Consider the following 122,137-nt stretch of genomic DNA (forward strand, 5'->3'; position numbering starts at 1 on the left):
AATTAAAAATTTCCTTATGCATAATATACTATTTCAAATCACGAAGCACCGAAGGATGACAAGAAAAGTAAGTATAAAAGAATTACAGTATCCAGCCTAAAACTAATTTGTAATGAATTTAACCAAGGCTTAACATTTTCGACGTGGGAAACTCGTGTCGACAATAAAAATAAAAGCCTATCGAACACACACTCCGCATATTGATAGATTTTTTTTCCTTTATCTTAGAGACACCCAAAAAAAAAAAAAAAAATCCCTTACCTATAATTTTGTTTTTTGGTTGTTCGCCAAATAAGGGTAGAGAATTTGCAATTAACAATAAAGTCCTTCAATACAAAGCCTTAATCTTTTTAATATCAAAAACATAAAATATATACAATTTCAAAACCTGAGTACAATCTTTTTATTTAATTTCAGATCCTTACTTTAAAGGGAAATATACAAATTTAATGGTAATCCTTCGTCAAGGCCAATTTGTTGTCCTATCCCATTTTGGTCCAACTCTTTAACGTATTTGATAAAATAAAATAAATTAAAAATTAAAAACTCTTTAACGTAAATTTGAAGGATCTGTAACAAAAGCGTAAAAAATTATTGCATGAATTCCTAGCCATTAGATTGCATCTGTAACCAATTTTCCATTATTCTAATTTTTTGGTTTAAAAGAATTCCAATGACATCTCCTTATATTTTTAGTATTTACATTTTTTCAAAATTTCTTCAGAATTTCTTTTTCAAAAATATCGTTTCCTCTCTTGCTATGCATGCCTCTCACCCTACAACAATTTCTTTAACTCAATAATTCGAGACAGCGTTTGTCTGGGGACATCAAGGTTTTCAAGCTTCAATTCAGGCTAACAGACCTTGATCATATAAGCAACATCCTTTAGAAGAACAAGAATCCCATCAATAGTCAAATGTGTTATTGGAAGGAAGGAAAGTATGCGGCAAAGAAATGCATACGGTAGTTACTTTGGTCCTTGTTCTTGTTAAAAGCTTCAATGAATTCCACATTGGACTTGAATATGTTGTAGCGCAACTCCTTCTCTTGTGCATCCTTACAAACTCGTCCGTTTTGAGCCATCCACTCCTCAAATCTCTGGAGCATGATTTTGTCTTCACCATAAAGTTGGCGACTACAAGATGCTTGAGAGGAGGAGAAGGCTAAAATTAACACAAGAAAAAAGGCCAAGCAGATGGATTGGCCCTGGTTTGTGATGAGCATAGCCATGAGCAATTGGTGAACCCGGGCTAAGCTTAGTGTCTGTGTAGTAATGAAAATAGAAATATGATTGGCACAAGGCATGCAAAATGGGATCGGATTTTATACACAAAGACTTGTCTTCCTTTCTACGCGTGTAATAATTCCCCAAATTAATCTTTTTAATGTCAAAAACACGGTCAAAATAAAAGATAAAATTTCAAAACCTGGTATTACAATCTTTTTATTTAAATTCAGATCCTTCCTTTTAAGGAAATAAATAAATAAAATAGCCATCCATTTTTGGTATTTCCTATTTTGTTCCAAATCTTTGACCAAAATTGAAACGATCAATGGACTTAATTATAAAAAACGCGACTTTACAAAAAATATTTCCTTCCTTCTTTGTTGGACTCGTTTTTCACTGGACTTTACAAAAGATATTTCCTTCATGGAATATTTGGTTGTGTCTTTTCCCTTCATACAGACCTTAATAGCCATTAGATGGAATCTGTAATGCTTTGGATTGCCACTCTGATCACTTATCCCACTTTGAAAAACTCATGACCACTTATCCCACATTGAAAAACTAGTAAACTTGTTTGTCTTTTTTTGTTCTTTCAGAAATTCTAAAATTGCATTTATAATTCAGTTAAAAAAACTACTAACTAAAAAATGCCATTATAATATAACGTTGCGATATTAAAATAGTGTTGGCCAGTCCTAAGTTTTCTAAAGCCCATGGCGAGGAGAAAGACTTCTATAAAAAGGAGATAGCATTTTGTTATCCCATCAAATAACAGTATGACACACGTGATAACATTTACACTTTCACGTGGCATGCATAAACATTATTGTATGAGAATAGTAAAACAGTGCTATATCTTGTTGCAACTAAGTTTTCTCCAAAAAATGGGCTAAATTGTACCCCTTTCTAAACGCTATAACCACCATTCCCTCACAAATGAATGCAACTTCTTTTCTTTCCTTACATATAACTAGATCAACATATATATGTTGGTTTTTCCCACCAACTAATATCTTTCGATATACTATAGGGTTGTAATTCCTTTCAAGTTGAAAAAATTAAAATAAATTTGGATAAGTTCTCGGTAAAATTAAAGAAAATTTGAACAACTCCCGAAAAATAGACAAAAAAATCTCTCGTTTTTGTACACATGATCATTTCAGCCATCAAAATCTGAACAACTCATGAAAAATGTCTGCAATATAGGTTACAATAATATTATTTTATGTTTTATTAATTTAGAGTAAAAACACACCGAAAAATAAAATATCTTTCTCCATTAAAAACATTACAAAGTAGTAATCTTTGTTCCTGCTTGATTTTGATAACAATTCCCAATTGAATTAGGATTCTAGGTTGACTTGGTTCGTCGTTATGGCTGAATTTTCTAACAATCTAAAATTTTATCTTCATCTAACCAAAATTTTATCTTTATCTAAGACATTAAAATGCAAATAATTAAAAAACAAAAACAAAAAAATTATTTTCTGTGGATAAAGATAAAATAGAAGTTCTAACAAAGAAGCCCTTGTTTTCCTTCCATAAATAAAAGTTCTGCAACTCTCAACTGTGAGTTCTAAATATTTATCAAAATTCCAACAACAACAAAAAAAATATTACCAAAATTAACCATGTATATAACTTATATTTTATTTTTGGTGGAAATAGTTTCCATATTTCGAGAAAAATATATTATATGGCGGTAGCTATTTATTCTCGTTGGGCTTAATTATCTGCAACAAAAGACACCTGCGCTTAATTATCTCAATCCATGTTACATGTCAAGCCATGATTGGTTCATAAAATCATTACCCAAATAATTCGGATACTGATGGGCTTGGGTTGCAAGAAATTCAACCCTAATGACCACTATAAATACACACCAACACTTGATCACCATTTTCACAATCATTACTTTCTCTATCATCACTCTACAACAAGCATGGGTGGCTATTATCAAGTTCCAGTGGGCTACAAGTTCAGGCCTTCAGAAGAAGAACTATTTCTTCACTACCTTCTCCCCAGACTCAACGGAGAGGACTATCCCATAGGCATTGTTCCTGACTGCGATCTCTACGGTACAAAAGAACCATGGGAAATATGGAGAGATTTCCACCACTCATCACCAGATGATCAAGAAGACATCTACGTCTTCACCACACTCAAGAAGAAGACTCCAAATGGCACGCGGTTTTGCAGAACAGTTGGCGCTGCCGGTACCGGAGTTTGGAAAGGAGAAGACTCCGGCAAGAAAATACGTGCTTGTGGGAGTGATATTGGCATCAGAAAACGATTTCGGTACATGAACCCTGGCTCGCCCCATGATGACCGATGGATCATGCATGAGTTCCAACTTGATGAATCTCTACTACGAGTGCGGAACAAAGAGACAATTGTTCTTTGTCTTGTTAGAAAGAAAGAAACATCGGGCAAAAGAAAGTTAGAAGAACTACAAGATCATGAAGACGTGCCTCCCCGTGGAGAAATCCAAGCCCAACATGTTCATGATGATCAGCAGCACCATATTGGCCCAAGTACTTATGATCAACTTAGGGTTTTGGACCTTACGAACGATGTGGAGGGTGAAGATGACATGGTTAATCCAACTTTGCTTGCACAGTACGATCAGCAGGAGCATCTTGGCACAAGTACTGATGATCAACTTATTAGGTTTTTAGAGGATTACCTGGACGTTGAGCAAAATTAATTCCTTTTTTGTAATTCCTCCTTATTTGGAATAATATTTTGTGCAAATTGTTGACAATTTTTTTTGTTAGAAAAGTTTATAGTTGAACAATTAATATTATTTAGAGGGTTTTATGCAATTTCTTTTCTTAATTTCCAAGTACTATATTCACCTGAGCGTGCGTATTGGTTACCAAATTATTAGAAAGAAGATTATGAAGAGAACGAGCTGACATTAGGCACTTAATGGTACAACTTACTTGTCATGTTTGGTAGTGCAAAAGTGGCTGGAAGTTGTCCTATTGAGATTGTATGATTGAGCTTGAAGCATCCTTAGGAAGTATAGTATAAGGTTTGGTATAGATCGGTAGGCCATTGGTTTTTGAGGTCTTGGGAAAACCAGCCACTATTTGTTTTATAGGAATATGCAGTGCAATTTGGTTCTACATACAGAAGAAAAACATTGGGTATTCGCATGTGGGCTTGAGTTATGAAACTGCCGTTGCAGGGCACCATTGGAGGATTATAACTTCAGCTTTTTCTAATATAAGCATTCTTCATCTTGTTTTCAATATGAATGCACTTTGGAGTCTTGGGGTAGTAGAAAAGTTGGGGCCTATAGGTCTCGGGGTGGAATATTATTTGCAGTACACACTTGTCTTGGTTGTACTATTCGGGGCGCTAGTTAAATTCATGTGGTTCTTTTAAATCTTATAAATTCTATGATATGAATTCCTTAAAATTCGAAGTAAAAAATCTTGATTACAAAAATTCCTTAAATAAAAATCTTGATCTTATTTAGATTATTCAGATAGATCGATAAATAATTTGTTACACTTGAATTATTAAGGGTTTATTTGATAATCATTTTGTTTTCATTTTACAAAAATTCTGAATTTTTCTTCTTTGCTGATGCCAAACCACTGATCCAGCAACGTCTGATTTTGGGACTATTTCCTTCTTTCTGTGCCACCCATCAGTTTCCTCGGCCAACTATCTCTTCCTACTGATCTCATCTAAGATCTAGATAATATAGATACACATATGGTGGACCATATTGCTTCCTAACATCACTAACTGCAATGCTTTACATTACAGTTCAAGAAATTTTAACATTTTTTTTTTTTCTAATAAAAGAGATTTAAACATTCACCATACATAAAATTATGCATCGGCTTAATTCATCTCAATAGCACAAGATTATGTTAAGTTAAATTGAAGACGAATGATTTCATTATTTCTCTCCTTTTCCCATAAGTCATGAAATCTTTCTAAAGCTTGAAGTTATCTAATATAAAAAATAAAACAAAAATGATTTCCATTTCTAGGTCCCCCTTTCCACGAACCAACCAAAAGCCTCATTTTCAACCCCACATATCTAAAAGATCGTATTGTTTTGTATATAAATACAGTATCAAGATGGAAAATATAACTAAAGAATGGATCGTAAGTTGCTAAAGTTGGACGTACATATCATATGGTGTCCAATCAAGGGTAGAATAACAAATGCCTACCAACCGTGAACATGGCCATATAGGCCATCAACCATTTGGTTTTTTAGTCCAATGAAAAAGTGATTGTAGAAGCTTTGCCCTCTTTAAAGGTTTTGCCTTTCGACCATCAAATTATAGCCATTGTTTTCATAACATTACTTCATGCCTTTGCCTTCCTTATTAGCCCTATAGCTTTATTTAGGGAGCTTTATGGGAATAGGTTGTCTCTTTGTCTTGTTTTGGGTTTGCTTAGCCTTCTCGTCGGCTGTGTTGGAAGACAACTAATAATACTAGAGATAAAAACAATGTTATGTGAACTGATGACTTCCAGCAATTATTTGGGACGTAAAGGAAAGTTGCAGCACTCACAATTATGCATCAAGCTCGACTGCCTTTTAGTTTTAAAATAAAATTTATGTACTGCTTTTGAAGGATGCTTTAAAGTGAACAGACTAATTATTTGCAACTTGATTTTGATTGGGATGGAATATACCCGTAAATACGATTTTTATATTACCTTATGTTAAGATCTCAAGGTACAGATATTTGGCCCACTACTAGCAATATTGATATTATCTCTAACTTAACTACCTATTTAGCAGGTTTGAGATTTTATACAAAAGACATCGGTATTATTAGGAGTGGAACCATTTATTATATTAGACTTTTTAATTATTTAAGTTTCTGATGTTGGACTCTATGTATTCTTTAACACCTTCTACTAGTGGCCTTGAGGTGCGATTGCTTATTGAGTAACGCTAGAGAACCAACGTTGAGACAATAATAATATAGTTCACCTAAATGTAATGTCGCAGTTGTTATCAGGCACGTACCTACTAACATGCTAACCTGGGCTAAAGTTTTGGCAGCTTGTTTTTTTATAGACTAAATTAATATTCTAGCCTAGGTCATTTAAATAAAATATTATTAATTAATCTCATTAGGACTAGGCTAACCACTTAAATAAAATATTATTAACTAATCCTATTAGGACTAGACAGACTAACAAATAAATAAAAAGAACAAAATTAGCATAAACATACTACTTGATTGATAGATTGATTCATTCGGTGCTAATTCTTCTTGTGTCTACAACAACAGCAGAATGAGCATTTTCATGTATGAGACTTATTAAAAATCGACTTTGGAATAAGATAGGTGATAAGTTTCTTGCTAATTGTATGCTACTTCATATTGAAAGAGAATTTGCTGATAATATAGATAATGAATCAATAATTAGTGATTCTAATGTTGTGAAGACTTGAATAGCGCAATTTATATAAGTGTTATTTGAGGGGTAATACTCATTATGTCTCTCGTGTATTTTTTTGTTATCAATGAAATTTACTCGTACCGTTGAGTTTTCAATGGATTTGTATGTAAGGTAAATTTATCCCACGTCATTTTGAAATCCTGGATCCGTCCCTGATTGTTATGTTTGATTAAACTATAATAATTGATGTAAAAATTAATAATAATCACACATTCACCATCATACAATGGGATAACGAAATGGAAATGTGTCTTTCTTTTTTCAGTGGGTGGTTCTAGTGTGCATGTCAAATTGTGATTTGTGTGCGAGAAAAAATAACTCATTACGTATAAGATTATTCATGTCAAGTGAAAATGTAGAGTACCAATGAGATATTAGTAGTTGGATTGGCTTAAATCTTTGGTGTATCCAAGGGGTCTTGAGTTCAAGTTTCTATAGTATCCGTATATGTGAGTTTTCATTCTCCTTTTTCTAACTTTGGCAACAACAACAAAAATGACAATATAAAATGGTAAAGCAGTATAATTAAAAGATAACATGTTTTTTAGATATAAAAACTAATTATCAAATTTAAACAAATGTAATCTTTTAATCGGATGTTCTACAACATGTGTAGCAAAATCAGTCCCGCACAATTTTTTTCATTAGTCATTCGTTAATAAGAATATTAATTTGCAATAGTATTAAGAATATTAATTTGAAAAATAATTAATAATAAAAACCTTTGGATTCATTTACTCGCGCGAAAAAGGAAAACACGTGTAATCAAGAGTTCACAATCATTTTAACAAAAGAAGAGAAAAAGAACATAGTTTCAAACGAAATTCATAAAACTCCCTCTCTGCCTTCTCACTTTGTCACTTTCTTCTCTCTCAAAACAGGGGGAAAGCAAATCACAGCTTCAAAAGCAAAAGCAAAAAGATCACAAATCCTCTTTGCAGTCGACACTTTAGAAAGCAAAAAAGCATACCCATAACCAAAGCTGACCACATTAAGCAACTCATGGCGAAGAAGATCCCACATATATACTCTGAACCCATGTCATATTCTCCCTTGTTCACAATCCCATCATTCCTTTTGAGCTCAGAACAATGTCTGAGATTGTGGTTGCAGAGCCTATCTATGAAGATGACACACCAGAGCCGAAAAGCCCCATCACAAGGTCCATTACCATGGGCACTGGAAGTGAACACAATCATGTTCCTGAGCCATTTGAGAGCGAAAGATTGCCTGCCTGTTTGGCTTCTGAAATCCAGAGGTTTCTTCGTGTTGCAAATTTGATCGAAAGCGACGAGCCTCGTATTGCTTACCTGTGTAAGTTGTTAAAGTTGAGTTTTTGTTGAATTGGGTTTGTTTTACAAGGTGTGGATTTTAAAGGGGTGAGCTTGTTTCTGATAAAGTTGGAGGTTTCTAGTCTTAACTAGCTAGTCAGTCAAATGGCTTTAATTGTCAACTATAGGATGAAGGTTTCATGTTAGATAAGTCCATTGAGTGCTCATATTTTGGCTGATATGCACAATGGAGATGTTGATTGCAATTTTCCAGCTCCATGTCCAGAGATGAAAGTTTTCTTTGAACTAATCTTCTATTTTGCCACTTAGAGAAATGATACAAATTAAATTCGTGAAAGTTTTGATTCTTTGTTTTCCAAAAGGGAAATTTTGATTCTAACCACCAAAATGTGAAGCTGGGCCAAAAGTTTTTGTAACAGAACGTTGAGTAGTACTTTTGTTCTTTTGGGTGTTAAAGATTTCTACTTTGGTTGCAGAAATTCAGTTTATTTAATTACCTTACCATCCTGAACAGTCAAAGAAGGTATAGCCATTCATCTCAATTTACAGGGTTAAATCAACAGTTTCTTAGGAAGTTGGAATTTCCAGAGATGATAGGAAAAATGGTTGAAGGAAATGATCTTGTTGATTTAAATTTCGAGTAGTAATAAGGGTTTGCACTCATTTTGAAATGAAACTTCTTTCCCTTTTCTTTTCCTTTAATTTCCAATTCAAACACATCTTTTCCCAAAGATTGCAGAACCCAATGCTATACAAATGTGATTCATTGTGAGTTCAAATGAATGCATGAGCCATTAACATTGTCTAAGTGAATCTTATTGAGCAGGCCGCTTTCATGCCTTTGAAATAGCACATAATATGGACCGCAATTCGAGTGGCCGGGGTGTTCGACAATTCAAAACTTCCCTTCTCCAGCGACTTGAACAGGTGGTTTCACACGTTGTAGTATACTATACAAAAATATGCAGTTGCTAACAGGGTAATTGCATAACTTGCATGTATGTAGTAGGATTAAGTTAAAGACTCAAATTAGCAGTCAGAGCCTTAGAGGCTAGACAACATTAAACAGATACGGTGCACATGTCTATTAACTGATTGTCTGAAAAGTTGATTGGAACTTGTTTCAACAATGTATAAAAGTTAACATACAATAATGTTGTTCGTGTGCTACAATAGGTACTATGAAGTTTTTATTCATGGCTCAAAACCTGTGATTACCAGCTGATTTGAAATCACTATGATGTGCAATATATTTAGAAACCTATTTAAATAAATTTTTTCTTCATTAAATATTCAATCTTTTTTTTGTATGTTTCCATGGATTCTATGATTAAGTTCTCTCTCAATATCATCATTACCTGTAGTTTATGTTTTCCAATTTTGATAATTCCTTTCTCTCATATATCTGTGTTAGTCTGATGTGTACCTTATTTTTCCCATGTCTGTTAACTGTTTTTTTATCCTAGCAGTATTTGTGGAAGCAAAAAGTTGATTTCTTAAGGTGTGGAATAATGATTTCTTACCATTCTTGAAATGTTCTCTCTTTTTCAATGGGTTATAGGATGAAGAAACTACAATAACGAAACGAAAGGAAATGAGTGATATACGTGAACTGAGGCGTGTTTATCATGCTTACAAAGAGTACATCATTAAACATGATGGAGCATTTCATTTAGAAAATAGGTAAATACATCCATATGTACACACACACACACACACACACACACACACACACACACACACACACACACATACACACACACATGTATATATATCGGGATATGCATTTGGTTTCTAATGCATTAAAGTATTTAATAGATTTGTCTGCTAAGCACAACTAATTTGAGGCAATTGATCTGAATAGTCACAGGGAGAAGTTGATAGATGCACGTAGAATTGGTTCTGTATTGTTTGAAGTTCTAAAGACAGTTTCAAATACAACCGGTCCTCAGGTATTTTCTCATTTCTGTTTAAAATTTTAAGCATTCTTAATTTTCCCACATCTTTTATGATGACAAAATCAGTGCTTTTGTCTCTTTTTTTTTTCTTTTTTTTTAATCCCAAAATGTTTTTTTTTTTCTTATTTATCATATTTATTGGTTATATGTCCCACAGGCGCTTGCTAATAGAGGTGGCGTCCAGACAAAATCTAATGATCTCTTTGTGCCATATAATATTCTACCACTTGACCCTGGAGATAGTCAGCAAGCAATCATGCAACTACCTGAGGTCTGATGCTGTTAAAGCGTTCTTGTTTCTTTGTAATTTATACTTATATGTAATGATCCAAGTGGTCATATCAGTACATGATAGTGCAGAAAGCCTGCGGAATTGTAAAATAGGATGAAAATGCTAATAATCTAATGAAATGATACAGATTAAAGCTGCAGTAGCAGCTATTCGCAATATTCGTGGTATACCTTCGGCCAATGATTTTCAAAAACATGGGGACTTTATTGATTTGTTTGATTTTCTTCAGTACTGCTTTGGATTTCAGGTAATCTATTCCAAAATTTTAGTTTAATTTACTTCCCCTCCTACAATAAGTTGTATGGTGTGACATAACATCTGTACTAGCAGTTGGCCAATTAGACATGTACTGCTGCGATCTGTGTTTCTTACTTTCAGAATTTGATTCATATGATGTCTTATGTCAGGAGGGAAATGTGGCCAATCAGAGGGAACATCTACTTCTACTCCTTGCTAACATTCACATACGGAAAACCCATAAGCAGACATCAGTCTTAAAGGTTTTTATGTTGCTGGAGTTTATACGTTTTGGTTTTATACTATCTTCCTTTTCACTTTTGTACTAATATTTCTTATTCTTATGATGCCAGTTAGGAGATGGTTCAGTGGATGAGTTATTACGGAAATTTTTTAAAAATTATACAAACTGGTGCAAATTTTTGGGTAGGAAAAGCAACATCTGGTAAGATTAAATGATCTAGTTTCCACTTATCATCAACCAACCAATGAAATATTCTTTCTCTTTTTTCTCTTTCTACTGATGATTACTATTCTGACCCAATGTCTGCTATCTGATTCATTTCTAACTTAAATCTTCTGCTTTTACTCTTCCATTCTTCGTCTGATTGTATGTTACTATAATTGCATTTTTGTCTGTTTTTCATTTGTGACAGCTTCTATTTCACCAATTCTAGTTACCTAAACTATGTTGATTAACCCCTTACTATAATTCCATTATTTACATTTGCAGGTTGCCTTATGTGAAACAAGAAGCCCAACAGTATAAACTTTTGTATCTAGGGCTTTACCTTCTTATATGGGGGGAGGCTGCAAATTTGCGATTCATGCCAGAGTGTCTGTGTTATATATTTCACCATGTAAGTTTACGGTCTCTTGCTATTATTTAGTAGCTCCATAAGACTGATTTAGACTTCATGTTCATATAGCCCATTCAAAAACATCTTAACATATATTTCACATTATGAGTTATTTTCTGTAGTGTATGCATGATTTTTATTATTAATACTACTTATTTTCTTGTTTTCTTGAAGATGGCATATGAATTACATGGTATGCTAACTGGCGCTGTTAGCTTGACATCATGGGAGAAAGTCATGCCAGCATATGGAGGCCAGTCTGAGTCTTTCCTTAACAATGTGGTTACCCCTATATACACGGTTATAAAAAAGGTACTGTGTGAATGCACCCTATGGTTTCAGTTGAGCCAGTTTTGTAGCTAATCTGTTACTTATTAATGAAATTGAAGGAAGCCAAAAAAAGCAAAAGTGGGACAGCTGACCATTCCACATGGAGAAACTATGATGATCTGAATGAGTATTTTTGGTCAGAATTCAACTTGGTCTATCTATCTGTCTATCTATGTGTGTGTGTGCGTGTGTGTGTATACATTGCTGCATGTGATCTAAGTTTGGCTTCCAATGAGTTAGGATCATGAGGCTGTAAATCAACTATCTTTTTGCAGGTCTCCTGATTGTTTCCAAATAGGTTGGCCCATGCGTCTAGACCATGATTTTTTCTGCATACCGTCTTCAAAGAAACCCAAGGCTAAGAAGGCTTCAGCATCCACTGGTTCTGTAGAAGAAAGAAGGAAGGAAGATGGGGAGGAAGATGAAGTGGGGGTATATATCAGTTTGCAATCATATTACTGAAATAGCACTTTTGTTCCACGATTGCATTTAATGAATAATGAATTGCATGGACATCAAATGAATTTGCTAAGAAGTATTCATGTGTATAGCTACCCAATGTTTCTTTCTAGTTGAAGAAACTATGGACCATGTTTTCCTCTAAGAGGTCTTGCATAGGTATCTATAAACCTGGTCTTTTTCTTTTTGTACACAAATTCAAAATCTACTTTAGAGTGCTTTGTTATTTCATAGTAAGATCCAATCAGACACGAGTAGCTTTTAGGTAACACTTGTTAGCCTGATTTACATTGTTTGCTCACTCTAATAGCTTAAGTTTATGGGTCCAGCGGTTGTTTAGTATAGTATCAAGCTCTAGTCCTAAGAGGAGGTCCTATGTTTAAACTTCATTCCCATTCCCCACTTATTTGTTAATTTGCAAGGTCAAGATGAGGCTGCCTATATGTGTCTCCGCCTGCCTTTCCGTGTGCAGGATGGGGCTGCATGTGATGGGAGATATTAATGTTTTAGCTTGATGTGCATTTTTGGTCCATTCCCTAACGGTTTCAAACCGAATTTCGAAGTCTAGTGTTTCTAGTTGTTGAAGAGAATGGATATTACATAAACTGATTATCTCTCTCATATGATGCGCTAATTTGACTTAGAATGTTGTCTTATATAATATTATAACTATAGTATGACAACAGAGGCTATTTGTTTTGTACTGAATTTCATCAAATTTTCTACTCATATTTGTAAATGGACCATTCACACATGGGAGTTAACATTAATGTTGCTTCTTGGACTATATATGCTACTCTGACTACTTTGAAATTGTTGTTCTTTGGTGGATACAATTTAATGGAATGTTGGTGCATGGAAAAATAAGGGCAAACAATCTATTTTTGCACTTGGCTTGTGTACTATTGAGTGCCAGAAATGGACAAGCAAGTAGGCAATTTTCTTGGGTTCTGTCTTCACTTTTCTGTTTTCCTAGCATTGCGAAATTGTAGACTGATTTTTAAAGTTTACAATCCTATGAGTTAACAAATCCATATTTTGATTATTTTTCATGTTTCTCTCATGTTTTTCTTTTATACCAGGCAACTAAAGAAGAAGATCGTGAACCAAAATGGTTAGGGAAAACAAATTTTGTAGAAGTCCGTTCGTTTTGGCAAATTTTCAGAAGCTTTGACAGAATGTGGAGCTTTTTTATTCTTTCACTTCAGGTGCACTTAAAATTTAGAATGAATTCTTTACCAACTGCTTCCTTCTTACAATGATTTCCTGTGTTGCTTATTAATTTCTTTTGCTTTGTAGGCATTGATCATTATGGCATGCCATGAATTGGAATCTCCACTTCAACTGTTTGACAAGGTTATACTTGAGGACGTCATGAGCGTATTCATTACATCTGCATTTCTTAAACTCATACGAGGTATGATTTTATCTTGTTACTGTCACAGTATTGAACAAATATCTTAAAGTAGAATCACTAGAGCCGTATCATGTTTTTGACATAGTCTTGTTATGATTTGTTAGGGTATTTATTAACTGAATATTACTGTTTTTAAGTTCTTTTATAAATGCATAATGGAAACCTAATAGAGGGTTGGGATTGCAGCAATACTCGACATTGGCTTTACATGGAAAGCCAGACAAACGATGGAGTTCTCTGAAAAATTAAAACATGTTATGAAGCTGGTTGTTGCAGTAATATGGACTATAATTCTTCCTGTATATTATGCTAATTCTAGAAGAAAATATACCTGTTATCCCACACGATATGAAAGCTGGCTTCAAGAGTGGTGTTTCTCTTCCTATATGGTTGCAGTTGCAATTTATTTGACAACTAATGCAGTTGAGATGGTGTTATTTTTGGTTCCTTCTATTCGCAAATACATCGAGATCTCAAATCACCGGATATGCACCATTTTGTCTTGGTGGACACAGGTAGGTTTATCATGTAGTTTTCCACTTGATTTTACTTCTGGATCAGTCTTTGAAGAAAGTTTTGATGATTTTGAATCTGATCTTGCAATGAATACTTCTACCATAGAATCTTTCTCAGTCATACTGGCTTTTTTTTTTTTCTTTTTTTTTTTTTTTTCAGTTCTCTGTAATAAGTTAATAACACTACTGGTTATGAACTGATGACATTAAAGACAACAATCCGAGTTGACTTATTTTTTTCTTGAACATATGAAAGTTGCAAGCTTCAAAGAGTGGCATAGTCAAAATTATATGCCATAAATGTATTCTAAAAGATTTGTTTTGGGGGTAAATACCGTGCTCATGATCAACGAAGAACTGTTGCTATATATGCCTAATTTTGGGTTGACTAGATATGGTTTATCTCATGTACCTGACAAATTCACTTTTGGTTTTGGACATTGTGGATATATTGATTTTTTTTTTTTTCCTGATCACGTAGCCTGGATTATATATTGGGCGTGGGATGCAAGAAAGCCAACTTTCAGTGTTGAAGTATGTATACCAAACCCTATTATAAATTCTTATCAGGTACCTTGTTCCTTTATTTATTGTGCCCTAATGTAATTTATTTCTTACTACATAGGTATACATTGTTTTGGGTACTTGTACTACTGAGCAAATTTTCTTTCAGCTACTACTTTGAGGTGGGTACTAACTTCACTGGATTCTAGAGTTTGCTTGATGATGAAAATAGAAGGGTTGTAGAAGAAATAATGTTCACACAACTTTGAATGTGAAATATGTTTTTAAATAATTTTCTTAATGTTTATTGTTTACCATGGCCTATGGAAAATTGCAGATAAAACCACTCATAGAACCGACAAAACAGATCATGAAAATTGGTGTGAAAAAGTATGAGTGGCATGAGCTTTTTCCAAAAGGTATTTACCATCTTTTTGTACATCATCAATACAGGGAGTTGAAAATTTTCCATTATATTTATATAAAAAAATTGTTCTCTTGCAGTTCAGAGTAATGCTGGTGCAATTGTTGCTGTATGGGCTCCAATAATAGTTGTAAGTTTTCTGTAAAGTATTTAAAGTAGTTCTTTTTGATGTTCAACATTCTGTTTTTTCAGATGGATAGAAGTAAATTTTAATAGGTTGGTCGCTAACATCATAAATCCATGCTTAGAAATGAAATCAAGCTGAGATTAAAAATATCGTTCAATAAGAAAGTAAAGATGAACATAATGGAATTTTAATTTTTATTGTAACATACTGTAGGAGAAGTTTTACTTTTATTTGTATACTTGTTGAACTTGATACCAGACACTCATGTGCAATTTTTCTATTTTCTATCTATTAGGTGTATTTTATGGACACTCAGATATGGTATTCTGTTTTCTGCACACTCTTTGGTGGAGTCTATGGCATATTGCATCACCTTGGTGAGGTAAGTTGTGCTTCTTTTTTTTCCCTGAAAGGCATTTTGGTACCTGTCTTACTCCTCTTCTGTACTTTAGATTCGGACTTTAGGAATGTTGAGAAGTCGGTTTCACAGTTTGCCTTCTGCATTCAATATTTCCCTTATCCCACCCTCATCAAGAAATGGTCAAAAGAGAAAAACAGGCTTCTTTCACAATAAATTCATAAAGGTATGAGGCTTTAATTGTTTCATTAAATCAAATTCCATGAAGAATCGCTTGCTAAATCTCATATTTTCTCAGGTGTCAAAGACTGAAAAAAATGGTGTTGCCAAGTTTGTATTAGTGTGGAACCAAATTATCAATAATTTCCGAACGGAGGACTTGATAAACAACAGGTGATCTAAATTGGTACTGATGTGTTTTTCAGCAAAGCTTTAAGAAATACCTTACAAGATTATTTTCTAAAATAGGGAGTTGGATTTGATGACAATGCCTATGTCATCAGAATTATTTTCTGGCATAGTCCGTTGGCCTGTTTTCCTTCTTGCAAATAAGGTATCTTCTATATTCAAAATCTTTCATATTTTCAGTTTGTTTTCTTTTTGGTTCATGTCCAAACATGTTTCCTCTGCATGCTAGTTTTCAACAGCATTGAGTATTGCAAAGGATTTCGTGGGGAAGGATGAGATTCTTGTCAGAAAAATTAAAAAAGATGAGTACATGTACTGTGCTGTGAAGGAGTGCTACGAATCATTGAAGTACATCCTTGAAATCCTCGTTGTTGGTGATCTTGAAAAAAGGTAGGGACATATCACAAATATATGTATGTGTGTGTGCTTGGGTGTGCCCGTATGCAGTGTGTGTTTTGTCCTTTAACCATCGGTAGGAAATTGTAATGGAGAGTCATGAGCATTCTGATCCCACTTCTAATGTATATCATTGTTGTAAATTGAATATTTTCTTTTTCTTTTTCTGGAATCAGGATTGTATCTGCCATGTTTACTGAAATTGAAGAAAGCATTGCAAGATCAACTCTTCTTCAGGATTTTAGGATGATTGAACTTCCACTTCTTCTAGCCAAATGTATTGAGTTAATGGAACTTCTGGTGACTATTCCACTTCCTGCAAAGTCATTGTGTTATTGTTGATCACATACTTTATAAAAATCAGTACTTTAAGCCATCCTGATCTTTTGTATGAAATGTTGTAAGGTTGAGGGAAATGAAGACCATCATGGTAAAGTTATCAAAATTCTCCAAGATATATTTGAGCTTGTAACCAATGATATGATGACTAGTGGCTTCAGGTTTGGTGTATTCAAACTTTATTCCTGGAATAGATAAATTCATTTGGTGCACATCACAACTATTCATGTATTCAAGCAGGATATTGGAGTTGCTATACTCATTCCAACAGATCGACATGGACTTTGTTGATTTTAATAGACGCATTGAACCAGAACTTTTTGGGTCTGCTGATAGCAAGAGTTCCATCCATTTCCCTTTGCCAGACAGTGCTGCTTTGAATGAGCAGGTGATATTCATTACCCTCTTTTCACTTTTATTGATGTTTTCCTACCATTCTCTCTGTTAAGTTTCGTTAGTTTACCAGGTCCACAAAAGTTTTAGCTATTAGAATGTGAACGATTTATTTATTCCAACACTCCATCAGTTTTAAGGTTCAATAATCAACATGATTCCCATATTTAACTTGCAAACATGTCTGAGCTTAATATTGCTACACATAAGCATGTAAGTATATCGTATAAATCTACATATAACCAATATGAAACACACACCTGGATTTGCATGTAAGCACTGGACCTATAATAACTAAACTGTTTCAATTGCAGATCAAGCGTTTTCATCTATTGCTTACTGTCAAAGATACAGCAATGGACATTCCAACGAACTTAGAGGCTCGGAGACGCATATCATTTTTTGCCACTTCTCTCTTTATGAATATGCCCAGTGCACCCAAATTGTGCAATATGCTGCCATTCTGGTCTTGCTTCTTCTCTCGATGGAATTTCTATTCATTTTTGCTTTCGTTCAGCCATGTGTTTAGTTCATCTGTTAAATTTTTTGGTCATTGAAGTCAATAGACAGTTTCCGAATTGCCTTAGAAGTTCATAGAGTTAAAGGGATTAAATTAGTGAGTCTTTGATTGATAGGGGTGGCTTCTCCTCTTTACGTACCTTTACTTCAAGCTATATAACTTGTTTTGTCCTCCTCATTTGTTTTAGTTGAATGAATCTATTATGATATTATTCATCAGGAGAAAAATAAATATTATGTTTTATATGATAAGATTTAAATAACTCCATCATCATATTATATTCCTCATTAGTTTATGATATTATGATAGCTACTGATCGTAGGAACATTGTGATGGTGACATTAACATTAACAAACAATTGGAGGTGAATGGAAATCATACAAACTTTTAGAATCTTCTAAGCAATCCCATCATTTGTATCTGATTAACTTTTTGTTGATATAGTGTTATGACACCACACTACATGGAGGATATTAATTTTTCAATGAAGGAGCTTCATTCAAGCCAACGAGAGGTCTCCATCATCTTTTACATGCAAAAAATATTTCCAGGTTACTACTTTAGTGAATGTTTTAGTTACATTGTGGTCTAACTGTTTGGCTTATCTCATAGCAATTGACTCTCATATTTCTTAGATGAGTGGAAAAACTTTTTGGAGCGCATGGGTTGTGAAAACTTGGATGGATTGAAAGATAAAGGCAAGGAGGAAGATCTTAGAAATTGGGCTTCTTACCGGGGCCAAACGCTAAGCAGAACAGGTGCTTCATAAGATTTGTTATTAATCTAAACCCAGTAGATCAGTTGGTCATTTTAATAACCTCCAGTTTCGTGTATATGGTTGTAACAGTTAGAGGAATGATGTACTATAGAGAAGCCTTAAAATTACAAGCATTCCTTGATGTGGCTGAAGATGAAGGTTTGTATTCTTGAATCTGGAAAATGGGTATTCTCATTTGATGTTTACTATACCACTTCGAAATTCTATGCCATATATTTTCTTTAATTATTGTCCATTCTGATGCCAAATGACATTGATGAAGTTTTTAGTTAGAAGTTTTGAGTAGCATTTATATGCCATGTGGCTTATTCTGTTGATCCAGATATTCTTGAAGGTTATGATGCTGTTGAAAGTAGAAATCGTGTGTTATCTGCCCAGCTAGATGCAATAGCAGACATGAAATTTACATATGTACTTTCTTGTCAATTGTTTGGATCACAAAAAGCTTCTGGAGATCCACATGCACAAGACATTATTGACTTGATGATAAGGTATTCTTCTACCAGGAAAGAAAAGAATTATTGCAGAAGTACACAACTTTTAAAATATAATTTAGAAGTCATATGACTCTAGAATTTATTGCTTGAAGATACCCATCTCTGCGTGTTGCTTACGTTGAGGAGAAAGAAGAGATGGTGGAAAACAGGCACAGGCCTCGCAAAGTTTATTCTTCTGTATTGGTTAAAGCTGTCAATGGTTTTGATCAGGTAAGGACTAACTTATGATACATAATTGGAAAGTGTTAGAAATGTGGTACCATTAATTTATGTAGCTAGCTTGCGTATCTATTTTTCATAGAGCAATGTGCAGTACTGTTCTATAATGTCTATTAATAACTTCCTTTGACAAACTAACAAAGTAATCGGATGAGTTTAATGTGCCAGTGAATAGAAATTATTGAACACTTGGGACTAGATAGTCCATTTTTTGGGCTAGGAAGGAGTTAGAATTCAAAGATACAGAAGTTACTATACAAACCTGCTTTGCCAAACAGGAAATTTCTATATTGTTTATAATCGTTTCCAATTGCTTTTTTTCAACATATGCATCAAGGAAATTCATTACAATATCCTATCAAAAGAAGAGTAGTTTGGAACCTCTTTGTCTAAACACACAATTTTATATTGTTTATAATTGGATTTGCATTTCTATTAATGGAAATAAATGTTAGAGTTGTGTTTATTATATCAAATGCTCAATGCAGCTGCCATCATTTCTTGTAATTTTTTATTCAACCAATAAAGTACGTCATCTGCGTTGCTGTTATTCATAGGAAATATATCGCATAAAGCTTCCTGGTCCACCAACTATTGGAGAAGGGAAGCCCGAAAACCAGAATTATGGAATAATCTTCACTCGTGGTGAAGCTCTCCAAACCATTGATATGAATCAAGTAGGCTACTTGTCCAGTATCTAAAGATTAGTCACTTTCATATTTGTTTCTCTTACAGTATCTGGATTTATAGGATAGTTATTTGGAAGAAGCACTCAAAATGAGAAATCTTCTGCAAGAATTTCTTCAGAACCAAGGACGGAGACCTCCTGCACTACTTGGTTTGAGGGAACACGTATTTACAGGAAGGTTAGGTCCTCTAATCCTATAAACTCTGATTAGCACATTATGTCAGATGTGACTCAATGAGTGCATGCCTTATGATAGGAAATCTGATTTGGCATTTGTTCAGTTACATAAGCTACATTGGGAAGTATTATGCTTTGAAAAAGATTAAAAGATAGGTATTGTGCTTCGAGATGTACTCCCTGCAGATGTTTTACTAGCAAGTTATTCTAGCATTCACCCGTGAGAAGTCAAATCAGTGATTTTTTAACTTTTAAGCTGATTCTTCTATTTTCCCGCACATTGCAGTGTTTCTTCTCTTGCATGGTTCATGTCTTATCAAGAGACCAGCTTCGTCACCATTGGTCAAAGGCTTCTTGCTAATCCACTCAGGTAATAATACCTTGTTTCCTGAGTTCATTTTACAATCACATTGAGGGCATCTGTATGTATGAACACATGTGCACTTGCTTATCTATCTGTTGTGTGAAATTTAGTTTGGTTTGCGTAACTTTTCCTAGTTTAACCAATGTAGGACCCACAAAAAATTTCGCTTGGTAACTCATGCTAGTTGTACTTAGTTGTGTGTTTACAAACCACCAGAGTGCTATTTTAGAGTAATTCGTTGTATCTGGTCCTTTGACAATATTTTGTTGTCCAACAGATCTTAGTGCTCATAATTATACATTCTCATTCGTATTATTTATTCTTAATAAATAGGGTACGGTTCCATTATGGACATCCGGATGTATTTGACAGGCTATTTCACATCACAAGAGGTGGCATAAGCAAAGCATCAAAAACAATTAACCTGAGCGAGGATGTTTTTGCTGGTAGGATTTGTTCATGTTAGAAATCATATTCCTATACTTTCAATGTTTATTCTAACTGCTTACATCGGATATGATGTAGGATTTAACTGTACCTTACGACGGGGATGTATAACTTATCATGAGTACATGCAAGTTGGCAAGGGGCGTGACGTAAGTCTAAACCAGATATCGAAGTTTGAAGCTAAGGTTGCTAATGGAAACAGTGAACAAACTCTAAGCCGTGATATATACCACCTTGGACGTCAGTTTGACTTCTTCCGGATGCTATCTTGTTATTTCACAACCATTGGGTTTTACTTTAGTAGCCTGGTAATTTGTTTCAACCCCTAAACAAATTTATGTTGCTATTAGGATAAATTTCTCTGGTTTTAGGCATAGTGTCATATCAGTCACTGACAATGATCATTTGAAAATTGCAAGATGAAAATTCTTTTGTTTTTCTTATAAAATTTTTAGGTCAACAAACTACAAATTCTATGGAGTAAATTAATAAAATATATTCTTTCATGTACAATGTCAATCTCTATTTCTGGAGTCAATACATCTATGGTAGATATTCTTTATAGTCTTATTATCACATATGTCTTGTTACATCTATTTATTGCTGTTTCCTCTATTCTGAATGCTCTATTTTGAAGTTCTTGCCACTCAACTAACATGGGGTGTGATTGATCTGAAATTCTGCTGTCAGATGTCAATTATTGGAATCTACGTGTTCCTCTACGGACAGTTATACCTTGTCCTTAGTGGCTTGGAAAAAGCGCTTATAATTGAAGCTAGACTGCAGAACATACAATCCTTGGAAACAGCTCTTGCCTCACAGTCATTTATACAGCTTGGACTACTAACAGGATTACCAATGGTGATGGAAATTGGACTTGAGAAGGGGTTCCTTAATGCACTTAAAGATTTTGTCCTGATGCAATTGCAGCTGGCTTCTGTTTTCTTCACTTTCTCCTTTGGCACAAAAATTCATTATTATGGCCGAACAATTCTGCATGGGGGTGCTAAATACAGACCCACTGGGCGTAAGGTCGTTGTGTTTCATGCTAGCTTCACTGAGAACTACAGGTTATATTCAAGAAGCCACTTTGTGAAAGGATTCGAATTATTGCTCCTGTTGACTGTTTATGACTTGTTTAGGCGGTCCTATCAGAGCAACATGGCATATGTATTGATCACTTATTCAATTTGGTTCATGTCAATCACTTGGTTGTTCGCTCCATTTCTTTTTAATCCCTCTGGATTCAGTTGGGAGAAGATAGTAGATGACTGGAAAGATTGGAACAAGTGGATCAGACAACAGGGTGGCATTGGAGTTCAACAAGATAAAAGTTGGCAGTCTTGGTGGATAGATGAGCAAGCCCATCTTCGTCGTTCAGGGATGACTTCTAGGGTGTTTGAAATTCTCCTTTCCGTTCGATTTTTCCTATATCAGTATGGTCTGGTCTACCACCTTGACATCTCCCAAAACAGCAGGAATTTTCTGGTTTATTTGCTTTCATGGATGGTGATCCTCGCAGTTTTCCTTATAGTAAAGGTAAACCTTACAATTGGCTTCTATTAGAAATTATGTCCATATTTAAGATGCTATTAGGGAGAACATATCTGTCTTTTCTTTCCTCTTCGTTTTTGCTTTTAAAAATCTGGTTTATTGTTAATATGGTCTGGATTTTGGAAGGTATTTTCCTTTGAGATCACTCAACTTATCTACTTGGCTTCTCTCACATGAACTCGTCATCCTTTGCAGGCAGTGAACCTTGGAAGGCAACAGTTCAGTGCTAGATATCACCTAGTGTTTAGGCTATTTAAAGCCTTCCTCTTCTTGGGTGTTCTTTCTGTCATACTTGCTCTCTATTTCGTATGTAAATTATCCTGGAAGGACATACTTGTCTGCTCTCTAGCATTTTTCCCAACAGGGTGGGGTTTGATATTGGTAAGTTTATGATAATATAGATCTATTTTCTTTCAGGCTGCATTTTTTTCCTGCTTATTCTTTCACTGATAACTTTGTTGGTTCAGTTTGCACAAGCTGTGAGGCCCCTGATAGAGAATACTGGATTGTGGGAATTCACCAGAGTACTTGCTAAAACATACGATTACGGAATGGGAGTTGCTCTCTTTGCACCTATTGCTGTCTTTTCCTGGCTTCCGATTTTATCAGCATTCCAGACTCGTTTCCTGTTCAACGAGGCCTTCAATAGGCACTTACAAATCCAACCAATTCTTGCAGGGAAGAAGAAGAACAGATGATTTTATTGGCCCTGAATGATTCTTAGTATATATTCTGTACAGTCAAATTATATTGACAAATCTTTATAGGTTTTGGAATTGTTATACATATGCAGCGGATATCAGTAGATCATGCAATCACTGGCATAAAAGATGTAGTTTCATTAGTTAAGAAATGAAAGATACTATAGGGTCCATTGAGACAATGTTGTATATCTAATATTGAAATCAATAAAATTATTGGTGACAGATTCAGAAGAGTTGGGAGTCTTTTTCTAGTTTTACAGCAAACTTGTTTATCAATATTAATACCAATACATATGGCACATGACAACCTAGGTGGATCGATTCCTTTGACCTATCCTAATCTTACCCATGTCCCCAACTTCCCTCACCACGTGAGCTAACCCGCATGAAGCTTTTCTTGAATGCAACACGTTTTTAATTCCTTCATTCTCCATCACCATAACCTCAGACAACCAAAAACCCGAAGCAACACAACAGCATGACTCTCTCCAACAAGCCCCATGAGTATTTTACCCACCTGAACAGTCATGCCCTCCAATAAAACTTTTAGACCTAAGCCAAAGAAGTTGGAAGATTTCACACCGTAATTAGTCTTAACATTTTAGAAAGAACATGATTTCACGATCTACAAAAACACTTAAAAATCCAATCTTTTTTCGCTTAACTCATTCCACCTTCATCAAAAACCCATCTTTCTCCACACTCCCATCATCTTCCTCATCTGATATCCCAAAAAGGCTGCATCACAAAGACTGGTTAGCCCCAAATGAAGTCTTGCAAGTCTTCACGTCCCTCAGAGACCCCAACTCTGTCCGCACAGCCTTGGACCACTACTCCAAGCGCAAAGACTACAAACCCAATGAAGCTCTTTACACTTTGGTGGTCAACAAGCTTGCCCAAGCCCGCCTCTTTGACGCCATTGACAATGTCATGGCCAGGATCAAATCCGAAAGCAAATGCCGTTTGTCTGACAACTTCTTTCGCACTGTTATTAAGGCTTATGGCAATGTGGGTGGTCTTATAAACAAGGCCATCGAGACCCTTTATGATATGCCCAACTATGGTTGCTGGCCTTCTGTGAAAACATTCAACTTTGTGCTGCATTTGCTCGTTTCGACCAAGATGTTTGATGTTGTTCATGAGGTGTACTTGGAGGCTCCCAAGCTGGGTATTGAGATTGATGCTTGTTGCCTTAATATACTCATGAAGGGACTATGCGAGTATGGGAAATTGGATGCTGCACTTAAGGTGCTCGATGAATTTCCTAAGCAAAGGTGTATACCAAATGCGTTAACTTTTTCAACACTTATGCATGGTTTGTGTGTCAATGAGAAGGTGGATGAAGCTTTTGGGATGTTAAAGAGGATGGAAAATGAGGGTATAGATCCGGATACCATCACGTTTAATATATTGATAGCGGGGCTCAGGAAACAGGGGAGATTTGAAGAGGGGATTAAGCTTTTGGAGGAAATGAGAGGCAAGGGGTGTGATCCAAATGCAGGGTCTTATCAGGAGGTTTTGTATTGTTTTCTTGATGCACAGAGGTTTGTTGAGGCCAAAGAGTTTATGAGTTGGATGATCCCTAAGGGCGTTGGCCCGAGTTTTGTATCGTACAAGGCGTTGATTCATGGGCTGTGCAAAGAAAATCTGGTGCAGGATGTGGATTGGGTTTTAAAGCAGATGATAAGACAAGGCTTTCTTCCTAAGATGGGGATGTGGAGGCAGATCCTCAAAAGCATGTTTTCAGAGAAGAGCAGCCATTGTTGTATTTCCTATGAAGAAATTGTAGATAATTAAATCACATAAAGTGGATGACTGGTGACGTTGCTTATGGGTTCTTCAAACGATTTTGAAGTTCATGTAAGTTGAAAATCACTTTGATATCAAGTCCTGCTTGAGAGTCGAAATTACAGAATGGAAAAAGCTGAAGAGTGTTTCATCTCATAACATATTGAAATTAAGGGAAATAGGTTCAGAATTATTGTCCTTTAATGTCACAGAGATGAATTATGAATGTTAATACTTTCTGGGAAATGAGTTGGAACTACAGATTTCCTTGCTTCCAGTAGCAAAGACATGGCTGCATGGTTGCTTCATTATCTCTTCAGCTGATGGGGATCGACTTCAGGATATCCTTTGGCTTGATGAGAGGATGTAAATTATACTTGTTAATGGCTTCTTTTCTAATGTTACTAGATTGCTTAAACCCTATTTTAAGTGGCCCTTTTCTCTCTTCCACTCTGAGCTGCTTCTTTTGTAGCAGTGCTATATTGTTGGGAGATGTGTTTGCTGTCCTGTTTTGTGGTATGCTTTGTTTTATTTTGTCTAATTCTACCGGCAACTACAAAAAGATCATCATTGTTCTTGGTTCATCACCATCTCAAAAATGAAACTATATACTTTTGCATGTTCAATAATGAAAGAATTTTCCATACAAGATTTTCCTTCTTTACAGAAAAAACAAAACAAACCAATGTTGCAAATAATTTCATAGCATTTCCAAATCAACATAACAAAACTAGGAATGCTAAAAGATTAACAGGACAAGCATATGAAGGTCTAGGTCTGTAGAGCGTCAAAAAGCCAAATTCCCTCTACCCAAAAAGAATTTTGTGATAAAAAGAGTCCTCCAATACGACCCTGAGCCGGTATCTTGAAATTTTTCCACAGTTTCACCTTCATGGTTTTTCTTTCTTGGGCTCCATGCCTGCTGTTTTTCTTCACCGGATATGATAGAATGTACACCAAAAGAAGCATTGGTGAAATAGAACAGAATCAACCTCACAAAAGGGAAGGCTACCTATGAAAACAAATGGGAATCCCTTACACCTTGCGACAGTACCTTGTCAACTGCACAATTAGCAAGTCTGAAATCACAGAGCTAAGAAAGGACGAGAATGCGACAAGCAACAGTGCTACAACAGTGCTTAAGAACCAGAGGTGACGCATGCTCCTTTTAGTTAAATTAATCATTGCTTGAGCCACAATGTATTTCCAATCAGAAAGATTTCAATACAACCTTCTTCTTTTGGCCTTCAGCATCTACTGCAGTTTCTCTTAGAACAATTTGTTTGGGAAGAGGATCATCATCAGAAGAGTAAAAATCTTCTAAAAAATTTCCTTCCGTAACTGCAGAAGAACCAGTTTGAGACTTTCCAGAATCTTTCCCTGTAGAATGCTTTATGTTCCGAGTAGATTTTTCACCATGCTTACTAGAAAGAGGTCCAGAAAGGTCGTCTTCCACAATAAATTTTACCCCAATCTCCTTCTCATGAACTGCCCTAAGATTAATATGTGCAGAACGAACAGACTCTTTAAAGCTATCTGAACTTAAGTCCTTTTTGGAATTCCTGTGGAACACCGAACAGATCCTATTTAGACCCTTGCGAACTGATTTCATTCGCCGTTTCTCCCCGGGATTTCTATCTGTGCCACTGTCATCATTATTTTGGGTTGCAGATATGACTGAATTATAGCTGCCGGCATCATTTTGAATCTCGTTATCAAGGAGTCGGCCTTTTCCTTTTCTACTCTCCCAAGTTTGTGAAACTTCGCTTCCTGGGTGATGGACCCATATACCAGTCTCTTTTTGGCCTTCAACATCAATGGGCTCAAAATTGTCTGCCACCCTATGGGACTTCTCTGATGATGCAGATGAGAAGCTACTCTTATTAGCATCACTGGCAAAGGAATTTCTTTTAGCTTCCACATCTACCTTTTCCTGGACAACTGGATGATCATCCCCCTGAATATGTAAGTGGCTCAAGTCAACTCTTGAATGCACACTTGAGCACCTGTGGAAAGCATTGCCTATACCGCAACTAGAACTACGAATCTATTTGCTTTCATTTCGTAATGTGTAAACCACAGTTGAGAGAGTAAAAAGGTACCTTCACATTGTCTTCAATAACAGTTACTGCAAGATGTAGCCTCCCTGTTTTAATGTTCTCAAGAGGCAACCACATGTCATGTCTCTGGCCATCCCTAAGATCAGCAATGTTAATGAAGCATTCACTGGATATAGAATAAGAGGTAAGTTAGTCCTGCAATTAAAACAGCACTTACAGAACAGTTCAAAAGGATATTAAGGGCCAAAAAGGTAATAAACAAAATTCAAAGTAAGCAGACACCAGAAACCAACATACTAAAATTGGTTGACAAGATAATTAGAGATTCAAAAAAAAAGTAACATGGAAAATTTTGTAGTAGCAGCAAGGTCAGCAACTAAAATTACGAAGTCATTCATTTCGTGTTGTGTGACAACTTATCAATTAATAAATATAACAGTACTTTGTCCAAGGATTAAAATAAACCTAGCACACAAGGAAGCATAATACATTCAAAAGTTCAGAAACAAACCCAAGGGCATCGTCAACAAATCGGTCCTTGTCACGAACTTCAATAGCCAGTATATTAGGTGACTCCCATGTAATAATGGGGATCCTAAATTCCTCACGCCATTTTGGAGCCAGAGTTTTCTTTTGTATCTTAGTCCTGAACCGATAAAGGCCTAATTGCCCCTTCACATATGGGTCAGAGAATCCTGACAGAATAGGTCTATTCGTTAAACATATAATTTTAAACAGACTATGATGTGAGTGAACATCAGTGTACCAGCAAACAAAGAAAAGAACAAACCATTCATATCAGAAGCTTTCATATCAGATGCTTCAATAACCTCTACTTTGGCGTGAGCAAGAGGCTCCTTCTCATTCACAGAGAACCAACTTTCTGTCAATCAAATGAACACTATTATTAATTCAAACATTTGGGAAACACATTTTCTGAGAAAGACGGAGACAGAGTATGATGATTACAGAAGTTAAAAAGAACAACTGTAGTAAGGAATTAGAGGAGCTTTTATCAAGAGACTAGATGCAAGGGAAGTAGAAGGTAACAATAATCTCCTTACATCACATGACATTTGTCATTCCAAAAGGAAGATATTCTGCATACAATTCGAAGTTTTAAAAACCAATTATTACTGCTGTGGTATTTAAGCTGCTTAAAGGGAAAAAGGGAAAAAGAACCTTAGTTCTTAAAATGCAAAACTAACTACTTTAGAGTGACAAAGCTACTACGCCAAAATAATAAACTTCCCCAGTGATGGTTGAGGTATTGAAACTTGAAAGCACTACAATTTAGGCCCAACAGGTTAAACTTTGTTCTTCATGAAAAACTAATGTGAGGAAAGATTTATACAAGGTTCTTCAAAATACATAAATACATAAATACATGCATGTTTGCATATGTATAATATATCCATAATTACCTGACTTCGGCGAAACGAATTTCTCCATGTCAACAACCAGCATATTAGGCTGCAAAGATAATGAAAAATTAGATTTACAACACTCTAACAAACGTGTTGCCAACATATGAAAGACTGTTTACAGCATAGCCCTTTGGATATGAGAGAATTACATAAAGGAGGGTCAAAGTCCAACATCCATACCTCAACAAGTGTCTGCTCAAAGGCAATGGAAAGAAGCTTCTCCTGGGAAATAGAATAAAGAAAAGAGCAAATCAGAGAGACACACAGAGTCAGAGAGGGAGAAATCAAGGGAGTTCAAATTTATCAGCGTCAATAAATGATACCAGCCATCCAGCAATCCCTGGGAGTACTGTAACATCAAGGCCATGAGTAAAAATAGGCTTCACAGTCATTTGAAAATATGGAGGCTCAACAAAGCATAACCGCACACGGCCAAGGAAAGGCCACCTGCGAAGAAACTTCACTCCAATCAAGACCTACAAAAGAAAAAGAAAAACACAACTTGTTCAGAACATATAAGTCATTTTTGCAAGCCATTCCGGACATTCTATTTTCCATAAAATGTTTTCACTATTGTTTAAACACTCGGACATCTACTTACATATATCTTACATATTTCCAGATTACAAGTAGTTACACTACCTAATAAGAACTCAGGGGTTGCAACGATCAATCAAAAATTTAGTTTATATGGAGGCACCGTATAAAGAACATTATGCATATCTTCAATCTATATTTCATGTTTAGCAAAAAGATTACTTGCATGAGATATATTGCCTGACCCAACTCACTCAAATTTCAAATGACTTAAGATCACATCTTAACCTACATTTAGTCAAAGTCCATACCTTCCCTTCAATATGCATGCCTGTAATATGCAACTTTGCCCACATCCCAAAACCCAGTCTTTTCCTCAACTTCACAGCAAGTATTGCAATCATATCATCAGCTGTCAGAAAATTCAATCCCAACTCCAGAACCTGCATTTATTTACAATGTAGTACTTTAGCTTACCTGAATTCTAGAAATGCAGCTGAGAAGAGCACATAAAAATGATTGATCCAAAATTTCCAGAGAAAGTAAAGAATACCAGGTGGTCATCATCAGTAGACTGGCGAACCACTCTCATGTCTGTGAGCATAGGTGCATTTCTTCCCAAGTAAAGGTGCTGAACTACTGCTTGCTTCTGCGAACATATATTCACCATTAATAACTCAAAATGTGTATCAAAATATAACCACCCGATATCAAGTAGAAGTAGTTTCCCACACATACATGCAGCTGAAATGAACCATCTACTCGGGAGAACGATCAAAATGACACTACGGTATACACACAAAAAAGAAAAACCTCTAGTCTACAATAAATATAATCCAAACCTAGTCATACTTATGTCAAAAAATTTGAATGCTCATATGAGATGCGGATGCGACATAAGCAGTTTTTGCCACTTACGTAGTAATTAAAATATAAAAATATAAATATCACTCAACTAAGAGCAAATAAAGCATTACATTCATTGATGGTTCAAGATCACTCAACAATCTCGTTCAATCACAATACATATAAGCTAGTAAATAAGGTAACCATACCAGAAATTACAACAATGCAAACATAGAAAACGAAAGGTAGATCCCACTTCAAAAACAATCAAAATTAAATATCATTAGCTCTAGATGTTCCCATGTCAAAAGTTAAGAAGTAAAGCTTTAAAGATCATTCAGCTAAAATTTGCACCTAAAGGGTACATCAATTTGAAATAAATACACAATAAATAAATAAAATCCAAGAGTCTTCAGAACAGAGCACTTTGCACCAAGTCATTATCCAAATGAACAGAACGATCAAAACCATTGTATTGGATTTAAATAAGTTAGAAGTTAAAGTCATACGGCAGTCCATGGTTTGTACTTCTCCAAAAACCAAGGTATGATGGGGAGAAGAATCTTCTGTGAAGCAATCTGTTCCATACATATAGGCCATATCTTTTCAATTGCGTGGTTCAACCACCGCAGTGTTTCAGAATCAGAAAGCACCTAAAGTATTGGAAAAAGCAATACAAGTTAAATGAAGTATTGTAGTGCCATGCAAATTCACTAATAAATTCTTAAAAAGCCCGCTTAATTTTCACATACGTAACAATGAATACTAACCAACAAAAAGTCACAAATATAGATGCTCAAATTAAGACTTTAATTTTAGTCATATCCAAGAACATTTCTGGAAATGGCTATAAAGATTCAACATGGACTCTTTTACTTGAAGTTCCCTCCCACCTGGAGGACTAATAAATGAAAAATACTAACCACAACCAGAAACACACAATAGAAAAAGTGAAGATTACCCGTCTCTGATTAGCCTGTTTCCTTTCCTCAAATTGTAGTTTCTTCCGCAATCTCATAACATACTGCTCGTGAACCTTTCAAAAGTAGACGAAAGTTCATATTAAGGACTGTAATTGCACATCCCTTTTAGCAACTTACCAAATTAAATTACATATCGTAAATTATCACATCCCTTAATTAGCAACTCATACTCTCTAAGCAGACAAATCTAGCAAACTATAATGTACATGATTCTAACTCCCTGCCTAAAGAAAAAAAGCTTAATTACTTTCTAGCTGTAATTTGAATGAAAACAAAAATCTAAGAGAAGTGATCCTTACCAGGTAGAGATAAATCAGAGAGGCAAAGTAGGCAACTGGGTGGTAGCAATTGAAGTGAGAAAGCAACCAAAGCACAGATAACACAATTCCCACATGGTGTATTATTGAAACCTCTGTTATGTCCATATCTTCTTCTTCAATCCAAAAGGCACCACTTTGCAGTTTATGTTTTCTGCTGGGTTCTCTAATTTACACTTTACAATAACACCTAACCCCCCTCATCCCCCCACAGAAACAAAAAGAACCAAACTTTCTTCCAATGGCTTTAAAAAAAAGTCACAGATTCAGAGTCAAATATCAGAGATTTTAGAAAAAGGAAAATCCCAATATTGAAACTTGAACTGAAGAAATCATCAAACGCCATAAATGAACCAAAACCCGGAAAAGGAAAATCAACAATGAGACATTCACACCCTTCAAATATTTAACAAGAAAACAGAGAAGGCTAACCAAATCAAAGAAAACCCAGAAAGACAAAATCGGGAAAGCAAAAAAAGAGAGAGATAGAAACCAATGTGCAAAAACGGAAGCAACCCTTTCCGACTGTGATTAGTTTTCCTTCCAACCCCTGAAACGGTGTCGTAGGGGTGACCGTTGAAGTAACCGGAGGGAAGTAACGCAAAGAGAAGAGAGAGAGAATCACAGAAAGGTGATGGCACAACACGAAGCAGATGATATGAATGAACATGTATCGTTGAGACATGTCATGAAAGAGCGTTAGCGTTTTTGAAGCAGTTGGCACTTTTAAACTTAATTTTTAGGCGCCACGTGTAGAAGACCCGCCAAGTACGCGTGTAAATAATAAAAAGAGAGAGAAAAAAAAGTTTATGAGGTAATTTCTCTATGTTTTGTCTTTCTATTTTTGTATACAAATGGGCATGCCATGAGGATTTTCTAATATGATTATTTGCACAAATCCCGTGAAATTTTTGTGGGTTTGTTTTTTAATTCCATCGAGTGCAAGCCAACATTTGTCCATTACATGGATTTGGATTGTTGGAATGTAAATTTTGGAGAAAAACTAGATGCTCTACCTTGGCCGGATTGAAGAAATTATTGGTCACCTCCATTAAGCCTAAATTACCTCCATCAACATCCATCAAGCCATGACTTTTTCCATTGATTAGAAGTTATGTTTTTTTTTTTTTTTTTTGGAAATTTGCTTAAATACCACATGCATTTTCAAGTATGTACAAAGATGGAACCAAGAATTTTCAACGGGTGGGCATTACCTTTAAATTTAATGATTATTTTTTTTGGTACTTACAATTTCTATAGCCTTTCTGTAAATAAAAATAAACATTAAGTCATATAAACAAAACTAGTTCATAGCTCCATAAACTAATTTTCAATAAGCTTTAACATAAACCAAATAGGGTTTAACATCATAGTGGCTTTATACTTGTTTCTGTTCCTCTTATCAATAAAATATTATCGCTCTTTATCAAAAATCAAAAACAAATACATATTAAATGCAACTGAAAAACTCATATGATCAAAATGAAAGCATGTTGAATAACATAACTGAAAGTGAATCTATTTTGATGTGTATTTTTATTGCTGCCCTCCAACTAAATTTATAAATAAGTAAAAATGGACTTTTTTGGGCTTTAATAAGTTAATATATTGGGCTAATATTGAAAACGAGTTAAATATATATGTTTTATATTTTTTCCTGAAAAAACCACACTGGGCTACAACCCTTAGTGTGGTTCCGTCTATGGATATATGTGTTATTACCATCTGAACTTTATAAAGTGTTGTAATTCACCATCTATGTTTAACTCTGTTAAAGTTTCTGTTAAGTTTAATCGTACTTTCGTCAATTAAATATTATAACTAAGAATAATTATTTAAAAAACATATACATATTTTTTTTAAAGTTAACCTAATTACAACGCCTTCCCCCTACCACTACTCCTACTTTTCTAACCCTACTCTATATTCAATCCTCTGCACACACCCTACTCTATATTCATCTTTGTCTCTGGAATCTCTTGTGTGGGTTGTTGAAATTTAATAGCAAACTGACTGAAGTGAGTGATATGGGCAATAACTTCATATACGCTGGGGACCCAATTAGGTTACTACGTAATATGTTTTGTTCAAATTTGTTCCTTTTTAAGTACAAGTGATAATCTAAATTAGAGGTAGAGAGTTTAAATTTGTTCCTTAATGAATGAATATCGAAATTATCATTTTCTTCCAATTATCTTTCTAGCAAGTGGTGCTTTGATTCTTAATTTAGTTTGAGTTGTGCCTTTGTTTCTCATTAACAAGTTTTACTTTGGTTAATTATGCTAATTTCACAATTCAGGTTACTGCCGACTTGGGACTCTGCCATTTCTGTCCATGTATACTTTTTACCTTGTTTTTTCTACTATCAAATTGCTAAATTTTTTTATTCTGTTTTTTGCAGTTTATACTGTTCTGTGTTTTAGTTCATTTAGTCCTTGTAATTGGATTCAACTTAGCTTGCTTCAATGTTGTTATTTTTTGTATTTGACAATGTTAACATGTCTTGATTCATTTCAGTGTCGAATTGCAATGTGAACTGTGAAGAACCATCTTTTTGTCTGTACACTTGCCATATCGTGTCCTTGGATGGAGTACTTCTAAGTTATATAACGCTGACTATGTTTTGTTGATTTTTGGGAGAGATTATTTCTGCAAAACCTCAAAAATCTAATGCGAATAGTTTACATTCCTTTTACATCCATCACATTTTACACGCACTGCGCCTGCATGATCTTTTTTTTTTTTGATGAAAAAAAGGGGGCAAAAACCCCAGAAGACAACCTACACCAGCAAATCAGTAGGAACAAGCCTAGATCTAGTAATTCCTAACAAATCATCAATCAAACTAGGCCCAATCCAAGCTGGAGCATCAACAAAAATATAAAAACCCAGGTCTAAGTTATAGCTCCAGGTCGCCAAGCAATCAGCAACACTGTTTTTCTCTCTGTAAACGTGATAAACACTGCAGCAGTTGATCTTATGCATCAGCTCTCAGCAACTAGCAACTAAGGCAGCAAGAGGATGAACATCAATAAGGCCCTGCTTCTGGATCAACTGGACAGCAAGTGCTGAATCCATTTCAACAGAAAGGTTATTAATCTCTTTGTCCATAGCAAGCTTCAACCCGAAAAATAATCCCCATATTTCTGCCTCAAGAATTTGCCCCTTCCCCAAGTTCACAGCAAAGCCACTGATCCAATCTCCAGAGGAATTTCTAATAACACCTCCAGCACCAATATGACCAGAGCCATTCCTCCTAGACCCATCAACATTTAACTTGAACTGGCCAGACATAGGAGGTTCCCACTTTAGATCAACCTGGACTTTATGATTATGCTTACTCAAGACATGAGAAGCTTTAAACCACTCATGGACAGCACGAACAATAAGCTGTTTAGGATCAGAAGACACATCTTCATCCCCTTGAAAAACTTGGTGATTTCTCCATTTCCACACATACCAACAAGTAAAGATGAACACCAGACTCCAGGGGATATTACTACACCAAACTGCCTGGGAGAGAAGATTAGTCTGAAACCAAGGCAGAAAATCCATTTGAAAGAAATGGCCCTGATGACGAGGCATTAAAACAGTATTCCATATATCTCTAGCCTTATAGCAATCACGAAGAATATGTAATGTAGTTTCAATAGGCCACTCACAAACACCACAAGAAGCATCAAGAGTCAACTGTCTTCTAACTCTTTGCTCATTAGATAGAATTTTACCTTGCGCAGTAAGCCAAGCAAAGATCTTCAATTTAGGAGGTATCTTTAGTTTCCACAAAGAACTGAAACTATAATCAGGCCATGAGGGACCCTTAAAGAACATATTGTAAGCGGTTTTAACAGAGAAGACTCCATTGGCAGTTCCTTTCCAAATCTGGCAATCCTGCAAATTACTAGCAAAACCCACAGGATAATTAACAACATGTTGAACAAGATCTTCCGTTAAAGCTCTTCGTAATTTATCCAGATCCCACCACTCATCTTTAAAAAAATTGGAGACAGAGCAATCTATATCCTCAATATGCAAGACCCCATCATGCTTCAACAAAGGCTCATCAATAAGCCAACTGTCTTTCCAAAATTTAGTAGTATCCCCCTTACCAACCCTCCAACCTATACCTTGCCTTAACAACTCCACCCCATACATAACACCCTTCCAAGTGGTAGAGCAATCCTGTCGAAACATCAAGGAAGAATCTAAGACAGATTTCCCTTTAAGATATTTAGACTCATAGATCTTAGCCCATAAGCCCTTGTCGTTTTTATGTAATCTCCACCCAACTTTAGCCAAAAGGGCTTTATTCGTGGCAGTAGTTTTTTTAAAACCTAAACCCCCCTTGTGCTTAGGACGACAAGCTAAATCCCATTGACAGAGGTGGATCTTAAGCTTTTTCTCACTGCCACCCCAAAAGAAGTTACGATTTAATTTGTCCAGCTCTTGCCCAACACTAACAGGCAACTTGGAGGTCTGCATAGCATAGATTGGAACAGCAGAAGTGACAGCTTGTATAAGAGTTGCTCTACCAGCCAGAGAAAGAAACTTTGACTTCCAAGAAGCAAGCCGCTTATGCACTTTATCAATTAAACAGCCATAGGTTAATTTAGTAATTCTAGAATGCAACATAGGCATGCCCAGATACTTACCAAGGTCCTCAGTAAGAGGGGAGCCACAAATCAAACTTACCTCCTTAGCTGTCTCCTTCCTAGTATTAGGAGAGCAGAAAACAACAGATTTATCATAATTCACTGTTTGCCCAGAAGCATTGCAAAACCTCTCCAGACAACTCTTTAGCACCCTGGCTTGAGTAGAATTAGCTTCAGCAAAGAGAACCAGATCATCTGCAAAAAATAAGTGAGAAACAGCTGGGCCAGATTGAGAAGATTTAACAGGTTTCCACACTCCTTTCTTAACAGAATCCCCAATAAGATGAGAAAGTTTCTCAATACACATCACAAAGAGATAAGGAGATAAAGGGTCTCCTTGTCTAATGCCATTCTTAGGAAGAAACTGATCAGTAAGCTCACCATTCATGCAGATTTGATACCTCACAGTAGAAATACAACTCAAAATCAATTTAGTGATAGAACCAGGTAACCCTAACTCCACCAACACATGCTCAACAAACTTCCAATTTAATCTGTCGTAAGCTTTAGACAAATCAATTTTCCAGGCCATAAAGCCTTTCTTTCCCTTAGACAGCTTAAATTTATGCATCAACTCCTGAGCAATAAGGATGTTGTCTGTGATTTGCCTACCAGGCACAAAACTTACCTGGTTAGGGCTGATGATATGAGGCAGAATATGTCTTAATCTAGCAACCAAAACTTTGGAAATAACTTTATAAAGGGTAGAGCAAAGGCTTATGGGTCGAAAATGCACCATAGTCTGCGGGCTGTCAACTTTAGGGACCAAGGTGATTAGAGTATAGTTAAGCTTCTCTGGGATTCGACACTCCTTAAAAGCATTCACCACCATTTGAAAAATATCATCAGCACATTGATTCCACTGACTCTGATAAAAGCAAGCAGGGAACCCATCTACACCGGGGGCTTTAAGCCCACCAATATTAAAAAGACTAGTCTTAACCTCAGTCATATTAATTGGTTGAACCAAACCATGCAGATCAACCACATCAACAGGGGGGAAAAGGTTAGGGAGATCAATCACATAGTCACCAAGAGAAGTAGTAGAAAAGAGCTTGGAAAAATGATCCACAGCCAAGATTTTTAAACTGTTAGCCTCTTCAATCCAACTACCATTAGCATTCTTCAACCTTTCAATCTTATTTCTTCTCCTTCTTATGATAGTAGTAGTGTGGAAGAACTTGGTGTTTCTATCACCATCTTGTAGCCAAGTAATTCTCGATTTTTGTTGCCAAAACACAGCTTCTTGCTGAAGAACATTATTAAAATCATCAATCAAAGAGGTTTCTAAATTACTAAGAAACCTATTAGGCCCCTTGCATAAAGCTCTCTGGATACCAGCAATTCGAGCCAATAACCAACTTTTTCTTTGGCGCAACTGTCCAAAAACATTGATATTCCAATGTTTAAGACGCTCAATTAAGGCAAAAGTCTTCTCCATAGCTGTACCATCATCAGAACCCCAAGCTTCAGAAATAAAATCATTAAACTTCTCGTGATGAAGCCACATCGCTTCAAATCTAAAGGGCCTTAAGGCAGGGGAGGCTGAAAAACACGAAGTGAGACAGATCTTAACAGGGTTATGATCCGACATGGTTCTTGGTAGGTGTCTCACAGTGGCCTCAGCAAACAACCCCCTCCACTCCAAATTACATATAGCTCGATCAAGCCTTTCAAAGACTCTCTTATTATTCCAAGTAAATTTAGGGCCCGAGAAACCCAAATCAACCATAGTATTGCAATCAAACCAGCTTCTAAAACCTTTCAATCTACAAGCAGGAACTCCTCCTAGCTTATCATTCACATTCAACATTTCATTAAAATCACCAGCAATTAACTAAGGCAAATGTTGACAATCAGCGATAAAACTTAGATACTCCCATAGCTTTGCTCTTTTAATACCACAAGGGCTAGCATACACAGCTGTAAACAACCAAGGAGACTGGCCAGGCCAAGCCACAGAAGCAGAAATAGATTGGTCTGAAGTCCCCAAAATATCAACATGAACTTTAGTGGCATCCCAAAGCAACCAAAGACCACCAGAAAAACCAGTAGCATCCACAATTTCAAAATTAGAAAAACCAAGGGATTGAGCAATAGAAGTAGCTTTACCACCGCTTATACGAGGCTCACATATGAAGAAGATGTCCATATGATGAGAATGGATCAAATCCATCATATTAGTCTTGAATTTTGTGCTAGCAGCACCTCGAACATTCCAGCAGACAATATTCATAAAAGTAAGTAGAAAGGGAAGAGGACCCCAAGGGCTAAACCCTTTATTAAATACCAACAGTCATACCTCCACCATCGTTGAAGGTATTGCCTGCCAAGTTCTCACCACATAGAATAGCTTGACCTTCCAAAAGATCCATTTTATCAGCTTGACACAAGCTATCAGAAACATTAGAGTTCAACGTATCCTTATCACCCTCAGAATCAGTGCTCCCCACACTACTAGCAGCTTTCTCACTTATATTAGGCGGTTGATGACCAAAGATGTAGACACCTTTCTCATGGTGACTCTTTTGATCAGTGACCCAACTAGTGATTTGATCATTAACAGGGCTAGAACAATCAACTTTCTTTCCCTGAACAACCATCTTACCAATACGAGTTACCTTTCCTGAAGACACTTTTGAAGGACCATCACCTTTCCTGAAACTCATATCACCAGGGGCTTTCCCCTCAAAAGGCTTATTGGAGATATCATTCAAAGCACTTCTAAACACAGGCGTAGCATTCTTGGTTTTAGTCCATACTTTCTTGCCATGCTCCACATCAGGAAGAAATGAGCTATTAAAATTGGACTTGTCTTGCTCAACAAACACATCACTAGCCGCCTCATCTCTTCCAAAATTGTCACTAAGGTTCCTAAGCGCATCAAAACGTGAGCCCTTAACCTTTGCACCAAAACCCTTACCACTAGAGGCTTTAAAATCAAGCTTAGGTCGCCTGCGAGATTGAACATTCATCCATGGACCTCTTAAACCAGAATCAGCCAAATGATCATTCACACTAACCCCAGCAGCACCAGTTTTCATTTTATCTGAATCATCACCAATTGTACTCTCAGTGTTCACATCTGCAGGCACCTTAACTCCCAACTCACAATTTTCTCGTTTATGCCCATATCTTCCACAATGGTAACAAATATCAGGCAAACCTTCGTACTCAATGTTGTACCAATTTTGATTGATTTGTACAAAAGCCTCCAAGGGTTTAGTTAAATCTAACTCCACACACAACCTAGCAAACTTACCACGATTCTGGGCCGTGGTCAGCGAATCAATTTTTAATAATTTGCCCAGCATATTACCAATCCGTTTCAAGGACCAAACGTCAAAGCACTCGAGTTGAATAGCCGAAACCCTGAGCCAGGCTGCCATACGGGTAATATGAGCAGTGGCTGGGCAAAAACCCGGTCTCCATTTCTGCGTTACCAGATATTGTCCCGCTACGATCCAAGGACCACTAGTCAGAACAAAGTTTAGATCCTCTTCAAGATCAAATTTCACCATATAGTAATCATTAACCAAATCAATCAACTTCCATGCCCCTTTCAAACTCCATTTCTGCTGTAATCTAGCATGAATATAATTATAGGTATGAGATTTACCTAACAATTTGATAATCAGAGCATTTCTCCAAGGCTTACAAAAGCGATCCATAGCCCGATTAGAGAATTGAATACTTGGCCCACGTTCTCCATGAGAAATTAGAACATCTTCTTCATCATTTAAATCATCATAATCAGCATCAAGGGAACTGATATCAATTCCCACATTTTTCTCCAACCTGACCTTGTTCATCAATTTGTCACGAAAGCTTTCAGCTCCAAAAGTTGAATTCGGCACAGGACCATGTTCAGATTCAGACATCACATGCTCCATCATAGAGGGATTCGGCTGATCATCCATATTGCACACAGTGGCGCACTCATCTCCAACCCGAACTCGCTTCATTGAACGATAAGTTTTAAGGAAAACCCCTGGCGATCCTTCCTCCATAATCAAAGAGGGTGTACCCCAAGTAGAACCAGCAACAGATGATTAAGAACAAAACCTGGAAGCCACCGTGGCCTCCAGTACGACGGAGTCAAAAACGAAATCGCAGATCTGAAATACTCAGAAAACTTGACCGCGCGTGGGGCGCGTACCAAAAAGGGTCTTTTTTGGGTCTATACTTTAGTTCCTGCCTGCATGATCTTTATAATCTTCATAAATAGTGATATTATTCTTTCATGATAGGTTGAAAAAGAATAAGGGGCATCAAAAGCTCCTCTCTCAAAGGTGGGTGGAGAAATTCATGTGCAGCTATGCCCAAGCACTGCTGGTTCCTCTTGCCATTGCGAGTTTTTTCAGTGATTCGCCTCAAGAGCTCCTTGAGATTAGTTTTGCCGGGCGGCTATACTCTAAAAAAAGAATATTTCAATAGTATAGCCGCCCGGCTATACTCTATGAATAGAAAATTTTCAAAAACCAACAGGTATAGCCGCGCGGCTATACTTAAATAGCATTTTTTCCAACAGTATAGCCGACCGGCTATACTTTGTGAATAGAATATTTCAAAAGTATACCCACGCGGCTATACCTTGTGAATATCATAATTTGCTTTTCTCTTTTTAATCACTTTAATTAGTAGTTATGTTTTAATTATTATTTACCTAGTGAATAATTAGTAGTTACATATTTTATTAAAGAAAAATATATAAAAATAAAATACTATTTGTTACGTAATATAATTTATGAAGTTAATTAAAATATTGAAAGTAATTAAAAAGAGAATAGAACATTCCAAAGGTAGAGCCGGACGGAATAGTATAGCCGCCCGGCTATACTCCATAAATAGAAAATTTTCAAAAAACAACGGGTATAGCCGCCCGGCTATACGCCGTAAATAGGAATTCCAACCGTAATGCCGCGCAGGTATACTAGTTAAACAGAATTTTTCCAACAGTATAAGGATAGCGGCTCGGCTATACTCTGTAAATTGAATATTTCAAAAGTATAGCCAGTATATCCTTAGCCGCGCGGCTATACCCTATAGAGTTTACATTTCGCCACCACGAGACATTCATATACAGGGCTCGTCGAGATGGGTTTAATAAAATTTAAGGAGTCTTCTCCTCTTCAAAAAAGCTTATGATGGCTTATGACTCCTTCAGCCCATTATTAAATTTGGAATTTAGTAACAAAAAATTCCTTCGCGTGTATAAAACAACATTTTCAACTCAAAACTTTACATATTTCTCAACATAATTACAAATAATACAGCCTAATAATAGCTGCACCACATTTCGCCCTAACTGTGTAGAGAAGTTTCTTTTCAGGGTGGAAAAGAGGTAGAAATATAATGTTGCATGATTCACCAAACCCTAAAACCAAACTATCTGTTTGGGGTGAGTGTTTCATACAAGAACTGTACAACATCATCAACATGTGACTTGGACATGCAAGCCATACTCTCAAACTTCAAATACTTCATGCTAATTCAGCCACAAGTGGAATAGTATGAGCTCTCTTTCATAACAGTCTGCGATAGTTTTGCATGCCCTTCTCTTCAGATATCCATCAGCTAGCTTCAACTTTTAACGGCTCATACAATCCATCGCCATTTCTTCCAGGGCTGTCCACCTCCTCGTGCACCTTTTCGACTTCTTCAAGTTCAACCTTCTCCATTGGGTGTACGAGTTCTTCATGTTCAACCTTCTCCGTTGGGCCTTCAGCATCCACTGCCGTGACAATTACCGGCTGAACCACAACCTCCTCTGGTTTACTTGAATCATTGACGGAGCCACAAGGTATATCCCTGGAGGCGACAGGTATCATTTCAACAAATGGGGGGGAAGGAAGAGATTCGTCATCAGAAGAGTTGGAACCTTCTATAATTTCTCTTTCACTCACTGCACATGAATCAGCTTGAGACTTTCTAGAACCTTTCTTTGAAAGTGCACGCTTTACGGATTTTTCAGCATTTCTAAAGAAACTCTTCACCTTACCCTTTCCTGGGCTATCGGGACCACTCTCTCCAGAACTTAAAGCCCCTTCTTTTGAAACTTTACCAGAAGGAGAGACCGAAATGTTGTCTTCCACAACAAACTTTACACCAGCCTCCTTTTCATTAATTGCCCTTAGATTAACACGAGGGGTTTGAACAGCCTCTGTAAAGCTGCTTGAATTATCCTCCTTCTTGGAATTCCTATGGAATATCTTATGCAGACCCCGGCGAAATGATGCCATTGGATGTCTATCCTCAGGATTCTCATCAGTACTGCTGCCATCATTTACTTGGGTTCCAGATGCCACTGAACTACGACCGTTAGTACCATTAGCCTCCCCATGAATCTGGGTATTAAGTCTTCGACCCTTTCCTTTTCTAGTCTCCCAAGTTTGTGAAACTTCACTTCCTGGATGATGGACCCATATACCAGTTTCCTTTTGCCCTTCTATATCAATAGGCTCAAAATGATCTGCCACCCTAGGAGATTTCTCTGATGATACAGATGAGAAGGAACTTTTATTAGCAGTGTCATTGGCAAAGGAATTTCTTTTATCTTCCAAATCTAGCATTTCCGGAATATCTGGACAATCATCCCCCTGTGTATGAAAGAAGCTCAAGTCAAACTCTTGAGTGCACGCTTGAGCATCCTGTGGAAGCACTGCATTCTAATTTATGAAGCAACTAGAACTATCGATCTCTTTGCTTTCATTTCCTAATGGGCCTAATCAGTAGAACTAGTCGAGAAGAAGTGAAAAGGTACCTTCCCATTATCTTCTACTACAGTTACTGCAATATGCAGCCTCCCTGCTGTTTTAATGTTTTGAAGAGGCAACCACATGTCATGCCTCCCGCCATCTCTAAGATCACTGATTTTAATGGAACAGTCTCTGGATACAGAAGAAGAGTCTGTTAATCGTACAAATAAAACAGCACTTACAGAATAATTGAATATAAAAATTGAAGCACAACAAGGTGAAAAGCTTCCAAAGTCCTTTAATTCGTGCTTTTGTGATCAACTAATCTCTTAGTTGGTATTCCTCTAATAGATTCTACAGCGATTTTATTTGCAAAGGCTTTGCAGAGACCTAGGCACACTACAAAACATAATACATTAAGCAAGTTCAGAAACAAACCCAAGGGTGTCATCAACAAATATGTCCTTGTCATGAACTTCAATAGCTAGCACATTAGGTGAATCCCATGTAATAATGGGGATCTTAAATTCCTCATGCCATTTTGGAGTCAGCGTTTTCTTTTGTATCTTCGTTTTGAATTGGTAAACGCCCATTTGACCCTTCACATAAGGGTCAGCAAATCCTGAAAATACCAAATTATCTGTTAAAGATCTTCATTTAACGCCTATCTTGTGTTGGTAAAACAACCTTGCTGTACTAGCAAACCAAGAACAAACCATTTAGATCGGAGGGTTTCATGTCTGATGCTTCGATGACTTCTATTCTGACATGAGCAACAGGCTCCTTCTCATCCACAGAGAACCAATTTTCTGTCACATGAGCACGTATTTTTAATTGAAATACACACAGAGAGAGAGAGAGAGAGAGAGAGAGAGAGAGAGAGAGAGAGAGAGAGAGAGAGAGAGAGAGTGTGTGTGTGTGTGTGTAATTTTCCCCTCCACGCCACATGAAATTTGATTAACATAAGTTTTGTGAAATACTGAAAATTATTTCTGTGGTCCTTACCTGGCTCTGGTGAAGTAAATTTCTCCATGTCAACAACCAGCATATTAGGCTGCAGAGATATATAAATAATTAGATTTGCACCATTTTCGGAATCATCTTGCTCACATATGAAGCTATCAAAGCCAAAAAAGTCCCATTATTTGCTCATTCTTCATCAAACCATATGAACGAGCTTATATTTTGTTTACTAGATCAAATGGAACTTTCCTCTTGGAAGGTATGAAACACCAACGTTAGGAGAAATAACTGAAATATTTTTATCAAAGTTGAAATTTGCAACAGATGCAAATGGAAATCTTAGGCCAGTAGCCCTTTGGCCTAACAACAAAGGTCTAAAGTCTTGCTTTCAACGCCAGGTAATATGTAAGGCTGTGTAACACAAAGCCATTAGATGGCAATGAATAGTACATGTGGAGTGTCAAAAATTCAAATAATACCTGAACAAGTGTCTGCTCAAAGGCAATGGCGAGAAGCTTATCCTGGGAGGCAGAATAAACAAATAAGGAAGTCAGGGATAAATAGACACACAGAGAGTGACATATGAAACGGGAGAGTTAAGAATTTATCTGCAAGATATATGATAAAATTTACCAGCCATCCATCAATCCCAGGAACTTCTGTAACATCAAGCCCTCGAGTAAAAATAGGCTTGACGGTCATTTGAAAATATGGAGGCTCCACAAAGCATAATCGCACACGGCCAAGGAAAGGCCACTTGCGAAGGAACTTCACCCCAATCAGGACCTACAAAAGAATATGAAAATCACAGCTTTATCAGAAAATCACATGTGTTGTGCATGCATTATCAACATTTATTTCCAAAAACTTGTTCATTACGCCACCAATGGGCATAGACCAATCCTTTTAAGCACTCTTAGTTCACACTAACTGAACCAACTCGACAAGACAACATGAAACATGTAATATAAGCTTTTAGCTTTTTTCACCTGAGATGATACTTCAGATTTAACATCTCACAGGCTATTTCAGAAAAGCAAAACAGATTAGGCAAAACCAACAAGACATACATACATGTCAGAGTTCTAACAAGAATGTAAAAAGGAAAAGTTTTCACCAATGTTTAACGTTCAAAGTTCTACTAACATATATTATACATAGAGCGGTGTTTATAAGTAGTTCTGCTAAATAATCAGAACTCAGGAGTTGCAATGATCAATCAAATTAATTCTCATGGCGGCACCGCATAAAAGTATACTGCATATGCTTCTATGCCTGTCATGTATATAGCTCACATGAGCTTTTCCTGGACAAAACTTGCTCAATTTTAAAAGGACCTAAGATCACATCTTGAATTACAAGTTAGACAAATTCATACCTTTCCTTCAACATGCATGCCTGTAATATGCAACTTTGTCCAGATTCCAAAACCTAGTCTTTTCCTCAGCTTCACAGCCAGAATTCCAAGCATATCATCAGCTGTCAGAAAATTCATTCCCAACTCCAGAACCTGAATTTATTACAAGTCTATTACTTCATCTTGCCTGAATTCTAGAACCTCAGACATAAAGAGCAGACAAAAACTATTGGTTCAACATGCAGGAGAAAGTAACTCATACCAAGTGGTCATCATCAGTAGATTGGCGAAGAACTCTCATCTCTGTGAACATAGGTGGGTTTCTTCCTAAGTAGAGATGCTGAACTACAGCCTTGCCCTGTAATAAATCATCATCAATAAGTCAATAGTTTATTAAAACATAACTACCAAAAAAATAGTTATAAGTAGTTTCCCACACATACAAAGCAGCTGAAGCCATCAAAACACACTATTGTAATCACAAACAATCTCTATTCTGTGTCACTAAGATTTTACAACCAAAAGATAGTGACATGTATGACATTGAATATATCTCGCCGATTCAATCAATACTGTATATATAATCCAAACCTAATCAGAATTCTACCCAAATAATTCAAAGCTCTTATGCAATGAGGATGTAACATTGAAAAGTTATTGCCACTTGGATATCAGTAAAATTAATGATAAGTTGCTCTAGCTGTTCACGTGTCACAAATTTCAATAAAAATAACTCTAAAGATCACTCAACTAAATATGATGAATAACAATCAAACTTAAAATGAGAAGCCCTAGTTATTTACATGCCAAATTAAGAAGTAAAGCATTGTAAAGATCACTCTGCTAAAAGTTGCACCCCAGGAGTAAAGTACATCAATATATGACCGAAATACTATGAAAAACCCACGTCTTCAAAAATGAGAGCATTTTGGACTAAATGACCAACCCAAATCAATTGGAGCAATCAATATATGAATAAATCAGAAGGTAAAGTCATACAACAGTCCACGGTTTGTACTTCTCCAAAAACCAAGGTATGATAGGTAGGAGAATTTTCTGTGAAGCAATCTGTTCCATACATATAGGCCATATCTTTTCAACTGCATGGTTCAACCACCGCACGGTCTCGGAATCAGAAAGCACCTGAAGTATTGGACCAGACAATAAAAAAATGAAATGAGATATTTCACAACCAAACTAATTCAATACTACATTCAAGAATCTGAATTCAATTTTCAAATCAGTAACAATGAAAATTTACCAACAAAAAGTGCAAAGCATAGATGCTCAATCAAAAGAATTTAATTTAACTTTATATACAAGATCCTTTCTTAGGGTGGGCCGTCTTTCTTTCTATCACTTTTTATTTTGAACAATTAGTAAAGGCAATACAGATCAACAAAGACTCTTATCCTCAAATGTGTACTTTGACCTGACAGCTTTATCGTTCTTAGCTTCTGATGGGATTTCAATGTACTAGATGACTATAAACAAAAAAAATACTGATAAAGCAATCAATCACAAATGGAAAAAATTACCCTTCTCTGATTAGCCTGCTTTCTTTCATCAAATTGTAATTTCCTCCGCAATCTCATAACATACCGCTCATGAACCTGTCAAAAGCACAAGCAAAAGTGAATATTAAGTACTGCAATTGCACATCCAGATTAGGACATACCAATTTATCAAATTACATTACACATCATTGACACAAATAACGGATGATAAACAAGAAACTTTATAGAAGGTGCCACAAAAGAAAATTCCATACTTTCTAATTACCAAATCTAGCAAACTGCACCGAATTTGATTCTAATTCTTTGCATATAGAAAAAAAATTCCTTATTTACTTTTCTTGCTTTAATCTTTTACAATAATTTGACCCCTTCAATAAAAAATATGAATGAAGAAAAAAGCTAAAACATGAGCAAGGAAGAGCAGTGATCCATACCAGGTAGAGATAAATCAGAGAGAAAAAGTAGGCAAAGGGGTGGCAGCAATTGAAGTGAGAAAGAAACCAAAGCATCATTAACACAATGCCCACATGGTGTATCACTGTAACCTCTGTTACATCCATATCTTCTTCTTCTTCTTCTTCTTTATAGTTTACACACACAACCAACTCGTCTCTCTCGCTTTTGTTTCAATTTTCTAACTTTACTCTCACCCACTAAACCCCTCTCTCCCAATCCAACAAAATCACAAATTGAAAGTCAAAACCAAAGGATTTAGAAAAAGGAAAATCCCAACATCAAAACTTAAAAATGAAGCATTCAAGAGAAGCCATAAAAAAATAACCAAAACCCAGAAGAGCAAAATCAGCAGTATATACAGTAAGTCATTGGAGATTTATAGTTACACACGATAACATGAACACCCATAGATTATCTCGGAAGAAAAAATACAGATACAATGAAAACCAGAAGCTTCACAGAAAATACCCAATGAAACAAAAAGAGAGGAAAGAACCAAAGTAGAATAGGGAAGCAAAGAGGAATGTTTTGGAGGCTTTTGAGGGTGTAAATTAGTTTGGAGCAGTTGAAAAGGGAACCGTAGAGTGGAAGTAACCGGCGGGAGGGAAGGCAGACAGAGAGAGAGAGGGAGAGAGAACCAATACGAATTACGAAGAAGGAAGCAGAGGATTTATTCGGGCGTTTAGCAGGAAGGCGCATGTGGAGCTTTTGACTGGCTGTTGGGGGCCACGTCTCGAAACCACGTCAACTACGTGTGTCGGTAATTGGATAGACCACCATATCTATACAGTTGCCTTATTAGACAAAGGGAGATCGTATCACTTGCCTCGCTCCCGTTGTAATTTTTCTTCAACGCCGGTTCTCAGCCGTCGGATATCTAACATCACCAATCCTGAGGGTATGATTACGATCGAAATTGTTTTTAATAACAAGTTATTCAAATTCAGATATTTAAGACGGAGACATTATCTTAATTAACTAACATTTCTAATATATAAATTAAGACTATTTTTATTGAACTAGATTTTATTAATGATTAACTAACCTAATTTACGTCTATAAATTCATCTATATTTTAAGTCTTTTGATGAGCAGGACCCCGTGCTTGGGGTATCATATACTCACATGGCACTGCTTTCGCATGATTTCCAGGAGCTTTTCCTCATGTGCATATAGATAAGTTTAGCTGTTTGTTTAATTAGCAATACTTTTATTTCCTTTTTCAATTCATTTTTCACCAATGGAAGTAAGATCAATGCTTACTGCGGGGGATAAATTATTAGTTGTTGGGGTGGTCCCGAGGTTTAGATGTCTTCAACCACCGCATCATATTAACCTTATATATGGAAGTAAGGTGTCTTGTCTTTATTCGATAGGTTTGTTTTGTTCAAGTCCAACAGTTGTCGGCAGATGAATAATATTGAATTGAATACTGCTTCCCTCCTTCACTTCACTGGAAAGAGACATTATTACTTCCTGTAAATTACAGTTTAATTATCTATATATATAAAGCAAAAGGCAGAGAATGGTGAAACATTCAAAATACCAGAAAATGCCCTTGGTTAATGCAAACATTAAGAATTCAAATTATTAATGAAATGAGGATAATATGGTAAATTCATAATTTTTCATATGAAAAAAATTAAAATTAAAAGAAAATTTAGATAAGGATCCTATTTTTATGGAACACAACTATCCATTATCTTTTTTAATTCTAAAATAAATTTAAATTTTTAAAAAAAAAACCTCTCGCAGGCGCAGAAGCGCGTGCAGAGAAGCTAGTATATATTTAACAGAAAAATATAAGTATCTACTTGGAAAAAAAAAAATAGGCAAATGTTTTCCGATTGGATTTGGTGTCCATTGTAAAAAAGTCTGTCACTTTCCACGACATTTTGAAAAAATCAAGCACGCAGACAATCATCTCGTATTCTAACACGTGGCGCATAAATGGAGCATCTACGCAGTATTTCTTTTCTTTAGGCAAATTTCACCCAAATAATTCTTTCTAATATATTAATGTGAAGTTTTTGTCATAGTCATTGAATTAATGTGATATGATGTTGCTTTTTCCCTACAGCTAGGGAAGAGGAGAGGAATAATCTCACACATACGCTGTTTTATGGAGGATTGAACCACAAACTACTAACCGACATACTAATAATTTTATCACTAATTAAGACCTCATTAGCTAATGAATATGATGTTCGCACACGCATTATGATATTTTAATTTTTCGTTATTGTTTTTTTTCTAAAGGTAACAGACCTCCATTTGTTAGCAGTTGAATGCAATTTTTTTGTTTTCGAAGATCTGATGGGACCCAATTGGAGAAGATATACTTACTGGTGGATGAATTGGATATGGTGGTAAAATAAAAATGAAAGGTTCATGAGTATACTTCACTTTGCATTTCTTCCAAATTTAAATTACAAGCATTTTGTTAGGTTTCTTCAAAAGTGTTTGACTTGGCTAGCTTTTTTTTATGAAAGACTTGGCTAGCTATATTCAAAGGAATTAAAACGAAAGTATATTCATACCCAATAATGGTTAGTAGAACCGTCAAAACTGATGCAATCTCCAAATTCATATATATATATATATATATATATATATATATATATCCATTTGGTGGGATTGGAACCTAGTCATATGATCCCGAAATCGGAACACAAAAGGGCGGAACCAGAATTTTTTAGAGGGGTGGGCTATCATTGACATAAAAAAAATATATATACAATACAACATGAGGCTAAGTTTTTGGTCTTAATTAACAAATAAAATAAGTTTATAGTTTTAAGTAACCGAGAAAATAAATTTGTAGTTTCAAAGCTGCATTTTTGGACTTTTTTTCGCTTATTAAAGGGTGAACTATGTTTTATATGGGCTAAACCAGAGTAGGCTATATGTGAAAAAATATAAATTTATTAAGGAAAAATTGCTTTGCGCCAAACTTTGCAGAGCCCACACGTTGTTCCGCCCTTCAATGAAGAATACTTATCATTTTCAATTTAACTTTAGTCACCAAACATGAGTAATTGAAAAATTACTTCAGCATTTTACATCACAAGGGTTGTTGTCTTTGTAAAATTACATCACAATGAAGCCTCCACAACTAGGGTGATTTTGGTTTCTTTTTTTTTTTAATCTGGTTCACTAATTGTTTTGGTCTGGTTATCTATTCACTAAGGTGATTTGTGCATTTACCATCCAAATTAAAATATTTTAAAATTAATCATTCAAACTTATAATTATTTGTATTACCAAAAAAAAAAAAAACTTATAATTATTTAATTGTATGATATTTTCCTCAAATTTTCATTAGATATGAGCACGCGACTTGCATGAAAGGATCTACAAAAGGGCGAGTAAAGGAACTTGCCTCCACTCATCTAATTTCTTGTCTACTTCCTAACCTAACAATAATGTGAGTAGATGAAAACTAGGCAGTCACATTCTAAATATTATTTTCCCCAATAAACTCAAGTTCTTAACTTTTTTGGTTAAGAATTTAATATCTATTTCTATTTTTGGTGAGAAACTTTTTTGAGTACAAACGATTAGGGGTGGTTGCGGTTCGGTAACTGTGAATTTTTGCCCAAATTGCAAACTGATTGACTATTTGCGGTATGATGATTTTTGAAACCGCAAAAGGCGATAGCTTACCGTGAATTAGTGGTTCAAAACCGCAAGTTCTTTTTGTGTCATAAAAATTCAATATTCCATATTTTAGATCTAATTTTGATGCTTTTTTTGAAGCCTTTTGATTTCAAACATACTTTAACTAAAAAATATAAATTCACAACCTAAATAAATAAATTCACAACCTCCTCAACTTCTCAAGCATTCACAACCTAAAGAAAATTAAAGTTACAATTCCAAGCATTCCAATGAAAGTTAAACTTCTCAAGCATTCACAACCTCAACTTCTCAAGTATTTCAATTCCAAATGCTTTAAAGTTACAAACCAAAAGGAAAATGCAATGCAAAATGAATTAAAGTTACAACCCAAAGGAAAAATCCAATTCAAAGTTAATTAAACTTACAAACTAAAAGGAAAATGCAATGCACCAATGTTACAAATTAAAGTTACAAACTCAAGTGTTGGTGGTGGTGAGTGGATTTGAAGGACCCCGTTGTGTTGTTTGAGCACCAATGTTATCTACAAAATGCAATTTTTTATTTATTTATAAATACAATATAGTTGTGGTTTGCGGTAACCACAAGTTTTGAAAATCAAATATCGTAACCGCAATTGCAAATGCGGTTCGGTTTTCCACGATTGATGTAAATTGTCGGTTGATTTTTGCGCTTTTTCGGTCTAAAATGCCACATTTACAAATGATAGTCCAAACTATAAAAAAAGTGACTTTCTCACACACATACGCTATCAAGTTACCATGACATTAGAACTTGAAATCATTGATCCTAAATTAAGGTCATTTTCCAAATACGCTATACCCTGTTGGTATTTATGGTGAGAAAATTAGAAGTATAGTGACAAGCAACAACAAATTTATTAGGTTGTTGGCGACTTGGCAAGACATAAATGGATAATCTATATCATCTTAAAGCAAGTGGGGCCTAATTAAAATGATCCCTCAAAAAAGCAAAAATAAAACAAATAATGCAGTGAATCTGAATAACATGCCCAAATTGCACTTGCCCTCTCTTCTTGCTATACACAGAAAAACACAACAAAACAAAACAAAATAAAATAAATCCGTTGACTTATTGACTCTTTCAGACAGCTCCCAACTTCCCCATCGTGCAATTTCTCTGAGTCTTAACTCCTAAGAAACTTTTCTCAAACTCCAAATCACAACACAAACAAATTATCTCAAAAAAAGAGAAAAAAGGAAAAGAAATAACAATTAGAAGTAAAAAGATGGGCGAAGATGAAAAGAAGAAAGGAGCAGCAAGTGATCATCAGCAGTATCCGCATCCACCTGAGTATGGAACGTTCCAAGGCGTAGCCAACTATCCGCCGCCGCCACCGCCGCATCAGCCACCGCCGACAGGATTCCCTCAGCCGGTTCCGCCGCCTGGAGCTGCCGACCCTCCTGCTCCTCATCCTCAGTACTACACTCAGGGATATCAAACTGTTCAAGGTATGGCATCAATTTGTTTTGTTTAGCACAAAGGACTTAGTTTGTTGATATTTTTGGGTTTCTTTTTCTTGTTTAGTGGAGCAAGTGCATAGTATGAATGAGATTAAAAATGGGGTTTTGGTGTATGTTGTGATGGGATTGGATGCTACAAGAATGGATCAAATTCTAATTTGTCTTTCTGGGTTGGAATTGGTTTGATTTATTTAGTCATTTGTATGGATAGAATTAAAGACCATACTTTTGAGCTTCGACCAACCTCAATTTTTGGCTATGGCAAGTATCCCCTTTTCATTTGCAGAGCTTGTCACTGTTTGATTTGCTGCTAGTGACTAGATCAGCTCTATGGTGGTTGTAAAGGGTTCTTTCATTTTTTTTTTTTGTGTTTGGAATTTTGTGAGTGAATGACTTGGGTATGTGTGTTTGTTGCTTGCATTCCATTTTGTGTTTTGGGGTTTAACTGGATCTTCATTCTTTACCACTCTTCTTGATGAATGATAAATAGTTGTTGTCATAGATGCATTATTCTGTATGATAAAATGGCTTTGTTGTTGTTCTAGGCTATGCAGTTGCTGAAGGAAGACCAGTAAGAGAGCGCCGCCTTCCTTGCTGTGGCATTGGCTGTGGCTGGTTCCTGTAAGTTATACTGTTTTGTATTTGAAATAGCTTTCCACGAGTTGATATAGATATGAGTCACATGACATTGTTCTGTAGTTATTTCCAGTGTGTTTGGTTCTTATGTCCTTACATATGAAATTTCTGAATAGAATGTTAAAAAAGAAAAAAGGAAGGTTCCAAACAACTTCCAATCTCGATTTATTGGTTAAGGATTTAGATGGCACTGAGCTGATATTTTCAACTATAATGGTTAGGATGATATTTGAGTACTGGAAACCTTTAATCAATACATGGCAAGCAAAGTTTGATCAAGGCTTCTTAATGTTCTTAGTTTTATTGAGCAAAATGGTTTTCTATTGTGGAAATGGTCAAAATAGCATAGCTTGAACATTCTCTTGTCCACGTACTGGCGGGCCGTGGACACAATTGTAGTACAAAAGTTAACCTTTCTTATGTTCAAAGGTGTGAAGGAATTGAGATGTGCAGAAATCCAATTAGCCGGAGAGAGTGTTTGGGGCATGAATCAAAACATAGTGTTTTCATTAGGACTCTTCCCTCATCATACTGACTATGCTTTCTTTTATTTTCCATAGAAGAATAATAGGATCTGTTCATTGCGTTATCTTCCATGCTTTGTGCTCTTCTATCTCTCTGTTATCTTAACTTCAATATAAATGTGTTAAGTTTATAACTATAAAGGATCTATGCTCTTTATTTTGAAGGTTTATTATTGGTTTCTTCCTTGCTACCGTCCCCTGGTATATCGGTGCACTTATCATGCTATGTGCCAGGATAGACCACCGAGAGAAACCAGGATATATTGCTTGTGCAGTTGGTGTGAGTAACGCTTATTTCCTTTCATTTAGATTTTTGGAAGGATCTGTTTACACGTTATGTACGTCCAAGTTTTTTATATTAGTCAAGAACTTACCTCATGGCCGTTCTAAAGTTTTGCCTCTCTGATACTTTATTTAATACCGCTCTATGTGCAGGCTGTTCTTGCTACAATTGCTATCATCCTCGGTGCAACAAAGGGAGGTAATGCCTGGTAATCTCAGAGGGAGGAATTGTATAGCTTGCAAGATTGATACATACACTAGTCCAGATTCTTGAAAGGCTGTATATGGATGTCAATCTGCTTATAAGTTATATTATACTGTTTGAACTTGTGAAAGTCAGTATGATATCTTTGATGGTTTATATTTGATGATGCTATCTATTTGTCAGTGATCCAAAGCTCCAAGTGTGAACAATAATAATCGAAATTTGTTTGGTGTAAAATTTGGAGGCCAGAGATGTTACCTCATTAAGTTTCCCTCCGATCCTAATCAAGAGGCCTTTCTTTTGAGTCAACGGGGAGGGAGATTTGAACTTGAGACGTCTTTTTGTATTGGGGAAAGAAATATCACAATATCAACAGTTTGTTGATGAGGGACTCGTATCAAAAAATATAAAGAAACCATAGAGCCTATTGATAAGCAGTGGTCGGGGTTTGGCCTTATATGTACTAACAATCTTGTCAACCGATGTACCAATGTGTAGGATTTGTAGGAGAGTTGTGTACCAGTTTATAAAAGATCATGTATAAACTTGGAAAATGATCAAAAGTTTGGGGACATGAGCTGTATGTAGTTGACTCTACCTTAATCTTAATCTATGATGTTTCCTTCCCGACAGGAATTAACATTGCAAATTGCGAAACCTAAAGGCGGGTGGCGTGTTGATTTGATTGCTGTAACTAACCTGGACTCGAGTACCTTTGAAAGCATTGTTTTTTCAGTTGAGTGATATGACTAAAATCTTAAGTTTTTACAAAGAATGACAAATGATCTTCTTATGTATGCACACATTTTGCTCCAATTGTATCATAAAAACAATGCAAATCCTCCAACTCTGCCTGGTTGGTTCATGTCTATTTATAATTCCAAAGCTGTATCAATCCATCCACGGACTTATATTCTAGGCCAGTGGAAACCAGTGATCTCAAGATCGAACCCCATAACACCTTAGTGGTATGTGTGAGAAACCCTATCCCCTCCCCTGTATGGACTTGTGTTTCCAATCTAGAATTTGACTGCGGAGATTTTGATTCTTGCCACGGCTACGATTTTTATCGTTTTCACATGTTTGTTGAGCGTGTACTTTCCTTGACTGATTCATCAGACCTAAAAAAGGTTAGTCTCAATACTGAGGTTACGGACTTTGCTCGCGTTGAGGGTTGGATTTGTACTGTAGTTAGGCGTAATGTGGTTGACAAGATTATAGAATATTGGAGCAGGAATTGTTGTGGGGTGAGGCAAGCATGCAGGTCCAGTTCCAATCCCTTCAAAGTTGGAAAAATTGAATGAATGAAAATATATATCCGAGTCGTTTGCTGTGAAGTTCTTTCCTATCAGTGTTGAACACGACTTGAGTTATGATATTTTTGTTCATTCACCTATGTCAAATCTTGATACTGCTGGTGCAGTAATGGGTTTTGCCATGAACACTGCTGGAATTCCAGACAATTTTATCATCCCTGATGTGTCGCCTGCCATGAACACTGCTGGTTTTTTTTGTGTGGAATTGTAGAGGCTGCTCTCGTCTCGGCCATCTTTTTGTAACTTTGTCCTGATATTTTGGAATGATTCTACCATCAGTTTATCTAATCTCCAAATGCATGATCGTTTTATTTTAATTTTTAACTGAAATATTTGATCCACATTCATCAGATTCTTATCTAGTTTGTTGGATTTATGAGTTCCCTCAACGTCATATTCAAAACACTTTGACTTTGGACTTTCTTTTTCTCAATCCAAAGTCAGGCTGCTTTGGTTGCTGATTCGTTAATTTTCCAAAATAAGGGCTGCTCTGGTTCCTCATAGGTTAATTATGGATAACATTTCCAATTGGGCATGAAATCTTATCCACTCTGCCCCAAAAGAACTTTAAAAATCTCGCCTGACTATTAAAATTTAAATTAGATATGAAAAAAGCTTATTATAGAATTAGTTGGGATTATTTATTTATATGCTTACAAAAGTTTAGTTTCTCCAGTGAAATGGAATAAGAAATAAAGTTTAGTTTTTCTAATGAAATGGAACAGTCCCGATCTCTTGAACTACAAGAGTCCAAGAGATTTGTGGTCACCCACCATTGGATGTAAATTCAATAGTTCAAAAAAGTTTTTAAAAAGGAGTACAAGAGTGAGTGAACCGTTAAATTTACATCCAACGGTGAGTGACCATAAATTTCTTGGACTCTTGTAGTCCAAGAGATCATGACTGCGAAATGGAATAAGAAATTGCAGTAACAAATCTTAATCCATTGAACCCAAGTATTAAAATAACATATGACAAAAAAAAATTATTAGAAAAACCAAACTATAAACCTCATCACCTTCTTCATCAAATCTTCAATTACTCACTCTTACTTCTCAATGGTGAACACTTAAGTAATAAAACCTAAGTTGAAGAAGTTATTTTTGACTAATGGAGGGTTAAATTGTGGTTTGGAAGCCTCTAAATAAGGTATCAATTGACATTATTTTAGTTTATTTTTGAAAATTTACAAATTTCACGAATTAGTAGGATGGTTTTATTTCGTAAGCAAGTATCAAATACATATAAATCTTTCAAAAGTTGGTCACCAAAACTATCATAAAAGGTTTGGTGGCTTCCCATCAAAGGAATTTAGACTCCAAAATGAAAATGAAATCTTCAATGGGAGGTATCAGAACATTCATTTCGTTTTTTAATAAACTAGATCGGAACAAAAACCTGAAAATTCTGCCATATTAAAAAAAAAACTCACAACTTCATCAGAAAAGCAAATCCTAAAGCCTTACAAACATACGATAAAGAGACACAAAATTGAAAAATAAAAATAAAAGTCATCAATCTAAAGCGAGTCATTCGCAATACAAAATATCAATTAGGTTCTGTGTGTGTAGTGGAAATTTCCCTATTATTTCTCTTTTGGCAGTTTCTTTATTCTCTTAGGTCTTGTTTGGTCCACGGAATGAATTTGAGGGGAAATCATTTCCTAAGAGATGGGAAATGGAAGATTCACTTCCCACGTTTGGTAATGTTGGGAAAGTAACCGAGAGATATCACTTTATTTCCTTTCCCAAGTTTGTTTTGAGTAGGAATGGAAAACAAAGTTTGTATAAATTTTCAATTATACCCATATTAAATTAAATTAAAAATAAAATGCATTTAATGATTTATTGTAATTCTAAATTATTTAATGGGAACAAAATTGTCGAGAAAATTTTTATTATTTTCCCAAACTTTCCCATAAGGAGAGAAAACAAAACCCAAATTGGGAGGGATGTTTTCACTTTCCCTCGTACTTTTCCATGGGCCAATAAACAATTTCTCATACCGTACGTATCAAATATGGGAAAACAATTGATTTCTCATCTCTAAATCTCCTTTCCCACTATCCAAACGGGGCCTTAGATTTCTCTTATGCTTGCTTTGTTCACTCTTCGAAAAGACGATAGAACACACCCAGGCTTAAGCTGCCAAGGGAAGCAAAGAAGAAAAAAACCAGCTAAGAAGAATGTCAGCGTAACGCCACAAGCAGTGAGACTCTGAGAGAGTCTGAGAGAAGCGTAGGCATCGTGATTTCGATGAAGAATAAAGCACAGAAAACCCAAAGGGCAGAAGCGAAAACCCCAAACCACTCAATCTCTTCATCTTCAGCTTCAATTCAACCACCTGGCTCCGTATGTTCTCTTCACTTGTATCTTTTTCTTATTTTCTCATATGGGTTTCTCTCGCTTCTCACCAACCACTCTTTAGCTGCGGCTGTTCTTCTAGCGCGGCTAAAACAATTGAAAAAAATCGAATCTTTGTTGCAGGTACGCGAGAAGCAGCGGTGATATGTGCCGACAAGACTCGCGTGTGCGAATGTCGGCGGAGGAAGAAATGGCTGCGGAGGAGAGCCTCTCTATCTATTGCAAGCCTGTTGAATTTTACAACATTCTTCAACGCCGCGCTATAAGAAATGTAGTACCTTTAAAAAGAAAAAAATCCTTTGTCTATGTATATATTTATCATAAGAAAATCAAAATGTTTTCTTTGTTTCTGAATCTTTGGTTGCCAATATGCAGCCTTCTTTTCTCCAAAGATGTTTGAGCTACAAAATAGAGGCCAAGCACAAAAGGAGGTAATGATAACAATAAAAATTTCAACTTCTGTACATGTATAATTCGTATATGCTAGATTTTACTGATTGGGTTGTTGTTGGCTGAACTTAGAATACAAATGACAGTTTCCATTTCAAGGAATGAGAAGGAAGGTGTACAAACCCAGAATCTCTTTCCTTTGTACGTGTTTTTGGCCAGATTAGTTCCTGATGTCGCAGTTCCAGAGGTATTTGTATGCAAATTTTTAAGTTCTTATTTGATGATCCGTGTGTTGCTTAGTGCATCATGTTATGCCTTTGCTAATGACATTTGGCAGCAATTTTTGGCGGTTTAGTTTACGGTTTTATCTACATATATCTGATACGAGTTCTGTCTTTTTGAATGTATAAACAAGTATTCTGCTACATATCGATTCAGTCGAGCTTGCATGTTAAGCAATTCCACTGGGGTTGATGGGAGCAGTCAACTTCAAGCTAATTTTATTCTGCCTGACATTAATAAGCTAGCATTGGAGGCTAAATCTGGCTCACTTGCCATCTTGTTTGTCAGCTTTGGTATGCATTCGTGAAACTTTGATAATATGGAAGCAGATTTTATGTGGATGTCATTGCAATCTTTGGGCTCATATATTATCCTTGCAGTGGGAGCACAGAATCCATTTCGTGGAATCAATTTATCCAAGGGTCCTGTGGATATGGCTTCTTTTCCTTGTAAGTTAAGCCTTACTTGCTAAGCTTTGCCACATATTCGAATTTTGATTTCATTTTGACATGTTGTTTAACAGATTAAACGTTATTGGCTAACTTGAGTTAGGAGTCATAACTCTGACAAGTCTGACATCTTTTTGCAATTTGGATTTATTCACTTAACTACATAACTTTAAGTTCTACATGACATAGGCACGTAGCACTATAGAGACCATATGTTTAACTGTTTGAGCCTTTTACAACTTTATGGAATTATTGGAGTTAAGCATCTCTGATTTTAAAATTGAACTAGAGATAAACTGGAGATAAAGTTATTGATACAATTCTGAAATAACTCAGAAATTTTTTGCAAGGCGTAAGAAGAAGAAAGACATCTCTTGTCAAGCTCAAATTTTATAATTTAGAACCATAAAGATAAAATCAGATCACCAATCACCCAGGGGACCAAGTTAAAACTTTAGAGTTTTGACATATTTTACCCAACAATAAAAAAAGATAAGACATGATGAGTAAGTTTCGTGCCCTTTTCTAACTCAACCGATAATAAATGGTTTTTCACACCACGATATGTGGAGCGAAAGGTGAAGCATTCTTTTTTACTTGTAATATTGAGACTTATTTTCCAAGTTTATTCTTCTCATACTTACGAGATTGATTACATAAATCAATATCAATTTTACTTGGCAGCAAATGCTGGAGGATATTGTCTGTGGAGCCAGATACCATTGGAATTACTGTATATCTCTTGGGAAAATTCTCCTAATTTTGTTTTGGGACAGAGAGCTGAGATGATCTCAACTATTGACATGCACTCTTGCTTCTTGAAGGTATGGCGTCATCAGATGACTCTTGAATAACTATATGTCTTCTTCCTTGACAAAGAGGAACTGGTTAACAGTGCAGCTAAACCGGACTTGTAGTTGTCAAAAAATAAAAATAAAAATCATTGTTCTCTATTTGAATCTCTTATTCATGATTGGACCAAAATAATAGACCTTCTTTCTTCCACTCTCAGTTTGATTTACATGTTCCAATTTCCCTCTTGCAGTTGAGCTGTTTAAATGAGGATAAGTGCCTTATGATTGCAACTCCCTATAATCCAGAAACTGTTGTATGTTATCTTCTCAGTGTTTTCTCCTTTAATTCAATAATGTTGATCTCTCTCTCTCTATATACACACGCGCGCGCGCGCACACACACACACACACACTATCCAACATTTCTCTTCTAGGCAACTGTTGCTGATGAATATCTGTTACTTTTGGTTGTTTGGGCTTTCAAAGATCCTTTCCCAGCAACTCCAGGTCACCATTTCTGCAGAGGAGTTTGGTGCTAGGGAAAAATCTCTTTATAATACATACACACGTAGTGACATTCCTTCTACATTGTTATCCCATATCATTCGGTAATCATCATCTCTCATAAAGTAATTATATCTGTTCACACCATTCTTTTTGTTGATTCTCATTCTCTGCTTCCCTTTAATTATCGTTGTTAGATATTTGTTTGATAATTAACTAAATGCTGTTTCAGCATGGTGGCTCTACGCATTGAGTCTTTTGTAGCATAACTATTTGATTTCTTTGCATCACTCAGAAAGTCAAAAGCATTAATATTCAAGGAAACATGCCAATTATGAGGCCAAATTTTGTGTCCTGTTTTTTTTCAATGTTTATTCCACATTGGTTTCTTCCAGATAGTACCCTCACAGAACAACATATTTGTTTGACTAATCTATATGTATTGCCTTTTCAAATATGTAACTTATACTTAGTGTTTGCATCTCAACTCGCATTTTATCAGTTTCCGGTTCAGTTTAAATTGAAGTGGTTAATCAATGGTCTCTTGGTATTTGTCCATAAGAATAGATTCCATGAACATAATTAGGGTATACTCCCAAATAACTTCTTATAATTCATTTTCTTATATTCATGGAGAGGACAAAATCTGTGAGATCTTAAGCTGATTGTTTATGATGCTTTGGCTTTTAAGTCAGGATGTAGATTTATTTTGTGTTTCAGCTCTTGACCGTATGCTTAAAAACTGCTTGTTACTTGTCTTGTCCAGGTTAAGGGCAGGAAATGTGATTTTTAATTATAGATACTACAACAATACATTGCAAAGGACAGAAGGTATTAATGATGTTTTATAATTCTTGGCAGCTTCTACTTATTGTATTTTCATTCTGTTACTAGTTTAAGATCTTAAAGTTAAAACATGAAAAATAGTAATGTTATCCCGTACTTCCATATCCTTGTCAATAAATATAATAATATTTTAAAGTTGGACAGTAATATAGTTTTGTTTTTTCGAGGATTTTTTTTTCTCTTTCCCAAATTCTGTAACTGAGATTTTTTCACTTAAAATATCCTTTGTTCTTTTCACGAAATGCATTCCCTTGCTTGTGAAATAATACTTTGTTCATCTTGCAGTGACTGAAGATTTTTCCTGTCCGTTTTGCTTGGTTAGGTGTGCAAGCTTTAAGGTTTGACTTTCTCCCACATTCTGTTCGTTTTTGTTTATTATGAGATATTTTTGTTTTAAAGTGAATTAGTTCTTCACATCCAACGGTTTAACACATTACCATGGTATCAAAGCACATTACCATGGTATCAAAGCAAAGTTCCTGTGTTCAATTGTGACTCACTTGCTTCCAAATTTTAAAAAACATCTACGTGCCCATTCGTGAGTTCGAAGTCTTGGCCCACACTTGAGGAGTGTTAAAGTGAATTGAATCTTTGAGTCCTAATAGCTTGAGCTTTTAGGATAAGTAGGAATTTAGCATTCTGGAAATGAACCAATAGCTATTGAATTTATGTCTTTTATTTTTAAAAATATCGCTTATTTATATTTGTTCAATCTTTTTTTATAGGGTCTGAGACATCATTTGTGCTCATCACATGATCTCTTCAACTTTGAATTTTGGGTTGGTAATCTTTGAGAATCTTAGTGGGAATTATACTCATTTAAATATGTTTCCGTGGCTACTAAACTGATGGGTATTGATAGGTAACTGAAGAGTATCAAGCTGTAAATGTCTCTGTGAAAATTGATAATTGGAGATCTGAGGTATGTATATTTTTATTTTTATTTTTATTTTACACCTTTTTGCATGATAGAGCGAAAGTAACATGTCTCCATGATCAAGTTCTGCATTAACAACCATATCTCTTATCCATTCAATCAAATTTCATATACGTTGCGTATATCAATCACTATCATTACCTGAGGAATTGCACAAATTCCATAAAAGGAAGCTGTCCCACTTGATTAATTCTCCTAGAATCAGATTTAGGGGAATTCATTATAGTATATTTTTTCTTATTTCTTTGGAAATACATGTGGAAATAAATAGTAAGATGATGTTGGCTGCTGAAGATGACAGATGAACCTGCATTCTTTTTTATCATCTTATCAAATGCTGACTGAACAGAATATCAGTTTTGAGTTAATTTTTACAAAATAATTCTCTTCACAAATGGACGTACAAACAAAATACACAAATCTCTTAATTACTAGCTATAGGAATTTAAATCTTTTCTCTTCAGATTGTTGCTGACGGTGTTGATCCTAAGCTACAAGTATTCTTTTCTTGGTAAGTTTTCGCCTATTTATTCGGCCATAGTTGGGCCCGATAAGTTTCTTTTAACCTTATGTCATTTAGTTGAGATATATGAATGCCTTAAACTGAAACAAGTGCACATCATTGTCCAGTTCAAAGCCACTTAGACGCAGAAGACCCAAGAACCTATATCAAAGTTTAAAGCACGTACATCCTCATGTCTTACAGTCTGACTTGCCTGCAGGACTCTGTGATCTTTCAGACAAGGCTGATGGTACACGTTCTTTTCTCATGTTCTCATGAACAATCTGAATTCACTCTCAGCTCAATTATTTTGAAAAGTTTGAAGATGATATAACGTTTTGTTGTAGCTCTACCTTTTTTTTTTTTTTAAAATACGTATTTATATATAAATCATATTTTGGGCGGTAGTGTGTTTGTTTTAAAATCGAAGAGGACTGTAAGACATACAAAAATGATGAAAAAGATAGAATAATCAGGCCCTTTGAACTCTGCAATTCAAACTGTCTTTTAGTGAAGAATTATTTTCTCCTGAATTGTATGGAAAAGATATATCTTAGTACTGAACTGGACATGAATAAGTTACTTGTGTATTAATCCCTTGAAAAATAAGTGCGTGGTGCATCAATTATGGATCAACCAATCCTCTTGCATGTCTTGATCTAGTTGGTTGGATTATTGTTAGGAACTCAAAGTGTTCCTGACATAGTGAATCTGATCATGTCCTGCAACATGAAATTTTCAGCTCCAGACTGCAGATGAGATATCATTGATCTCCTGGAGACCTATGTAGTAACCTCCTTCAGGTGCCTACGAAGCATCCCTCAAGTACTATTTCTTTTACGAAAAATTCACTTAAAATTAGGCCTCGGTAGTTCAGGAATGTTTCTGTTAGATTTTCTTGGGAGTGAAAAGATAAATATTTATTATTTTTTCCATGATTTTGGATGTAGATGGAAAAGGTAGGACCAACCAGTTGTTTCATTCTTTCTGGGAATCCAATTAGAAATGACCCTAACAGATGTATTTAACACGTTTGATTAACATTTTATAATATTATATTTTGAGAACGCATTGCATTCTAATTTTTTATTTATCCTGATCTTGAAAAGAAGTTTGGGGTATAGTATTCTTTTAAGCAGACTGAACTAATATCTCCTAATGTGCTCCTTTTCCGGATATTGTTGCCAAACACTCAACTTCTTTGCTCAGATGCTCATTCTAGTAAAGGTGATAAGGCTAGAATATCAGGTAGGAATGGTGTGCAGAATGATATGGTTGGTGCTGTGTCTGCAATTTGTTTCATCCAGCTTTAATGTTGCAGGGGTGTCAAGTTCCCTACCGCAATCATGTGCTGATCCTGGTTGTGTTCAATCAATATCTGGAAACAATTTTGCACCTCCTGCAATGCTGCTGTTCGCAAAGACAAGAAAGTTATCTGTTGAACGTTCAGACCCTAGAAAGTATGTCTATCTTTCTCTCTCTCCTATATTCATGAAAAAAGATGAATAGTTACTTATGTGGAGCTATCTCATCCAAGTAAAATGATTTGCCTATTTCATCAAAGTCAAATTTATTGCCTAGTTGAACTGTCTAAAGCTGCATGAAGTTTTACTTGGCCATGAGTTACCAGTCTAAGGCTGTGTGTGTTAAGGTCCATCATCTGTTGCTTAGACACATGGCTACTCGTTCTTAATCTATCATGTGAACGTAGTTAACAAAAATTCAGGTAGGGCTGTCCACCATCCTGAACCTAAACCAGCTGAAGCAACTGAGTTGAACGGACCTGGAATTGGCGTTTTCAACTGGTTTTGCTTGGTTCGGTTCCTAATTTTCTGAAACCAAAAGGCTCGGTTCAGGCATCAGGTTATGTAGTCTAAAACTCGATAGAACCAACTTGAACGGATGTGTATACATCTGTTTATGTCATGTGAAATATAGAAGGTTATGCTGCTTTTGCATGCATGGGGCCTTAGTTGATGGATGTTAACTGTTGCTCCCAAGCTGCTCTAATGGTAACTTGTCAAATCTACACACATACGCACACATAAATGAAACCATTCATGTGTTGACAAGCAGTGTTTTGCCCTGCCAATCGATCAGCACTATTCATACTTTTACATTAAATATTTTCACTCTGTTCTTTAAGCAAGTACTATGATATTTTTCTGCTATCCTTTTGCACGTGGATTATAATTCTTGCATGTTGCCCACATATGAATATATTTTTTTTCTCTACATTTTCAGCTGTGCACTCCTTCGGAAGCGACAGTTCTTTCACTCACATAGAGCCCAGGTGACAATTACTTATGTTATGAATGATTTTGTGTTATCACCGAACACCAATTATGTTTTTTTTTGTTTTGTTTTTGTTTTGGAGTGAACTTTCAATATCATTTATAGTGCAGTTTCCATTTTTGGAAGCTTTTGTTGAGACTATTATGGTGTGACCAGCCATAAAATTATTTGTTTCCTTAGCACTTGAACTTGTATATCATTGTAATCAGATATCTGTAACTGTTATGGTATGACCATATACTTTTTGTAAATAGATCACTTATAACTCATAAAAGATACAGACCTCCAGGTCATGCTTTTTTTTAGGAGGAAAAAAATGCTTAGTATGATACTGGGATAAAAATGCTTAGTATAATGTCGCGTAAGTATAAAGCCGTAACATTCTGTGGAAGAGAAAATGGAACAGCTGTTCAGATGGTTACATCTTGTAGTTCGATTTTCCATGTTTGGTATATACCAAACATTAGACTACGTTTTACAATCTTTGAAGTCAAGTACATTGACTAATCTCTTGCTTGAATAATTAGCAAACCTTGTTGTGAAACTCTAGTCTTAATGGTTATGAGAAATAGTGGTTGGTGGATTGACTATGCTAGCTACAGCTCTTCAGCTGCCCCAAAGGAATCTCTCTTTAAAATTTTAAAAAATTAACAGTAGATTCTTTTTGGCCCATATTTTTAAATGACAATATTTTCTTAGAATATATGCAGCACTGTATTTTAATTTTTTTTTATTTTGTTATGCTTGAAGCCAATGACATTGGAACAAGTTTTGTCAGATCAGGATAGTGAGGATGAGGTTGATGATGATGTTGCTGATTTTGAGGATCGAAGGGTATAATAACCAAACCTCTCTCTCTCTCTCTCTCTCTCTCTTGTGCAATAGCATATTTTGCAATATGTTAGCAGTACTATACATTGACTTGGCACCTTGGTTTTGTGGGATTTTATATTGAAAGCAAATGAATAAGTAATATTTTACTTTCTGTTGTAGATGCTTGATGATTTCGTTGATGTGACTAAAGATGAGAAGCAAATGATGCATATGTGGAACTCCTTTGTGAGGAAGCAACAGTAATTTTCTCTCTTCATTTTGCTCATTTTCTATTTTTCCTTCTTTTGCTTTATAAGGTTCTTTATTTTTTTTGTTTAGCACCTTGTATACCATCATATTTGATAACATTGCAAGTTAGATCAACAAATAAGACACATTCATACTAAGTCCATTGGATGAGATCCTAGAATACCTCTGAAATTATGGTATAATCATATGCCTTAAAGAAAAGTCTCCTATGGTTTGAGGCATTCCCATTAAGTGCGTATAGAGCATCCATCATGAGCCAAGTCTATAAGAACACTGTATTTCGAGGAGTATGGTTGTGGCGCTTGTAGGGATGCTGCCCCACTGTATGCTAATTGGCTCAATGCAAGAAAGCGTTGATGCTAATTATGGTCAGGGAAGCTACATGAATCTTTTAAAATTATCTCCATCTGGAGCCATAAAATTGGCTATCATATTGTATGTCACTAACTTGACTGATGTAATACTAAGTTGAAACCTAGTTTGGAATTGGATTAAAGCGTTCATGTGTCTAGTGCATAATTACTAATTAGAATCTAATGCGTTTTAGAGGCTACATTTTAAAACTCAACATATAGCAGACAAGGATGCTGTTGGATATCATGGCACTTTTGGCAGGTTTCTTTTGCAATAAATATTTCTCAATGATGAGCAAGCTCCAGATACAAAAAATAAGGGACAAGTTCATCTTCTTGTGTGTGGAACTACATTAGTTCCCTCTTGATTTTTTTTCTGAAATATTTTGTTTTAATGATGGCAGGGTGCTGGCCGATGGTCATATTCCTTGGTCGTGTGAGGCATTTTCAAGATTGCACGGACATGACCTTGTCAGAGCTCCGGCCCTGATATGGTAATGGTTGCGCTCATTTGATTGTCAATTGTGGTCATGCATATCACTCGTGGTGAAGTCTGCCTTGATATTCTGGTAGTTAAATGTCATAAAGTGATGACCTAAATAAAGCCCCACTCATGGACTAAAAAAGTTAAAATTAAAAATTAAAAAGCCCCATGCCTGATTTGGTGACTATCGAACATAGAAACTCCATTTTTTGTTGGTTATTCTTATTTGTTGCTGTTTGTAAAGTCTGGCATTTTGCATATTGATATTAGACCTTATCATGGCCCGGCCATGACTATTTAATATGATGGTGGCTGTATATTTTCCGGTAACAAGATCATGACACTTTGGCACAATTCTTTAGACCTAGTTTAAGTATTTAATTACTTTTCTTTCTTTGGCTTGAAGTTTAAGGACTTGACTTTCAAATATGAACATGAGTGAGAGTCAGTGACATCCTTGTATCTGGTTTTTTTAATCTATAAATCGAGTTTGCCCTTGCTCCCTCCCTCACCTATTCAAACATTTAGTAAAAATAATTGGAAAAACACCTAGTATGCATTGGAATGTTGCACATAATCGATGGATGATTGATGCTTTGAGTATGGCTATGATATACAGTTATGTGGCATGACATGCAAGGAAGATACTTTTTCTCAGTAAAAATGAGCTTATATCTATTTCAGTTAAATGGTGCCTGTGTATGCTTGTGTTAGAAGAAAATGTAATATTTATCATGCTTTGCTTTTGATGAGAATATGTGAATCTCAAATGACAAATCACTTGTCAGGTGTTGGAGATTATTCATGATCAAATTGTGGAATCATGGTCTTCTTGATGCACGCAGCATGAACAACTGTAACATTATTCTTGAACAGTGTCAAGGCCAGGCTTCGGATCCGAAAAGTTAAAAGATTATTTTTTTCATTAGATTCAGGCGCCTTCTTACCAATGTGCTGATCTCAGTGCCTGCATTTGTATTATGTGCCTATTTTCATGGTTGGGCTGAAAGCTTTTTCCATGCCCGTTGCCCTGCTGTGATGAGCTGTGCGATTTTTTCCGAATGAATGCAGAACTGTACAATCCGTCTCTCCTAACCTGAGAAATATATGCAAGTAGAATTATGAGCAACAAAATTTCATTTTGTTATCTGTGATGTAGTGTTCAGACTACTTTTCCTTCACTTTTGTGACTTAATTTGATTATTATTTGAATAAAGCTAACGAAATTGATAATAAATGAGAATAATAGTATAATACTATGTACTCTACTGACATATAAAAATAAAATTAAGTTACGTAGTTTTAAGAAAAAAGCTCCAATAATGCACGCCACAATAATGGTAAGTCGTCCTCTCTTGGCCTGATTAAAAAGAAAAACAAGGAAAAAGGGTTGTAAAACATGTTTTGATCATGCATTAGATTGAATTTAGGGCAAGCCTCTGGCCAGTGGGTATGTCTTTGAAATTGGTCAGTCCATGGCCTAAAAAACTAATGTTTATCCATGTTGAAGATTCGTTTTTACTCCTTTTGGGATTTGTTACTCCAACAAGCTCTTAAAACTCATCTCTCTGGTGCTTCAAATTTCTATAAAAAAAAGAAGGTAAAAAGACCGAGGCAGCATGCCGGCCACCTCTCAGACGCAGAGGAGGTGTGGTGATGCCGACGGCTTTTTACTAAACCACGGCTTTCTGAAAATTCACACATCAAATTGATTACTTCACTTCCAAAAATGATGCACCTCTTCCTTGTTCCTTCTATATTAGCTTTTGCTTGTTTTGCATGCCTAAACTCCGCTCAATAAGATGTCACATTATTTCTTCTTCTAGCTAGATAAGATGGGCCCATTGAGTGGAGATTATTAAACCTACGTAGTCCTTTCTGCACCAACTATGAAAGCAAATATTTCTGGATTTGTGACAAGCAGTAGAAGGAATCATTCAAGTCTCTATCTCCTCCACATCATTTATATATATATATATATATATATATATATATATATATATGCATCATGCGTCACAGCCCACGCTGAACTCATTCCTCCTCCTTCTGGATAATTAAAAAGTTGCGTCTGTGATATGATTTAGCTCTTGTAATAGCAAGGCGGTGTAGGGCTTTGATCTACGAGGACAAAATTGTAATTTAAAGTTGAAAGACCACAAGCTAAAGTTGTGCATTACGTAATAGAATATGTGTATAAATAATGATGTATACATGGAAACTTGGACCAGGAGTTCCGTAGTTCAATTTCACAACTTTATTTTCAGTGATTTCTTACTTCTTGTATAAAATCCTGTGTGCATCAATTTCCCTCCCTTCAAACAAGTTCTTCACTAGAAACCCTTCTCTCTTTTTCTCTTTTGCTCTCAAAAAATCTCAAGCACAAGTTTTAGCACAAAGGGAAGTATCAATGGCCAGTTGGGTTGCAGTGCTAAGTGTTGTTTGGGTGAGCATAGTAATTGCATGGGCATGGAGGGTGCTCAATTGGGTGTGGTTGAGGCCAAAGAAACTAGAAAGAAGCTTGAGGGAGCAAGGCCTTACGGGCAATTCCTACAAGCTTTTGTTTGGAGACACCAAGGAGAGCTCAATGATGCTGGACCAAGCACAATCCAAACCCATCAAACTCTCCACCTCCCATGATATAGCGCCACGTGTCATGCCATTTGTCCATCAAACTGTGAACACTTATGGTATGCATGCCAAATACTTGTTTACATTCATTTCTATATCACCTGTCTACCTATCCACGTATGCATCTGTGTAATCTTCTTTATAAGTTTTGACTTGGAAAGTTTTTATTTTTATTTTTATTTTTAAAACCAAAAAAATGTAGGTAAGAATTCTTTTGTTTGGATGGGTCCCATACCAAAGGTGAACATCATGAACCCTGAAGATTTGAAAGAAATCTTCAACAAAGATCATCAGCAAACCCTATGATCGATTTGGTAGCACAAGGCCTGTCAGCCTTTGAAGATGGAAAATGGGCTAAACACAGAAAGATTATCCATCCAGCATTCCATTTAGAGAAGCTAAAGGTACTCGCCAACATTCATTTGTATTTCTAGAGATTTAATTAGCAATTATGTCCACTATTTATATATATGTTGATAATTTTTTTTTTTTTCCTTGTTTGGTAAAGGGTATGTTACCAACATTTTACCAAAGTTGTAGCGAGATGATTAACGAGTGGGAGAGGTTGGTGTCCAAAGAAGGTTCATGTGAGTTGGATGTGTGGCCTTGTCTTCAAACTTTGTCCGCCGATGTGATTTCTCGGGCTGCATTTGGAAGTAGCTATCAAGAGGGAAGGAAAATATTTCAGCTACTGCGAGAGCAAGAAAAAATTTACACAACAGCCATCCAAAGTGTTTACATTCCAGGTTCAAGGTAAAATTAAATAACATTTAAATTACTCGACATTAAAGCACTTGTACATGTCTTCACAAAACCATTGATCTTGTCGTCCCGTACGGCTTTAACTTCGGGCAGGTTTCTACCAACCAAGCAGAACAAGAGGATGAAGAAAATATATGAAGAAATAAGTGTGTTGCTCAAGGGCATTATAAATAAAAGAGAAGAGGCAATGAAGTTGGGTGAAGCCAGTAAACATGACTTATTAGGTTTACTTATGGAGTCCAACTTGAAGGAAATTCGAGAACATGGGAACGACAGAAACACTGGAATGAGTCTTGAAGATGTAATTGAGGAGTGTAAGCTGTTTTACTTGGCTGGCCAAGAGACCACTTCTGTGGTGCTTGTTTGGGCAATGGTTTTGCTAAGTCGAAACCAGAATTGGCAAGCTCGTGCAAGAGAAGAGGTCTTGCAACTCTTTCAAAGCAACCCACCAACCTATGATACCCTAAGCCACCTAAAAGTTGTAAGTATCTTTACTTAAAATTAAAAATTAAAAAATAATTATATTCTCTTGCCTTGACCATATAAAATGTCTCAGGTGACAATGGTTTTACTTGAAGTTCTTCGATTATACCCAGCAGCAGTTGAGCTTCTCCGAACCAGTCGCAAGAAAACACAGCTTGGAAAGTTCTCATTGCCGGCCGGAGTCGATGTCTCCATACACATAATGCTTGCTCACCATGACAAAGAATGGTGGGGTGAGGATGCCGATGAGTTCAAGCCTGAGAGATTTTCATCAGGAGTTGCAAAGGCTACAAAGAACCAATTTGCATACTTCCCTTTTGGAGCAGGTCCACGGATTTGCATTGGACAAAACTTCGCTATGCTGGAAGCAAAATTGGCCTTGTCATTGATTTTGCAACACTTCACCTTTGAGCTTTCTCCATCCTATGCTCATGCTCCTTTGGCATTAATAACCCTTCAACCTCAATATGGTGCTCATATAATTTTAAGTAAACGTTGATTAGTTCTGAATGGTATGTATTAAGGACATCACATGGCTTAGCTTGCCATATTAACCATGTATATTTTATAATAATTCTCGTGACTTGTCTAAAATATATCTGCATTTCTGTCTTAAAAAATCACAGGTGATGCGTCAGCGTCTTTAATTTCATGCTCACAGACAGCTGAGTGTCAACGTCTTTAATTTCATGCTCATAGACAGCTGATTGTCAACAACATAATCTTCCACGTGCACTTGTCCCATGCAAGCGGGGAGCATTTGCTCCCACCACCTTTAAAGGATGACACTTATCCCATGGTTAACCTTAATTAACTTTTATGTGAGAATTATAAATAAATAAAAAAGAGCCCGCATCTCGTTTCTCTCTTCGTTTTTCCTTCTTTTCCCCTTTCCTTTTCTTTTCGTTTTATTTTCTTTCTTTCCTCCTTCTCTCTATCTTAAGCAAAGACGCTAAACCCAGATTCTCTGTATCCTCCTGTAAAAAGCTAATAATAATAACATAAAACAATAGCAATATTGCCAGAAGAGCGAGAGAAAGAAGACCAATTAAAAGATGTCATCTTTTTGCCCAAGCTGGTGACTTTAATGGTCCAAACACAACTCACACACTACAATCTTGATTTCATTCAATATATATATATATAGATTAGTTGTTGTTGATGGGTTTTGTTGGAAATTGATTGGAATTAGGGTTGGTGGTGGTGGTGATGATCTAGTGGAGAAGTGTGTGACTGAAAGTTAGGTTTTTGGGGATATTCTCTTTTTAATTTTGGAGGTAGTTGTTTGGTGGGAAGCCAATGCCATTGAAGAAGGCTCTGTGGTTTGATTTTTGCAAGTTCCCAATTCTCAGTAGGAGACAAGTTCCCAATCTGGGTTTAGTATCTTTGAGAGAGAAGGGGCGGTGGAGGAGAAGGAAAGAAATAAAATAAAAAGAAAAGGAAAAGGAAGGGGAAAGGAGGAAAAACGGAGAGAGAAACGAGATGTGGGCCCTTTTTAATTTTAATTTTTATTCTCATATTTAAGTTAACTAAGGTTAACTATGAGATAAGTGTCACCTTTTAAAAGTGATGGTAAAAATACACATTTGGTTAATGTAATGAGTAAAAATGCTCTTTATGCAAGCGAGAAAGTTATTACTATTTAGTACTGATTGTAAATTATATGAAAATCTCAATTATACACGTGTTATAAGTTAAATGAAATTTATCTCTATAATAAATAATATTAAATCAAAAAATATAAATAAATTCCTGATCTACTCTTATTATAACACGTACATTAATAACGCTATATGGCAATATTCCGATTATACACTCCAATACCCGCTTCCATATTATTTTTTGCATTCGTTTGCGACTGTTTTAACTTTCTAATATTTCAATTTTCTACTAGAAGAAAAAAGAAAAAAGAAAAAAAAAACTGTATGCCTTGGTAAGAAGAGATTCTTCGGTGGCCTCGATTTTGCTAAACCACAGCTTTCTAAAGCAGTCGCACATCAAACTCGTCACTGCTCTTCCAGAAATGGTCTTATCTTTTCATTATTACTATATTTTGCATAGTTAACTTAAAAACGTCACCAAATACGGCAGAGCTAGAATAAGATAAGCCTAGTGACTAGTAAGTGGAGATTATCACACGTCTCAACTTCATCCAATGTAAAAGCAAAACATTTGTGGAATATAAAAAGTAATGACAGAAATCACTCAACTTCAATAACCATTAGTGCCACACACTTTTAACATAAACTAATACATTAAAATAACGATAAAAAATTACTCACACGCACATCAACGACTCAATTTAGTAAAATTTCAATGTAATGTGGCACCATGTAGAACACAACATATAAAGACACATGCATCATGCGTCACAGCCTTACATAAATTAAAAGATTGCGTCTGGGATATGATTCAGCACTTACTATAGCAAGGCGGTGAAGGGTTTTGATTGACATGGACAAAAGTTATGCAATTGTATGAACTTTGGAGAGGAGTTCCATAATTAAATGTAACCCATTATTTATATAAAGCCTTGCATCAATTCCTCCGCTCAGACAAGTTCTCTTCAGTAGAACCCATCTCTCTCTTTCTCTCAAAAATCTCACACACAAATTAAGTATACTGATGGAAGCCTCTAGGGCTAGTTGTGTTGCACTAAGTGTTGTTTTGGTTACCATAGTAATCACATGGGCATGGAGGTCGCTGAATTGGGTGTGGTTGAGGCCGAATAAATTAGAAAGATGCTTGAGAGAGCAAGGCCTCACAGGCAATTCTTACAGGCTTTTGTTTGGAGACACCAAGGAGATCTCAATGATGGTGGAACAAGCACAATCCAAACCCATCGAACTCTCCACTACCCATGATATAGCGCCGCGTGTCATCCCATTTTCCCATCATATTGTGAACACATATGGTATTGCCAAATACTTGTTTAAATTCCTGGCTGTCACCAATTTATGTGCATGCGTAATCTTCCTTATATGTAAGTTTGTGACTTGGATAGCTTCAAAAAAACAAAAATTTGCAGTAGGAATTCTTTGTTTGGATGGGTCCCATACCACGGGTGACCATCATGAATCCAGAAGATTTGAAAGATGCCTTCAACAAATCTGATGAATTTCAGAGGGCAATATCAAACCCTATTGTCAAGTCGATATCACAAGGCCTTTCAAGCCTTGAAGGTGAGAAATGGGCTAAACACAGAAAGATTATCAACCCAGCATTCCATTTAGAGAAGCTAAAGGTATTGTATACTCTCGCCAACTTTTCATTTATATTTCTGGAGGTTTTGTGTCCACTATCTTTCATTTATCTTGATAACTTTTGGTGTTTCTGTTTTTATTGCTCCTTGCTTGCTATAGGGTATGTTACCAACATTTTACCAAAGTTGTAGCGAGATGATTAACAAGTGGGAGAGCTTGGTGTTCAAAGAGGGTTCATGTGAGATGGATGTGTGGCCTTATCTTGAAAATTTAACCAGCGACGTGATTTCTCGAGCTGCATTTGGAAGTAGCTACGAAGAGGGAAGGAGAATATTTCAACTACTCAGAGAGGAAGCAAAATTTTATACAATCGCCGCACGAAGTGTATACATTCCAGGGTGGAGGTACGAGACTAAATGTAAAAGTACTGAATCTTGATATTTATCATAGAGACACATATCCATATTAATCTTGCATGAAAGAAGTACTTGTTCTTCTTCATGTCTTCACAAAACCATTGAAGTGCTGCCTTTTTTTGTGTGCAGGTTTCTACCAACCAAGCATAACAAGAGGATGAAGGAAATTCACAAGGAAGTTAGAGGCTTACTGAAGGGTGTTATAAATAAAAGAGAAGACGCGATTAAGGCAGGTGAAGCTGCTAAAGGTGACTTATTAGGTATACTTATGGAGTCCAACTTCAGGGAAATTCAGGAACATGGGAACAACAAAAACGCTGGAATGAGTATTGAAGATGTAATTGGAGAGTGTAAGTTGTTTTACTTTGCTGGGCAAGAGACCACTTCTGTGCTGCTTGTTTGGACATTGGTTTTACTCAGCCAAAATCAGGATTGGCAAGCTCGTGCAAGAGAAGAGGTCTTGCAAGTTTTTGGAACCAACATCCCAACCTATGATCAGCTCAGTCACCTAAAAGTTGTAAGTACACAACTTTTAATTTTAAAGTTTTCTATCGATTACGTAAAACAACAAAAATTAATCAGACATTTGACATGTTAGCACTTTCAGGCCTAATTGGGATGTGTGGATTTGCTTCTAAACTTTTGAATGTCATCAAACAACTCATTTTGTTGGATTAGTGATCACTTGATGCTTTATGATGCCCCAGGTGACCATGATTTTACTTGAAGTTCTTCGATTATACCCAGCAGTTGTTGAGCTCCCACGAACTACTTACAAGAAAACACAGCTTGGAAAGTTCTCATTGCCGGCCGGAGTCGAAGTCTCCTTACACATAATGCTTGCTCACCATGATAAAGAATTGTGGGGTGAGGATGCAAAGGAGTTTAAACCAGAGAGGTTTTCAGAAGGAGTTTCAAAGGCAACAAAGAACCAGTTTACATACTTCCCTTTCGGAGCTGGTCCACGGATTTGCATTGGACAGAACTTTGCTATGCTGGAAGCTAAATTGGCCTTGTCATTGATTCTACAACACTTTACCTTTGAGCTCTCTCCATCGTATGCTCATGCTCCGTCCGTAACTATAACCCTTCATCCACAATTTGGTGCTCATTTCATTTTACACAAACGTTGATTAGTGCTGAAGTATATCGATTGTGGGCAAAAAGTTTAATGATAAAGACACACCAAATAAAGATAGCCATAGTTTGAGCCACATGAATATTTTCTTATAATTGTCGTTACTTACTTGTAGCGAATACATGAGATGAGTTTATAAGAAAAAAAGAATTTGACTGATGGAAGGTTATCTGTCAGCCTCACTTTGCCACTATATTCGATCTACTAATGGCTTGCACATTATTAATATTTAAATAGTGAACCTGCAAACGAGGACTCGCTAATGTAATGGTTTGCAGCAATTGTTATTTCTCCATAAAAAGTTATGGATTCGAGTCTTAGCATTCGTGTAGTGTGTATGAGTTTAGTAATACTATCACTCCACCTTGTGAAACTGTTGAATCATACATATAACATAAAAAAGAATCCCTTCAATCTCCACGTCCTTGCTAGCTTCTTGATTTAACATATTAATCAAACTAAGTGAATCTGATGTTGGCGAGTCCTTACTTAGTTAGGATTTTGGTTACTTACCTATTTATCTAGTCCTATTATAATTGAGATTTATTTTATATTGTAATTTGGATTTATTTCCTATTTTATTTAGGGTTAACACATCTTGGACTTGTATAAATACCTCAATATTGGAAAAGAATAATAATCTGAGTGAATATGAGCATATCTAAATATTTGCCATACTTTGTTTGACATGGTATCAGAGTCAGGTTCATAACCTGTGATAACCTTTGCCAAATTGAGAGTCGTTGACACTCCTTATTCCTAACTCATCATGGGTCTTCATCTTGTATAGTCATCTTCTTTTGTTCATCCTCTTATATGTGTTTTCACCGCACCTAGCCTTCACATGCTTCTTTGCTACTGTTCCAAATTTTTTATTTTTCATCTTTGTATGCCAGATGGTCTTTCTTGATGTCTCAGCTTCTCTATCTTTGAAACTTCATAACAAGTCTCTTTACTCCATAAGCCTCATCACCTCTCACCGAGCCGTTGCTGTCCTCCACGAGCCTCGTCACCGCTCGCCGAGCCTTTCCTTTGACTGTTATGCGGGTCTCTGTCTTCTTCGGCTGCTCTCTTGAGTTGCCTTTCCGCTTCTCAATTTGAGCACTTTATCTTTGTCTTTGTCTTTGTTCATGATTTGCTGGGTTTCCTCTCTTACTATTCTCATTTTCTGTAGTTTTTTCTTCATGGGACAGTCGTATGCTATCACCTTCCCCTCTTACATTTGTTTCTGCCATGAGACTGGCATGTTTGAGTCTCTTTACTATTATTTCAATATCTGTTCTTTCAAATCTCGACCCTTTACCAGTGTCGGATTTGATGGTGAGATAGATGCAACTTTATTTGAGTGTTGCAACTTTATTTTTTGGTATTGCTTTCTCCAAATCTCGACTCTCATACATTGTCGAATTTGAGGGGGAGTGACACTGCTGCTCATCTATTCCGCTGCAATTTGACACCACTACTCATTTATTCCGCTGCAATTCACCTACCTATTTGCCATGGCTGATTCTTTTACATCTGAGCGTTAGTTAGCTTCTGTTTCTTAAGTGCCACCTTTTTTTATAGTTCCGACGACCCCTTCTCTTCAGGGGGACAGGGGGAGTGAAGAGAAGTTGTCTCTGCAATAATGGAAGTATTTGTCATTGTTATTGTTGCTGACTACTATGTTCTTTACTGGCGCCAGTACAGTTGCTCATACCTGTTAAGTTTCTTACTGGGGACAATGTTATTGCTCCTGCCTATTATGACTCTTGTTGGGGACAGTGTTGATTACTGTTGATGATACTTGTTATGTCCATGCCTTGTTGCTCTTACTGGTGCCAGTGCCTTGTATTGCTGTTGTTAGTACCAGTATTGTTACTCCTGCCTGTTATGGTGCAAATATTGTTGCTCATGTGTTTGCTGGTGTGTTTCCGTTGTGGTCACGCCCGTTGACCTTACCTTTGCTCTTGACTTTCTTTGCCTTACCTATTGCCATGCTCACAGGATTTTTGTGTTATGCCTTATCTGCTGCCGTGCTCACAGGGTTTCTGTGTTATGCTTTACCTATTGTCGTGCTCACAGGGTTTCTGTGTTTTGCCTTACCTATTGCTGTGCTCATAGGGTTTCTGTGTTTTGCCTTATCTACGGCCATGCTCACAGGATTTCTGTGTTCTGCTATGTGCCATATTTTTTAGGGTTTGCTCTTGTGTTTCCGCTGCGAACTTTGCTTTAGTTTGTCACTTGTTTCACTCGTGGTTGACTAAAAGATTTTTTCTACAATTGGTGCTTCTCAAATATGTTGTTCTGTGACTCGCTTGTCAAGTTGGGCCTGCGAAATATCTTTTCTCAACTTGAGGAGGACTAGTGTTGGCGAATCCTTACTTAGTTAGAATTTGAGTTCCTTACCATGTTAGGATTTTGGTTACTTACCTATTTATCTAGTCCTATTATAATTGAGATTTATTTTATATTGTAATTTGGATTTATTTTCTATTTTATTTAGGGTTAACACATCTTTGTATTTGTATAAATACCTCCATATTAAAGAAAGATAATAATATAAATGAACCTGAGTATATCTAAATATTTACTCTACTTGATTTGACATCTGATTCCACCACTACCGTATCATACCCAAATTCCAAGCAACGGATTAGAGCTTCCCGCACCGCCTCAGCCTCCACCATTAAAGCTGACACGCAGAGCAAATCCCCGTGCCACCTGCACAATGGAAATAGCCAATGCCATCCCGAAGTACCCACCCCACCCCTTGGCCTATTTTCATCGTCAGCTTGCACAACCACTCCATTGAAGACTACCTCATTTCGATATTTCCAAATCCACTAGAGGACAAAAGCCACTATTTGCAAAACATCACATCTCCAATCTTGAGTTTCATTCAAGGCCAGCAATCCCATCCAGCATGCCATAAAATCTCCACCTCTGAGTTGTCGTATGTCAAGTTGCAGGGGACTTGCAAACCTTGGATTCAATATACAAAAAAAAATTATTGTGTGATACTGGAATATGACTATACGTGATATGTTAGCACACTATAGTTAATAATTACTCCCAACACACACATTATAATGTGGATGAAATTGATAAGCTCAAGTTGATATGTTACTGTCACACTCAATATTACTTTAAATATTATAAAACTAAAGAAATTATGAAGAGAATATAGAGAATACAAATAGCAATAGAAATGCTCTTCTGATATTTTCATTGAGTCTTGCTCTCTCAATTACAAATGAGAATGAAGCCATGTTTTATAGGCAAAACCTTGCCTAACAATTAGGTAAAAAGAAAGCTCCTGAAAGGTGTACATAAATTTCCGCCCAACATATGAGCTCCACTTATTAACTTCACAACATCAAGAACCATACAATTGTAATTTGTATTTTTCAGGTGGTGCCAATTTACTCATGTTATAATTTCTTCATTTAACCTTGTTACAATTAACACGTGTACGGTTTTAATTTCAATCATACACTCTCCAACACTCGGTCATTATTTTATGTCTTTGTTTCTGACTCTATTAATGTTTCAATTTTCTACAAAGAAGAAGGGACCGCGGCTTTCTAAAGAGGTCACACTCCAAATTCGTCACTTTTCTTCTAGAAACGGTATCTTTTCGTTATCTACGCCACCAATTATCCCACGTTATTTCTAGAAGCTAGAATAAGACAGGCCTAGTAGTGACTAGTTAGTGGAGATTATCCGATGCGCCGACTTCATCCAATGTGAAAGTAACGACAGAGATCACTCAACGCTTTCAGGATCACCTTCCCTAAACGCATAAAACGCATAAAACGACACACAGCACACAGCAGATTCTTAACCCATTACCTTTTTGATAATATTGTAGGTAACTACAAGGGTTGCGTCTGGGATATGATTTTTGGCTGTTATTAGCATGTCGGTGAAGGGTTTTGATAGGACAAAAGTTTGTGCAATGATTATACTGTATATGAAGTTCCGTGGTTAAATTTCACCCATTATTTGAGATCTAACATGTATAAAAACCTTGCATCATCATCTCCTCCCCCTCCAAACAAGTTCTCTTCAGTAGAACAGAATCCATCTCTCTTTCTCTCACAGATTAAGTACAGATGGAAGCATCAAGGGCTACTTGTGTTGCGCTATGTGTTGTTTGGGTGGGCATAGTAATTACATGGGCATGGAGGGTGCTGAATTGGGTGTGGTTGAGGCCAAAGAAACTAGAAAAATGCTTGAGGGAGCAAGGCCTTGCAGGCAATTCTTACAGGATTTTGTTTGGAGACACCAAGGATCTCTCAAAGATGCTCGAACAAACACAATCCAAACCCATCAAACTCTCCACCTCCCATGATATAGCGCCACGTGTCACCCCATTTTTCCATCAAACTCTGAACTCTTATGGTATGCCAAATCTTTATTTACATTCACATATCCGTTGTTAGAATTTAGGAGGTGTGTGATTCTGACATCGTTATTGGTTTATGTGATGAAGTGGTTTAAGACAATCTTTGCCTATTTATAGGCAATCTTTGTCGACATCACCAAGAAGTCCACCGACTTGGTTTCATATATAATATTCTATATTGTACAATATTATTTGTGTGGCTATTGTTTAGCCATCATGCTCCACCGCCTTGTTCTTTTCTCCAGCCACAAGTGTGTGGCTTCATCTAGAATATTCTTTTCATATTTTTTGTGTGTTGCCGACATTCCATCATCTAGTTTGTAGTTTCTTGAGTTTTCTAGAATTCTGTAGTTACATCTACAAAAATATGCATTGCTTTTTCAACATCCATGTATATATGTGTGTAATCTTCAGCTTGGATGAGTTAAAACATAAATAAAAAAGGAGATTTATTATTATACCTAAATAATAATAAAAATATTATATAAAATAGACTTTAGATACACACTTAAAATTCATTTACAACATAACAAAGAGATTTTAACTTCTTATAAATTACAAAACTGTCATCAATTTATTAAAATAAATTCAACCTCAAAACCTCATAAAAATAACCAAAACACTGAATAAGGCATTAAATCTTAGTTGGGATGCTTATGCCAGAGTTTCTTCGATCATACCTGATCGTTAGTGGAGACACACCAGATTGTTTTAATTTTAATATTAGACCGCTTTGTTATTGTAATGGCCCTTTTATAGCGAGTTTGTATTGGCCCTTTGTGGCTAGTGGCTTTTTTAGCTGAATTATGAATGCAATCATAGAATTTCTCAACAAAAAAGAAAGGCATCAAAGAAATTTAATAAACAAAATTAAATGCAATAAGGTCAGCTGTCATTTTTTGAGTTTGTTTATAGAAATTAAATGATATATAATTTATCTACATTATTAGTGCTAAGAATGGATATATATAACTAAATATCTCAAATGAAAATTGCAGGGAAGAATTCTTTTGTTTGGATGGGCCCCATACCAAGAGTGCACATCATGAATCCGGAAGATTTGAAAGATACCTTCAACAGACATGATGATTTTCATAAGGTAGTAAAAAATCCTATCATGAAGTCTCTACCACAGGGCATTGTAGGCATTGAAGGTGATCAATGGGCTAAACACAGAAAGATTATCAACCCAGCATTCCATTTAGAGAAGCTAAAGGTATTGTAAGCTCTCACCAACATCCCTATATGTTGAAAATTTTGGTTTTTTTTTTCTATTTTGGTTTATTTATTTTTCCTTGTTTGCTATAGGGTATGGTACCAATATTTTACCAAAGTTGTAGCGAGATGATTAACATATGGAAGAGCTTGGTGTCCAAAGAGAGTTCATGTGAGTTGGATGTGTGGCCGTATCTTGAAAATTTTACCAGCGATGTGATTTCCCGAGCTGCATTTGGAAGTAGCTATGAAGAGGGAAGGAAAATATTTCAACTACTAAGAGAGGAAGCGAAAGTTTATACGGTGGCTGTGCGAAGTGTTTACATTCCAGGATGGAGGTAAAAATGAAAGAAAAGAATAATCATCTGAGACTGGGAGAGTACCCATTGAAGTGCTGCTTTTTTGTGCAGGTTTCTACCAACCAAGCAGAACAAGAAGACGAAGGAAATTCACAACGAAATTAAAGGCTTACTTAAGGGCATTATAAATAAAAGAGAAGAGGCTATGAAGGCAGGGGAAGCCACTAAAGATGACTTACTAGGTATACTTATGGAGTCCAACTTCAGGGAAATTCAGGAACATGGGAACAACAAAAATGCTGGAATGAGTATTGAAGATGTAATTGGAGAGTGTAAGTTGTTTTACTTTGCTGGACAAGAGACCACTTCGGTGTTGCTTGTTTGGACAATGGTTTTACTAAGCCAAAATCAGGATTGGCAAGCTCGTGCAAGAGAAGAGGTCTTGCAAGTCTTTGGAAGCAACATCCCAACCTATGAAGAGCTAAGTCACCTAAAAGTTGTAAGTGTGGATTTGCTTCTCCAAACTTTTGAATTTCGTTAAACAACTTTCATCTCATTTTGTTGGATTAGTCTCACTTGATGCTTTATGATGCCCTTAGGTGACCATGATTTTACTTGAAGTTCTTCGATTATACCCATCAGTCGTTGCGCTTCCTCGAACCACTCACAAGAAAACACAGCTTGGAAAATTATCATTACCAGCTGGAGTGGAAGTCTCCTTGCCCATACTGCTCGTTCATCATGACAAAGAGTTGTGGGGTGAGGATGCAAATGAGTTCAAGCCAGAGAGGTTTTCAGAGGGAGTTTCAAAGGCAACAAAGAACCAATTTACATACTTCCCTTTCGGAGGGGGTCCAAGGATTTGCATTGGACAAAACTTTGCTATGATGGAAGCTAAATTGGCCTTGTCATTGATTTTACAACACTTTACCTTCGAGCTTTCTCCACAATATTCTCATGCTCCATCCGTAACTATAACCCTTCAACCCCAATATGGTGCTCATCTTATTTTACATAAACGTTGATTAGTGCTGAATTATATCTATCATTAATGTTAATGATAAAGACACATCAAGATAGCTATGGTTTGAACCGTAATTTTCTTTATGTACTGTGTCGTTTGTCCTTATGGGATAATTGGAAGAGTCATTGCACTACCTTTGTTGTTAATTTTTTAATTGTTTTGGTTAATGGCCGTATATGATTTCTAATGTCTCAATTTCTTAATTATGAAAACTTAAGTAAATGTCAAGCTGCTTAGTACAAGGTCAAAATGCGTATAAGGACATTTCTGTAATTTTGTCCAAAAATAATGCATATATGAAATAAAGTTCTGAAATAAAGTTCTACAATAAAGATGATTGCAGTGAGATATAACTCAGTTGGTTGAGTTTTTTGACATCAAGTTTCAGTCTTACCGGATATGAGAAAATAAAAAATGCACCCACCTCAATCTTTTAACTATTTTTAAGGTGCAAAATGACCAATTTATCCTTAAATTGCCTAACATACTTGACACATAATATTTTTTAACAGCAAATTGGATAGAATGTGAGGAAATAGGGATGAACCATAGAAGCTACTAACCTGGGCTATAGGCTATAGCCCGGGCAATTTTTAATTTTTTTTTTCAGCCCAAAATACATATTGCACAGCACATCACCAATTCAAAGTATATTTTTAAAATCAAAACTCAATTATACCCTTTTCTAACCTATTCTCTCTCTTCTACCGAACAACCCACTCAAGTAAAAATATTTTTTATTTCCTCCTTTTGGCATTATGGATGCCAAAGCTCAAACCTAGGTTGCATTGGGCTTATCCCCAAAAAAAAAAAAAAAAAAAAAAAAAAAACTTCTTAACACTTATTGGGAATGAAGTTTTTTGCTTTTTGTGTTTTTTGTTTTCAGTTGAAGTGAATGTTTCACTCATAGCTAGATATATATATATATTATTTATTTATTTTATAAATAATTCATTTATATTGTTAAGTTTTCTATTTTTTTAGTAAATTTGTACATTAAATAAATTTAGCCTATTTTATATTGAAATTCTGAATCCGTCTGTATGGGAAAAATTGATTAAAAAAATATTTCGGATCCTTAATTTAAAAAAAAAAGAAAAAAAAAAGAGTATGGGCTAAATTTAAAATTAAGTATAAGTTCATGAGCCACATCAATATTTTGACCTTTTTGGATTATTAAAAGTGTGCAAGAAATATTTAAAATTTCTTGAGGTCAAATGGTAATTTGGTGGTCATGAGATGAAAATACGTGTGATTACGCGTATGTAATATTTTTCAAGAAAATTTTCAGAGCTCAAATGAATTTTCGGTGGAATTGTGTAGATATAATAAAAGAGTACACATGACATCAATTTATTGGACATTACTGACACGTGGAATAATTGGGAGCGCCAGTTATGACATGTGTTGTGCCATCACAACAACATATAGTGATATGGTGAGAGGTTATTGGACCGCCACAAAGTGAAAAAAAACTGAAAGGGTAAAGTTGGGCACGTGAGTTATCCTTTTCGAAACTTTTCGACAAGGACACACTAAGAGCTCGAATTATTCTAGGAAGTGAATGATTTAGTTTTAATTTGTTGTAATTACTTACCCTTTGTATAATCTTATTGTAACCTTTTAGGGTTTACAACTTTGTACATCTTTATATTGGAGAAGTATATATATATTAGAAACTTACTATATACTTTGTTTGGCAAAGATTAATAACATTATATTGTAAATTTGGCTTACCCCCTTCAAATTGAATTTTTCTTAACTGCAATCAATCATTTTTTGTTCCTATTAAAATTCATTTTTTATAAGTAAAAACCCTTAATTAGGATCTACCTTATCAAGCTCAAGATTTGATTTTACAGTAATTTTCTGATTCCCAAAATACCCCTACGTATTTGCAGTTGTTGTTTTCTCCATTGATGTTGTGCTAAATATACTTTGAACATATTTGTTGCAATTCAATGTCATTAATATTCAAATGGTGTATTGTTTAAATAGGAAAATGGTTCTTTAAATTGGCTTAAATTTAGGAATTTTTAGGGTAAGCTTTTTTATCTTTAAAAAAAAAAAATTAATATTCAGCATCTAAAAATGTCACATTTAGCCTAATGAATTTAAGAAGAAACATTAATATACCTATCACGTTTCAACATAAAATAATGTAACAAATAAATTAAACAAGCACACACCATATTCTGTATAGGCTAGCTATAAGGGACTGATCACTAAATATTTCTAGTGGGGAAGGGGGCAAAATTGTGAGCCTAGATATATAGCTAAACCAGTATTAGACAGACTCAATCTCAATGCTCTAGCTCATGATTGTTTCTGGGCGGCTTGCGGCGACCCATTCCTTGATAATCTTTATGCATCAGGTCCACTATCTCTCTTGTTGCCTTAAGAAGCCTTCTTGCTTCATCTGTCTATTATTTGTACCAATTTTTTAATGAATAATATACCTATTTTTTTACATATCTTTTGTAAATATACATATTTTGTATACCTATAAATAACGTACCTATTTTTAAAATAAAAAATATACCTAATTTTAATTTATGAAAAATGTGCAGAAATTTCAATTACACACCGTACCTATTTTCTAACCCCAAAAAAAAAAAAAAAACCTTACTCTCTTTTGTAAATAATGTACTTATTTTTAATTTATAAAAACATTAACAGAAATTTCAATTACAAAGTAACAAATCTTTTAAAAAATAATAATAATAAATGACCTATATTATATACATTTTTATAATTTTTTATAGGTACATTATTTATTGGATATGTAATTTAGGGATTTTTTGTTTGTTTATTTTAGGGATTGGCAATGTGTAGAGGGATGCCAATCAAAAGAGTCTCCAAATTTTAGCTAAAATAACTAGAAAGATATTATAGCAAACTACCTAAAAAGAAATTTCTTTTGAATTTGGATTTTTTGCCATTTGCAAGGAAATAGCTAGTCACTCATTTCTATCTCCTTCTCTCTAAATGTAGAGAGCCACCAAATTCAAATAGGGAGTTCTCCAAAATGGAGAGCTAGATAGCAAATCAGTTGGAGCTGCATTTTGCCTTTATTTTAGCCAAAATAGCTAAAGAGCAGAGTATACCGACTCTAATGGAGATACTCTTATAAATAGGAAGATTTAAATTTGGTTCAATTGTTTTAGTTGATGGTGTAATGCATGTGTTGAATTATTAAATCAAATTGAGTTTTTCTCTAAAGTTGATAACTACATTATCTCCTTGTTTTGGGTAATTTTTTTTTATAGGTACATTATTTATTGGATATGTAATTTAGGGATTTTTTGGTTGTTTATTATAGGGATTGGCAATGTGTAGAGGGATGCCAACCAAAATAAATGGGGTGATTGATATGCTATTAATAGGGAGTATTAATTATAATTAAGGTAGTTAATGACATACTTGAAATAAATTATAAATTAAATATGAAGGGAAGTGGCATATAATTTAATTTAATTAATAATATTAGGACAAATCTATCTCACAACCTATTTTAAATTTGGGTTTTCAGTAAAGAAAAAGTATGTGGGCATATAACTAGGATATAGTAGTTGTAAGGTTCTATATCATAAGAACTTTGGATTATATACATGAAGAAGTTCATGCATTTGGAATAAATGCTTTATTCATCCATTTGGGATTAACTAGGTTCATGATTTATTTTTTCATTCATGCATTTGGATTAAATGCTTGTTCATGCATTTGGGAGTATTTGGATTTTATGATTTCGAGCATCGTCAAGAGAGTCTCTAAATTTTAAACAAAAAAGTTAGAAAGATATTATAGCAAATTAGCTGGATCTGCATTTTGCCCTTATTTTAGCCAAAATGGCTAAAGAGCATAGTATACCGACTCTGATGGTTGAGAGATTTGTTTGAGTTGATGGTGTAATGCATGACTTGCATTATTAAATGAAATTGAGTTTTTCTCTAAAGTTGATAACTACACTATCTCCTTGTTTTGGGTATTCTTAGAATCAACAAGGCTTGAAAATCTACACTCTTCTTGTTCTATATATTCTTAGAATCAAACAGAGCTTGGAAATTGATTTCAACGTGTATCTTTTCGTCTTGCTCAAAAGTGTCGTTGCACCACACTCTCTCTCTCTCTCTCTCTCTCACACACACACACACACACACACACACACACACACACACACACACACACACACACAAATGGAAGTATCAGTTGTGGCCAGTGTTGCACTACGTGTTTTTTGGGTGAGCATAGTAATTACATGGGCATGGAGGGTGCTGAATTGGGTGTGGCTGAGGCCGAAGAAGCTAGAAAGATGTCTAAGGCAGCAAGGTTTGGCGGGCAACTCGTACAGGCTTTTGGTAGGAGACACGAAGGAAAGCTCCATGATGGTGAAAGAAGCGAAATCTAAACCGATGAACCTCTCCCATGATATAACGCCACGCGTCCTTCCTTTTCTTCATCAGTCTGTGACCACTTATGGTATGCCAAGTATCTTTTGACATTTCGTTTACCATGGTTAAATTAGAAATAATCAATTTTTGTGTGTCTGTTTTACATTCTTGAAGCTTTTTTATTATTTATTTTAATTTTATTAATGTTACACTTTTTTTATTTTGATATTTGGTTGCTTCGGTGTATTTCTTATTTCCTTTTCAATTGATTATGAACATCAATATAGGTCTGCCAAATAGGTAAGTTTTCTTCACATTGACGTCCCTATCAATTTTCTTTCTCTCTTTTTTTTCTCCTCCTTTTTCATTTGGGTAGTGCTAGGCTTACCACATTTTTATATCACATTGTGTACTACCTACCACCTCTTTAATAAGGATGGAGCCCACCTCTATTAGAGAGGTGATACACAATATGGTATAAAAATGTGGTAAGTCTAGCATTTTCCTTTTCGTTTATCTTCTTCTTCTTTACTTCTCTTGTTCGTCTTGCTTCTTTGTATAGAGTTGTTTTTGGTCGAATGGTTCTTTTTATAGATAGTTGTTTATGGGGACAAGAATTTTTCTAGGTCATTTGTGGGGTTTATATTCACTACCTATTAAATTGGTTTGAGTGCCGAGATACTCTACCTAACAAAGGGCACTAATTTGTATGAGATGGGTCACATGACAATAATCTCTTGAAGGGGAAAAAAGCTACAAAAATTAAATACAATAATCTCTTCAACATTTTTAGTATGAGATGGGTCTATAATAAATGACCTCTGGTTGTTCATCAGTAATTCTAAAATCTCTGGATGATTCGTGATCAATGTAAATAACTTATTTTATTATTTTCGGAAATACATGTGTAATTAGTTTCTTATAAGTTACAACATTTTTGTGAAAACAAAAATGCAGGTAAGAATTTTTTTATTTGGATTGGGCCCACACCAAGAGTGAACATCAGTAATCCAGCGGATGTGAAAGATGTATTTACAAACTACGAAGATTTTCAGAAGCCAGTAATAAATCCACTTGTCAAGTTCCTGGCAACAGGTCTGCCAAACTATGAGGGCGAGAAATGGGCAAAACACCGTAAAATCATCAACCCGGCATTCCATTTAGAGAAGCTAAAGGTTATAATAGTCTAGTAGAAAAAGACCTTGATTTGTGATAAGAGGTCTTAAGTTTGAACTTTCATAACATCTTAATTCTGTGTGTGTGTGAGAAACTCCCCTCATTCTCATTTAGTTTAGACTATCGCTTGTACTAAAAAAAAAATTCTTTTGTAACGTAAAATGTCTTTTCAACCGATGCATTAAAAAAGTTTCTACACACATGTGATGATTATTTATCTAGGTAATTAGATGTGTGCTATATTTGCTATGTAATTAATGTTAACAAACTCTGAGTTCTTGTTTGTTTGTGTTTTCCTTTATTTCCTATAGCGTATGTTACCGGCATTTCACCAAAGTTGTAGTGAGATGATTGAAAAATGGGAGAGGTTGGTGTCTAAGGAGGGTTCATGCGAGTTAGATGTTTGGCCTTACCTCGAAAGTTTGGCAGCTGATGTGATTTCTCGAGCATCATTTGGGAGTAGCTATCAAGAAGGAAGGAAAATATTTCAACTCTTGAAAGAGCAAGCAAAACTTACAATAAGAGCTTTACAAAGTTTTTACATTCCAGGATGGAGGTAAAACCCTTTTAGGGCTAGCCAGTAACTATAGATTTTTTAACCATTGATGAAGTTGTCTTGGTGCAGGTTTCTACCAACTAGGAGTAACAAGAGGATGAAGGCGATTGACAAGGAAATAAAAGGTTCACTGAGGGATATTATTAGTACAAGAGAAGAGGCAATTAGGATGGGTGAAGCTGCAAAAGATGACTTATTGGGTATACTAATGGAGTCTAACTTGAAGGAAATTCGAGAAAATGGGAACACCAAGAACGTTGGGATGAGCATTGAGGATGTGATTGAAGAGTGCAAGCTGTTTTACTTTGCGGGGCAAGAGACCACTTCAGTGTTGCTTCTTTGGACACTAGTTTTACTCAGTCAAAATCAGAATTGGCAAGCTCGTGCAAGAGATGAGGTTTTGCAAGTGTTTGGAAGCAATAAACCAGACTTCGATGGGCTAAGTCACCTCAAAGTTGTAAGTACTCACATTATATATCCTTTCACAGTTTTATGTTGAAAAATTTCTTGCCTCTTAACAAACAAACAAAGCAAATGAATCAAACTTTTTATGAGTCCAATTTAAAAGGACAATAACAAAACATTTTCGTAATAGTGGAATTGCTTGAGCTGTGATCGATGCCATATACTCACTTAGTATACATGTAGATGTGGAAGGAAGGACCTGAAATCTCTTGAATATCGATAACTTCAAATTTTGATTCAATTATACCATCACGTTATTTGGTGAATAAAATTTGGTGAACAGATATAGTGCTCTTAATATATAGCTTTACTTGGTGAGGGAAGAGGATTATTTTTATAAACCTAGCCTCTAAAGGTTTGGATGTCTTTAATCTCATTTTGTTGGTATGTGCTTTGATGTTGTAGATGAATTTCATTGGGGTAATGAGATTTTCATGATATAAAATATATGACTCTAAAATGCCTTCAGGTAACCATGATTTTACTTGAAGTTCTTCGATTATACCCGTCAGTTGTTGCGCTTCCTCGAACCACTCACAAAAAAACACAGCTTGGAAAATTATCACTGCCTGCTGGAGTGGAAGTCTCCTTGCCCATACTGCTTCTTCACCATGACAAAGAATTGTGGGGTGAGGATGCAATTGAGTTCAACCCAGAGAGGTTTTCGGAAGGAGTTTCAAAGGCATCAAAGAACCAATTTGCATACTTCCCTTTTGGAGGGGGTCCAAGGATCTGCATTGGACAAAACTTTGCTATGTTGGAAGCTAAATTAGCCTTTTCATTGCTTTTACAACGCTTTACCTTCGAGCTCTCTCCATCATATGCTCATGCCCCATCCTTAATTATAAGCCTTCAACCTCAATATGGTGCTCATATTATTTTACATAAACGTTGATTAGTGCTGAGTTAACGTTATTGATAAAGCCACATCAAATAAGATTGAACCATGTATATTGTGGTACTATTTATATTTTTTCATAATTTTCTTTACAAATTGTATTTCTCTTATACCATTTTAAAAAAAATACAAAAAAACTTGAATAAGTGAATGTGAAGCTGCTTAGGGCCTGTTTGATATCCTATCCAAGTATGGAACTCAAAAATTGCTATTTTTCTTAAAAACAAGGAGTTCTCAAATCCATTTTTTAAGATTCAAAAATTTGTTTGGTTGAATTCTTTAGAACAATTTTTTTCTTCATTTTTTATAATTAAGATATTTTGATAAACATTATTAAAAGTATATTAAACATACTATTTTAATATTCATATTTTAATACCATACATGTATGATGTATGATTGACAAGCTCAATTGGTCTTCAAGTCATAAATAATACATTTTTAATTAAAACATTCTAGACTAAATAAATTATAAGACTAATGATTTTGAAGATAATCCATCCGCATTGCTCCGGCAATGTGATCTCTAGCATCACTCATTTCATTAGCATTGTCCTCATGCAAATGGATGTGTTCTTGATTCACTTTAAAGCTTTCTTCATCTACCACTTGAAGATCATTGGCTTGATATTGATGAAATATGATAAATATTCACTATATATAACAAAGACAAATATAACAAGGAATAAGAAAAAACATGGTAAACAAAGATAAATATCCTTCAGCAGACCAGCAGGAACAAAATTTAGCTAGGATCCCAAACATAATCAATCCTCAACTGAACAAATTTACCAACACAGACTAACAAAGGACTAATACAGCAACCAACCACTACCTTCCTTTTTTTCCCCTAATTAAGCAACCAGCCAGATTAGTATGATCGGCTTCTCTGCTTAGCAGGAGGCAGAGCTTTGGAATTAGAGGCCTCTTTCTAATTAGCATGTAACGATAGGATTAATTCGCCGAATAATAAAGAGTTGGTGTACAATTTGAACGAATAATTTAGTTGAGGGACCAAAATGAAACTCGGGTATAAGTTTGAGAACCATTTGAGTAAATAACCCTATATTAAAATTATATTTGTTTCACAATTCAATATATCCTTTTTGGTAATTTTATATTAGGATAAATTAGTAATTAAATAAATAATATATTTTAAAAAATTTAAATCTATAAAAGATATATATTGAAACTAGCAAATTAATATCTACAAAGTATAAACTAATGCAACTATAGAAGAATCCTTTTTATTTATTTTTTATTAAATTTATAAATTTTCTATACTCCTTTTAAATGTCATATACTTAAAGGTATAGACGCCTAGCTATACTACAGTTTTTTATTTTAAAAAAATAGTATAGCAGCGCGGCTATGTTGTTTTTGACATGTGGAAGGTAGTGCTAGGCATGTCCTCTTTTTATTTTTATTTTTTTAAATAACTAGTATAGACGAGCGCCTATACTCTTATATATATATTCACTAGCAAATTAATATCTATAAAGTACAAACTAATACAACTAGGAGGGTTCTTTTAAAAATAAATAAATAAATTATTAAATAGTATAGCCGTGGGGCTATACCTTTTAAATATAAATAGTATAGCCGTGCGGCTATACTACTTTTTTTACTATAAAAAAATAGTATAGCCATACGGCGATACTTTTTAGACACATGGTGCCTAATCACTAGAGGGTCCTCTTTTTTCTAAAAAATAATAATAATACAGCCGCACGGCTATACTCCATGTTTTTATGTGAAAAATAGTGTCGCCGAACGGCTATACTCAATTTTTAAATTTTTTTTAAAAACAGTATAGCTGCACGGCTACACTATTTTACACATGGGCACCTAGGGCTGTGCGGCTGCTTTTTGTTTTGTAAATAGTATAGCCGCGCGGCTATACTCGATTTTTTTGCTATTTTTTTTTGAAAAAATAGCATAGCAGGCCGGATGTATTGGTTTTTTTTTAAAAATTCTCTTTAATAAATAATATAGACGAGCTAATATAGTCCTTTTAATTATCTTCCGCGTTGTGAGAGATTTTTAATTTTTTAATTTATTTTAGAATTAAAAAAGATAATGGGTAGTTGTGTTCCATAAAAATAGGATCAATTATCTGAGTTTTCTTTTAATTATATATATTTTTTAAATATAAAAAAGTGAGAATTTACCATATTATCCTTATTTAATTAATAATTTCAATTAATGTTTGTATTAATCAAGAGCATTTTCTGGTATTTTGTATGTTTCACTATTCTCTGCATTTTGCTTTCTATATATAGATATATAGTATAGCCACGTGGCTAAACTCGGGATTTTTTTTTAAAGAGAAGTGTATAGCCTCGCAGCTTTCTTGGGGTCGTTTTGTTTTAATTTTTTTTTTTAATAAATAGTATAGCCGCACGGCTATAATCTTTACATAGATATTATGAATTTTTTTTTAAATTGTTTTTCTCTGATTTTTGTTTATCAATAGTTTAGAGCATTATCTATTACTATTAGGCTATTACCTGAGTCTCTATTATCCAATTTTGAGTTTTTACTTTTCTAGAGTTATTACCCATATAAAGAATTTCGCACTTTAACGTTTAATACTCGTTGTATTTTTCATGTTTAATACACTTGGGTTTTTACAAAATTTTCAATAACACATACAAAATTCACGTATTATACACATAATTTTCGCATATTAGAGTTTGTTTAGCAGCACTCTAACTTTTTCACTTGACATTGTATTATTCCCATTACAAGAAAGTTTTTCTTCCACCTTCACGTGCAACTTTTCCTCATATACGCCTGCAGAAAAACGTCACCTCTTATGTCACATTCTTTTCTAGTGAAAAGAAGTCACACGAACCACTCACTCAAAGTTGAAAATCATATAAAAAAAATATATATGTGTGTGTGTATGGCACCGCAAAGACCACAATACATGCATTTCATGCGTCAGAGCTGAACTCACTTCTGTATAATACGTTTGCTACAGAATTATTGAGTATCACCTCGAACGTACACACACAAGTCCTCACTTAGCCACAAACAACTGGCGGCAGAAAGCAGTGGCTGGTTTTGATTGAGAAGGACAAAGATCCTTTGTTTTTAGCCAAAAAATCACAGGCTAAAATTGTGGAAGGAAATGAATGGACTTGGGACAAGGAGTTCCTCCAGTTTCACACATTTAACCCATTTTCTAGCTCCTTTCCAAACAATTCTTCTCTCTCTCTCTCTCTCTCTCTCTCTCTCTCTCTCACTCTCACACACACACACACACACACACACACACACACAAATGGAAGTCTCAGTTGCGGCCGGTGTTGTACTACGTGTTGTTTGGGTGAGCGTAATAATTACATGGGCATGGAGGGTGCTGAACTGGGTGTGGCTGAGGCCAAAGAAGCTAGAAAGATGTCTAAGGCAGCAAGGTTTGGCGGGCAACTCGTACAGGCTTTTGATAGGAGACACGAAGGAAAGCTCCATGATGCTGAAAGAAGCAAAATCTAAACCCATGGACCTCTTCCATGATTTAGCGCCACGTGTCCTCCCCTTTGTTCATCAATCCATGAACACTTATGGTATGCCAACTACATCTTTTGACATTTCAATTTACTACTAGGGATGGCAGTCTTCCCAATTGGTAAGGGTCTTTGCAGGGCTTCGATCTTATGGGTTAGGTATGAAGGATGAAAAACAAGTATGGTGACGAGTATGAGGAATTTTTCGGATATGGTGTTCTACCTCTATAATGATGATGTCTTGGACATGTATTAATTATTTGTTAAACGGTCTTAGATTTTAGTTAATAAAAATTGAATTGACAGATATGTTGTTCTCATAGTGCTTTTTTCTCATTCAACAAAGTATTTTTTTTTATTGGTTTTTTTTAATTATTATTGGTTTTTTTTTTTTCCATTATGGGGTGAGTCACGAATCCATTCCCCAACAAAGGCAGGGATGGAGAAAAAATCCTTAACGGAAATGAGGATGGAAATGGTATACCTACCCCTGATTTGACCCATTGTCATCCCTATTTACTACCTTCATATGTACGACTATAGTTATCCTTCCAAAAAATTCTAATGTGTTATCTCATATATATTGTTGGATAATTAATTGAAACTGTTAATTTTTATTTAAATGTGTGGATCTAATTTACAATCTAGCTTTCTAGATCAACAATCACATCGGTATCCTTTCGTTCAGTAACCTTTAGAAACCATCGAAAACCTCTGATTCTTGATAAATGTAGGATTTATTTATTTATCTTTGTGGTTTATCTTGGTAATGGATATATACGGTACCTGTAAATAATTAACTTCATATATTTGCCAATATGTGTAAATAGTTTCTTATAAGTTTTATTGTGATAAAACAAAAAATAATGCAGGTAAGAATTCTTTTATTTGGATTGGCCCCACACCAAGAGTGAACATCAGTAATCCAGAGGATATGAAAGATATATTTGCAAAATATGAAGATTTTCAGAAGCCAGTAAAAAATCCACTGGTGAAGTTGCTAGCAACAGGTCTTGCAAACTATGAGGGCGAGAAATGGGCAAAACACCGTAAAATCATCAACCCGGCATTCCATTCAGAGAAGCTAAAGGTGTACTATATATATACTCTTGTCAATATTCATTCAAATATCTGGAGATTTAACAGTTAATTTACTGAGTAATTTCCAAATACTCGTATTGTACTGCGTATGTTACCAGCATTTTCCTTTGTTTTCTACAGCGTATGTTACCAGCATTTCACCAAAGTTGTAGTGAGTTGATTGAAGAATGGGAGAGCTTGGCGTCTAAGGAGGGTTCATGCGAGTTAGATGTTTGGCCTTATCTTCAAAATTTGACAGCTGATGTGATTTCTCGAACAGCATTTGGGAGTAGCTATGAAGAAGGAAGGAAAATATTTCAACTCTTGAAAGACCAAGCACAACTTACAATAAAAGCTATACAAAGTGTTTACATTCCAGGATGGAGGTAAATAAATAAATAATACAAAAAACCCTTTTGCGATTAGACAGTAACTATAGTTAGATCAATTATTTTTACCATTGAGGAAGTTGTTTGTTTGGTGCAGGTTTCTACCTACTAGGATGAACAAGAGGATGAAAGAGATTGACAAGGAAATAAAAGGTTCACTAATGGGCATTATAAATAAAAGAGAAGAGGCAATTAGGGTGCGTGAAGCGACTAGAGATGACCTACTGGGGATACTTATGGATTCCAACTTGAAGGAAATTCGAGAAAATGGGAACACCAAGAACGTTGGGATGAGCATTGAGGATGTGATTGAAGAGTGCAAGCTGTTTTACTTTGCGGGTCAAGAGACCACTTCAGTGTTGCTTGTTTGGACACTGGTTTTGCTCAGTCAAAATCAGGATTGGCAAGCTCGTGCAAGAGATGAGGTTTTGCAAGTGTTTGGAAGCAATAAACCAGACTTTGATGGGCTAAGTCACCTCAAAGTTGTAAGTATTTACAATATATATATCACTTCACACTTTTACTTTAAAAGATTTCCTTGCATAACAAGAAAGAAACAAAGAAAAGTAATCAAATATATTTTTATGTTTCTCATATAAAAAATAGGAATAAAAACATTTTCGTAATAGTTAATAAGCTTTCCACGTGGTACCTCATTTGCCTAACAATTGTACTATCATTTTTAGGGCCTGAATAAGCGAAAATTTTGATTCAACTACTGTCACGTTATCTAGTGAATAAAATTTGGTGAACACATTTGGGGCTCCTAATAGTATTTTTCTTTTCTTGTTCTCTCTACTTTTGGTGAGAGAAGAGAAAATTAACCTTTTCATTAGCTTTTTTAGACCTAGCTAGCCTGTACAATTTTGGATGCCTTCATATCACTTGATATAAAATATGACTGTATAATGCCCCCAGGTAACCATGATTTTACTTGAAGTTCTTCGATTATACCCAGCAGTTGTTGTGCTTTCTCGAGCCATTCACAAGAACACACAGCTTGGAAAATTGTCATTACCAGCTGGAGTGGAAGTCTCCTTAAACACGCTACTTGTTCACCATGACAAAGAATTGTGGGGTGAGGATGCAAACGAGTTCAAGCCAGAGAGGTTTTCATCAGGAGTTTCAAAGGCAACAAAGAACAAATTTGCCTACTTCCCTTTCGGAGGGGGTCCAAGGATTTGCATTGGACAAAACTTTGCTATGGTGGAAGCTAAATTGGCCTTGGCCTTGATTTTACAACACTTTGCCTTTGAGCTTTCTCCATCCTACGCTCATGCTCCTTCTGCAGATATAACCCTTCAACCTCAATTTGGTGCTCATATCATTTTACATAAACGTTGACTTGTCTAACTGATAGGAAAAACTAAGGAATCAAATAAAGATAGCCATAGTTCTAGTTGTTTGACTCTAATTTTTATGCAATATTGATATTTTATTGTAATTTTTTAAATCCTATATATTTCCATTCCATCAATCAATCTACTCTTGCAAGTGATCAACAAATCCAAGTAATCTATACAAATGATCCACACACCAAAACTATCTCAGCATTGGAATGAGGACAGCAAACAAGTTATTAAATTTGCAAAATGAATTACGAATAAATTATTAACAAAAGGAAATATCAACAGTATGTGAAATGCGAAATGTTGGTAGGATTGGTCTTGGATTTTTTGATATGCTCCAAAGTGGTCTTGGGTTCAAATTCGTACGCGTGTGCGAGAGTTTCTCTCTTCTCCCCTCCTAACTTAAACCTAAAACAAGAATACTATGATGCGAGTAGGAGTAGCTATCAATATACATTTATATTCACCAGAGCAAAAAGATCGAGTCTTATATAAATATTTGTTGTCTCCAATCTAAAGATGATCAGGATATATAATATTAAGATTCCAACATTGTTCTATAAAAAAAATCATATTTCTTGTCAGATTTTGAATGGATGATAAGCGACCATATTCATATTCATATTCTAATCACCATGGGGAGCTCGAGTCTTTATTTATTTTGTTCATGTAATAAATTAATATATATGTTAGTGATGCACTGTCAGGCATGATTCCATCCATTTTCTTTTTAAGGGTCTTTAGACTGCATACTCTTTTTCTCACACAAAAAAAAAATGGAAATCTCAGTGAGCTCCATGGTTGTGGCCATTCTTTGTGTGGGTTTAAATACATTGGGGTGGAAAGTAGTCAACTGGGTTTGGTTGAAGCCGAAGAAGCTAGAAAGGTACCTGAGGCAGCAAGGTCTTTCTGGTAATTCCTACAGGCTCTTGATTGGGGACTTGACTGACTAACTCCAGGATGACCAAAGAGGCACTCTCAAAACCCATGGAGTTTTCTCATGACATTGTGCCTTATGTGCTCCCTTTGCTCCAAGAAACCTTCAACAAATATGGTACTTTTTTTCATTTTCTTTTCTCTCCTAATGCATGTTTTTATTGCCTTCTCTGTAATTATCTGATTTCTTGGATGCTGTTTGGTAATTTTATGGATCCTGTTGATGAAGAACACTTATCAATCGTTTGCTATATATGATCAATCTGCAACAGATGTCTCCCTTTTTATGGATGGGGACTTTTTTGACTTTTAATTTTGTACAAACAATATTCTACTTTAATTTAATCTAAATTAAGGGAAGAGAGATTCGAACTCAGGTGCAAAGTGGTGAGCACATCTACTTTAGCCAATTTGACTAAGCCCATGTCTGCAGAGGACTTTTTTGTGGAAAGACTACAATGAGGGGGTATAGGTGAGGGACTTGAGGGTTCAATCCAACCATTAAACTTCAACATTTTCAACCTACACATGATTGGATTCGATCCTCACTTAAACCCCTCACCCAATCCCCCTTATTGTAGCAGCTCCCACTTTTTTGACTTTGAAATCTAATAGTTAGACGACAGATGATTTTACTTGGACTAAAAAGTTGGCCAGAAAATTGCAGGGAAAAAGTCTTTCTTGTTAGGCTTAGCCCAGAGCACCCACAAATTCATTAAGTACAGCCAACATGCTTATTCAAACCAGAAACATCTTTGTTCCTGGAAAAAAATCAAGCTCTCGGTGTTCTGATCAAATTCTTGGGTCCCCAAAATTGCAGGGAAAAATGTCTTTCATTTGGCTAGGCCCAGTTCCTAGTGTGGTCATCTTTGACGCGGAATTAATGAAACTTTAACCAAGTATAGGGTGTTTGAGAAGCCACATTCAAACCCACTCCTCTCATTCCTTGTGACTGGCCTGCTCAGCTACGACGGTGACAAATGGGTCAAGCATAGAAGGATCATCAACCCAGCTTTCCACATAGACAAGATGAAGGTACTCATTTCTTTCATAGGTCAAAATTTCCAGCGCCATATATGACAAGTTCTGTTTGAGACTTTTATGACACTTGAAAGAGAAAAAACAGACCATAAAAGTGCTTTCTGGAGATGTCCAAGTACTTTTCTAAGAAGCCCTTTAAATTTTAGCACTTGAAATTCTAATAAAAGTTTTTAATGTGCATCTAATAAAACCACTTCTACGTAGAAGTAATCCCTACATAAACAGCTACAAACGAGCCCTTATTCTGTACTTGGCGTGAGAGTGATTTTGGTTAATTCAAAATGCCACATGATTCAATTTTCCCGACTTTTCTTAAAAACAAAACTTCCAGAGAAGGAATTCTTCATGCTTTTCAGGTTCTAAACCTCGTTCCTTTTCTCTCTTTTCCCACATTGTTACAGGACATGTTACCTGCATTTCATGCCGCTAGTGAAAACATGTTGAGCAAATGGGAGATGCGTTTCTCATCAACGGAGACATGTGAGTTGGATGTGTGGCCTTATCTTTGCGCTTTTTCCGGCGATGTGATTTCCTGCTGCATTCGGTAGTAACTTTGAAGAAGGAGAAAGGTTCTTCAAGCTCCAAAAGGAACAAGGTGCTCTGACGCGAAGTTCTGAACTCAGTCCACATACCACTGTTGAGGTGAAATCAAACTTCTAATGCCCTACTCACAAGGAAAACCATGTTTTAGATGTTAAATGTTCTGCATATTTTGTTACGGATCCCTAAACCCTACATAAATTCTGCTATAGGGACTTCCAGACGTTATTATCATGCAGACGCCATATATTTTTTACTACCCTCCCTCTTTTCCTCTTTGTTTACAACGGCATCCGCACTATAATAACGTGCAGACATCCGGATGAGAGAATAACTATATATATATAGGGTTTTCCCAAACCTCGATTAGGAAAACGGTATGATTTATTAAGAGCTGCAACTACATATCAATGTGCATGCAGGTTTCTGCCAACTAAAATGAACAGGAGCATGAAACAGATCTCCAATGAAATGGCTATTTGTCTGAGGGAAATTATCAACAAAAGAGAGAAGGCAATGAGGGCAGGAGAAGCCACAGAAGATGATTTGTTGGGTATACTTCTGAAATCCAATTTCAGTGAAATTCAAGAGCATGGAGATGACAAGGATGTTGGAATGAGCATCGAAGAAGGGATTGAAGAATGCAAAGTGTTCTACTTAGCTGGAGAAGACACAACCAAAGATTTGATTAACTGGACACTGGTTCTGTTGGGCAAGCATCAAGACTGGCAAAGGCGTGCAAGAGAAGAGGTTGTGCAAATTTTTAAGAACAACAAACCAGACTATGCTGGCTTAAACCGCTTAAAAATTGTCAGTACTATTCTCTCTAATTCTCGTTTTTTTTTTTTTTGCCCTTAAAATTTTGATCTGATTAGCTAAATCCCAAATATTGAAATGTGTCTGTTGTAGGTGGACATGATTCTGTATGAGGTCCTTAGGTTGTACCCACCAGCCATTTTCACAACCCGAGAGATTACTAAGGAGACCAAATTAGGAGACATTTCTCTACCACCAGGTGTGCAGCTTGCAGTGCCAATTCTCTTTGTCCATCATGACAAAGAAATCTGGGGCGATGATGTCCACAAATTCAAGCCGGAGAGGTTCTCAGAAGGCGTCTCGAAGGCATCAAAGAATTAAGTAGCACCATTCTTCTCATTTAGCACAGGCCCCAGGACATGCATTGGACAGAACTTCGCGCTCATGGAAGCGAAAACAGTTATAACCATGATTTTACAGTGGTTTACATTTGAGCTTTCTCCAGCCTACAGACATTCTCCTTTCAATATGCTCACTCTTGAGCCTCAGTATGGTACTCAAATCATTTTTCATAAAATCTAGGATCAAAATTCAACTTTCTGACTTGTAAGAATTCTGTCTGTTCATCCCTATAAATAACAGACTAAAAACTAATGTGTATGGAGTGGGGGTGTTTTAGTGCTGCAATAAGAACCTGAATATGTGTTATGCATAGTATAAGTAGGACTTTCAAAGGAAACTTGAAATTTGAATACAGATAGAATATCCTATATGTCAGATTCTGATTGAAATTGAAATTGCATAGTACAAGTACTCAGTTTCTTTTGATAGGCAAGTTTTAGCCTCTTTTGTCACGTATGTTAGATACGATAAACCATCAATCCTTTTTTGTCAAAAAAATATCAATGACTATGGCAACTGCCATTCTATTTATACATGAGACTTCTAGGCATGTCACTTACAACCATATCTGGCATGCACTTCCATTTGGGATATATACAAATTTGAGCTTATCAGACCTTGTGTCAATCATCTTATACACCAAGAAAGAATTTTCTGACAACAAAGAGAGAGATGTTATAACAATATATAACCTATAGGAAAAAAACATCATTTTTGAATGCATCATATTAAAAAACAATCCATATGCCACATCCATGAAATAGTAGCCTACTACGTAAAGCAAAGTCTTGGGTTGTTTTTTTCAATAAGATCCTACGTACAGCAAAGTCTAAAATTTAAGACTTGGAGGAAAACAATTTTTAATTACTAAGTTATTGGCGGTGAAATCTGTAAAGATTTAAGACTTGGCTGCCTGGTCATGAATAAGCACAATAAGAATTTATTTAAGTCTAGAAAAGCATGTAATCTGAAAGACCAGTAATTACTAGTTGTGTAACCAGCGAGTGCAAAAAAGAAAAAAGAAATCCTCGGAACTACCAAGACAGCAGAGCAGATGTAAGAGTGTAGACACAGTTCTGAGACTCCTCATCCTGCTTAGTCAAGTACACAGGGCAGGGCACTAAAGATATTTGAAAGATCGCCAATGTAACACACTAAATTTGCTTCTGTAGTGGAAACATATTACCATCCTCCCTTCTCCCCCAACATCAACACCCCTCCCAACCCTGTCCCACAATAGAACTCCTCATTTTTTTTCCTTCATATTTCACTTCAATCAAACCTGAACACTTGATAAATGATGTTAAACCTTTTGGACTTGATACATTTCAGCAGAGCTTCAAGAGTTTGTTACCCCAGTAAGGAGTTCGAACCTATATGAATACCTAAATCAGACTTTATTGTTCATCCAAATCAGCTATTGCATCTTAATAACCTTAATTGAAAGAGATCTTACAAAATGGTGAATTTGGGACAAAGGAGAATGTATAAATCTAACAGAATCATCAGCCATAATTATATTACAGTATCAGATTGTCATTGTAGAGCAATCACAATTTGTCAACTTCAGCACACCCAAAAAATGCAGTAACACAAACTAACATGTTCTTCTTTTACATAAAAGGAAACAAAGGGAGAGAAACAAAAAGTTTCTCATGCAAATACAATACAAGTAGTACAATGTCAGTTGCTTACCTTAATGTTATAATCTTCTTTATCCTCATCAATCCAATGATCCAAAGCCATCAGGTGGCCACACCTGGTAAAGGGCATGAAAAATGAAATAAAAATATTCAGGTGCAACAAAATGCCTAAAAAGAATTTTGGAAAAAAAGAAATTAACATGAGAAGTTCAGATATAACAAAAAACGATGGAGTAGAGATTCACTCAATAAAAAAAAAATTAAAAACCTATTTCTAAAGGTTGTGGAAATTCTTAATCAACAAAAAAAAAAACCTAATCACAAGCCTTCTAGAATCTAAACCATGACAAGCACATAACTACAGAAGGGACATAAACCAATTTGTCGTAGTCACACACATACCAAAACAATTTAGTGTTGCTACTCTGCTTCTGAAAGATAGCTCCCGTAAAATTAATAGTGAGCTAACGACATTGTTCAAAGACAACATACAAATATGATCAGGGGCATAAATTTCTTCAGCAATCAACCTCGACAAGTTGAAATAACTGCTGCTTGAGTTGACTTTATTTCCAGGTAAGAATAAATTAGGCAAAGATACTAAAGTAGGGCACATTTTTCATCACATAAACTACATCCTAATTACTATCAGGGACAGAATTACAACCAAAAAAAATTGACTGAAGATACAAATACTAATACAATAAGATAGATTTCAGAAAGACAAAAAAGCATTACCCTGCAAAACACTTTGCCTTGAATAAGACCATAAGGTACAGCTCCATATGTTCGTGAATCAAAGGAGGAATAGATGTTATCCCCCTGAATCCAAACATGCCCCTTAGGCACCTATTCATCCAAGCCCAAAAACAGAAAGCAATAAATCAATCACGTCAATCAGAAATATAATATGATAGTTTTGAAAAGGAAAAGGAAATAACTAAATAAATACTCTGTATTAAGCAGCAAATCATCACATTCGTAAGACAGTAGAGAGAGGACGCACACTGAAAATGAGTATTTTTTATACTGTTCGAAAAAGGAATCCCATATCAAAGTCGGCATTTAATCTGGTCAAATATGTTTGCACCAAAGTATATCAAAGTTTGGCTAGCATCAGAATGCATTCTCAATATTAACATCCAGTGGACACCTTTGTCTAAATATTAGTTAAAAAGATTTAGAAAGCTAACTTAGGGCCCAAATATAAAAATACTAAATACTAAACACTAAAACATAACTAGGATCACACACTACATAAAAATCATGTACCTCCAGAAAAACAGGAAGTCCCAGGTTACTCTTGACACGATAAAACATTAGACAGCGTAAATTGCATAGCAGCATACTAACCAAGCATTTCCATAAACTAATAACTCTAAGAAGAATTACTTTTAGACCATCAATTATATACCAAATCAAGGCCCAGCCACTATAAAATGTTAGAAATAGCAACCACTTGACCCTCCTTTTCCCCACTCAATTGAGATTTCACAACCTAGATTCATACAGAGGACATTGAAATCTTTGCACACTACACATCAAAGGAGCTCCATTGAGCTGGAGCATAGAAGACATCTTCAACTAAGGGAAAAAAAGTCATTAAAACCACACAAAAAGAAAAAACTATTTATTTATAAGTTACTAATGTTTTAATAAATACAAGTAAATTTATTGTTTTACAACTTGACAGCATAACCAGACTGCCAAAGTACAAAATGCAGTAATAAATTGAACTCTAACCAACAAAATAACAACTTGCAATCACAAATAACATACCAACAACAACAACAACAACAACAACAACAACAACAACAAAAATTACACATACCACAGTAGTCTGAGACCTGTCACTGTGCTTGGGATCGACAAAGAAGGTGACTTGATCACCCTCCATGCCCAAAATACGCTTGGTCACAATCTTTCGAGGGTCATTCGGAGACCGAACCAGGACCAAATCTCCGGCACCCACCTTCCCAAATCGATGGGACACGTGTTCGGACAGGAGCACATCTCCAGAAATGTTCAAGGTAGGGAGCATACTAGGACCGTAGACCTGCAAGCAGCGGATAATAAGACGACGACCCTTTTGAAAATGGAAATTTTAGAAAGAGGAGGAGAATGAGGGGAAAATGGTATGGTTGCAGTAACAACGAGAGTGGAGGAGCAGAGGTAGGCGTCGGTGACGTGGAGCAAACCCATAAATTTCGCTACAGTTACTGTGAGATCCTTTGCTTCCTTTGCTACGCTTCTCCATTGCCCCAAGTAGTTCAGTAGCCTCATCTCTCTCTCTCTCTCTCTGGTTGAAAATTTATGAATGATTCGATGAATTTGAGGAAGCTTTTGGAAGATTTTGAATTTGTACTGGGAAAGCTCGAAGGAGTTTGCTTGTGTGTGAGGCTAAAGCTATGAGGCCGAAGAACAATGGGCACGACTGACGGGCCGATCAATGGGTCGGTTTAGACTGTAAATTAGCGGGCCGAATTAGGTCCATCTACAGTTAAAACTTATGATCCAGCCCGTTGATTCGTATTTTATTAATTTATTCAGAGAATTTGGATATAGCCTTTTCTACATTCTAAATCATTTTTTCATTTCTTTTTTCATTTATACAAATAAGAAAAAACTTGGGCCCTTTAGATGTTGGTGTGGCCGCTTGGAGTGATCATCCTTTGAACAAGGTCTTGAGTGAGACGGTCAAACCACGTTATTTGCTACCATGACACATGAGCTAAGTACACAAGTAACGTATCTTGAACTTCTACTTTTCTTTTTGTGTCACGGCTGATTAGTATCTAATTTTATTTTTGTATCAACGGGGGTTAGATGAATTGATCTTGGAACTTCCTTGAACATTGAGAATAGAAATATCTTTATACCAATAGCTAGTTTGGAATTAAATTTGCCTAGAAAACTAACGCATAAGTCTATGATTAGAAATATCCTGTAAAATTTGATGTTTCAGATTTTTCCTTAGAAATAAGAGTGATCATCCAATCTAATTGGATTGGATGGAACAAGATTTCTTCATTATTAGGCCGCACTGGATTGAATGGAAAATTTTACAAATCAAACAACATTGTATTGAATTGAGTTGTGTTCATGAATTCATCGACATCCCTGATTGAAAGTAAATGTATGAACAAGATAGCAATAAGAGAAAATATATTGGTCAAAATTACTGATGACCCCAGAATTTTATTGTACAACAATGGTGAAGTATTATTTTCATTTTGTGCCAATTTGTGAAGAATGTATAACTAAATCAACAGTATAATGAGCTTAAGATATAGCATATTAACACATTTACCCAATTAGCAAGCAGTGGCTATCAGCTTGTCATTGGCAGAAGCACTTTGAAGATGTGCAGAAAATGCTTGTAGTGATAGAAGCTCCACTTTTTAGCCTTTTTTTCCCCTTCTGCCTAAGAAGTTCTTGTCTATAAAGGCCTTCCAAAAAATTAGCCCACTAATCAATCCTTTGAAGATTAAACATTACCATATCCTCCAGAGCTAATCGAAATGCAGTCTTAGGGAGACACTCGAGATTTTGGATTGCAAGATGAGCTTTCTCTTTTGCTAACACTTGTGCTTGTTCAATGCCGCCACATGCCTTAACCAATCTAATGGCTTCGTCAAGGGAACCAGTATCACTGAATTCTGATTCAATTATATCTCTTAGTTTTGGCTCTTTCTCTAGAGCAAAAATTACTGGGGCTGTCAGGTTTCCTTTGGCGAGGTCAGTTCCAGCAGGCTTCCCGAGCTGCTCTGCGGACTGTGTGAAATCCAATATGTCATCAACAACTTGGAAGGACAGACCAAGATTCTTACCATAGTCATACATTTTCTCTGCTATATAGCTATCAACGCCACTAAAAATGGCAGCTCCTTTGGTACTGGCAGCAATCAAAGAGGCTGTTTTGTAGTAGCTCTTAATCAAGTACTCCTCCAGTTCGACATCACAATCAAACAAGCTGGATGCCTGCTTTATTTCACCACTTGCAAAATCTTTGATAACCTGCCACAGCACTAAAGAATTACATATAAATTAAAGGTTTCAAGTATTAACAGATAATAGCCTCTTTCTCATTTTTGGTTCTTCAACTGGTGAGTTTAAATTATTTAGAAAACACACTAATGACTCTAAGCATTGAAAGAAGATTGCGACTCATGAAGCAAGGGTAGGAATATGACACAACTTACCTGACTGATGAGCTTAATGACCTGAAGGTTTTCTAGATTTGCAAGATACCATGATGACTGTGCAAACATGAAGTCCCCAGCCAGCACCGCCACTCTTGTACCAAACATTTGATGAACAGTTTCCTTCCCTGCAAAATAGGTTCACACTCATTGGAAGTGATCTGGGGGCATAAAAGAAAACAAAGAAATGAAATACTAATAAGAAGTGTGGAAACATGCAGTAGTCGCTTTGTGTTAGACTGGGAATATTCAGTTTTCTGATAATGTTATGAAACTTCAAGCCGTTGGAAGTAACATTACTTTCCACTGGGATTTCTTTATCAAGTTTATTTAGAATATGATCAACTTATGGATAGATACTGTAGTAGCTAAAAACTGGGGGCAAAGAATAGGTAGGTGATATATTTTGTCACAAAGAGACATCTCTGTAATTTTACAAGTGACATCCATAAGAAGATAATAGTGCCTACCTCGTCGCATGTCACTTTCATCCAATACATCATCATGTATCAAGCTCGCAGTATGGATCATTTCAATGATCTCTGCCAATCGACGATGCTCCATGGTAAGTTCCCTGAATAACAAAGTTCAGGGCAAAGTTCATAATCTGTTAACTTCATAAAATACAGCGCTTTAAGAACATTGGATCAAACTCACTTCAACCCAACTATTTCTGATGTTGCTCTGGACACTAGAAACACCAATGCTGGTCTCATCCTCTTCCCACCAGCACCAAAGATCTGCTCGGCTGCGGACATTAAGACAGGGTTTTCTGCGCCAACAATCTGAAAGAGCATCTTATTACAAAGTGTCCTTTCCTCTTAAAATTGGTATAAACAGAAAATAAGGGCCTGATAATATAGATTCAACAGGCATTGGCCCTCGTATGTGCACTAATCTAATTGTCTATGAATTATCAACCACATTACTTGTTTATCATACAGCAACACTGAACCAGAAGAAAACATGGAGCAAAGTAATGAAACATTACATTAGCATGATTGATTTTCTACCACTTGCTAAGTGAACTTAAATTATTTAAAAATAGTGTCATCGAAAAATGGCAAATCATTTAATGCTAAATGACCTTAGACATCAAGTCTATAACTCTTGATATGGTCTGTCTACCTCAACAAAATTCTATGAACATTTTTGGTATGACAAGGGCGCTAAAGTTTGACAGTGAGAAAATTGAAAAATTGACATTTCTAGCAAAGGATGATTGATAAGAAGTTTTACTGTACAACAAATTCATGACTGGAAACGTATTTCCATGAATGCAACTCAAACTCGTGAATCCAAACACCATCAGGTCAGACTGTCGCATGAATTTTTTCCTCAAAATCAGCTCACTTGGCAAATACAAGATTGGGACAAAGACAAGGATGATGATGATTTGGAAAAATAAGAACTGATAAATGGGATAAGGTGAGCAAGAAACAACAGGGTAAAGATTTATGTTGCCTACCCAAACAGCTGGATTAAGGCACTGCTCACCTCTGCGATTGGATATGTATGCTCAACTATAGCTGATAAGCGATCAAATGGATAAGAGCCTGATCTACATAGAATGGGAAGACATGGACAGAATAAGTGAACAAGGATGCTATTCATACCTAAGGCCCAACAATGAGAAAGAACAGATAACCTCAAAATAAGCAAGACACTTCCACTTATTAGTACATTAAACGTAACAATTATGGCGTTAACAAGGTCCTATGTACCTTTAGAAGAGTTATTTGTCATGATACCAAAACATCAAGAAAGATACCAAATTTCCAGCTCCTAAATTAAGCACATCACAGATATCGCAACTAGCAACAAGAACATTCACACACATATTGTTTCTTAGTCTAGTACTGCTTTCCGCATAGAAACATTACAAACTTTATTTCTATAGCTTCACGGGAGAAGGTAAAAATGTGTTCTTTTTTCTAAAAAGGATGTCACTAACTACTACTCATACAAATATAGTAACTGACAGAAATGCCATCAAGCAGAAAAAAAAGATTGTTTAAAACTAAGCTCAGCCGGCACGAAGAAATGATTAGAAACTGTACAATACATAGCAATATTCTAGACCATAAATACCTCATAGCTATAATATTACACAACACCAGGAATTTCAATAGGAGTACTTACTGACTGAAGATTTTGATTTAATGTCAGGAGGTCATCAGCAACCACTTCAAACAAATTTGTCAACGAAACAGGCCTTCTTGAATCTTTGTTTAAATCCAAAACTTGTGGAAAACCTTGAGAAACACCAGAAACACCTGTAATGGTACAAACAAGAACCAAAACAAAACTTTAATTTGAAGCATTTGGTAGAAACAAAGCTCTACATTCAATTAACTAAAACTTCAACTTCAAACCAAAATCAAACTGTAGTCTTACTATTTAGCAGAGTCTCAGCTGTTTTCTTTGGTACTGGAGTCTCAGCTGTTTTCATTGAAGATACTCCACACCGAATTCGGTCCCGCCTACCACAAACCAATTTCCGAGCTCCATAACCTCTACAAATGCCCTTAGAACTTGCCTTTGTGTAATTCCTCACTGAAGAACGGTCCAACAAAGCATTGGAAGAACACCCACAAGCCACCAAATCCAACACAGCTCTACCCTCAAGACTATGGCATGTCATTGACATCATTCTAAGCAATACCCAGAAACCAAAATGACCAAAACTCAAACTAAAACCAAAAACCCAGAAGAGAAAATCAGCTCAATTTCTCATAAACCAAACACCAGCAACAAAATAGTCATTAAGACAGTTGTGGGAATTGTAGGAAACTCTGGAAAAGAATCAACTGAGGCCACTGGGTGGGAAGCTTCTGTTTTAGCATGGAGCACAAGTTGGAATTAGAATTGAGTGGATCCAAGAAGCCCACATGGAAGAAGAGTTCTCTTTGCTTCTTATCAGTTGGAGAGAGCGAGAGATATGAGTGACCCTCAGAAAAAGAGTTGGTCTTTGTATTGTGGGGTGAAGTTTAAAAGGCTCAACTCAAAGAGGAAGGGAAGTCCTTTGGCTTGGCTTATCTATGGTTGCAAATGAATGTTTGTCCTTGGAGTTTTCAAGTTTGTTGGTCAAATGAGAGCCAGAAACCATTTCCCTCTAAACGACGACTGGTTGTCATGACTATTAGATTTTCCACCAATCAGATCTTTCTTTATATCGTGTGATTTGTTTTGTTCTTTAGCAATTCTTACCTTGTATAATAGATTATTGCACAATTTTCGTTTATATTGTGAGGGTGGGGAGTCACAAACGTGATTTGTGAACTTCAAATCATTTTCATACAAATTTTAACTCAAATAATTCTTCTATCTTAAGAATATTTAGTGAAATTATTAATTTATCTTTTTATTTTTAAATCATTTTTGTTTGGTCGATTTAATTTTATTCTTTCGGCCAAAGTGGCCCAAAAGAATAAATGACTTGATAATGAAATGTGATCGAGTTAAATCTAAATAGAATGCCAACTGATACATGCCAGTGCCACTAACATTAACGTGATAGTTATGCAGCTAATGTATTCTAACCTAGTAAAAAATTAGTCTTAATTTGTAAACTAATAGTCTTATAGATTAATACACAGTACACTAATGCAAGAAGTACACGCAAGTCCAAGGAAAAACAACCACAATGACACATATATTACAATGCTAATAACATCTGCCTAATTTCTTTGGCCAATAGAACCAGGTAAAGGTCAAATACATAATAGAATAGGTGACAGGTCCTGCCTCTGCCTATTCCTAATCTCTTGCCGCTCCCTCCACAGCACCTTACTTGATTGATGCACGTGGCATTATATGTGTACCATATTCTTGTTCAATCAAATCATGAAGGCTTGAGAGTCATTCGCACATTAAAATTTTTGTACTACTCATAGTGTATTTCAACCACGTGCCAGATGATTAATGGCTAGTTCTATGGGAGAAGCATCTATTGTTTGAGTTTTTAACTCTCTATGTTTTCATAGGATGCTATGCTTGTGTATATGTTTATGGACTCCTCAAATATATTTTGGGAATTGTTATTGAATTTCATAAATGTCATAATGCACTTCTTTTAGAGTTTTACAAAAAGAGGAGGAGTTCATGATGACTTTTTTGGTGTCTCAATAATAGCTCTGTAAAGTTATATGAAATGTATATTATTGGTTAGCGCATAATGTATTGGCCAAAATTTGGTTTTGTGTACCCATCAAGAAGGGATAGAACCTCAGAGAGGCTCTGCTTTCCTATACCAGAAGTTTGAGCATGTGTTGCCATCATGTCGCCATTCACCTACAAGAGTTGTCACTTTGCTGACTGCAACCTTAGAAACTAGATTAAAGATCAAATAATTATTGCAATTTGATTTCTGCCCCTTTCATCTTAAGACAAACATCAAATAAGCAAACATTAAGTGCCAAGTTCCCTGCCTAACCTTATCCTTTTTTTGGCCCCAAATGGTATGGGACCATGGGATGCCCACACAATAATATATGCCCGGTTTAGATGTGGAAGTAGGACAATGCGAAGAAAATGAAAAACAAAAAGCCTAAAGGATGCTGATCAGCTTGGGATACCTCTGAAAAATGCATGTGCTTTTCTTTTACCCCCCTCCCTTTTTATTTTTTTCTACTTTTTTATATATATACAAGCGATATTAGAGAATGAGGAATCGAACTTAGAATCTCAAGTGCCATGTACCAAGGTAAATACTCTCGACCACTACTTGAGTTACAAACTTATTGTTCCCCCTTTTTTTTAATTAAAAGAGAGCAAACATTTAAAATTTTATTGAATTGAGGTAAACTGAAAATTTGACAGCCGTACCCATATTGCATATAGGGTAATACTGAATGCTAAATTCTACAAACAAACAGAATACACTCAAGAGTTTTTTTTCTTTTGTTTGGAAGAAGCACATGCATGCACTCTCTTGTACTGGGGAATTATGCATATATACAGTCACCATAACCTGCAAATCAACACAAAAAGAAATGTTACACAAAAATGATATGGCATAATTCATTTACCATACCAGTAGAAATAGTTTTCATGAAATTATATAGGATCCAAATCAAATGAAATTATATGGTTTTCCATGAAAGAACTTTGTAATGTTTCTCAAAACTTCCTTACTAAGAACTGTGACTTACTTGGATCAGTCATGACAATGAGGGCAGAGCCCCTAAAATCACAGTTCCACTGGTTGTTCCCCTTAGCTCGGTAGTATTGATTCATGGCTATAGAGGCATGATTGATGAGGTTATCTGGAGAGGAGCAGGGGCATCCCTTTCGAAGTATCTGGCAATCTACGTGAGAGCACGCGTAATTTAGATTCGCTAGAAGTGTTGCTTGGTCTGATGAAGGCTTTGCCACACACCAAGTTTTCTGCATTTCCACAACAGAAAGAAAAAAGGTCAGTTCAATGTAAATTATAGATTTGTATTTGAATTTCTATATTTCATACTTGAGGAACCTGATGTTACCTGTCCATTTACCATGAGCAATGTTTCTGCAAAAGACAACAATAGATTTGTGATCAGAGGTAAAATTCTGCCAATGTGTAGGAATGCATTTAAAATATTGGGGGAGTTTGGATAAAGTTTAATGCAAGGAACCTGATATAATGTTGTAAGAAATCATGTGAAATAAAGTACCTGAAGTGAAGGACAAGAGCAGGAGCAACAGAGAGACAGCTGCTTTAGCCATAGAGAGCTGTTATAGTACTAAGTTTTCCTACTGACTAGCTGTGCTGAAAGCCTGAAACCAAACTGATGATGAAGAAGAGTGATCTTTTGGGTCTCTGAGAAAAGAAACAGAGAGATGTGGGATTTAAAGTGAAGAAAAAGGCAAAGGTAACGGCTATTTTTCATTAACTGGAGTCGTCATCAGTGAGCCGTTTTGGAGTTTGGGATTCTTGGAATTCTATTGGAAAGTTTCAAAGACTGGAGCTTTTGAGGACATCCACGTGGAGTGACTTTGCGTCTCTCTCACATCATCACCCTCATCATCAACATTGTCCTTTTATATCGCCTTTTACAGTGGCTTATTGGAGTGAGTGAGCAAACTAACTGATCGTTTCACTTACCACCGACTAATATTTTACTATTTATGGACAAACTGTAGGTACTTTTTTTTAATTTTTAATTTTTTACTGCAGAGTGAAACAGAGTGCAGGCTAGCTGAAGCCGACCTTGCTCAACCTATCAAAATCTTGTCTTTGAATTACCAAACAGTTTAATTGGGAAAAGGGTTTTCCTGGAAACACCAAAAATACAAATATGTTTGAAGCTCAAGCAATTTGCACTCCAACAAGGCTCCAATTACCCTTTTTTACCAGAAACTGCATTTCCAGACCCAGAATTGGCTTTGTGGCTAGAATTTCAAATCCAAATGAACTGTTGTGCCAAACCCACTCTTGCTCTTTCTTGTCTCCTCCAGAGGACATTAGAACTCAGACCCGTTTCACATTCAATGCTTCCTCATCTTCAGGTAAATTCCTGTTACCCATCAGCTTGCTGATTTCTCGTTTCATTTTTCTACAGGGTTGCTTTTCAATCTTGTGTTATATGAAGTTAAATGGTTTGTTATTGTGTTGTTTGAAATTCAGCTGCCATGATGAGCAACTGATTTTGGACTATTTTCACTTTCTTTCCCTGTAATTCCGAATTGGGTTTTTGGGTTTTACCCCACCAGTTATGCAGAACAAGAAATGCATCTTAAACTACTAGCTACATTTGCAAAGAACATATGTGATCCTCAAATGGTTTTGTTTTTCAAATGTTTATCAGATAAATAGTATGGCTGCAGAAAACCCTATGGCAAAAATCTTGTAAATGTGGTCAAAATTTTGGATAAAAAGCAATCAAGTTTCTGGCCGGAGAGTAGATAGATTTCTAAAAGCCGGTGGCTTTAGTCAATTATGTTATTATGGCTTACTATTAAACAAAATTTTATGTTAGAAACACTGAAGTCTAGCTACAAGAATTCTACTAGACTTGACGAAAGCTTTCCTTTCTGAAATTCTCAATAGCTAGGGGGGGGATAGAATTTAGAACACAGTATGATCATCAAGATAAGTTTTACTGGTGTAATGAAATTAAAGGAAGGTACTATAAAAACACTGGCTTTATGTGGGGAAACTTGACTCAAGATTAAGCTGCTATTATTGGACTTAATACATGCAAAGACCATGTTCTTTCTGAATAAAACTTGACTTTGTCTTACTTTATCTGTATGGAACATGACACCCTGCAATTTTTTGGTTAAAGATGACACCATTTTTTGTAAATGTCATCAAGTTATAATGAGATAATCTCACATATTTCGGTTCTCTAGATCGTACATTTGTATGTGGCATAATTGCACATATACATCTGTAGTGGGATCTTATTATATGGTGCTACCAGTTACAATTCACAACTGCACAATGCGTTGTGTAATTGTGCCTGAGATATTGCAAAGCACAGAGAAGTTGAGGTCAAGGACACAACTTGAGCACTAAGTGAAAAATAATCTGGTTCATTCTTATTTTTTGTTGAAATTTGAGATAACTAAAAGAAGTAAAGATAAATAACTTTCTGTTAAGTTTGGATGGCAATGACATTCGTTTACAATTACACTTACTATAAGATGCCTTGCCATGAAACTCTTTGTAGTGGTTCAATCAAATTGTGTTATCACTGGTATTCCCTATCATGTGAAGCTACTGTATGAAGTGTTGATTTGCAAGAATAAATGTGCTGTTCCTTTTTAATCACTTATTATTTTCTCTTTTGATTTTATTCCCTACAAAATCTGATGTGTTTGCCCTATGTAAACAAAACTACAGTTGGAAGTGCAGAATACATAGAGGAACCTGCTACCAAAGTGAGATTTCAGACATCTTTGAGCTTACCAGGTTGCTCGATTTCATTGTCGTTGCTTGGAACCGGTCAGTTGCTTCACTTAATACCAAAGTGTATCCATTCTAGAAAAAGAAAGATTGCCATTTGTTGAGTTTTGATACAAATAGTTATGATTAGAAATATTACAGTAGCTTTTCATCTATTAACGTAATATAACAGTTCTGTCACATAGTACCTACTACTTTTAACCACACCCATGTTTTTGTTAATCTTTTGAAGTTATGAGATTATAGTAGCTTTTCATCTAATGGCTGTGGTTCATGTAGCATATAACTTCAATGTTGGCAATGGTTGCAGGATACAGGGAAAAAGTCTTTGCAATTATTGGCGTTAAAGTCTATGCTGCAGGGCTATATGTGAACCAGTCCATCTTAAATAGTTTGAATGCTTGGAAAGGTAGATCAGCTGCTGAGATTCAAGAGGATTCGTCATTGTTCAGCACCATTTTTCAATGTAATGATCATAAAACTTGTGCATCTTCCTTGCTGCACGCACACACACACAGGTTGCTAAAATTACTGTTCTTTAATTGCAGCTCCTCTGGAGAAATCATTACAGATTGTTCTGGTTAGAGATGTTGAAGGTAAAACTTTTTGGGATGCCTTGAATGATGCTATCTCCCCAAGAATCAAATCACCCACTCCTGTTGATGAATCAGCACTGTCCACATTCCGTAGTATCTTCCAAGGGCAACCCCTTAAAAAGGGAACTTTCATATTTTTGACTTGGCCAGACCCTTCGAAAATGCTTGTAAGTTCTAATTTACAGGTCTACTCTATTTTTTTTTTCTAATGGCTATCAACTATGCAGGCTTGTTGGTGTTCTATGTTTTCCCTTGTTTTTTTCTTGAATTTTCTTGGGACGCATTCTGATACTTTGTGTTTTTTGCTGGTTTGCAAAATTAAACCACCATTGTTATTGTTATGCTTTCTTATACTATTTTCTCAATTTTTTTACCTGCAAGCGTTCTTATCCGATAAGATTTATTGTGATACTTAGGTTTGCATCTCTGCTGATGGGCTTCCGTCTAGTGTGGATGCTGCAATAGAATCAGAAAATGTGGCTTTGGCTCTTTTCGATGTATTCTTTGGAGATACTCCAGTTTCTCCCTCCTTAAAATCATCCGTTGTGAATGGACTGGAATCAGTCCTCAAGTAGATGACACAAGTTAGCTTTTTCCTTCTTCTTTTTTTGGAGATATGGTTTTATTCAACTGCTGTATGTCTGTCTATTTGTCACTTGAGCTGCTTAGCAAAAAAGAAAAAGGTTACTTGAGCTGTCATCTTTCTTCTATGTATCTGTTTATGTACCTACTTGACAAGGAAATTGATGTATAATCTAAAAGAAAATATTTTTCGGCCCTCTTTTGTAGGATATCTTCTTCTATGTATCTGTTTATGTACCTACTTGACAAGGAAATTGATGTATAATCTAAAAGAAAATATTTTTCTCACCTATTTATAAACTTGAGCCAGGTTGTTCGTTGTATCCTTATTGGCAAGTCTTTGATCTCGTCTTAAATTAATTATATGTCTAGTCTAGCAGTAAGCTTCAATTCTTTAAAGGAAAAAGTAATTGCTTGGACCTTATAACCTCTGGATCCAATCATGTAATTATGGCATTAGAATTTGTTTATTGGCTTCTGCTGTGGCCAGGGTCTAGGGTGAGGGTAATCTCATTAGATTAAAGTACAATCTACAACATAATTTAGTTACAGATAAAGGCCTGAAACAAAGAATTAATGTATGTTTCAATTACTCATCACTTCTGCATATCTGAGAGAAATGATGGAAGAAAGCTCTTGATAAGAAGGCTAGGAACACTTGAGGGCATAAACTGGTGTATAGAATCTATACATTGTCTAAAAGAAAGGAGATGCATTAATCATATGATTTAAGTCTCTTTTACAACTTTGTTATTTTTTATCTCCTCAAGCATCTTGACAACCTCAACCATGGTAGGCCTCTTGGAAGGCTCTGGTTCAAGGCACATTAAAGCAATACTAAAGGCATTGTTAATCTCATCGGTTGGACAACACCCTAAGTTACTGTCAATCACATACTCCTCCTTTTTGTCCTGAATAACTGCCTTCACCTGCAACATCGTTAACCGATTGATTAGCAAGTAGATCAAGTACTGATCAATGATGAAAGCAATACTAGAGACTATTTTGTTGATTAACGAGTTGCCTGGGCACTATATCTGAATTTGAACAAGAACAGATTGAAAATACCACAAGAACATGGAAACTTGGTGAAATTTTCCGAACATATCATTTAGCAAAAGAATGGCTGGGTTTACTTACCCATGTCACAAGCTTTGTACCCTCCTCAATAAATGCTTCATCTGTAGGTTTCTTTCCAGTTAGAAGTTCTAATAAAACCACTCCAAAACTGTAAACATCCCCTTTTGCTGTTGCTCTTCCTGTATCGAAATATTCTGCAGAACAAAATTTCCATCTTATACCAATACACCAGAAGGTAATTAAGCAGCATGTTACTGAAAATATAATTAATAATTGGGTGGTAAGTACTGCAACTGTACCAGGAGCTAAGTATCCAAAAGTTCCAGCTACAAGTGTTGAAACATGAGTCTTATCTGGTTCCATCAAAGTGGCCAGCCCAAAGTCAGAAACTCTGGCCTCCATGTTTTGATCCAACAATATGTTGCTTGATTTAATATCTCTATGGATTATGTGAGGGATGCAATCATGATGAAGGTATGATATTCCTCTTGCAGTACCTAGTGCTATTTTGTATCTGGAAGGCCAATCCAAAAGCTTCTTCTCCATTGATCTTCCTGCATCAAAATTTACCAGATGATCAGACAATATAAAAGTTAAAACCATGGACTTTGCTTCACTATATAGTTATTTTTTAAATAATCAATTCAGAACTCAAGACTAAAACCTTGGCTTAACTAAATTTGAGATATCATACCTTGTAGGACTGCATCCAAACTTCCATTAGGCATCAAGTCATATATAAGAAGATTGTAGTTTGGAGCAGTGTAATATCCATGAAGGGTCACAATGTTGCGGTGCTTTATGTCCCCCATCGCTTCTAACTCTCTCTCGAAGCCTCGGTCTCTATCTGCACTTCCTCTGTTCAATCTTTTCACAGCAAAGGCTATGGACTCATTTACTGTCAGTTTATAAACTGTCCCATAGCCTCCAGAGCCAATGATGTCCTTGTTGCTCAACTTGAGTGTCTTCTTTAAGAATGTATCTGATTTGAGAGATTGCATTGCAGAAGCCCTAAACAAAACCATTTTCCCACCTGCACATGTACAATACATTAATTAGCACACTTCTCTTCCCTTTTCAACAAGCAAAATACTTTACATGCAAAATCTCAACCATATACCAGAGACGCCATCTTCAAAAACCAACTTCTTTCTCTTCCATCGCCTATAGATGAGGACTGAAATAACAATCTTTGATATCACAAAAGCAATACAGCATATGGTTATGTAGAATGCTAGAACCAAAGTCTTTCCCATTTTCGATTCTCTACAAATCGACGAGGGGATTTCGGGCACTTTCAGCTTGGTAGGGGGTAGTTTTCTTTCACAAAGAACTACACCAAGGAAATAATTTGGAGAAATTGTTTAGCAGAAGTTTGCTTTGTCTGAAACCAAAGTTTATTGATATATGTTCATGTGCAAATGGAGAGGACAAAGTCTAAAGAGCATGATAGATCTAAAAAGTCTAAGATGAGCATCAACACTTTATAATATCAATACAGGGCTACAAAGCAACTTTCTAATCAAACAGAAACAAAGTGCTGTTGGATCATTGAAAATTTGACACATATTTGTAAGCGCTTGATAGCGGAAGGGAAAGGCGGCCAAGTACACTTTTTGTCTCTCTAATGAATTCACATTTTACTTAAAGGCTGCAACCAGAAAGAACATACTCGATACTTTAATTTTATAGCCTTCACATTTCTTTTTGCTTTGGTTGCGGAAAGAAAATCAAATGTGTGTCAAGTAGTGTGTATGCATCACGTGAAATTCAAGCTGTGACCATATATTTCTACACCACCTGTCCTTTGCCATTTATGTCGGTTCTCAAAATTCACACACCAAAACAGGACTGCCCTTTTTGGGATGAGAATTGAAAATACAGCCGTGAACTGTGAAGGCAATGGGCTTGATTTCATTCATGGTCAGGGACCCCACAGATTTGGATAAATGGATTAAAATATTCTTTTTTTTTTCTTTTTTTTTGACAAAGTTAGCGAGGAGGTTTAGGGGGTTTCTCTCACCCACATTGTTAAGGTATCATGTAGATTCGAATCTGTGACCACTGGTCTGCAAGTTAAGGTCAATTTTTCACTCGGCTAGACCTCGTTGGCTTAAAATACTCATTATTAAGTCAACTTTTTATCAAGGAATAATGATTATCCACCGAAAACTTTCTTTTGAATTTAACATTTTCACGTAGTGTTCTACAATATAAAAATGAATGCGATGATACAAGTGAGCGATGGATTTTTACTTTACAATATAGCATTATTAATACATATTAATATAAATTGATTGATAACACTCACTACTTATTGTTTGACAGGGAAAAAGAAATGTAAGTTCTTGTCTAGTTATTCAATCCAACTTCGTGGACTCATAAAATTCATTTTGGGTACCTTGGATAAATTAGGTTAGCTTTATTGCGTACATAAACATTAAGCTGGCCTTGTCTTCATCCAAACATCTCCCAACCCAATCAAGAGGAAACTCAAACTCAAGATATCCCAAATGTAAACCATGGCCAAGTGGGAAATAGATTGGATTAAATCTCAATTTGATAGGCAGATTAATGCTAGCATTACATTGTATCTAGACTAGTAGCATTATTAATCACTGACACTAGATACCAAAAACATTTATTAAACTGAGCAGAATAGGGAGGAAACAGAAAAAGGGAACTGGTTTGGTGAGGCATATTCAAAAGAGACAGTTGCACCAGTGGCAATGGGGATCCCATTATTAACAAGGCACTCATTGTTGCCCAAGGGCCTCAATATTTGAGGGCGTATGAGTCTCTCAGAATGAAAAGAGCCACAACTCAGATGGATTTGCCCAATTCTGCATCCACTTGGGCACTCATTCAGAATTTGAACCTGGAAAACTTGGCTACCTCAAGGAACTGTTTCGAACACTCCGCCGCGTTGGCATCGGGCACGATCCTTTCTACAATGTCACCACAAATTCGAGATTATCCTTCTTGCAATGTTCACCGCAAGTTCAAGATTAATAAACATGTGGAACATAATAGTAACGTTCTCTTGTCAGATATATGACATGTTATATTTGAATGTTACACGTATAAAAAAAACATAAAGTTTCAAGATTAAAGTAAATATCAATACATGTAAAGAATGTGTGGAGAGAGAGAAAAAAACCATTAGTGAAACTAAACAGAAGAAGCCAAATTGTAATGAGAATGGTAGGGATGGCTCTCATCTTTTCCTCTCTCTAATGGACAAACCGAAGTGACAAGTAGTGAAGAAGCAAAAGATAGAAGTCTATAAGGTTTGATTTGAATCGAGTGGTATTTTTCATCACTTTATACAAGTTTTGCAGCTCTGCTTGTTTAAGAAAGAAACCTTACAATTAATGTCATAACTCTATATAAGGGAATGTTAATAGCGGCACGCTCTTGCCTTCCTTTCTAATCTTTTCCATTTATTTATTTTAATGCTTTGAAAAGTTATGATTTCTTTTTTTCTTTTCTTTTTTTATGGAGGCACCGACGCTTATCCAAATCCTTATACAATTTGATCACGTTAAACTTCTTTTCACATGGTGGGGGTAACGTGTGCAGCTCTGTGCTACATAATTCATGCAAATGGATGTTTCAATTTATTTCCCCTGTCCATTTGAGCCTTATTCACTGCTATACATATAGCCATCGTTCTAGTTTTTTTTTTTATTAGAGATAATTCACTCATCTCCTCTTCCTTTCTATCTAGCCTCTTTCTTTTTCTTTTTTTTTGAGGGACTTTGAAGTAATGTGTGGCATTGCTATGGAATCTTATTATCCAACCGCGTGACATATTGTTTCCCTCTTTTCGGTAATTCATGATCATGAGATCTTGGAGCTATAGCTTAGTATGATTAAGCTTATTTTTATTCTTTTTGTTTCTTGTTGGTTGTAAAGTACTGGTTTTATCAATGAATAATGATTGCTTTCCATTACATATATGTTATAATATTATATTATATTAATGATAGCTATTCACTTTTCATTTTTAAACATGTACATAATTATTATTTATTCCATATCTCAATAGTGTAAATCCATTCCGTCCGCATTATTACATGTGGATTAGTAACAGTACGTAGCATGCATGTCCAATATAAATTTTTATTTCTACATTTTTATGGGATTTGACTTAATTATCCGTTCATTACAAGCAGAAACTGGAAAAATAAAAATAAAAAGTGGCTTCAATTCACAGATGACACAATCCTCTATATGACTTCCATGATATTCTACTTTTTTTGCCGTTTATTTTGGTTTATCCAATCATATACTTCATAGAGTTGCAGTCTTAAAGAGACGTGACAACGCTAACTGTTGTTTGAAACGCTCAGTACTGTTGCTTGGTTTCAATGCCATCTCAATAGCTCTTACCAAGTATTTATCTTCACAATATTTTCACACATCCTTTCCTGAATAAAGCATTTTTGAATATCCATATCTTTAAGTAGTGTATATGCATATATATTTTATTATTTTGTTCGTATATATAACTTAGGAATTCTTCACCACAATAGCTATTACACCAAAGTACTTCAATAAATCGTTTTGTGTTTAAAATTTGGAACGGTTTTGACCAAGCCTGCATGCACTCAGCAAGCTAAACACATATACATTACATACTCGCACTTCTTAGTTCTAATAGTGTTGTATTATGATTATGAACAAAAAAATGTCAACAATTTCTACGAAATATTATTCAAACAAAGAGGAATTACACAAAAGGAAATAATTATGCTCGTAGTGTGCAAGAGATTAACCCTAGATATCGTTCATCAGGTAATCCTCAAGAAACCTAAGTTGATCTTCAGTACTTGTGCCCTGCTGACCGTACTGTGCAAAGTAAACTTGGATTAACCATGGTGTCCTGTTCACCCTCAACATCGTTCAGAAGGAAATCCTCGAGAACCCTAAGTCGATCATAAGTACTTGCGTCAATATGCTGCTGCTGATCATGCACATGCTGGGCTTGGATTTCTCCACGGGAAGGCATGTCTACTTCATGAGTTTGTCGTTCTTCTAATTTGCTTTTGCCCGATGTTTTTTCTTTCTAACAAGACAAAGAACAATTGTCTCTTTGTGAGATTTATCAACAATATTAACTTCACAATATTTTCACTTCCTTGCGCAACTTTGTCTTAAATAAAGCAGTATTGAATATCCATGTCTTTAAGTAGTGTATGTGTTTTATTATTTTCTTCGTAGATACAACTTATGAAATTCTTCGCCATATAAATAGTTAATACACGAAAGTACTCCAATAAATCGTTTTGTGTATTAAATTTGGAACTGTTTTGACTAAGCCGCAGATAAACAAATGCACTAAGCAAGCTACATATATATATACTTATAGTGTTGTATTAAGAACAGAGAAATTACAAAAAGAGGAATTAATTGTGCTTGTACTGTGCAAGCAAAATTGGATTAACCCTCGATATCGCTCATAAGGTAATCCTCGAAAAGCCTAAGTTGATCTTCAATACTCGTGCCCTGCTGACCGTACTGTGCAAGCAAAGCGGGATTAACCATGGTGTCCTGTTCACCCTCGACATCGTTCATAAGGAAATCCTCGAGAACCCTAAGTTGATCTTCAGTACTTGTGCCAATCATGTCCTGCTGATCGTACTGTGCAAGCAAACTTGGATTAACCATGGTGCTATGTTCACCCTCGACATCGTTCATAAGGTAGTCTTCCAAAAAAAGTTGATCATAAGTACTTGAGTCAATATGTTGCTGCTGATCATCATGCACAAGCTGGGCCTGGATCTGTCCACGGGAAGCCATGTCAACTTCATGATTTTGTCGTTCTTCTAATTTGCTTTTGCCCAATGTTTCTTTCTTTCTAACAAGACAAAGAACAATTGTCTCTTTGTTTGGCACTCGCACGAGAGATTCATCAAGCTGGAACTCAAGCATGATCCAACGGTCATCGTGGGGTGAGCCAGGGTTCATGTATCGAAATCGTTTTCTGATGCCAATATCATTCCCACAAGCACGTATTTTCTTGCCGGAGTCTTCTCCTTTCCAAACTCCGGTACCGGCGGTGCCAACTGTTCTGCAAAACCGCGAGCCATTTGGGGTCTTCTTCTTGAGTGTGGTGAAGACGTAGATGTCTTCTTGATCATCTGGTGATGAGTGGAAATCTCTCCATATCTCCCATGGTTCTTTTGCACCGTAGAGATCGCAGTCAGGAACAACACCTTTAGGATAGTTGTTTCCATTCACTCTGGGGAGAAGGTAGTGAAGAAGTAGTTCTTCTTCTGAAGGCCTGAACCTGTACCCAACTGGAACTTGATAGCCACCCATATTTAATTCTTAACTAGGGTTTCTAATTAATGATGTGCAGCAGGAGAAAAACCAAAGGCTGCAAGTGAGAGAGCAACTAATTATTTGGGGTGTATTTATAGTGGTTGAATTTCTTGTAACCCACAAGTTCAGGTTCCGAATTATTTGGGTAATTATTTTATGGACAAATCAGGGCTTGACATGTAAGGTGGATTGAGATAAACGAGCATATATACCGGGTGTATTTTGTTGCAGATAATTATGCCAAGGAGAATAAACTAAATCATTGATAATAAAGAAATACAAAAATTATGGTCTTAATTACTCTTTTGTGTTGTTTATCATTGGACAAATTATAATGTTTTTATTTTGTTTTTGTTGCTTTGCTACTTGAAATAAGGAACGAAAACAAGGGCTTTTTGTTCCGAAACTTTTATTTTATCCTTATCCATAGAGAATTTTTGGTGAACATGAACTCTTACTTTCTTTTTGTTTTTATTATTTTATATATTTATATCTTTAATACGAATTAGTTGTGTTTTGAAAATTTTCTTAGATAATTAAATATACAATTTTAAATTATTTTGAAAATTAATTTAGCCATAAGGATATCATATAGATATATCCAAGAGAAAAATATTTAATCTTTTCAATTTGAAATGAACTTGAAAAACCATAAGTATATATAATTTTTCTCTTGATACAAGTGATGGCCTAAACTACTATTAATTAATCTAATACAGATGAGGGGACTCGAGCTTAGGTACAAATTCTTGCTCCTGATCTAAATATTTCTTCTTCTTTTAGTTTGTAAATATATACTTTTTTGGTTTGGCAAAAAAGGAAAAGAAAAAGTAAAAAACTACCCTAGGACCCAAA

The 122,137-nt window shown here is 35.7% G+C and overlaps 16 protein-coding genes and 3 pseudogenes across 23 annotated transcripts; 12 read left to right on the forward strand and 7 right to left on the reverse strand.

The window, feature by feature from the left end:
* Window positions 3,172–3,884, forward strand: LOC18781065 (annotated as a pseudogene).
* Window positions 7,519–23,170, forward strand: LOC18779877 (putative callose synthase 8). The gene is made up of 41 exons (XM_007213225.2): window positions 7,519–7,994; window positions 8,799–8,899; window positions 9,534–9,655; window positions 9,837–9,924; window positions 10,088–10,201; window positions 10,350–10,469; window positions 10,630–10,722; window positions 10,813–10,904; window positions 11,193–11,319; window positions 11,494–11,631; window positions 11,709–11,785; window positions 11,925–12,081; window positions 13,191–13,316; window positions 13,408–13,525; window positions 13,712–14,040; window positions 14,522–14,574; window positions 14,666–14,726; window positions 14,882–14,963; window positions 15,049–15,098; window positions 15,391–15,477; window positions 15,548–15,679; window positions 15,752–15,846; window positions 15,922–16,006; window positions 16,091–16,251; window positions 16,434–16,557; window positions 16,663–16,757; window positions 16,837–16,984; window positions 17,304–17,455; window positions 17,954–18,060; window positions 18,145–18,267; window positions 18,357–18,425; window positions 18,610–18,778; window positions 18,877–18,994; window positions 19,561–19,680; window positions 19,754–19,869; window positions 20,155–20,238; window positions 20,566–20,678; window positions 20,758–20,987; window positions 21,370–22,218; window positions 22,429–22,614; window positions 22,701–23,170. The coding sequence occupies exons 1-41, from the start codon at window positions 7,772–7,774 to the stop codon at window positions 22,929–22,931; spliced, it is 5,865 nt and encodes a 1,954-aa protein (XP_007213287.1). The 5' UTR covers window positions 7,519–7,771; the 3' UTR covers window positions 22,932–23,170.
* LOC109948579 (pentatricopeptide repeat-containing protein At3g14580, mitochondrial) lies at window positions 23,231–25,244 on the forward strand. Its single transcript, XM_020562177.1, has one exon. The coding sequence runs from the start codon at window positions 23,550–23,552 to the stop codon at window positions 24,732–24,734; it is 1,185 nt and encodes a 394-aa protein (XP_020417766.1). The 5' UTR covers window positions 23,231–23,549; the 3' UTR covers window positions 24,735–25,244.
* Window positions 25,318–31,555, reverse strand: LOC18780037 (C2 domain-containing protein At1g53590). Its single transcript, XM_020562176.1, has 12 exons — window positions 30,878–31,555; window positions 30,557–30,631; window positions 30,105–30,248; window positions 29,303–29,398; window positions 29,061–29,192; window positions 28,536–28,688; window positions 28,393–28,434; window positions 28,210–28,258; window positions 27,576–27,668; window positions 27,297–27,480; window positions 26,828–26,951; window positions 25,318–26,682 (listed from the first exon to the last, which is right to left on the reverse strand). The coding sequence occupies exons 1-12, from the start codon at window positions 31,001–31,003 to the stop codon at window positions 25,936–25,938; spliced, it is 1,965 nt and encodes a 654-aa protein (XP_020417765.1). The 5' UTR covers window positions 31,004–31,555; the 3' UTR covers window positions 25,318–25,935.
* On the reverse strand, window positions 40,710–47,265 carry LOC18779154 (C2 domain-containing protein At1g53590). The gene is made up of 12 exons (XM_020562178.1): window positions 46,517–47,265; window positions 46,104–46,178; window positions 45,565–45,708; window positions 44,828–44,923; window positions 44,587–44,718; window positions 43,842–43,994; window positions 43,688–43,729; window positions 43,251–43,299; window positions 42,962–43,054; window positions 42,684–42,867; window positions 42,311–42,437; window positions 40,710–42,146 (listed from the first exon to the last, which is right to left on the reverse strand). Exons 1-12 carry the CDS (start codon window positions 46,640–46,642, stop codon window positions 41,121–41,123), a joined length of 2,247 nt encoding a protein of 748 aa, XP_020417767.1. The 5' UTR covers window positions 46,643–47,265; the 3' UTR covers window positions 40,710–41,120.
* Window positions 51,101–53,589, forward strand: LOC18781376 (60S ribosomal protein L18a-like protein). Of its 3 annotated transcripts, none has more exons than XM_020563065.1 (4): window positions 51,104–51,649; window positions 52,207–52,282; window positions 52,987–53,159; window positions 53,257–53,589. In XM_020563065.1, the coding sequence occupies exons 1-4, from the start codon at window positions 51,427–51,429 to the stop codon at window positions 53,304–53,306; spliced, it is 522 nt and encodes a 173-aa protein (XP_020418654.1). In that variant the 5' UTR covers window positions 51,104–51,426; the 3' UTR covers window positions 53,307–53,589. The 3 variants fall into 3 exon arrangements, with proteins under 3 accessions (XP_020418655.1, XP_020418654.1, XP_007212185.1); XM_007212123.2 differs by having other exon boundaries at window positions 51,126–51,649; window positions 52,987–53,101; XM_020563066.1 differs by lacking the exon at window positions 52,987–53,159 and having other exon boundaries at window positions 51,101–51,649.
* LOC18778946 (polycomb group protein EMBRYONIC FLOWER 2) lies at window positions 56,680–67,143 on the forward strand. Of its 4 annotated transcripts, none has more exons than XM_020561983.1 (22): window positions 56,682–56,975; window positions 57,052–57,258; window positions 57,363–57,418; window positions 57,510–57,624; window positions 57,793–57,952; window positions 58,040–58,108; window positions 58,793–58,932; window positions 59,154–59,216; window positions 59,389–59,510; window positions 60,173–60,237; window positions 60,538–60,590; window positions 60,978–61,031; window positions 61,115–61,174; window positions 61,654–61,700; window positions 61,820–61,941; window positions 62,901–62,939; window positions 63,013–63,151; window positions 63,936–63,984; window positions 64,737–64,820; window positions 64,980–65,059; window positions 65,827–65,916; window positions 66,695–67,143. In XM_020561983.1, the coding sequence occupies exons 2-22, from the start codon at window positions 57,133–57,135 to the stop codon at window positions 66,813–66,815; spliced, it is 1,854 nt and encodes a 617-aa protein (XP_020417572.1). In that variant the 5' UTR covers window positions 56,682–56,975; window positions 57,052–57,132; the 3' UTR covers window positions 66,816–67,143. The 4 variants fall into 4 exon arrangements, 3 of the variants coding, with proteins under 3 accessions (XP_020417572.1, XP_020417571.1, XP_020417573.1); XM_020561982.1 differs by having other exon boundaries at window positions 57,111–57,258; XR_002271201.1 differs by lacking the exon at window positions 66,695–67,143 and having other exon boundaries at window positions 56,680–56,975; window positions 57,111–57,258; window positions 64,765–64,820; window positions 65,827–65,915.
* LOC18781383 lies at window positions 68,143–70,611 on the forward strand (annotated as a pseudogene). The gene is made up of 5 exons (XR_002271458.1): window positions 68,143–68,593; window positions 68,737–68,938; window positions 69,043–69,287; window positions 69,390–69,777; window positions 69,853–70,611. The product of XR_002271458.1 is annotated as a cytochrome P450 CYP72A219 (transcript).
* Window positions 72,274–74,729, forward strand: LOC18779313 (cytochrome P450 CYP72A219). Of its 2 annotated transcripts, none has more exons than XM_007211684.2 (5): window positions 72,274–72,696; window positions 72,810–73,023; window positions 73,142–73,386; window positions 73,528–73,915; window positions 74,106–74,729. In XM_007211684.2, the coding sequence occupies exons 2-5, from the start codon at window positions 72,826–72,828 to the stop codon at window positions 74,529–74,531; spliced, it is 1,257 nt and encodes a 418-aa protein (XP_007211746.1). In that variant the 5' UTR covers window positions 72,274–72,696; window positions 72,810–72,825; the 3' UTR covers window positions 74,532–74,729. The 2 variants fall into 2 exon arrangements, with proteins under 2 accessions (XP_007211746.1, XP_020418664.1); XM_020563075.1 differs by having other exon boundaries at window positions 72,274–72,693; window positions 72,807–73,023.
* LOC18778530 (cytochrome P450 CYP72A219) lies at window positions 77,774–81,618 on the forward strand. The gene is made up of 5 exons (XM_007211683.2): window positions 77,774–78,922; window positions 79,925–80,142; window positions 80,235–80,479; window positions 80,552–80,939; window positions 81,040–81,618. Exons 1-5 carry the CDS (start codon window positions 78,634–78,636, stop codon window positions 81,463–81,465), a joined length of 1,566 nt encoding a protein of 521 aa, XP_007211745.2. The 5' UTR covers window positions 77,774–78,633; the 3' UTR covers window positions 81,466–81,618.
* LOC18778529 (cytochrome P450 CYP72A219) lies at window positions 85,661–88,947 on the forward strand. The gene is made up of 5 exons (XM_020561692.1): window positions 85,661–85,943; window positions 86,813–87,030; window positions 87,343–87,587; window positions 87,657–88,044; window positions 88,522–88,947. Exons 1-5 carry the CDS (start codon window positions 85,661–85,663, stop codon window positions 88,945–88,947), a joined length of 1,560 nt encoding a protein of 519 aa, XP_020417281.1.
* On the forward strand, window positions 91,953–95,412 carry LOC18779188 (cytochrome P450 CYP72A219). Its single transcript, XM_007213860.2, has 5 exons — window positions 91,953–92,522; window positions 93,335–93,552; window positions 93,684–93,928; window positions 94,029–94,416; window positions 94,850–95,412. Exons 1-5 carry the CDS (start codon window positions 92,087–92,089, stop codon window positions 95,273–95,275), a joined length of 1,713 nt encoding a protein of 570 aa, XP_007213922.2. The 5' UTR covers window positions 91,953–92,086; the 3' UTR covers window positions 95,276–95,412.
* On the forward strand, window positions 96,078–99,339 carry LOC18780656 (annotated as a pseudogene).
* Window positions 99,314–103,011, reverse strand: LOC18779138 (mitochondrial inner membrane protease subunit 1). Its single transcript, XM_007212109.2, has 5 exons — window positions 102,753–103,011; window positions 102,430–102,654; window positions 101,337–101,447; window positions 100,651–100,714; window positions 99,314–99,609 (listed from the first exon to the last, which is right to left on the reverse strand). Exons 1-4 carry the CDS (start codon window positions 102,879–102,881, stop codon window positions 100,679–100,681), a joined length of 501 nt encoding a protein of 166 aa, XP_007212171.1. The 5' UTR covers window positions 102,882–103,011; the 3' UTR covers window positions 99,314–99,609; window positions 100,651–100,678.
* On the reverse strand, window positions 103,723–107,843 carry LOC18778932 (probable solanesyl-diphosphate synthase 3, chloroplastic). Its single transcript, XM_007211661.2, has 6 exons — window positions 107,198–107,843; window positions 106,943–107,076; window positions 105,458–105,585; window positions 105,271–105,374; window positions 104,801–104,928; window positions 103,723–104,615 (listed from the first exon to the last, which is right to left on the reverse strand). The coding sequence occupies exons 1-6, from the start codon at window positions 107,451–107,453 to the stop codon at window positions 104,067–104,069; spliced, it is 1,299 nt and encodes a 432-aa protein (XP_007211723.1). The 5' UTR covers window positions 107,454–107,843; the 3' UTR covers window positions 103,723–104,066.
* On the reverse strand, window positions 109,492–110,675 carry LOC18778508 (glucan endo-1,3-beta-glucosidase). Its single transcript, XM_007213927.2, has 4 exons — window positions 110,458–110,675; window positions 110,287–110,312; window positions 109,954–110,188; window positions 109,492–109,772 (listed from the first exon to the last, which is right to left on the reverse strand). The coding sequence occupies exons 1-4, from the start codon at window positions 110,507–110,509 to the stop codon at window positions 109,747–109,749; spliced, it is 339 nt and encodes a 112-aa protein (XP_007213989.1). The 5' UTR covers window positions 110,510–110,675; the 3' UTR covers window positions 109,492–109,746.
* On the forward strand, window positions 110,855–114,195 carry LOC18780720 (fatty-acid-binding protein 3, chloroplastic). The gene is made up of 5 exons (XM_007211947.2): window positions 110,855–111,292; window positions 112,632–112,733; window positions 113,005–113,160; window positions 113,243–113,457; window positions 113,707–114,195. The coding sequence occupies exons 1-5, from the start codon at window positions 111,082–111,084 to the stop codon at window positions 113,863–113,865; spliced, it is 843 nt and encodes a 280-aa protein (XP_007212009.2). The 5' UTR covers window positions 110,855–111,081; the 3' UTR covers window positions 113,866–114,195.
* Window positions 114,491–116,620, reverse strand: LOC18778782 (receptor-like serine/threonine-protein kinase At1g78530). The gene is made up of 5 exons (XM_007211435.2): window positions 116,073–116,620; window positions 115,647–115,985; window positions 115,252–115,506; window positions 115,013–115,146; window positions 114,491–114,801 (listed from the first exon to the last, which is right to left on the reverse strand). Exons 1-5 carry the CDS (start codon window positions 116,206–116,208, stop codon window positions 114,601–114,603), a joined length of 1,065 nt encoding a protein of 354 aa, XP_007211497.1. The 5' UTR covers window positions 116,209–116,620; the 3' UTR covers window positions 114,491–114,600.
* On the reverse strand, window positions 119,781–121,279 carry LOC18780155 (NAC domain-containing protein 66). Its single transcript, XM_007212682.1, has 2 exons — window positions 120,860–121,279; window positions 119,781–120,023 (listed from the first exon to the last, which is right to left on the reverse strand). The coding sequence occupies exons 1-2, from the start codon at window positions 121,277–121,279 to the stop codon at window positions 119,781–119,783; spliced, it is 663 nt and encodes a 220-aa protein (XP_007212744.1).

The sequence above is a fragment of the Prunus persica genome, chromosome G4 (genome assembly GCF_000346465.2).
Source record: "Prunus persica cultivar Lovell chromosome G4, Prunus_persica_NCBIv2, whole genome shotgun sequence".
Classification (NCBI taxonomy): Eukaryota; Viridiplantae; Streptophyta; class Magnoliopsida; order Rosales; family Rosaceae; genus Prunus; species Prunus persica.

Bases quoted from the DNA above. Each gene is read 5' to 3' on its own strand.
- LOC18778946 (XM_020561983.1), top strand. From the start codon at position 57,133: ATGTGCCGACAAGACTCGCGTGTGCGAATGTCGGCGGAGGAAGAAATG. The intron at 57,625-57,792 runs GTATTTGTATGC...TGTATAAACAAG, and splicing joins CTGATGTCGCAGTTCCAGAG to TATTCTGCTACATATCGATT. The intron at 58,109-58,792 runs GTAAGTTAAGCC...TTTACTTGGCAG, and splicing joins GGATATGGCTTCTTTTCCTT to CAAATGCTGGAGGATATTGT.
- LOC18778529 (XM_020561692.1), top strand. From the start codon at position 85,661: ATGGAAGTATCAGTTGTGGCCAGTGTTGCACTACGTGTTTTTTGGGTG. The intron at 85,944-86,812 runs GTATGCCAAGTA...ACAAAAATGCAG, and splicing joins TCAGTCTGTGACCACTTATG to GTAAGAATTTTTTTATTTGG. The intron at 88,045-88,521 runs GTAAGTACTCAC...AAATGCCTTCAG, and splicing joins GGCTAAGTCACCTCAAAGTT to GTAACCATGATTTTACTTGA.
- LOC18779313 (XM_007211684.2), top strand. From the start codon at position 72,826: ATGGGTCCCATACCACGGGTGACCATCATGAATCCAGAAGATTTGAAA. The intron at 73,387-73,527 runs GTACGAGACTAA...TTTTGTGTGCAG, and splicing joins GTATACATTCCAGGGTGGAG to GTTTCTACCAACCAAGCATA. The intron at 73,916-74,105 runs GTAAGTACACAA...ATGATGCCCCAG, and splicing joins AGCTCAGTCACCTAAAAGTT to GTGACCATGATTTTACTTGA.
- LOC18779138 (XM_007212109.2), bottom strand. From the start codon at position 102,881: ATGAGGCTACTGAACTACTTGGGGCAATGGAGAAGCGTAGCAAAGGAA. The intron at 101,448-102,429 runs GTATGTGTAATT...TTGGATGAATAG, and splicing joins ACAGGTCTCAGACTACTGTG to GTGCCTAAGGGGCATGTTTG. The intron at 100,715-101,336 runs GTAATGCTTTTT...GCCCTTTACCAG, and splicing joins AAGGCAAAGTGTTTTGCAGG to GTGTGGCCACCTGATGGCTT.
- LOC18778508 (XM_007213927.2), bottom strand. From the start codon at position 110,509: ATGGCTAAAGCAGCTGTCTCTCTGTTGCTCCTGCTCTTGTCCTTCACT. The intron at 110,189-110,286 runs GTAACATCAGGT...GTGGAAATGCAG, and splicing joins TGCTCATGGTAAATGGACAG to AAAACTTGGTGTGTGGCAAA. The intron at 109,773-109,953 runs GTAAGTCACAGT...GTTGATTTGCAG, and splicing joins CATTGTCATGACTGATCCAA to GTTATGGTGACTGTATATAT.
- LOC18778932 (XM_007211661.2), bottom strand. From the start codon at position 107,453: ATGATGTCAATGACATGCCATAGTCTTGAGGGTAGAGCTGTGTTGGAT. The intron at 105,586-106,942 runs GTAAGTACTCCT...ATGCTCTTTCAG, and splicing joins TAAATCAAAATCTTCAGTCA to ATTGTTGGCGCAGAAAACCC. The intron at 104,616-104,800 runs GTAAGTTGTGTC...GTGCTGTGGCAG, and splicing joins TCATTAAGCTCATCAGTCAG to GTTATCAAAGATTTTGCAAG.
- LOC18780720 (XM_007211947.2), top strand. From the start codon at position 111,082: ATGTTTGAAGCTCAAGCAATTTGCACTCCAACAAGGCTCCAATTACCC. The intron at 112,734-113,004 runs GTCAGTTGCTTC...CAATGGTTGCAG, and splicing joins ATTGTCGTTGCTTGGAACCG to GATACAGGGAAAAAGTCTTT. The intron at 113,458-113,706 runs GTAAGTTCTAAT...TGTGATACTTAG, and splicing joins CAGACCCTTCGAAAATGCTT to GTTTGCATCTCTGCTGATGG.
- LOC18780155 (XM_007212682.1), bottom strand. From the start codon at position 121,279: ATGGGTGGCTATCAAGTTCCAGTTGGGTACAGGTTCAGGCCTTCAGAA. The intron at 120,024-120,859 runs GTGCGAGTGCCA...TTGTCTTGTTAG, and splicing joins TCCAGCTTGATGAATCTCTC to AAAGAAAAAACATCGGGCAA.
- LOC18779877 (XM_007213225.2), top strand. From the start codon at position 7,772: ATGTCTGAGATTGTGGTTGCAGAGCCTATCTATGAAGATGACACACCA. The intron at 16,007-16,090 runs GTATCTTCTATA...TCTGCATGCTAG, and splicing joins TTTTCCTTCTTGCAAATAAG to TTTTCAACAGCATTGAGTAT. The intron at 18,995-19,560 runs GTAAGGACTAAC...TGTTATTCATAG, and splicing joins CTGTCAATGGTTTTGATCAG to GAAATATATCGCATAAAGCT.
- LOC18778530 (XM_007211683.2), top strand. From the start codon at position 78,634: ATGGAAGCATCAAGGGCTACTTGTGTTGCGCTATGTGTTGTTTGGGTG. The intron at 78,923-79,924 runs GTATGCCAAATC...TGAAAATTGCAG, and splicing joins TCAAACTCTGAACTCTTATG to GGAAGAATTCTTTTGTTTGG. The intron at 80,143-80,234 runs GTATTGTAAGCT...TGTTTGCTATAG, and splicing joins TCCATTTAGAGAAGCTAAAG to GGTATGGTACCAATATTTTA.
- LOC18780037 (XM_020562176.1), bottom strand. From the start codon at position 31,003: ATGGACATAACAGAGGTTTCAATAATACACCATGTGGGAATTGTGTTA. The intron at 28,689-29,060 runs GTATGGACTTTG...TTTCTTTTGTAG, and splicing joins GCATGCATATTGAAGGGAAG to GTCTTGATTGGAGTGAAGTT. The intron at 27,481-27,575 runs GTTTGTTCTTTT...CTATTCTGTCAG, and splicing joins GAAAGCTTCTGATATGAATG to GATTCTCTGACCCATATGTG.
- LOC109948579 (XM_020562177.1), top strand. From the start codon at position 23,550: ATGATTTCACGATCTACAAAAACACTTAAAAATCCAATCTTTTTTCGC.
- LOC18779154 (XM_020562178.1), bottom strand. From the start codon at position 46,642: ATGGATGTAACAGAGGTTACAGTGATACACCATGTGGGCATTGTGTTA. The intron at 42,868-42,961 runs GTTTGTTCTTGG...TGGTATTTTCAG, and splicing joins GAAACCCTCCGATCTAAATG to GATTTGCTGACCCTTATGTG. The intron at 42,438-42,683 runs GTTTGTTTCTGA...TTCTGTATCCAG, and splicing joins TTTGTTGATGACACCCTTGG to AGACTGTTCCATTAAAATCA.
- LOC18778782 (XM_007211435.2), bottom strand. From the start codon at position 116,208: ATGGGAAAGACTTTGGTTCTAGCATTCTACATAACCATATGCTGTATT. The intron at 115,986-116,072 runs GTATATGGTTGA...GTACATGTGCAG, and splicing joins TTTTGAAGATGGCGTCTCTG to GTGGGAAAATGGTTTTGTTT. The intron at 115,147-115,251 runs GTACAGTTGCAG...TTTGTTCTGCAG, and splicing joins TTTTGGATACTTAGCTCCTG to AATATTTCGATACAGGAAGA.
- LOC18779188 (XM_007213860.2), top strand. From the start codon at position 92,087: ATGAATGGACTTGGGACAAGGAGTTCCTCCAGTTTCACACATTTAACC. The intron at 92,523-93,334 runs GTATGCCAACTA...AAAATAATGCAG, and splicing joins TCAATCCATGAACACTTATG to GTAAGAATTCTTTTATTTGG. The intron at 94,417-94,849 runs GTAAGTATTTAC...TAATGCCCCCAG, and splicing joins GGCTAAGTCACCTCAAAGTT to GTAACCATGATTTTACTTGA.
- LOC18781376 (XM_020563065.1), top strand. From the start codon at position 51,427: ATGGGCGAAGATGAAAAGAAGAAAGGAGCAGCAAGTGATCATCAGCAG. The intron at 52,283-52,986 runs GTAAGTTATACT...TTTATTTTGAAG, and splicing joins ATTGGCTGTGGCTGGTTCCT to GTTTATTATTGGTTTCTTCC. The intron at 53,160-53,256 runs GTACGTCCAAGT...CTCTATGTGCAG, and splicing joins AGGATCTGTTTACACGTTAT to GCTGTTCTTGCTACAATTGC.